At 41.4% G+C, this 144,179-nt stretch overlaps 2 protein-coding genes across 2 annotated transcripts; both read right to left on the reverse strand.

Annotated features, from left to right (window-relative positions):
- Window positions 1–6,933: 6,933 nt before the first annotated feature.
- On the reverse strand, window positions 6,934–11,530 carry LOC134038102 (mucin-2-like). Its single transcript, XM_062483713.1, has 3 exons — window positions 10,238–11,530; window positions 9,788–9,950; window positions 6,934–7,616 (listed from the first exon to the last, which is right to left on the reverse strand). Exons 1-3 carry the CDS (start codon window positions 10,400–10,402, stop codon window positions 6,934–6,936), a joined length of 1,011 nt encoding a protein of 336 aa, XP_062339697.1. The 5' UTR covers window positions 10,403–11,530.
- A 551-nt stretch (window positions 11,531–12,081) lies between these two features.
- Window positions 12,082–62,066, reverse strand: LOC134037761 (uncharacterized). The gene is made up of 7 exons (XM_062483273.1): window positions 61,978–62,066; window positions 61,550–61,654; window positions 61,232–61,288; window positions 60,979–61,137; window positions 60,711–60,873; window positions 13,287–13,387; window positions 12,082–13,079 (listed from the first exon to the last, which is right to left on the reverse strand). The coding sequence occupies exons 1-7, from the start codon at window positions 61,987–61,989 to the stop codon at window positions 12,900–12,902; spliced, it is 777 nt and encodes a 258-aa protein (XP_062339257.1). The 5' UTR covers window positions 61,990–62,066; the 3' UTR covers window positions 12,082–12,899.
- Window positions 62,067–144,179: the final 82,113 nt, after the last annotated feature.

Here is a 144,179-nt window from a genome sequence, read left to right on the forward strand (position 1 = left end):
ATGAAACTGGCCCAGTAGCAGGCATTACCACTGAGAGATTAGCAGAGCAATTGCAGTACAACCTAGCTGCTTTCTTTTTGAAAATGCAAACTAATCTACATGTGTCACAGAGGGCAACACAGGAAATCATTGAGCATATTGATCAGTTATTTTCATTGTCAGAACCTCTTATCAGAGAATCTGTAATCAAGATACTGGAAAAACATGGCAGCCCGTATACTGACACATTTCTAAGCGAGCTTGTCCAGGCAGTGTCAGAGAGTAATGTTTTGCATTTGTCTGTTACAGCTGAAGGACCACTGTCAACTGCTAAGAGGAGAAAAACGTACTGCGAGAAGAACTTTCCATTTGTGAAACCAGTTGAGTATGTTATTGACTCATCACAGCGTACCTACATGTATGTGCCCATTCTCGCATCTTTGCAGATGCTGTTGAAAAAACCAGATGTATTTGAGAGAGTCCAAGAAACCACTTCACAGCCTGGACAGTATTTGTCATACTGTGATGGCTCCTACTTCAAAGAAAATCTGCTACTATCAGATGAGGGTCAGAAATTATCAATAATTGTTTATGTTGATGATTTTGAGATTGCAAACCCCCTGGGAACATCAAAAAAGATCCACAAAGTGTGTGGGGTTTATTGGACATTAGCTAACCTGCCAGTTAAGTACCGCTCAGCCCTCCACTCTATCCAACTGGCACTTTTGTGCAATTCAAATGATCTACGGCAGTTTGGGTATGCAAAAGTTTTTGCACCTCTCTTGACAGACCTAAAAACTCTTGAAGAAGTGGGTGTCTACATTGAAACATACGGTGACTGTCTGAAAGGCACTGTCTACTCTGTTGTGGCTGATAACCTTGCTGCCCATGGGCTAGCTGGTTTCAATGAGAGTTTCAGGTCTACATATTTTTGCAGATTTTGTCTTGCCAGCCAGACAGAAATGCAAGAATCAGATGCAGTCACTGGTATTTTTAGGATGAGAACCAAAGATCAGCATGATAACCTTGTTCAAGAAATACTGACAAATGACAGTGAAGAGAAGTATGGTGTAAAACACAGTTGTGTTCTCTCTGACCATCTCTCTTATTTCCATCCTATCACAGGCTTTCCACCTGACATCCTGCACGACCTTTTCGAAGGTGTGGTTCCTGTGGAGCTGGCACATTGTTTGAAAGGTATGATTGCCAAGAAATATTTCACTCTGGAAGAGCTAAATAGGGCAATACTGTCTTTTCCCTTCCAACATTCTGATAAGGTTGACCGCCCTCATGCTATCCCACAAAATTTTGCCAGTCGAGGAACAATTGGTGGGAATGGGCACGAGAACCACGCTTTGATTAGACTGCTACCTGTTCTCATTGGCTCCAGAGTCCCTGAAGGGGACACCTTTTGGGAGGTTCTAATGGACTTAAAAGATATAGTCGAGCTTGCTATGTCTCATAGGTTCACAGATGATACCATTCAGTACATGGCCTGTAAAATTTCAGACCACAGGCAGCTGCTTCAGGAAGTTCTCCCCAGCTTACGACTACGACCAAAGCATCATTATATTGAACATTATCCTCATCTCATTAAGTGCTTTGGTCCTCTTGTCCATCTCTGGACAATGAGATTTGAGGGGAAACACAAAGTTTTCAAGAAAATTGTTCGTGACACTCATAACTACAAAAATGTGCTGAGAACTTTGGCAGAGAGACACCAAAATATTATGGCATTCCATTTGTCATCACCAAGATTTTTCAAGCCACCAGTACAGACTTCAAAAGTGGAGTCTGTCTTTGTTGACTCACTGCCAACTGATACACATGCATCAATATCGAGCATCACAGACAACAGCAGTGTATATAGCACAAAACAGGTAACCATCCAAGGCACAAGCTTTGGAATTGGCATGTTTGTTTGCACTGGGGTGCATTCTGCCTTGCCTGAGTTTAAAGAGATACGACAGATAATACTTATCGGAAATGACATCTTCTTTCTACTGAAAGACTATGAGGCCATGTATATTGAGCATTTGCGGTCATATGAGCTCACAGATAATCAAAGCAAGAGCCATACCATGAAAGCTGTCTCTCACTTAACTGACCAAATGCCACTGTTTGCCTACAAAGTTTCAAGTGGGCTAATTCTAACGACTAAATATTTCATTCCAGTGTTTTTCCAGTGACCTGAGGGAGGCTAAAGATTGGTCTGGACCTTTCTAAGAACACTAGTGATCACCTCCCTCCCTGGGCACACTGCACAACATATTGAAACGGTAATGTACATGTTCTACTACATGTTATAGGTGCATGTTCTGTGTGTGTTCTTAGAAAGCAAGAAAATACATGCTGCATGCTACATATATGCTGAACTGTAGCTGCACACCAGTAAGAGGAAAAAATTAGACTCATACTGCCCTGTACTGTTAAATTTGATAAGGGAACAGTTGATATACTGATAAATGTTGGTGGTCTATGCCGCCTGAAAAGGCCAGCACCTGTAATAGCTTTGTTTGTTTTTTTATGTCACAGGTGTACCGAGCTACTATAAATGGAAGTGACTGTTCTGAAGCTAAGAGTCATCCTTGATGATGTCAACGCTGAGAGACTTATTCTGCCGTCTCGTCCAGAGACTGTGAATGCCCTCATATTTGAGGTGAAAAATAAGCTGAACCTGGACTATGACTTTCGGCTTCAGTTTCAAGACCCAGAGTTTGACAATGCCCTATGCAATTTAGTTGACATAGAGGACCTACCATCTAAGGCAACCATTAAGATACTTAGACTGGTTGATTTAGATCAGAGTTCAATCAGCACAGATGACACAGTGTTGTTGTCTGATAACACAGATTCACCAGAGCGTCTTTGCCGATGGCCAGAGATCTTTGCTGTTCCAACATTCTCGTATGAGGTGGAGTATGCTCTAGGAGAGGGCAACTCTTCATTTGTGAGAGAGGGGAAAACACTTCGGTTAACCAGGGATCAAAAACACAACATCCTGGATGTAATGGCGGCGGAAATATATAAGCATAAAGCATATCCTAGTGCCAAACAGATTGGCAAAGCTGCAGAGGCTCTGGTGAGAAAACACCCCTGTCTAAAAGAAAACGGTTCCAAAACAGGGTATGAGGGTTGGCAGAACAGCCTGCGCTTCAAGATGGGCAACTACAGGACCAAACTGAGCAGGGCTGGAATAAAAGATGTAGCTGTAAATGCAGGAAAGCGAAGCAGGACCAATCCAGAGGCTGCATCATCCAGGGCCAACATCAAAAGACCCAGAAGAGGGGAAGTCAACTTCCTTCCCAATTATCCCCGTGGGCAATCGAAGGACACACTGGAGACCCAGAGGCTTGAGATAGTGGAGCAGTTCAGGAGGACGTCAACAGAAAGAGACATGATTCTCATTCATCAACATATGCAGCGAACCTTCGCTCTCAGGCGTGAAGAGATGGTGAATTCAGCTCCTCCCATTGTCGAACTAAAAGACAGATGGCCTGCACTTTTTTGTGAAGCCCAGGTGAGTAAAAATTTAAAACGGGCAACTAAAACGTTACAAGCACTTGTCCGTCATCGTTGTAGGAGTGCTTGGTCTGGATAAAGAGCTTTGAAGTGTTTAGTTTAATGGCAGTATGTATATTTATCTAAAAAATCCATTTTGCAAACTTGTGTTCCCCCATGCAGCTCTACAGCGAATTCCACAGGATCACCAATCAAAATCTACAATTTTCCTTCTTTTCTGCACTTGACCAATACACACCTAAGCTGCTGAAGCTCTACAAAAAGAGGAAGACTGGAAGTTTTGGGGAGAAGATGGAAGAACTTTGGATGGCATATGAGGAACAGGTGAGTTTTTTTTTATTTTTTTATTTTTTATTTTTTATATATCATTCTATCAGGTGAGTTTTTTTATATATATATATACACACACACATATATATATATGTGTATGTATGTATATATATATATGTGTGTGTATGTATGTATGTGTGTATATATATATATATATATATATATATATATATACACACACACATATACACAATTAGATTGATGTTAAATGTAAACAGCGGCCCCCAACATCCTATGCATAACTTATTTTGTGTGCAACAGGATAAGAACGACATCAATGCAGCTCGAACAGCAGCCTTGGCCGGCCTACCGCTGTACTTAAAGGAGGATTCATCAGAGCTCTTCAAAACATGCAAGGTATATTTTTTTTCATGTTTCCTTCTCTATCCATGTCTCAATACCTTAATCTATGTTGCTAAGGGAAATCACTAAATGTTCTTATTCCTCCTACTGTGTGAGTTGTTTGCTCCCTTTTTAGAGCAGTTATCTACACTACCTCTGTTTCGGTGTACATTGGGCATCACATAATCTAGGCTTGAAAAGCTGTTTCCCCTTGCTCAACTAAAAGTTGAATGTTAAAATTGTAAGTAATAAGGCTGAGATGGATCAAAGGAATTAATAAATGAGTAAGAGGTTTGTTTGTGATTTAGCCACCAGGATTTTTTTTTTTTAATTGACCAAGGTTCTGTTTTCAGCGCACACACAATACAGACATTGTAGCGGATCGTGAGGAGATATTCACTGATTTTTGACATTTGTTTGCAGTTCAAGTTAGACATGTTTTAAAAATCCGGTCTCATCATGCACATAGACTTATTTGAAGAAGAAAAACTGCTCACATAACTAAAAAATAGCTGAGCATCATTTACTACCTGCTGCATGTATATTTTGTTTGTGCTATTCTAAACTTACAAGGCTTCTACAATAAATCCAGATCATCACATATACTGAACATGCCTTCCCCTTTCAGGATGAGTTTGAGGCAACCAACCAGGGAGCAGTGGCTTTGGTGGCAGTGGTCAATGAAGAAGAGGTGCCTGCAGGAGCTCCTTTTGAAACACATCACGTGTCAATCGTCCTTGAAGATCAGGTTGTAATGTCTCACAGATCTTGGCCAGATTCACTTGTGATTTTGTTTGGACTGATCTATGCTCTCCATCTGAGCTACCCTGAGAAGTTAGGGGGCTTCTTCGACTTCATCCAGGTTGTCCTCTTAAACCTTGATGATGGGAGAAAACAGCTCAAACCTAAGTTGCTGGCCTTAAGAAATGAGCTGGAGTAAAGTTGTGACCATAGTAGTTGATATTGTTTGTCATGTCAAAACATAATTTGGCTTGCATGCCAAATTATGTTTTCTGTTCTGATTGCTTAGTGTTCATGACAAGAGTTGCAAGTGTGATGCAATAGTTTTTCTGTGGTGTTGGCCACTTAATGCACACCAGATTAAAAAACAACAACATTCATGTTATTACTTGTTCAGGTGAAGACACAAAAGAAATTTTTTCTTGTGTGCTTTGAAGGTGCTGGTTGGCACAGGTTTCTACTTGACACAGCCAGATGAGCTGTATCCAGTAACTATGCTAGGCTAAGCTGCTGGCTTCCAAATTCATATAACGGCTACAAGAGTGGTATATATTTTACTTATAGGTTGTTTGTCTTTTTGATCTCTAAATAATGCCTTAAAAAATAAGCTGTTAAAAGTGTAATTTCACCATATTTTGGTTTTCTGTTTTTGTAAACAAAAAGGACGCATTGCTAGAAAGAGAGACAATAACAGAAAATGTAAGATTTAGACAGACAAAGAAAGTGTTATATGTAATACTATGCAGATAGATGGGAGTAAATATCAGGGTGGGGGGAACTAAAATGCAAGCACCAATGGACATTGCAGTAAAGAGGTGGAGTTATGGAAAATGTGGTGCTTAGTACCGGCTTTGTGCAGAGGTTAAAGATAGTATTTTTCAGCAGAGCACTGTTTTTTTTTTATTAATAATTTTAATTTATTTTTTATTTTTTTAACTTTGGGTATTTTTTTATTTTCCCTGAAGATTTAAAGAGGAAAATGTATTTGTAAAGGAAGAAATTACCTAAAAATGTGAACACTGAAATGCTTTGTGTTGCGTTGTAAGTGCTCCTCATTCAACTTAATAAATGATTGAAGTTGTATCAGACATGTGTGTTTTTATACTGAGTTAACCCAACTAGAACGGTTCAAGGCAATCGGTTTCCTCGAATGAATTAAGTTGCTAAAAGTTGTCACAACTAGAATCTAGTAATTTGCTTTAATGGAAGAAAACTGAGTTAATGAAACTTAAGTAGGAACATTTGTGGAAAGAATCCCATTCAAGTTAGTCTAACTTATTCAGATACATTATACAAACACATTTGTGATGAGTTAAGATAAATGCAATATTTAAGTATAAAATACTTTTTAGTTTAAGTTCAGTTAACTTAGTGGAATTAGTACTATTAACTTAATTTACCTAACTTACATTGACAATAAATAATTGAGTTACCTATACTCAAATCAAAGAATTGTCTATGCTTAAATAGTATAAGTTAATAAACTCAAATGATTCAAGGCAATCGGTTTCCTCGAACCGTTTGAGTTGAACTAACTCGTCAGGTTTTACAGTGTGCAGTGTAATTGTTTGCCGAGATAATTAAATGCTAGTGTGATGATAAATGACAGTTTCAAATCATACAAACTGTGTAACATAATGATGCATTAGTTTCTTTTAAAATTGTATCTGCCACACAATTGTGTAATCTTGGCTAGTTTAGATGCACTAAGACAGTGGTTTTTAACCCTGTCCTCAGGGTTGAGATTCAAAGAACCGAGTCAGTAAAATGATCCAAACTTCCCATTACTTAAAGACTTAGATCAAGCATCACGCATGATACAAAGAAAAATATAAAGACATATGTTCAAATATTTTGAAAAGTAGAAACGTGTTTGGTAATAATTATCACTGAAAATGAATGCTTGCTTTAGAATTGAGTGTGAGTGTCTACTCAGAAACTATGAAGCAAATGTAGAGATACAGGTATGCTCTGTCACTGCCCACTATATGATTATACAGTATGTAATGTACAGTCAATCTACCTTTCTTTTGTTTCTTTTGTTGTGTCCGGCTGTCTGACTTTCTTTGCCTCTTTATTCGACGTCTTGACCCTGGGTCCGGGGGTCAGGCTGGTCGACGTCTCAACCCTGGGTGCGGGGGTCAGGCTGGTCGACGTCTCGACCCTGGGTGCTGGGGTCAGGCTGGTCGACGTCTCGACCGTGGGTGCGGGGGTCAGGCTAGTCGACGTCTCGACCCTGGGTGCGGGGGTCAGGCTGGTCGACGTCTCGACCCTGGGTGCGGGGGTCAGGCTGGTTGACGTCTCGACCCTGGGTGCGGTGGTCAGGCTGGTCGACGTCTCAACCCTGGGTGCGGGGGTCAGGCTGGTCGACGTCTCGACCCTGGGTGCTGGGGTCAGGCTGGTCGACGTCTCGACCGTGGGTGCGGGGGTCAGGCTAGTCGACGTCTCGACCCTGGGTGCGGGGGTCAGGCTGGTCGACGTCTCGACCCTGGGTGCGGGGGTCAGGCTGGTTGACGTCTCGACCCTGGGTGCGGTGGTCAGGCTGGTCGACGTCTCAACCCTGGGTGCGGGGGTCAGGCTGGTCGACGTCTCCTGGGGGTTGACAGGGACCAGTGTCAGGGTGAAAACTGGTCCCTGTTCAGGATGTCCACAGAGGTCTGAGGTCGGAGGACTCTGTGTGCCCAGTGAATCCTCAGTCCACCCTGTACATAAAGAACAAGCAATAGTTTTAGTCACTGAGAACATTACCCAGTAATTATTTTAATAACCTCTCTGCAGTTGTAATTGTTCACCTCTGCTTTTTTTGGTACTTATTTCAAGGTGAAATGTAACTAAACTTACTTACATACTCGAGCACACATGGGAGCTTTACACAAAACATTTAAATGGATCGGGGGATGCGTTCAAATTTACGTTCATTTCTTTTTATAGTCTAGATCTTTCTTTGTCATATCTGGCCTGCTGATACCAGGGGAACAATGCAACATCAACTGCTGTTGGTTCACTGATTATTAGCTTAATTAGGGTTCCTCCGTCAGGAGGACCCTATTGTGTTTGTTGGTATTATTATTATTATTATAGTAATTTATCTCATGAACACATTGGTAAAAAGTTTTGAAATTTGGCATATTGATACAACATGCCACAACTACGGCCCAAACACAGACTGGCCCACATCAGATCATAGGGGGCGCCACAGGCGACGCCCAAATGTCCGATTTTCAAAGTGATAGCATTTCCACCCCATTGCTCAAATTCTTCTGAAACTTGGTGTGCATGCCTTATTTCTCATGGCGAACAAAAAAGCCTCAAGGACCCATAAGGTCCGCCTGATCGATTTTCCTGTAGAGTGATAATTTGGGAAAAACTTCAAAATTCCTCTTCTCTTGAACCAAAGGTCTAATTAACTTGAGATTTTGTACAGATATGTATCATTGACGTATTTAAAAACGTTACTTATAGCAATTGAATAAAATACTAAATAGCTGAAAGGGGTGTATTTATGTAAATTTCCACATTACCTCAATATGTTTGTGTCACTAAATCAAAGTTCATTTTGAATGATGGGTTTTCAAACCTAATAGGCTTTAAGGTGACACGCCCATGAAGTACCATAAACAATTTCACCTTGATATGTCAAAATATGACTGAATTACAGCTGTTTGAACTTGGACCAAATCTGACAATGCTCGCCATTGGAGAAACAGCTTTTTTTTGTAGAGTAACTGAACATGCCAATGCTCAACACTGAGAATAGCTCAACGAGCTGGAACGGTGACCTGCAAAGTACAAGGTCGTAGGTTCAAATCCAGCAACACTGAGTCTATCTTAATTTGAATACATGTTTAGTTAAACAGGATGACATTGTTCTAAAGTACCATGCGCAATTTCACCTTGATATGTCAAAATATCATTGAATTACAGCTGTTTAAGCTTTGGCCGAATCGAACAAGCCATGCTACAGGATATACATCTTTTTTTCGGGGGACAGAAACTGATCAGAATTTCTCAGCCTTGCGGGTAGCTCAATGGGTTGAAGCGTTGTACTGCAAAGCATAAGGCCACAGGTTCGTTTCGAGGCACAGTCTTTTGGCCTGTCATAATTTTGATTACTTGTTTAGTTAAACAGGCAGACATCATTCTGAAATACCATGCGCAATTTCACCTTGAAATGTCAACCGTTTCTTAACCTTTGTCCCAAAGCTGACCAAAAACTAATACTCATATCACGCAGTCGGAGCACAGCTAGATAATCAGCGTCAGCACCCTTGGGTACCCAGCATGCAGTGCGGCATATCAAAAAACGCAAAGACTTGTGGAAAATAGTTGGTTACAACAGCCGTGCAAGGGATTTCAGTTGTTGTGTTCGTTCAGTTAGATGTTTGTAATGTTATTGTTTGTTAGTTAATATAATCTTGTTGGTCACCCTGATTGTGCATGTTGTGTAGTTTAATGGGACCAGAGAGTCGGCTGCTGTACTGTCACAGGCTATTCTCGCAAGGAGCTGAATATGAGTGCTGCCCTAGCCCAGTTGCCCACATGACTATTGTTTGTTGTGCATTGACTAAGAGTCTGGAAGGAGATCAACTCAAGAAGAGTTTCAGTATCCTATAAAAAGTTAATAATCAGCCCTTACTAATCATAAAATCTCAGCAGTTGGTGTGTAGCAGAGAGGCTAGAGAGACTGACTAGTAACCTTATGCTCATGAGTTCAAATCCCCGTTCAGCCTATTATTGTTGGCCAAACATGAAGTAGTTTTGCTCTCTTGTTGTCCAAGTCTCGATCTTCTACAGTGTACATGTTTATAATATTTTGCCATTTTGCGGAGGAACCCGCATCGCTGCTTGCAGCTATATTTAAAATAGGTTTTACCTTCACACAAGACTGCATATACCTCCTTTATATTGCTCATGCAGTCCTGAGAGCATTCATTAAGGATGGAACGCAGGGTTAACACTTCACATTTAAAAGGCTTCTTGTGGCCTTTGGCAAGGAGGAGAGTGGGTTTGTACCCTACAGCCTGGAGTTTCTCGAGCTGAAATGACAACAGTATGACACTGTGAGAAGCATTTGAGGAAATTACAAAGCAGAGTCTCCCAGCAGTCTGTTTTTGATGATTTTGCTTCACTTTCATGAATCATAGATTGCGGGTGGGGCTTCAGTCATCTACAGTAGGTTGACATTCGCTGCACATAGAAATATCTCACCATTAAGCTACATTTTAAGTAGGGATTTCTTGTTAGGTACATCCAGACATAACTACTGATATTATGAAATACAGCAAATATTAATATCTTTAACCTTCTTAGAAAGCCAACTTACCAATAAAATGGCATCGTTGTGTAAGGCTGCAACGTTGTGGTTCATCTTCAAACCAGCTGCCCACACTTCTCTTCGGGCATCAAATTTTGAAAGCCTTTTTTGTAAGATCTTTTTTGTCGGTTGCTGCTGCTTACAGCTGCCACACATTTTTTGTGCATAAAACATTGAGGTTTTGCAAAAATGGCAGCTGGCTTTTTTACAGATCCTCCTGCCATTTAAAATACTCAAAACTGACAGAGTCAGAGAGGAGAAAATGAGAGAGATAGATAGAGCAATAGAATAAGAAAGAAATATGTGGTTCTTAAAAGAGCCTTTGGGTTGGTTTGGTAACAAACAGGTAGTAGGTTTTGGAGAAGGGCAAATGGGTTAAATGGAGCTGCAACAGAAGGTTAAAAAAATAAATGAACAAGAGCATATAGAAGTATAGAAGACATATATTTTCTTAGTCTAACCAGCCCATCTGAAATTATGTCAACTATTCTGCCTGATATTACAGACTACTACTGGTGCTCATCTTGCTAAATTTCGAGTCCTGCAAGCAGGAAATCGGACACTAGATACATTTACTAGCTCAGCTAGCTGAGCCCGCTCAAATCTGGCTGGCTGGCTAACGGCGCATGCACTGTACAATGCTAGCTTGAGCTAGATAATATACCTCCTATTCTTAAATGTTTATACTGCAAAAGATTTTTACAAACATTTCAATACAGTTGGGCTTCTATGTTTTGTTGCAAAAACAGAGGAATTATGGCTAGCAACTTCATCAAAACGTAGACTTCACATGAAAAATCGAGCAGGTTCATTTATATGCTACTTACCAGGAAAGGGATGAAGTCGCACTGAAAGTTAAAATTGCGTGGTAGATAGTAGCCAGGGCAACCAGCCAGGTCGCGCGCCAGGTCGCGTGCTCTCGTTGTCCAGGCCTCGTTCCATTATGAATGACATAGTTGACATCTTCTATCTTTTCTCGGTTATTGTTAAGTCCTTTCTTGTTTATAAATAGGAAGATCGGTTAAATACGGGTGGTAAAGGATAGGTAAAAGCACAGATCAGTGGTTAATTATAGGCTTTAATAGGATAGGCTATTATTCTGATAAATGTAATATATTTTTGGTATTTTTTGTAATACTTGTATTTTTATAGGCCTACTGTAAATTAGGGCAACTTTATATTTTATTGCATATTTTATTTTCTAAGCATTGCTAGTCTATGCACCTATAAGATTCGTATATGTTTAATGTATGCACCTTCCTGCCAAAGCAAATTCCTTTTCTGTGCAAACTTTCATGGCGATTAAAACCCTTTCTGATTTCTGATTCTGATTCCTGATTCAAGTAAGGTGTGAGGGAGTGCAAAGCTCTGTAAGGATTAGGCAAATCTTCGAGATGGAGTGGTGTGGAGTTCATAATATTTAACTATCTAAGTAGCCTATTTCACGTACCTCTTAAAAAAGAACACGGCAAGTTATATTATGAACTCGTTTTTTTTATTGCTTAAAAATTAGAACAAAACCTTGAAACCTCGAAACAATGTCCCATTGTGTTGCTCCATTGAAATGAATTGGTTAATTAAAACGTGCCAAGGTCACGAAATATTCTCTCCATTGAAATGCACTGGTTGAAAAAACGTGGCATAGTCACGAAAAAAGTGCCAATTTCGTGAACGTGTCACGAAATATTTGATTCTTTTTCGTGACTGTTTCACGAAATTATGTGATACGGGGTTGTTCACCCAGTTGAAAACAAGCACAAAATACTTCCATACTCAGTTACTCTCCAACAGAAAGGACCTATTCTTCAGAGACCAACAAAGATCACCATTTTTATTTGGATTGTTGCAGTTTATTTTGTAAGTAACATTTAATTAATACAAAATATAACACCAACAAAAAATATAACACCATATAATACTAACTAAATTGATGTTTCCAAAGTAAGTTGTTGGTGACGAAGCATTTAATTTAGTCAAATGTAGAAGACAAACACAAGACTCAGTCTTGCTTAGGAAATGGTAATATTCACCAGACAGAAAGGAATGAGTGTTTGGGATAAAGTTGAGAGATTCCTACAGAGAAGCATGATATCCTGCTTTCTAGAGTGAGGTTTATGCGGTTGGTGATTCAATGAGATATATTGCATTCAGTGTTGCTTGCAATTGCCATCTCCTTCAGCCAACGGCTCTTTTCTTTTGTGTTGAGAACAAAGCCCTCTTATGCCCTTCTCTGAGATCATCTAGACTGCAGAGCGTTACACACAGCGTCAGAAGTAGCCTCATTTTGTAAGCCTGTTTTGGTCAGATTTTTACAAAAAGTTTTGAACGATTATGGGGTTTAGTACAGTAGATGAAATGCTATTTGTGAGACTCCATTTAAAATATACCAGTTCAAACGGTACAAATATCACAGAAAGATCCTGGTGGAAATGCCAGAGTTTGACTAAGTACACTTGAATTTATCCAGCGCAGTGTGATTCGGTTATGCTATTCCACTTCACAATGATAAGCCTGATACCAGTTTAGGTAAAAAGTTAGGTTACCTGCTTTTTTAACTAGTTGTCAATGTAGACATTAATAAAGTGACTTCACTGGCACTTCACAATTGCCAAAACAGATGTCCCACTCTTGGCCCTCTGCTGTTCTCCCAGATCTGCTCTTTTCTAGATGTTCAAACTCTCCCCAGTGGTGGTGTGTGGGATGAAAAGGGATGGAGGGATAGAGATGGGCTGGTGGAGAAAGGCTGAGGTAGAATAGAGAAATGTATAGTCCGCTGACTCCCCTCCACTTCAGAGGAGGGTGTTCTCTGGCTATTCCCAATGTTCCTCTGTTGGCCTCTTCTTAACTTGACCTACAAATAAAGTATGATATATGTTTTTTCAGACACATATACAGTATATGACCCACAGGCTGTGCAAGCTTAATTATGACTATTGTCAATCATTTCATTTTCTGTTAATAAAGCATCACATCTAGGTAGGGCTAATACAAAGTAGAACTTGTGTAAGTGTCAATGCCCCACACACTGAGCATACTATTGCATATATCATGAACTTACCACACACACGAAGAGGAACACACTGGCTGTGGCTGGGAGAAAAAGCAGGGACAAAAGACTATTCCTTGAGCGAGTGAGTTCATGGTCCTGTGCTTTACTCCCTGTAAATAAAAACAAAACAAAGTTAATCTAATTACATTAATTACAATGTTTAACATTAAATCTGCGGCCAATTTGTGTCACATTGCACTGCGGTTCCATCACACCATGTTGGGGGCATCTGTGAGTCTGTTTAATCGCCAGTTATCCATCCATCCATCATCTTCTGCTTGTCCGGGTCGGGTCGCGGGGGCAGCAACCTAAGCAGGGAGGCCCAGACTTTCCTCTCCCCGGCCACTTCCACCAGCTCTTCCTGGGGGACCCCGAGGCGTTCCCAGGCCAGCCGAGAGACATAGTCCCTCCAGCGTGTCCTGGGTCTTCACCGGGGCCTCTTCCCAGTGGGACGTGCCCAGAACACCTCACCAGGGAGGCGTCCAGGAGGCATCCTTATCAGATGCCCGAGCCACCTCAACTGGCCCCTCTCGACGCGGAGGAGCAGCGGTTCTACTCTGAGCCCCTCCCGGATGACCGAGCTTCTCACCCTATCTCTAAGGGAGAGCCCGGACACCCTGCGGAGAAAACTCATTTCGGCCGCTTGTATTCGCGATCTCGTTCTTTCGGTCACTACCCACAGTTCGTGACCATAGGTGAGGGTAGGAACGTAGATCGACTGGTAAATAGAGCTTCGCCTTTCGACTCAGCTCCTTCTTCACCACGACGGACCGATGCAGAGCCCGCATCACTGCGGACGCTGCACCGATCCGCCTGTCAATCTCGCGCTCCATCCTTCCCTCACTCGTGAACAAGACCCCGAGATACTTCGGGTCACGGCCCGACGCCCCGTACAGGGACCAAACAGCCCCGATCAGGGAGTCCGGTACCCCGTACTCCCGGAGCACCCCCCACATGAGCCCCCGAGTGACACGGTCGAACGCCTTTTCTAAATCCACAAAACATGTGTAGACTGGTTGGGCGAACTCCCATGCACCCTCCAGAACCCTGCTGAGGGTATAGAGCTGGTCCACAGTTCCACGGCCAGGACGAAAACCACATTGCTCCTCCTGAATCCGAGGTTCGACAATCCGACGGACCCTCCTCTCCAGCACCCCTGAATAGACTTTCCCAGGGAGGCTGAGGAGTGTGATCCCCCTAAAGTTGGAGCACACCCTCCGGTCCCCCTTTTTAAAGAGGGGAACCACCACCCCGGTCTGCCAGTCCAGAGGCACTGTCCCCGATGTCAACGTGATGTTGCTTCCCCCTCCTGAGTCGCCGGATGGTGGTCCAGAACCTTTTCAAAGCCGTTCGGAAGTCATTCTCCATGGCCTCGCCGAACTCCTCCCACGCCCGGGTTTTTGCCTCCGCGACCGCCAAAGCCGCATTCCGCTTGGCCTGCCGGTACACATCAGCTGCCTCTGGAGTCCTACCAGCCAACAAAGTCCGATAGGCCTCCTACTTCAGCTTGACGGCTTCCCTCACCTCCGGCGTCCACCACCAGGTCCGAGGGTTGCCGCCGCGACATGCACCGACCACCTTGCGTCCGCAGCTCCGGTCAGCCGCCTCAACAATGGAGGCCCGGAACATGGCCCATTCGGACTCAATGTCCCCGGCCTCCCCCGAGACCTGATCGAAGCTCTCCCGGAGGTGGAGTTGAAGCTCCTTCTGACAGGAAGGAGCCAGTTATAGTATTGAAATACAGCACATTCCTGAAACTTCCACATCTATCTATGAAGGCATGAATCACGGTTTCTCTTTTCCACTCCAAGGAACAAATAGCTCAAGAGCCGGGCAGTATATGAAGTAAAAAATCGGTCTGTGTATTGCTCAACACCCAAGGACATGCAGTGCCGGGAGTGATGTTATATTGATTGATTTTTCGCATTTGCGAAAAATAAGTAGGTCTTTAAATATGACCACGTTACACCACGGAATGTAGCCATAAATCTAGCGAACTGCTCACCCAATCAGTGTCCTCCTTAGGCTTGCCATGACAATAGAAAAGGCTGCTATGAACACCCTGGAACAGTTATGTCTCTTGTAAACTTGTCACCCAATCAATCACATGCAAAACTGTGTGAAGTTGAAATGCTGTAGGTGTATTGCTAGGATGAGTGGTTTGCAAAAAATTCAATAGATGTCAGAATGGATGTCAGAATCAGGTGGTGTATAAAAACATTAAATAAAAATACTTCAATTTCAATTGAATAATTTCAATGAACAATGATTTCCTATCAGTCTTATTTAAATTAAGGTTAAGCTCTTTTCTTTCAATGACATTAAATCAGCGTTCCCCAACCACCGGTCCGCGGACCCGTACCGGTCCGTGGGTCATTTGGTACCGGGCCGCACAGAAAAAACAATAATAACATTATTTCCTTTTAATTGATTATCAGAGTCTGAAAGACGTTTTATTCTGAAAAAAATACCGTATTCTATCCTTTTCTGCGGGCCTTTTCCCCTGAGCAAAAAGCTCTGCAAAGACGTTTGTTTACTCATTTTTTAGCAAGTTTGTGGGCTTCTTTGAGCGGTAACTATCACGCGTGTCTCTTCCTCTTGACCGGCACGTGATAGTTACCACTCAATGAAGCCTGTTTGAGACAACAACCCGATGCAGAGCCCGCATCACTGCGGACGCTGCACCGATCCGCCTGTCAATCTCGCGCTCCATCCTTCCCTCACTCGTGAACAAGACCCCGAGATACTTCGGGTCACGGCCCGACGCCCCGTACAGGGACCAAACAGCCCCGATCAGGGAGTCCGGTACCCCGTACTCCCGGAGCACCCCCCACATGAGCCCCCGAGTGACACGGTCGAACGCCTTTTCTAAATCCACAAAACATGTGTAGACTGGTTGGGCGAACTCCCATGCACCCTCCAGAACCCTGCTGAGGGTATAGAGCTGGTCCACAGTTCCACGGCCAGGACGAAAACCACATTGCTCCTCCTGAATCCGAGGTTCGACAATCCGACGGACCCTCCTCTCCAGCACCCCTGAATAGACTTTCCCAGGGAGGCTGAGGAGTGTGATCCCCCTAAAGTTGGAGCACACCCTCCGGTCCCCCTTTTTAAAGAGGGGAACCACCACCCCGGTCTGCCAGTCCAGAGGCACTGTCCCCGATGTCAACGTGATGTTGCTTCCCCCTCCTGAGTCGCCGGATGGTGGTCCAGAACCTTTTCAAAGCCGTTCGGAAGTCATTCTCCATGGCCTCGCCGAACTCCTCCCACGCCCGGGTTTTTGCCTCCGCGACCGCCAAAGCCGCATTCCGCTTGGCCTGCCGGTACACATCAGCTGCCTCTGGAGTCCTACCAGCCAACAAAGTCCGATAGGCCTCCTACTTCAGCTTGACGGCTTCCCTCACCTCCGGCGTCCACCACCAGGTCCGAGGGTTGCCGCCGCGACATGCACCGACCACCTTGCGTCCGCAGCTCCGGTCAGCCGCCTCAACAATGGAGGCCCGGAACATGGCCCATTCGGACTCAATGTCCCCGGCCTCCCCCGAGACCTGATCGAAGCTCTCCCGGAGGTGGAGTTGAAGCTCCTTCTGACAGGAAGGAGCCAGTTATAGTATTGAAATACAGCACATTCCTGAAACTTCCACATCTATCTATGAAGGCATGAATCACGGTTTCTCTTTTCCACTCCAAGGAACAAATAGCTCAAGAGCCGGGCAGTATATGAAGTAAAAAATCGGTCTGTGTATTGCTCAACACCCAAGGACATGCAGTGCCGGGAGTGATGTTATATTGATTGATTTTTCGCATTTGCGAAAAATAAGTAGGTCTTTAAATATGACCACGTTACACCACGGAATGTAGCCATAAATCTAGCGAACTGCTCACCCAATCAGTGTCCTCCTTAGGCTTGCCATGACAATAGAAAAGGCTGCTATGAACACCCTGGAACAGTTATGTCTCTTGTAAACTTGTCACCCAATCAATCACATGCAAAACTGTGTGAAGTTGAAATGCTGTAGGTGTATTGCTAGGATGAGTGGTTTGCAAAAAATTCAATAGATGTCAGAATGGATGTCAGAATCAGGTGGTGTATAAAAACATTAAATAAAAATACTTCAATTTCAATTGAATAATTTCAATGAACAATGATTTCCTATCAGTCTTATTTAAATTAAGGTTAAGCTCTTTTCTTTCAATGACATTAAATCAGCGTTCCCCAACCACCGGTCCGCGGACCCGTACCGGTCCGTGGGTCATTTGGTACCGGGCCGCACAGAAAAAACAATAATAACATTATTTCCTTTTAATTGATTATCAGAGTCTGAAAGACGTTTTATTCTGAAAAAAATACCGTATTCTATCCTTTTCTGCGGGCCTTTTCCCCTGAGCAAAAAGCTCTGCAAAGACGTTTGTTTACTCATTTTTTAGCAAGTTTGTGGGCTTCTTTGAGCGGTAACTATCACGCGTGTCTCTTCCTCTTGACCGGCACGTGATAGTTACCACTCAATGAAGCCTGTTTGAGACAACAACTCTGCCGGTGTTTTGGATGAAGGCTGAATATCCTGAGATCGCCACAAAAGCACTGAAAACCCTGCTTCCATTTCCAACATCCTTTGTGAAACGGGATTTTCTGCCATGACAGCAATCAAACAAAATCCCGGAATAAACTGGATATAAGGAACGCACTTCGGGTGTCACTGTCGTCTCGTTTACACACAAAAGTGGGACTGACAGATCGAAAGCTAGCTAGTAACAATATAACGATGGAAAACCAGGCTCTATCTAGGATCACATCAAACCCAGAATGTGCATGCATTAGCAGGGCAGCTGTGGTGGCGTATGCCTATACGGGGGCCGGTTCTGGTGGGCCAGTTTGGATCAAAGTCCATGGCCTATCTTTCCTCCCAGTCTGTCCCTGCCGGTCCGTGAAAATATGTCTTACATGAAACCGGTCCGTGGCGCATAAAAGGTTGGGGACCGCTGCATTAAATTATTTAGTACATAAATTGAGGCTCCAAATACTTTGTTCTTTCTGCAAGAATGAACAGCATTGACCTTTGCCTATAAATAAAGACATGTCCTATCCTCATTAAGCCAATGTTTAATGTAAATCATAGTTCTTAGAAAGTACTGATATTCAAGTCAAAAATATTGACTAATTAACCTATGATTGGCTTTGGGTTCAATGATTAAACTGACTCTTTACGAGGCAGAGGTGGCTCAGGAGGTAGAGAGAGTCATCCAGTAATTGAAAGGTTGGCGGTTTGATCCCTGATTTCAAGTGTCAAAGAGACCTTGAGCATGACACTTAACCCCAAGGTTCTTCCTGATTGCAGGCCAGTGCCTTGCATGGCAGCTCTGCCACTGTGTGTGTGAATGGGTAAAAGAGAACAAGTATGTTTAGTGCTGCTAAGGTACAAAAAAGTGCTATTTAAATGCGGTCCATTCTCATCATAGTTTTAGCATTTACCAAATTTGGCATTGTTTATATCAAAAGGATGAAAACAAACCACTTACAAAGGACTCAATTCTATTAATATTATTGCCAGAGGATTCAGTGGAACAACTCATGACTGTAGTGTAGTGTTGTACAACAAAGCACCTAAGAACAGTACAGCAAAACATCCCCAGTTTGATTGGAGGGTGAACAATTAACTTGTCATACTTCAATTAGGCTTTCAGTCTCTCAGCTCTGAGTTGGGGCAATATTTCCTTTCTCTTTAAACAAACACACAATAAAGTCCTAATTAATGAAAAAGTTAGTAACTTTGATGTTCTTTGCACATTTCAGGATTTGTTCCTTGTACCAGACTAACTTCAGTAAAATATATCTTGGATGTCTAGTGGGTCTATAATTTCCCGTTTTCTCAATTGTAATGATCCTAGGGTAAATTGTGAGGTGGTCAGATAAAAGTTTTTTTTCTTTGCTCTCAGTATCAATCCATGATACTGATTTTGCATCTGGTATACCATCAATGACAAAGTTATTTCTCTAGGGGGGTGTTCCATCAACATCGCTAATGAAGACACGAAAAAGCCTTGTTTAGGTTAACGTCAATGAAGACTTAAGTCAAGCCATTCCACTAACACTCCATTCCACTAACAATCAATGCTAATTCAAACCAGACCTGAATAAGCATAGATTGTGCGCACACACGGACAACAGAAGCAGCCCAGACCAGGCGATCGTCGGAAAGAAGAGGTATGTCGCAAAAAGAAGCGTAAACCAGCAGAGCAGGATTATTTCCAACAGCGTAACTGGCTTTTTGGACAATTAACAGGGCGAGGGAGATGGCTTGGCAAAAATGTATGACCGTTTAAATGTGTAAATTGTAGACCTACCTAGGCTACTTATTAACATAACTACAATGCATTTACTGATAATTTGCGTAATTTGTTGAGGTGTCTGAAAGCGTTCTGATAGTAATCATTGGCCTACATATATAGAAGAATATGACAGCAAGTGAAATTTACATTTGGATGAAATTCAAAACACTGCAGAAGGCCATGGTTTGGACTTGATGTCGGCTAATAAGCTTCACATCTTGAACAAAATTAATAAAACATAACTTTGGCACACATTTCTTACCAGATAAATGCATAACTTTAAAATAAAAGGGTAAGGTGACCATGACTAACATGGGGATTACCTGAAATAAGTATTTTTGCACATATCGAGCACAGACTTCCATCGCAGATCATCTGACAACATAGGTGACCCAAAGTGTGGCCCACTTTTCTTGGTAGAACATTCATTTAAAATTGAATTTTTTAAATAGCATGACTAAGAATTTGATGTATTACATGCGCACATTTAATCCAAGTCCAATTATTACTATTCTGTCTAACAGTGTATGGCTTTTTGAAGGGCAGGGGCGGAAAAAGAAGGGCTCCTACTGCACGACATGGTGCCACCAGTGTAACAATGGGAATTAGTATTTTAGTTTTTTTAAGATGTCATTGTTGGAAACAATTTACTTTGTCTTTTACTATCAAATACAGTTAGCCCAACATAATATAACCTCACCTAAAGGGTACATGTATTGGGAGAAGAAGAAAAAACGGGACTGTGCAGATAAAAGCCTAACTTATTGACCCTTTGCCAAAAACACAAAAGATTTACAATGTGTTTTGAATGTAAGCAGGGTTTGAGAGAAATTCTAAATAGTATCAAAGTATGTAGCTGCACCCCTAGTGTCGTCACAGACCTCACTTTGTGAAAGTATGCCCTAGTGGGCATATTGTAGGGGAGACTATAGGGCACAGCATCTCATTTTGTCTTCAGGAAAGGGCACCACCTTCTCCATCAGAAGGAAGGGCACTCATTAAGACAAGTTATGATTTATTTATTTTTATCTAGAGGGCACATTGTCATCAATTGTTGCATGAATATGCATCCTGGGTACTCAAGCATTTTTCCCCATGTGAATGGCAGCCAATAGAGGACTTCCTCTCATTTTTGCCACTCTGGAGGGCACTTTAGCAATGCTTTTTCAACCATGGGGGCACCAAGCAGTCCCCCCCGGAGTCTTCCAGTGGGCCTGGATACACACATTGGGACAGTCTATTGCACCTATAACATTGGGGAAGCCTGAAGGAGAGGATTAAGTTAATACAGAGGCTTTGCAACCCGCAGGGTACTTTAAACATACCTGCAATTGAATAAAAAGTATCCTTGACGCTCTTTGTATAATCTGACCACCTTCATCCACAGGGTTTTCGAGGCACTGACACAACATAATTGGTTGTAACTTATCTAGATGCACTGCTTAGTTTAGGCCTTATCTTATCTCAACTAAACAATGACTTTTGAAAACAGTTAATGTGACATGATTACTTAACTAGTTTATTTCAATTGATATGTCATTCGGAGATGAAGTAAACTTGTTACCTTATTCATTCATTCTGGGTCATATTGTGAGAAAAAAGTCTGCACTTATATTTCTGAACACGGACAGAACAAAAGTGCTGCGAGCGTTAAAAGACACTCGATGGTGTTATGAGATTCGGTTTCCCCTGTTCTCTTTGCAAAACAGCTAAATTCTGCTTGACTGTTAGCCTGACAGCTATTGCAGAGGGAGATAGTTGAATGAACTCTAACATTGATTTATGAATATAACACAACTTGAAGCTCTATTCTTGTTGCTCAAGTAATTAATGTGAAAAGTATTTTGCTGTTCCAGCAGCTAGCAAACCATGGATTGACATGAGTGTAGTGACCGGTTCTTCTTAATCTCTTCTAGGCATTTTGATTTCTGAGTTTATTGTAATTTATATTTGAGGTGCTTACTCTGAGAAGAGAGTGAAGGAAAGTAAGACCCAGAAGGCCCAGACTGGCATCAAAAATATTTTTATACGTTGACCGTCCACATTTAAAAGGTCTTCACCGTATATTACTTGTACATTACTTATAGCACTTGGAACTTGATTTGGACTGTCACTTAGAAGCTTATCTTTGCATCACTATTAGCCCACAACACAGATATTTCGCCAGATATACAGTGCTGCTCAATGACTGACAATTAATCCTTGAACAATACTGAATCAGCTTTTTCAATCATTTATTTTCTTCGTTTCTTTATGGATGAAATGTTGGCTTGCTAACTAATGGCAAGACAATAGAAAGTGGATACATTATTTTCCGTATAGATCAGTGAACTTAGTTATGTTAGTGAATTAATGCATACTGATGCAAAAGACTATCACAAACTCCAATAAAGCTAACACCAAAGCAACTTCAACCGACATCTAAATCACCAGCTGCATCAGAAGGGTCGAAAGGGCAATGTATTATCTATTATTCCAGAAATCTGTGGGTGAGTGTTTGTCACCAAATCAACATCTTAATCACAGGCTGTGTTACAGCCATGAGCACCTCCCTGCATTAGTTTGTACTATGGTGCAAATCCGTTGTAGCTGTTGTAGCGCATGGGAAACCGCTGGGGAGTCAGTTGCAGTATTTTCTCCTTCATTTGGAAATGATGGATCTGTGCTGTCATTACGCACAGCTGAGCATCCTCATCGTCAGGTAACTGCCTTCTCAGTTGATGAGATTGATCCAATTCCAGTGGCTCAGAGAAGTTGTCAGCGCACAGCAGCTCAGGGATGAACTTCGTCAGAAACTCCGTCGGACGTCTGTTCTCGATCTTCTCAGTCAGGCCTTCGATTTTAAGTCTGCCGCTTGGAGAGGGTCTCAAGGTCGATCACTTTCATGCAAAGTGCTTTGTTCTCGGCCTGCGTTCCTGTGCCTGTCCACTCAACGAGCGAGAGAGAGCGATCGTAGTCGGAGCAGGCATTCTCCACCTCCTATTTCTGTTAACCCTTGTGTTATCTTCGGGTCATTCTGACCCATCAGTCATTGTGACCCACCGTCGTATTGCGACAACTTTACCGCATACAAAAACAAAGTGAAGCATTTTCTTTTAACCGTTGGGCTGTCTCAGACCCCCCACATTGCGAAGGTTAAAAGAAAATTATTTTTATTTGTTTTTGTATTGGGTAAAATTGGGTAAACACAACGATGGTTCGTTATGAACCTTTGGGTCATGTGACCCGAAGGCAGCACGAGGGTTAAGGAGACTCACCAGAGATGCCTTGGTAGTTGCCAGAGATGCTTCAAACCAGGGGCGTAGCCACGGGTAGGCCCAGGCCTACCCAATTTGTTCTAAGGCCTACCCAAAAATGAAAATATCTCCGAAAAATTATGCACCGGGTGCACATCGCATAGTAAATAAGTAAAAAAAAAAATGAAAAGATGCCTATCCATATTTTTCTATGCCTACCCAAAAAGATTATTCTGGCTACGCCCCTGCTTCAAACCCCTTAAATCGGTCTGTCATCATCTTGCTCATACATTGTATTGTTGAGAGAATGTTTGTGGGGTCTAAAGCAGCGTCTGCGTTCGGCTCATTACCCGACTGGAAGGCAGGGTTGCCATGTCCATCAAAGATTTCCAGCCCAACGAGTGCTCAAAACCAGCCAAAGATTACTGAAAACTAGCCCAATATTTTTTGGGTGTACAACAGAGGAGTTAACACATTTATCCAATAGGTGCCTCCATAGTTAAAATGTAAAAGGGATTAATATTTTCCTTGTTTTCCACACGTTTCATTGGTTCATTACAAAAAACAATTTAATCATGCCACTTCCTATCACCATCGAGCAGAGACACAGAGCAACAATTACTTTATGAAAGTGAGGTGAGACACATTACTAAAGGAAGTGTGTGTAGGTCATGTAACCCTTAAAGCTAGCTCTCTCTCACTCGATCTTAGACTTGTTGCTTAATAAGCTAATAAGCTAGCGAACCCGCTCAAAAAAACAAAGTTCAAGTCTTTCCCCTTCTCAGAAAATATTTTTCGGATTTTTCTCATTATTTACTCTTTCTTTTGGCTATATTGGTGAGAATAAAACGTCTAAAACTTCGTAACTAATAATGCAAAGTACATAGCTAGCTAACAAGTGCTGCCTGCTGGTTGTTCCCTCCTGACCTTATACTGTAAAACGTCACTTGTCATGACGTGTCACTTAGCGTAGCTTTCGTCCAGGGGGTTGTTCGCTGTTGCCTACTGCGCCTGCACTCATACTGCAGTCACCTGCCGATGCATGCAGAGCTCTGTTCATGTACACCTCCGCTCACCCCACACAATCTCCCCATCCATGCTGTTTCCGTCTCTCCCAGCGCAGGCCACCACAAGGCAGAAATGCGGCGGCCGCAGTGAAGTTTAGAAGTAGACCAAAAACCCACTACCTTCAACCAATGCGTTTTTATCCACAACACTTTTCAAAGTAGCCCAATTTGGCTAGAAAACCACGAATATGGCTACCCTGCTCGAGGGCTACAGCAAATAGCTCAGCTAGCTCCGGATGCAGAACATTAGGGCTTTATCTTGCTTCTTCCCCCTTTCAGCTTTCAGTTGTCATCCTGAGGCTATTAGACAAAATAAATTATTAAGTAAAACTCACAAATTAAACAAAATATTGAGTAAGTGACCTAAGTATTTCGTGCGTGGAGCGGACCCTTAAAGAAACAACTACTCCATTGTGGTGCACACTAGCGCCCCCTTGAATGGTGGAGATGGGACAGCATAGAAAGCAAAGCATGGAATGGCAGCCAGAAATTCAAGGGGCTGAGCATGAATGATCATTTTCTGAAAGAATCATGGGTCTCATTCATAAAAAAGTACGTAGGTACAAAAAAATGTGTGTGCATGTACACCTGCAGGCAATGTTCCCTTTGCAAATCACAGTCCACCTGCAAATAATGTGCATGTGGGTAAGCCTCACATCCCAGCCTCTCCATGCCCACATTCAACCAAAATTGGTCAATTGGCAAAGCACCTCGTGAATGTTGAGGCATAGAAATGAGCTTGCAACATAGTAGCAGAGTCTTATCCTCCTACATCAGTAAAACCCAATCAGCCTTCTACAGGGGAAGACCTCTCCACACTGCATAATGTGGCCTCCTAATCTCTCCCAATGAGCTTCATAGGGTTTTCCTAGACAACCTGTCCAGTCTTCTCCCTCACTGTATCAGTGGCAGGAGTTTCAAAGGAACAGAGTTTGCCCTGAAATTGACATTTCAGGGCAATGTCAATGTCAAACAGAATTGTAAGACTTAAGTTTTGCAAGACCTCACCTTTAACACAATAGTATTAGGTGTATAATTATGACAGGAATATTTTTGTGTGGATGTCCATCTTGATGTTTAACTCAGTTGAGGAAAGTCAGAAACAAATGTGTAAGTAGAACCACAGTACAAATGGGGAGTAGCCTACATCAAAGCACTAGTCAATCCTAGGGATGCTATTGGTATTGCAGAATGCTATTGAAATGTATTCATCGATGACCAATGTTCCCTTATGCTGGGTACACACTTAAAGATTTTTAAAAATCTCATAAGATTTTCAAAATGTGATAGACCACAAACATGAGGACAAAAAAATCCTTGACTTAACTTTTATTTCTCTTTTTGCTCCCTGTCTCATATTCAACGTATGTTTCTTTTTCTTGCATATTACAAAAGTTAAAATGTTGAAGAAGTCACTCAATATTATGAAACACATATTTAGGGCAACTAAATACTCAAAAATGGTTCTTGTTTACCTAAGCTTCCAGTTGAGTTGTAGGAGCTTCATGCATGATGTGATTTGATTTGCATCACGATGCAGGCGGTTTTCCCTAGGCTACTTATGCTAGCGCGGTGGTACTAGCTGGTAGCTGCTAGTTTGGTAGCTGGTAGTTTGACTCTACAAAGTACGATCCCATCCCCCTTCGTAATCAAGAAGTGAATCGGCAGATTTGGTCTCGAGTCAAGTACCTTTAAATATAATGTTTCACAGGTAGTTGTGTCAACTGTGTGTGTTCGGCGTACATTTTTGTCATAAGTTAGTTTTAGCCTACATCCATGGACTCATCAATCGGAAGATGCGATTTGCACCAACAACTTAACACATAACTTGAACCATAATCGGGCCAGGTAAAGTGCAATGTTGTCGGTACAAAAATACTGGGTGTTAAAACACACATATCTAGGATGGCCTAAGGATGCTGGAATTTGATCGAGTCCGAATATAGTTTTATTTTCTTGACTGTGTTGAAATAACCGGCGCTCAACGCTTCTAATGATTAACTGTTGAGGTTAAAAAAGTTGAAGATGTAACCCTTTATCCTGTATTTAATGATACTGTGTTCAACATACCATGTGTGCAGAGAAGTAGCTACCCCTAAGTTAACTCTAGGCTTACATAAACATACTGGACCCTTATCTTGTTACCCTGGGGGAAGGGTGAGCATTTGTTACTGACTAAGACTAGAGGATGTTTGGGGGTTTGTTTGTTTAAAGGAGATAGGAGCTTTTACGACACCAGGGGTCCGTTCTCCGTACGTTGCTTATTACATCCAAGATCAAATGACACATCCAAGATGACATCATCTTGCTAATCATGATATGGCTAATTTGGTTCTTCGAACACCCATGTTGTTTATAATTAGTATAGCTAGATTGAGTTATGCGTTGGTCTAAAAGCGGGTATGTATCGATAGTAGAAACCTTGATCAGCAACACTGTTATTGGCTGCTCACATAAGTCTATGGCTGCTCACCATGGCCAAAAAGAGCACCCTGTTTTTCCGCAACAGCAGAGCAACAGCTTGCTCGAAGGTTACTCCGAATTTGAAGATTTAATCAGAACACCAGGGAACACCTCAAAGTCTGCAAAATCCAAGAAAGAGGGCTGGCAAAAAGTAGCAGACCAAGTTAAATGTATAGTAGTGACCACATTAGATGTTTTATCGCTTATTACAGTAGGCTAGGCCTATGTTTTTGTATTTTCATACTTTGTTTATCATCTTTAATGTCATATAATTTGGTTTCAACAAGTTGATGATGTAAATGACACCCTCACGAAAAAAACTATAGGCTATCTCTCAAAAAGTATAGGCGAGTAGCATATCGCGCTGTGCTTAAGGATCTATCACGAAATGAGGAATTAATTCGGTTTCATGTTAAATTCTGCTAATTATTCTTGCACCTTCCGCAACAGGATTGTTGTCGTAAAAACGGACAAGACATGTCTGTGACAGACTTCCTGTATCACCCCTGTTTATAAAGTCGCAATCAAATCTTGTTTACATAAAATAATCCTGCTCCCGAGCAGGTTTCAGCTAAAGGACTTGTTGCTATGACAGCAAGTCCAGAATGAGCTTCGAAGAACAACAATCCAAGATAATGACAAATCGTCAACAATCAAATCCAGCTAACGGAGTTAGCGACGTACGGAGAACGGGCCCCAGAACCAGAGATTCAGCTGCTATTGTGTTTCAACCAGCGTTGCACGCAAACACGCACGCACACATGCGTGCGAGACCTATGCAATGGAGACAGCCAATGAAAGGAAAGCCATGTGACAGTTGCATGCCTTTGTATGAACCAATGACTGGAGAGCGGTGTTGTTTAAATGGTTAGCTAGCACAACAAGCTAGCAGACAACTTTGTAACCACCATGGCTTTTTGTCTCCTTGCGAGCCAGCCGCAAGTAATAAAACTTCCATGACTTCACCGACTCAATATTTGGTAAAGATTAATATTTCTGACATTAACACAAAACAATTACACCTATCTTAAGGCATGAAAAGGTCAAATATCTGGGGGGTATTCGTCGTATGGGTTCTTTTTGGTTCGGGGAAGCAACTTTCGATAAATCACCATAGTAACATATCAATTAGCACTAACCTGCTCCAGAGCAGGCTAACGTAAGTGTAGCTGGATAAGCTTGCCACACCCCCGGAAAATAACATGGCAGCTTCCTTTTTGAGAGACCCAGTTGACCAAGGAGCTATATTCTAGTTCGATTACCTTTCCATACCAATAGAGTTCTTCGCGATCGCCAAGATCCTTTATTTCACACGGGTGAGTTCTTTTTTATATGTTTCACTGTGGGAGAGTGGGAAACGTCATATCGATTCCTTTTTATGTCACATGTGAAGAAATTGACAATAAAGCTACTTGAAACTTTAACTGTGCTTCAGACTCTGCATAGCCTTGAGTTTTTTTGCGTCAGGTATAGGCTACATTTTTATACAGTATAGGCGATGCAGAAAACATTGGCAAAGCCGCAGCATGCGTTGCTGTAAGAAAAGTGTACTTGGCGCTTAACCAGCTGATGAATTCATCATATTCCCTGGCCATGTCCCAGTCAATGAAATCAAAGAGGGATTTACACATAGGCCTACATGCATATACACATATATAGTATCCTCATAAGTGTCTATGAATTTGTATCAATTAGATACTCTTTGGCCTTTTTATCTAGCCTACTTATTCTGAAAGAGTTGAGATCATTATTTTCGCTAGCAAGATCTCATTATTAATGAGACGATTATTAATTTCCATTAAGCCTACTGCCAGAAGGCACATTTAAAGAAATGTGATCTGATTGATTGGGGGTAATATGAGGTACTTAAGATGAGCCTATACATTTCCCCAAAACTTTCGCATTTATAGCTTATCGGCAATTTTTTGCCAAGCTGCTTGTCTTGCTCTGGCAGCGGCGGTGTTTGACTTAGCCATGATAATATGCTTATTGTCTTCGTAGTAGTGATGTGTCGTTCGTGAACGATTCGTTCATTTTGAACGAATCCTTACAAGGACTCGGGAGTAACGAGTCCTCTCAAAGAGTGATTCGTTCATTTTCTCGTGGCCGCGCATCGGGACTGTTGCATAGGCTCGTCCAAGTAAACAGAAATGATTCGTTGATTTCCCGACTCGGTCTTCGGGTACGAGTATTTGGATAATTTTTCACGTGACCTGCATAGGCTCTTTAGTGGTAGCTAGAGGAAATGCTAGAGGGAACGATTCGTTCATTTCCCGACTCGGTCTTTCTACGAGTCTTTGGATCATTTTTCACGTGACCTGCATAGGCTCTGTAGTGGTAGCTAGAGGAAACGAACGATTCGTTCATTTCCCGACTCTGTCTTTCTACGAGTCTTTGGATCCTTTTTTCACGTGACCCGCATTGTATTTTTTAGTAGAGGAAACAGTTTCCTCATTCCCTTTCGCGTGGCCGCTGTTTTAGTAAGACGTGAATGATATTCGCTCAAGTCATCATACTGACTGGTTTTGTTATTGGGTGTGCTTTGCCTTCGGCAAGGGCACAACCTTTGTTCTCTCACATATATCTTATTATTATTATTTTCCCACCCCTAAGGATCAGTCAATATTTGGACTACATAGAAAACGGCGGTGTCAAAATGTTCGTCTTGGTCTCGATTGCGTTGCTTCTATTGGGATTTACGTTCCGTTGCACGGTTTAGGCTGAACTTAAGTTTTTGTGGCGAAAAGTGAAGATAACGGTGGCTAACTTGCTAGCCACAGTCAATGACGCTACTTACGTCACTAACGTCACAAAAACTCGCGTGACTACCTCTAGCAGAACATTAGTTTAGCAGCTGGTTAACTTCAGGGAGATAGCTAAGCTAACTGCTTTACTGCAAGGCAGCTGCAGAAACGCCACAAGCAAAGAGGCCTGGGTGATAACTATTTGCTCATTTTACTTTGTGATATGACACACAATTGTGATGTGTAATGTATATAAGCTGATATTATTAAGGAAGTACATCTACTTTCGGAAACAGTAGTCTACTATTTCACTGAAGCATTAGCATTGACAAGCATTAGCATGACATTAGCCTCTGTTGCCCGGGCAACACATACTACAGTGGTCTATGATGCATCTGTTTTCAATGTTTTCAAATGAAAATTCCTCACAAATAAATTTTCGTTGTAGGATTTATGACATTACATTACAAGTAAACGATTTGTTGGTGAAATTATCATTACCTGTGGTTTCAAACCAGTGTTGCTCACTGCAACGCTGTAGCCTACGCGAGACACTACAAAAACATCTACACAGATGTTTAGGAAGTCAAACGCCGACAGAACATGTTCGGCACTCCCCTTACTTAAATCAAAAGTCTTTCAATAGGTGAAACTATCTGACTTCTAACCTGAACTTCATTGCCACAGCCTAAACTTTGTCAATCTGTTCATGAAAATAATTAATTTCAGCCTAAACCATACAACGGAACGTTAAATCGAATTCAACCAACGCAATCGCTACCAAGACGAACACAGCAGTAGTCTAGTACTGTACTGTAGTAGTACAATTTACCAGGGCAGCTTCTCCACACAGGGCTATATCGCATTTTGCGTTGTTACTGACAATGATCGCTACCAGTGAGCTTTTTATGAATGAGCGATTTTCCACTAAATAAATGTCAAACTTATTTACGTTTTGGGGGCATATTTTCAGTTAGCAGATGGTAGGCTACTGTTTGAATCGCGATTCCATCTTCTACTGCCGGTAACGTCGTAGAATAATCTTCAAAGGGGGTTCTTTATTAATGAATGAATGCAATATGAGTAGGCTAAATGCCTGAAAATATCACAAGAAGGGAAAACTTAAAAGGACGTTTAAGTCATAGAGATTAGGTCAACTTTTACACCGGTCTGCCAAATGTATTCGTTTTGATTCAACGATGAGGCTGCCTATTGCAGGGGAAATTAGAAGCCATCTATTTCATTCTACATTTCACTCGTATTTTCAGTTGTAAATGAGCAGCAAAAAAAAAGAAGCTTTTAAATCTATGTAATCTTTATAAATAATAAGTATGCATTTTTTTTATAAAATATACAGAAATATCAGTTGTAAAAATGTCATTCAAAAATGGACCCCTGTGCAACCAACGCAAGCAAGCACACCCTACAATTTCCCCAGAAATTGTACCCTCTCTAGTTAAATAATTACTATTTCACAGAGAACTATCATGCAGTTTGTGTTCAATTGTATTAGGATGGTTACTGAATTGACTGAATATTTCACAGCCCCACCTTGAATAATTTTCACCAGCCGCCACTGGTAACTCTACTTAACAAAGTACATCATGATAACACAGATGTATATTTGGGAGTTTGCCATGTTCAAAGTCCAAACATAATATTTTGAGTCTGCTCTGATCAAAAACAAAAATACTAAATATTGCCACCTAGTGGACAGTGCACACTGGGGACAAAGTAGGGTTTCTTTTTGGGTTTAATGGATGTTCCACGCTAGTTTTGATGTTAGCTAATTCCTCTTTGAAGAGCCTTCTTTCACGCTCGAACTTTGGAAATTATTTGTCATTTTACAAAATGTTCAATAGTTGCATAGTTAATTACAAAGTTGAAAAGAGTAAACGCAACAAAAAGCAACGCTCGTCATTTTTATACATCAGGAAAGTGTTTGCTAGCTGTCAAATCCTGCCAAGAGGAAACGAATGTGGAGGACAGCATAGTAAAAAGACAAGAGCACGGCGAGTTCAAGCAGAAGAAAAAAGCTTTAGGAGACCACGATGCTACATGAAGACGGAGAAGAGGGTGATGCCACTGAACAAGCACAAGGTACGGCTGCTCAGGAGCTATCAAGACACGGCTATGAGGCAACCCAGACTGCCGCCGAGGCAGTAGCCGCAGCCTACGAGGAAGATGAGATTGAAAGCGGGGAGAAACACCACGAGCCGTACGTCCCGGGAAAGCCTTTCAACGCCTTTGAACGTGCAGGCAACTACGTGCAGCAGCACTCAGCGATGTTCGGCAGAGAACCATCACCGCCGACACATGCGCCGCTGCACTCCTGCAGACCAGCCGCATACAGACTCGCTGAACCAACTGCTCATCATAGCCAAATGCCACTCTTAACCAAGATAAAGAAAGAAGAACCATCTCCCAGTCCACACAAGGGATTCCTTCCCATGCCTCAGCTGTCTCCCAGTCCACACAGGGGGCCCTCCTCCGAGCCACAGCCTGCACAAGACCTCGCCAAGTACCTCATGCAGCGAGAAATGGTGAGCTCAGGCCTGCTAGAGTTCGATGATCGCCCCGAACTTTTCTGGTGATGGAAAGCCTCCTTCCTCAGCGCCACCCAGGACCTGAATCTGACATCCAGGGAAGAACTGGATCTGCTGGTGAAGTGGCTTGGCGCAGACTCAGCAGAACAGGCGCGGAGAATCCGCTCAGTGCACGTCCTCAATCCCACCGCAGGCCTCCACATGGTGTGGCAACGTGTGGAGGAATGCTACGGGACACCAGAAGCCGTAGAAGATGCACTCCTTAAAAAGATCGAAGATTTCCCAAAGCTAAATAACAAAGACAACGCCAAACTCAGAGAGCTCGGTGATATCCTCCTGGAAGTGGAGTGCGCCAAGGAAGAAGGATACCTACCAGGCCTTGCCTTTCTGGATACAGCTCGCGGGGTGAACCCAATCGCAGAGAAGCTACCCTACAGCCTGCTAGAGAGATGGATATCGACCGGTTCCAGGTTCAAAGAGGAACACGGCGTAGCGTTCCCTCCATTCTCCATCTTCTCACAGTTTGTCCGGCGACAGGCTAAGTGCGGAACGACCCAAGCTTCGCCTTCGCCACCTCCATCAGCCACACGCCACCGAAAGCAGAGAGTGCCGTGAAACACGGCTACAAAGCCCCAGTAAGTGTACACAAGACAGAGGTCTCACCCAAATCCAGCTACGGTGACACCAGCTCTACGGAGATGGGGACAGGCGACCCAGACCGTGAGTGTCCTATACTCAGGAAGCCACACCCACTCAAAAGGTGTAGGACATTCAGATCCAAGCCTATAGAAGAACGTAAGGCTTACCTCAAAGACAACCGCATCTGTTTCAAGTGCTGTGGGTCAACTCAGCACATGGCAAAAGACTGCAAAGTGCCAATCACCTGTGCCGAGTGCAACAGTGAGAGACACATCGCGGCTCTGCACCCAGGCCCTCCTGTCTTCAACAACAGTGCCGTCACGGAGAAGGAGGAAAGCAGGGAGCCGGATAAAGACACGCCCACAGTCACTTCAAAGTGCACAGAGATTTGCGGAAATGCAGACAGCCCACGCTCATGTGCCAAGATCTGCCTGATTAAAGCCTACCCTACTGGGAGAAAAGACAAAGCAGTCACAATGTATGCAGTACTGGATGAACAGAGCAACAAGTCCCTCGCGAAGACAGAGTTCTTCAACCTCTTCAGCCTCAAAGCCAGTCCAACCCCATACACACTGAAGACCTGTGTGGGGACAACAGAGACCTCCGGCAGACGGGTCAACAACTTCATGCTTGAATCTATGGATGGGAAACTACAACTCCCCCTCCCCGCGCTAATCGAGTGTGATATGGTTCCGGACGACAGATCTGAAATTCCATCTCCAGACGTCGCAAAGCACTACCCCCACCTACAGCCAGTGGCACACATGATTCCAGCTGTGGACCCGAACACACCCATCCTCGTGCTCCCAGGAAGAGACATTCTCAGAGTGCACAAGGTGCGCGAACAAATCAACGGTGTTACCACAAGTAAACAGTGGAAACACGTCCAGTGCCTTGCAAACACCTTTCGGAAGAGATGGAGAAGGGACTACCTGTCCACGCTGCAAGGCCGCAGAAAGTGGACTGACGAAAAGCCAAACGTCAAGGTCGGCGACGTCGTCCTGCTCAAGGACAGCCAGGCCCACAGAAACGACTGGCCTGTGGGAGTGGTCGTCAACACTCTGCCAAGAGGATCCGCAAGGTGGAGGTCAAAATAGCAAAAGAAGGGACTGTTAAGGTGTTTTTGAGACCTATCTCAGAAATAGTCGTTCTTCTATCAGAGTAGTAAGACAAATGTATGTTGTGTGCCAACAGAACTGTATGTAATTTGTGTTGATGTACTTCTGTAGTGGTATAATATTATTATACCAAGCGGGGAGTGTTCTGCCTTCTCTAGGAATTGCCTAAATACCACCTAGTGGACAGCGCACACTGGGGACGAAGTAGGGTTTCTTTTTGGGTTTAGTGGATGTTCCACGCTAGTTTTGATGTTAGCTAATTCCTCTTTGAAGAGCCTTCTTTCACGCTTGAACTTTGGAAATTATTTGTCTTTTTACAAAATGTTCAATCCTGCATAGTTAAATACAAAGTTGTAAAGAGTAAACGCAACAAAAAGCATGCAAGGGTTACAAGGTGAGTTGTTTCTTGTAATTTTTTCAATAAATCAAATCTTTTTGGCACTCCCACTGTAGTTCCCCTTCCCTGTGTCTTTGGTGTGACGGGTTTTACATAAAAATACCAAAGATAAATTACCTTTTTCGCATTAATACTTCTAAATCTATGTTACCATTACATTGGGTATGCTATTAGGATGCTAGCATATAACCACAAGGCCCAATGTTTTGCTAAGTGCATGAAACCTCATATGGTGTGACACTACATCATATTGTGTGACAGGAAATGTCCGTCACCTCATATGATGTATCTGTCACACTATATGATATGAACAGTGTTTTCCTACACACATAATTATTATTCATTTGAGCTGACAATGTATTATTGTATCTTTATAACTCAATAGTTAAGTTCAATGTATGATTTTTCCTTTTTAACACTTTCGGTCTATAATCACACACAAATAGATGTTTACCTACTCCAATCAGGGGAATCCATACTTCACCATTTGTCATACTTACTCACCCATGTGCTTCCCTTTTTGTTTTCTCAGCTTGTGGACGGCAGATATAGATATATTATAGAAAGATGACAAGTGCAGAAAGAACACAGAGATACAGGGAGAGATTAAACGCTGATCCTGCAAGGAGAGAGGAAGTCCTGAGAAAAAGAAGAGCAAAGTAAATAGAAATTTTAAACGTATTGGTAGAGTTTTAAGCAGATCTGGATAAAATATGCTGGTGAAACATGTACAAGTGCATTGGGCCTATTTAAAGAGTTGCAAAGGACTGGATAAGTCAGAATCTTGCAGCTGTAGGAGAGTGCTGTTTTCTTAGATATATTCATATTGTTGTTTAAAACCAGGATTTTAGTTTACTCTAACTATACGGTATGTATTTTAAATAGTTGAATATGTTGTTTTGTTTCTCTGTTAACGGATACAAAGAGAACACACTCACAGGAGAAATCGAAACATTCAGAGTGAAGTCTCTTTCAACATCATGAAGAGAAAGGCTTACAGAATTATGGAGAAATGCAGTCAAAATACAGGACAAAGAAAATAAGTCTGCAAGTGATAATGAACTTAACCCCTTTATCCCCAGAAAACTCATTGAATCATGAAGTGGAAATACAGTCTGACCCAGTGTCAGTGCAATGTTGCACACCAGAATATCCTGTTAAAGCACAAAGCCAGGAAAGTCCACCATCATCACCACCACCTCCACCTTGTAGAGTAGAGATAGAAAAGATTAAGACTCAGTTAAGAAGGCAGAAAAACAAAAATAAGGTTTTAATGAGAAAAGTCCATCTAGAAAAACGAAAGGCTATAAAATATAGAAAACAGAGAATAAAGCTAACAGTCAGTGAGAAACACCACTTAGCAAAAAGTCTGGGAATGTAAAGAAACATGAAGTGGAGTCATTTTTGCTGTTGGACGAAAACAGCATTCTCCTCCCAAGGAAGGACACCATAGGCAGGAAAGAGAAAAAACAAAGACGAGTACTTACCTGCTCTTTAAAAGATCTCCATAAAGCCACAGGCAGTTTACAAAGTACAGGCCTTTTTATATAACAGAGGCAAAGCCAAGTGACGGCAACACATGTGTGTTACCAACATGCCAATATGTGTCTCCTGATTGACAGTCTTGCAAAAAGAGTATTGGTCCCCACAAAAAGCCTGTCTGCACTCTTTTCAACTATAAGTGCAATACAGAAGATGAAAGATGCATGCATCGACAGTGCACACAGTGCTGCTTTGATGAGGTGCAGCTTAGTGACCACAGTCCAACTGACACTGCATCATGTGAGCAGTGGCAAAAGGAGGACGTTCTGGTTGGAGACAGAACTTACAAAAATTGGGTTAAAAAAAGAGGAACACTGGGAGAGCTGAATGAAATTTTCCAGAAAGGGCTGGAGGAGATTGCGAGTCACCAGTTTAACTGGATTCACCAGGTGCAACAATTCAGGCACGTCAAAGAGAACCTTAAAAACAATGAAATAGTCTTGCACATTGACTTGAAAATTAAGCCTGTAAACTCAACACTGAAATTCAGGCCTTTCATTTTGGAGGCAACAGGCAACCATACACACTGGAGTTGCCTACTCAATCAATGGATCTCAGTGCTATGCCACTATTTCAAAGTCCTTAAGACATGATGAACGTGCAGTGTGGGCACACATGAAGCCGGTTATAGATGATTTTCTGAAAATAAATGACCATGCAATCGACACCCTACATGTCCTGAGTGATGGGCCAGCAACTCAGTATCACAATCGAGCCAATTTCTTCCTCATGAGTAGTGTTCCCTATACATGGGGGTTCAAGCAGGTCACCTGGATCTTCTCGAAGCTTTCTCATAGAATAGTGCACCTGATGGTGTTGGAGGAATGTTGAAGCGTAAGGCAGACATGCATGTTCTTGGAGGCAGTGACCTTCAAACCACAAGGGATCTGTATGACTATAAGAGCTATGAAAATCTACAACAATCAAGTGGATCGAAGAAAAAGAGAGATCTTTGCCATGGATGAAATGCTCCCTCCTTCAATGCGTCCAGTAACTGGAATAAGTTTCAGCAAGTACCCAGAGATCTGCAAGTACCCAGAGATCTGCACTTGCCACAAGCTGAGTAAACTTGAGTTTCAATGTGTTTCTCCTGCTGAGGTGCCCAGTCAAGTGACTGTTCTGTTGAGGTGCCATGTGCTCAGTCAAGCCACAATAGCTCTCATACTGGAGAGCATCAAGCCCAATCAGAAGTTCCATATAAACCAGACCTCGAGAAAAGTTCAGATGAACAAGAGAAATACATGGAGGGACAGTTTGTCATCATTAAATATGATGACATGTGGGACAGATCATGGGGATATATAGGGAGTCAGGTGGCTGAGCGGTTAGGTAATCGGGCTAGTAATCTGAAGGTTGCCAGTTCAATTCCTGGCCGTGCCAAATTACGTTGTGTCCTTGGGCAAGGCACTTCACCCTACTTGCCTCGGGGGAATGTCCCTGTACTTACTGTAAGTCACTCTGGATAAGACTGTCTGCTAAATGACTAAATATATGGTGAGGAAGAGCTGCAGGTGAATTGTATGCCACAACTTGGGAAGAAAAATGCTTTTGTCTTGCCAAACAAATCAAACTGTATTTTCTATCATCACAATCAAATTATCTGTGGAATATCAAAACCCAAGCCATGCAGTTGATTTTCCACGCTCTTGAGATATGACTGGCTTATGTTTAACGAAGTTTGAACACATTGGGCCGAGCTACATAGCGCAACAGTTTAAGCGCACATTACTGTTTAAATTGGAGCATTGCCAGCTGTGTCCCGCCATGATTTTTTTTGTTCATTAGTGTGTTCCTCACTAGATATATGGTTCTGCTACACAATGTTTAGTGGCACAATATTACATGCTTTTGTGTGATTTTTCTTTAAATGATTTAGTTTGAAGATTAAATGCATATTATACATGTTTTTGAATTGAAAAAGTGTTGTGTGGTTCATGTGGCATATGGTGTGACACTACATCATTTGGTGTGACATTCAGGGGCCAGTTGTTCATAAGTGTTCTGTTCGAAATACGGCTTTTGGATTGGATCAAATCTTGAAAATGGGGTGTAAAAATTATAAAAAGGATTCTGAAATTGGATTCGATCACGTAATCCAATCTTGGTTTTGATCTGGATAAAACCTTCAATATGTGTTGTTCAAAGCTTTTTAGTAGGATTGGGATACCTTCGATCCAAAAATCAAGATCATTCTGATCCCTGCACAAGGGTGGATTCAGGGTGGAATTCAGCAACAAAATCTAATAAAACTTGACATTTGTCAAATAAAACGATATTTGTATCATGTAATTCATATACATTTATTTATATGTAAGAGCAGATTCTTCTGGCAGAAGAACAAATCACTCTTTCCAAACTTCAGCAAACCAAAGCCCAACTTGAGAAATTGTACAAGTCATATCAGGGTAATTTAAATAAGTATGTATACTTATTATTTATGAAGATTAAATAGATTTAAAAGTTTACATTTGTTGCTGCTCATTTGCACTTCTAAAATAATAAGAGTTTATAATGAAACAGTGTTCTCTTCTCACTTCCCTGAGATTCTTCTCATACCCTGCAAGAGGGGATGGTGATTGTCTGTCCGTGGCAGCCTCACATATTTGAAACAGTTGCATAAAAACGAAGAAATTGGACAATCCTGTGTGAAAATTGTCTTAACCTATGTGACTAAAACTTCCCCTGAAGTTTTTCCCTTCTAGTGATATTTTTAAGCATTTACTCGTATTGCATTTCATTAGTAAAGAACCCACTTTGAAACAAGCTGATTCTAACAACGTTTTCACTGGCAGTATCTCAGCTGGAATCCCTATTCCAACTGTACTATCTGCAAACTGAACATATGCCTCCAAAAATGTTAATAAGCTTGACATTAATTTTTGGAAAACTGGCTAATATAACAATTTTACTGAAAGCGATACTTGACAGTAACAACATCCCTGGTCTGAAGACTCGGCGCTCATGTGACCGGCTATCCACGTAAGTAGGGAAAAGCGCAGTCAACTTTGTCAGCTTCTATACTCCCTCTATATCAGCCTACTTCAATCCTGGTCATTGATCCTGGTCCCTGGGTCTACTGTAGCCCTGCAGGTTTTTAGATGTTTATATGCTCCAAATGACTGGTTTGTGAAAACATAAGCCCTACAACTCCCCCCATCTGTAACTATGGTCAGTCACTGATGCTGTTGCTAGCCAAACTTCACTGAGGGGACTGTTTGAATGCCCCGGAAATAAAACAAGTTTCTTTATGTATTTTTGAGTCCACACATTCATAGATATAGCCCTACGTTTCAACTACATGGAAACGGATTATGAGGTTGAACGGATTAAATGAGCGAAAACACGACACAAATTCCCCTCATCTGTCCATATGAGAATTGCCTTTGGCAAGCTAACTAGTGCTAACTAGATAGAGCGCAGTCTGGGCATGTTACTCGTTTTGCATTTAGTCATTTAGCAGACGCTCTTATCCAGAGCGACTTACAGTAAGTACAGGCACATTCCCTAAGCGCTCAGCCATCAGACCCCAGCCAATTGTTTTCACAAACAGATTGACAAAGTTTAGGCTGCGGCATTGAAGACAGCGACGCACCACACAAGCTTGAGTTTAAATACATTATTGAATTTTACATTACTTACTGTACATGCAACCCTTAAATTGCTTAAATGTATGATGCTGCTAGTACACCACGGCACGATACTTGCTGAGCAACAGTCTTACTAGCACGTATCTATGCATCGTTACTTTCATGGCGAATAAATCCCATTCTGATTCTGAGGTCCCTTCTGCCAAATAAGGGACTTTTTCCCCACAAAAACGTTGTAAGCACTAAACCGTGCAACTGAACGTATGTGGGTTAATGACATGACGCCTAAATTTACTGTCCAACTGCATTTTCTCCAGTTAAAAATGGTCTAGATTTATAGAAAAAAAACACAATTTATATTTAGTGTCTCTCCCCTTTATGTAACCACATTAATTTTTCAAAAATCATATGGCATTTCTAATTTTTTGGTTACTGAAAGTGTCAAAATATCATGTGGTGCGACCGGTCAGGCATGAGTGCTATTTTGTAAATTTCTGGAAATGTGCTCATAATGTATTAACATTTATTTTCTGCCCTGTTAGGCATTATTTCCAAAGTGTTTTGTAGTCTTATATGAAATTACAGTGCTCTCTTTTATTGATATTTCTGTCATAATATACAAACAAACTTTGTCCGGGTATGCCCATTTTATGAAATATCATGCAGTGCGACCATCAAGAAATTACAATTTTGGAGCTTTTATTTTGAATTCCACTGAAAGACAGGAAGTTGCATCATACATCAGTTTGCAAAGGACTCTTGAAAGCAACAAGCAGGTTTATAACCCTCTCTAATATTTTGAAGAAAATAACTTTTCGAATGGCTGGTATGTAGTTTCCACTTTTGAATGTCATGTGGTATGACCTCAAAAAGACAATAAATGTTCATTTATATTTACAAATTGATATTTTGATAGAAAATGTCATGGTGCCCTTCTGCGAGAAACTAGCTAGTTCGATTCGACCGTCAAAAATTTGGGCGGAGAAAACCGGCTAATATACTGCTAACCCAGACGGAGTAATGCTCTGGATAAGAGCGTCTGCTAAATGACTAAATGTAATGAAGGAAAATGAAAATTGAGCGGAAGTATGTAGGAGGGTGGAGCCAGGCAAAGAGCAGAGTACCTTGCCTGAAAATCCTGACCCAAATCCGAAAGATTAAGGGTCTGGCTATGAGTAATAAAGATGGCTCAAATCGAGGGGCAGCACCAAGCATGCATTTGAAAATATCACTGCACGCAATTGGATAACAATACGACCAATGTTTACTGACTGATTCCAGACTTCGACATCGCAGCGCTGTTGTCAGCTGTTTAGCTCGCCTCTGGCCCGCCTATCAGATACACCGATGTGATTGGTGTAGTTCGTCTCCAAGGGCATGGGTAATGAGCATCATTACTCATTGCCAGAGTGACTCGCTGAGCAAATTCAAATTGTGCTCTCGTTAGAACTCTGGATTTCCAGGGGCCCGTTCTCCGTACGTCGCTAACTCAGTTAGCTGGATTTGATTGTTGACGATTTGTCATTATCTTGGATTGTTCGGTTCTTCGAAGCTCATCCTGGACTTGCTGTCATAGCAACAGATCCGTAAGCTTAAACCTGCTCGGGAGCAGGTTTATTTTATGTAAACACGATTAGATTGAGGCTTTACAAGCAGAGGTGTTACAGGAAGTCTGTCACAGACATATCTTGTCCGTTTTTACTACAGGAACCTGCTGCAGAAGGTGCAAGAATAATTAGCAGAATTTAACATGAAACTGAATTAATTGCTCATTGCGTGATAGATAGGCTCCTTAAGCACAGCGCGATATGCTAGCCCAGGGGTACTCAATTAGAAACCCAAAAGGTCCACTAACCAAATTTCCATTCAGTCCAGGGTCCGGAACAATTATGGTTTATTTGTCTGGCCCTTACCTCAGAGTTCTGGGGGTAATTTTGTTCAAAGTGTCTGCTTTGTGTCATAGTGACCATAGCCGCGGGAACATAGGATATTTTATCAGGGGGGTGCTGCTGGGGGGGGGGGGTCTTAATGTTGCGGGGCGGTAGGGATGGACTGGGAGTAAAAATAGGTCATGCACATTCTGTTTGATGTGATGCTACTTCGTGAGAACGCTAGGATACTTAATGCGAGCGCGCGTAGCACGCAAGATCATTTTTTTTTGCCTTTATTTGAGCACAAAATAGTTTTTTGAGCTTTATGTAAAATGAACAGCCGTTTTTCAATTGGTAAAACCTTGTCTAGTGAAGGTGATGTCTTTTTGTCTCTTAATTTTTCAGCCCCACCCTTACGTTTCTTAGCCTGGTTTTCCATTGTTATTCTTCTCCCGGTGCTCCCGATGGCCAGTCCGCTACTGCGGGGCTAGGCTGTGCCGCGGTGGTGAATTTTCAAGTTATATCATTGGAAATTCCCATGCTGTCAGGGGGTACTACAGCACTCCTAGTTCCCACGGCCATGATAGTGACGTTTCACATTAGCTACCACTATTGACAAGGGCAACCGTCTCATTAAACACATTGGTTTTGTGCGCCCCACCGGCAGCACAAATGCATACTCGTCTGAAATTAGGTATTTTTGGAATCAACTTTTCGCCGGGTTTAGAGCACGCCATGGTTTTCGCTAAGGAAGAAACAGGTACTGTTAGCAAATCGATTAGCCTGCGTTGTTGCAATGACACACACAACCTGACCCACAGAGGTTGCAACCAACTTTCAGTGAGTAAGTTGTCATGGTGATTACAGTTATTAAAGCTCCTGATTGGACCTTTGTATTGGACAAGTAAGATAGAAACCACATTTAGTTGGAACAAAAAGATGTGCCGGTTAAAATGGAAACGTTCCGTCAAAATGAATTAATTCCATAATAATATATCGGTTATAGGTCCGGGTCCGGATAGGGAACCGCCTGGGTCCGGGTCCGGACCGCGGTCCGCCAATTAGTGACCCCTGTGCTAGCCTATACTTTTTGAGAGGATAGCCTATCGTTTTTTTGTGAGGGTGTCATTTACATAATAAATTTGTTGAAACCACATCATATGACATTAAAGATGATAAATGAAAATATGAAAGTTTGAAAAAAAAAAAAAACATAGGCCTAGCTTACTGTAATAAGTGATAAAACGCGTCACTCCTCTACATTTAATTTGTTCTGCTACTTTTTTCCAGCCCTCTTTCTTGGATTTTGCAGACTTTGAGGTGTTCCCTGGCGTTCTGATAAAACCTTCAAATTTGGAGTAACCTTCGAGCAAGCTGTTGCTCTGTTGGGGAAAAAACAGGGCGCTCATTTTGGCCACGGTGAGCAGCCATAGACTTATGTGAGCAGCCAATAGCAGCGTTGCTGATCAAGGTTTCTACTATCGATACATAACCCCTTTTAGACCAACGTATAACTCAATCCAGCTATACTAATCATAAACAACAAGTGCGTTCAAAGAACCGAATTAGCCAGATCATGATAAGCAAGATGATGTCATCTTGGATGTGTCATTTGATCTCGGATGTAATAAGCGACGTACGGAGAACGGGCCCCAGAGTAGTTCTTTCCAACAATCCTTGTTGTTCTTTGAATCTTTCATGAAATGTTTACAAAATGCCATGAACGGTCTATTCTCTTAAGCGGTTTGTGATTTTTTTTTAACGAAAATGGTATGTTGTGGAAAAGAAAATGAAATGTTTGCCTTCACTGAAAAAACTGTTAGATTTGATTACAAATCTGTTTTAGATTTTTGCATGCAACTTATTCCTACCTAATCTATAGATTTTTGACAATATATGGTTTCCCCATCATTTGGTGCGACCACACATCATGTGGTGCGATCAGAAATGGCAATAACTGTATTAAAAAGAAAATGCAATATGTCATTTCTGAGGCTAAAATATTCATCTCTGAACGAGTATGCTTAAGGGAATTATATTGTTTAGACATTTTTCAGTTTTGTGCAATTCACAGGAAAAATGTGTATGTTAACTACATGTAGGTAGGTGACTGATGTTATAGAACAAAAACAAATATCAACAACTATAGAATTTCAGAAGAAATCCAGATAATTTGTTTCTACATACTTCATATTCCTGAGAACTTGTAAAATACATGTACATAGGTTAAGGAAATATATTTAAATATTTCAAGGTCGCACCACATGACATTTTTAAAGGTCATGGCCCATTCATGAACATGAAAAAACACAAAAATTAGTTTAAATAATTGTTACATATAAATTTATCGGGAGTACGGGGTACCGGATTCCCTGATCGGGGCTGTTCGGTCCCTGTACGACCGGTGCCAGAGCGTGGTCCACATTGCCGGTAGTAAGTCGAACTTGATCCCGGTGAGGGTTGGACTCCGCCCGGGCTGCCCTTTGTCACCGATTCTGTTCATAACTTATATGGACAGAATTTCTAGGCGCAGCCAGGGCGTTGAGGGGGTCAGGTTTGGTGACCTCAGGATCCGGTCGCTGCTTTTTGCAGATTATGTGGTCCTGTTGGCTTCATCGGACCGTGACCTTCAGCTCTCACTGGAGCGGTTCGCAACCGAATGCAAAGCGGCTGGGATGGGAATCAGCACCTCCAAATCTGAGGCCATGGTTATCGACCGGAAAAGGGTGGAGTGCAATCTTCGGGTCGGGGAGGAGATCTTGTCCCAAGCGAAGGAGTTCAAGTATCTCGGGGTCTTGTTCACGAGTGAGGGAAGGATGGAGCGCGAGATCGACAGGCGGATCGGTGCGGCGTCCGCAGTGATGCGGGCTCTGCATCGGTCCGTCGTGGTGAAGAAGGAGCTGAGTCGAAAGGCGAAGCTCTCTATTTACCAGTCGATCTACGTTCCTACCCTCACCTATGGTCACGAACTGTGGGTAGTGACCGAAAGAACGAGATCGAGAATACAAGCGGCCGAAATGAGTTTTCTCCGCAGGGTGTCCGGGCTCTCCCTTAGAGATAGGGTGAGAAGCTTGTTCATCCGGGAGGGGCTCAGAGTTGAACCGCTGCTCCTCCGCGTCGAGAAGGGCAAGTTGAGGTGGCTCGGGCATCTGATAAGGATGCCTCCTGGACGCCTCCCTGGTGAGGTGTTCTGGGCACGTCCCACTGGGAAGAGGCCCCGGGGAAGACCCAGGACATGCTGGAGGGACAATGGGCCTCATTCACCAATATCTTCCTAAGTTATTTCTTAAAATTGTTCTTAAGAAAGTTCCTAAGAGAAATCTACGTGTGATTCATGACGTGTTCTTAAACAGCAGAATTGTTTGCAGAATATTTCGTAAGTTGAAAGCTTGTGCACAGTTGCTCCTATTTAGCATAGGTAAACGCCTCGTTAATTCCCATAAAAAGGCATGATATGGCAGGGCCGTGTGCACACTCAGAAATGTCAAAACAACGTGGTAAAGACGGTGGAGGCCTCGACAAAATACAGAAAAACTTCTGAATTCTGATAGAATTCTGAATAATTTAGAATTCTGAATAATTCTAATTCAGCTGTGGATACAAAGAAGTAAATAAAACCGATGCATGGAATGCAATTACTCATGCACTGAACGCTGTATCTGGAGAAGTGCACAGAACTGATGAAGTGAAATTAACTGGTTTAACTTTAATCTGAATTCGGAAGCAAAAAACATATTTCAAAACATAGCATAGAAGACAGTTGACTGTTACAAATATCCATGAGGACTGCTCTTGGTAGCCTAAGCATCCCAACAGGTACTCGTCACTCTCTGCAAATAAATCGGTATGGTCACGGAAGATGCGTTCCCTCCTCAGGGGACGATCTGCAAAATTTTGCAGCAGCAAGAAACACGCCATTGTGTGATGTTGTCTTAGTGTGCGGAATAAGACTACTTTGGGCCTATAAATACCGTGATAAGTCACTTATGGGATCTCATTCTATTATGACTATAACTGTTAGCTGCTCCTGGCATTCTCCAATCCCTGCTCTCCTCTCTCTGCCCCCCCCCCCCACACACATCCCTTGTGGTGTGGGAGGTTTGAGCTGTCAGCACCTGCCTGGTCGTCGGTCGGCCAATGCTGGACCTGGTCGCGAGTCTCCCGGTCCTGTCCTACATCTATAAAGTTGAACAATGGATTTTGGTGTTCCAAAACCCATTGACACTGTATGACTATGTTTAGCCTGTGTTCTGCTCCTCTCTCTCACCAACCTTCTCTGGAGGAGGGGATCCCTCTCTAAATGGCTCCTCCCAAGGTTTCTTCAATTTTTTCTCCTGTTGGGAGTTTTTCTGGGAGTTTTTCCTTGTCTTCCTTGAGGGTTTAGGTTGGTTGAGGGGCAGTTCTATGGGCGTATGTGAAGCCCTCTGTGACATGCTTGCGTGTAAAAAGGGCTATACAAATAAATTTGATTTGATTTATTGGATGGCAAGGTTCCCCGTTAACATAATTGATGTGAATTGAAGGCAATGCAAGGCTAGTTAATTTAAATAGGCCTAGCACAATTCATACACCATGGCAATTTAAAGTGCTTTACAAATGAGCAGAAGTGTAAGTGTGTAGTGTGTATTTATTAAAACAAACAAACATTTAATTATGTGTAAAATAATAAAAAATATTAGTTGCAAGATTATAAAGGAGACAAAATATTCAATTTTAAATTATAACGGACAAAAACAGTATAACTACTTATTTTGCGCAAACATGTCAGCTCTCAATTGTGCGTAAGAGTGCTCTTGGGTGTGCGTACATTCTATTCTTACCTAAGAACAAATCCAAAATAAGAAAACATTGGTGAATGCCAGAATCTTCGTGAAAAATGCGTAAGTGGGGTTTAAGAGCAAATTGGTTCGTAAGAATGAGGCCCTATGTCTCTCGGCTGGCCTGGGAACGCCTCGGGGTCCCCCAGGATGAGCTGGTGGAAGTGACCGGGGAGAGGGAAGTCTGGGCCTCCCTGCTTAGGTTGCTGCCCCCACAACCCGACCCCCTGGAAAAGCGGCAGATGATGGATGGATGGTTTTATATTAATTCATGCATACACAACATTGTTAATGTTTGAACAAATGCAATAAAAAAATCATATTCATTGTATTTTAAAATTGGCCTGTTGAAAATCCTTATACGTCATTGACCCATATATGTAAGCAACGCAATCGCTAACCAGACGAACATTTTTACACCGGCGTTGTCTATGTAGTACAAATATTGATGGATCCTTAGGGGTGAGACAATAAATAATAATAATATATATGTGAGAGAACAAAGGTTGTGCCTATGGAACGCCGTTTTAGTCTAAATTAAATAAATAGGTAAATAAATAGATAAATACAACAAAAAAAAATATGGCTTTGAAATAAACCCTGAAATTAAAGATTGGCAATAAATACATAAATATAGCATTATATAATTATATAGCTGAATCAATTTCAAATTGAACAGCATGGCTTGTCAGCAGATATCATTTTGGCACACATTGAAAATTTTGTAGAGGTACTTGGTCGGATAAGTGCTCTACAGAACATAGACATTGATCACAAAGTCTTAAATAGTTTGAGACTTAGAGGGTTAAGCATATTTTGATCGTATTGTCTGGGTTAACAGCGACGATCTAAGTATTTATTTGTAAGATGTAGTTTCATTAGAGGCTGGGGTATCGTGGTAAATATGGCTATTGCCTCGAGACAACCCCAAATACGTGATTGTCTGTTGTGCCCACGCTAACCAGTTATTTTCGAACTAGAGAGGATAACATTTCTGGGGAAATTGTAGGGTGTGCTTGCTTGCGTCGGTTACAGATGGGTCCATTTAATATGAAACAAGCTGAACCCCCTTTGAAACAAGCTATTCTAACGACGTTGTCACCGGCAGTATTTTTCAGATGGAATCGCGATTCAAACACCATATGCTAGCTGAAAATATGTCCCCAAACACGTAAATACGTTTGATATTTATTTAGGGGAAAATGTTTAATTCAAAATAAGTTTGCTGGAAGCGATCATTGTCTAGCCTGGGTGCCAGCCGAACTTAGCCCCGCCCACAACATTTGTTGGTCGGGAAGTTGGGTCTGGGGTCGCTCGGTTGAGTAAAAACTATGTCCGAACAAGAACAGTTCAGACCAGTCAAATTGTCAGGGCAGACTTTATACGATGATGGACAGATGATCAACAGTAACGTAATCAACCATGTCACCAAAGAGCGCTTGGGTTGAATTCGTTTTCAACAAACAACATACTACGTTGCTCTGATTGGTTGTAGGTCTATCCAATTGAGCGAAGAGGCTTTTTTTCCGCCCCATACTCACAGCCCAACGGAGCGGTATCAGACTCATATTCTGACTAGAATTATGAGTATGACAACGTCAGGCTAATCATTGTCAGTAACAAAGCCAAAAGAAACCATTTGGTCTCAGTCTAGAGCCCTGCGTGGAGAAGCTGAATTGTGCTACGAGCAAGCTAGCCTAGCTGCTGTTGCTAGCTAAACTACACTGAGTAAGTAAGTAAGACTTTATTTATATAGCACATTTCATACAAGAATTGTAGCTCAAGGTGCTTTACATAAAATCAATAAAAACAATAATACAAGTGATAAAAGTAATAATTAAAATAGCAAATTATAAAAACAATAATATAACTAATAAAAGTAGTAAAACCCTTCTGAGATAAAATTACTTAAATGCTTCGGTAAAAAGGTAGGTTTTAAGCTGTCTTTTAAAAATGTCTAGCGTATTTGCTTCCCTAATATTTATGGGTAATTTGTTCCATAGTTTTGGGGCGTAATTGACAAAGGCCGAATCACCAATCTTCTTATGACTGCTTCTGGTGACCTCTAATAGGCCTGCATTTGATGATCGCAGTGTTCTAGCTGGTGTGTAGTTTATAAGGGAGTTAGCAATGGAGCTAGGTCCTAGTCCGTGTAGAGCTTTGTATGTGAGGAAAAGGACCTTAAAGTCAATTCTGAAGGTAACGGGGAGCCAGTGTAAAGTAGCTAGGACAGGACTAATGTAATCCTTTTAGTTTTGGTTAATAATCTAGCTGCAGAATTTTGAATGAGGTGTAGTCTTTCAGTGGTTTTCTTGGGAAGACCAGTGAAAAGTGCGTTACAGTAGTCCAGCCGGCTGGATATAAAAGCATGAATTAACTTCTCTGCATCATTTTGGCTTATGAATGGTCGTACCTTTGCTATATTCCTCAGGTGAAATAAAGCCGTTTTGGTCACTTTATTAATGTGAGAGTTGAAATTCAGATCTGAGTCCAGGATTACACAGAGACTCGTCACCTCTGGTTTAAGACAGGGGGTTAAGCCTCCTAGATTCGTAAATCTATGTTATGTTCTCTGATTATGTCGCCGAGTGGTAACATATAAAGAGAAAAAAGTAATGGACCTAAGCAGCTTCCTTGAGCAACCCCGTAGCAGTTCTCATGTTTCTTGGACCTATGGTCTCCTAAACTAACATAAAACTTCCTTCCTGTGATATGATTTTATCCAGTTCAATACACTATCCGTGAACCCAATAAGCTTTTCCAGTCTATTGATTAGGTTGTCGTGATCAATGGTATCAAATGCTGCACTGAGATCTAACAGGATAAGGATAGAGACTTTATTTGCATCAGAGTTTAGTCTGAGGTCGCTAATTATTTTGGTGAGAGCAGTTTCAGTACTGTGATATTTCCTGAAACCTGACTGCGAGACTTCCAGGATGTTATTTTCTTCAAGAAAATAATTTAATTGGACTAAAACTATCTTTTCCAGTACTTTACTAATAAATGGAAGGTTTGATTTTGGTCTGTAATTTGCAAGTAGACTGTTATCTAATTTGGGTTTCTTTAATAGGGGCTTTACAACAGCTGTTTTGAAGGCATCTGGGAAGACGCCAGTTCTAAGGGATGTGTTTGAATGAGGGGATTGTTTGAATGCGCCGGAAATGAGAAACGTTTCTTTTGACAAAGTTTAGGCTGTGGCATTGAAGACAGCGACGCACCACACAAGCTTGAGTTTAAATACATTTTTTAATGTGACATTACTTACTGTACATGCAAGTCTTGAATTGCTTAAATGTATATATATATCATGCTAGTACACCACAGCACGATACTTGCTGTGCAACAGTCTTACTAGCACATCTATGCACGTCGTATCTATTTGTCGTTGCTAACGTGTGCTGCCGTTGTGACGTAGACTAGCACTGAGTTCCCTTTGTGCACACAAGGCACTTTTTGCCACAAAAACGTTGTCACCTCCTAAACTGTGAAACAGAACGTAAATAAAAATACAACCAACGCAATCGCTAACAAGACGAACCTTTTGACACTGGCGTTGTCTATGTAGTCAAATATTGAGGGATCCTTAGGGGGGCGAAAATAAATAATAATAAAAATATGAGAGAGAACAATGGTTGTGCTCGCTGAAGGCTTAACCCTTGTGACCCACCGTCATGTTGCGATAACTTTACCTAACCCTTGTGCTACCTTCAGGTCATTGTGACCCACCGTCGTGTAGCGATACCTTTACCTAAAGTATTATTTTTGTATTAACCCTGCCACCGCTGTGTCGGTGCAACTCTTCCTAATACAAAAACGTAGATACGTAGGGGAGGGGTATATCACGTAATATCACCAGTTAAAACTAGGAGGAACACTTGTGCCGTCCTCGGGTCGTCGTGACCCACCTTCGTGTTGCGACAACTTTACCTAAATAAAGTGAAGCATCTTTTTTTTAACCCTTGTGCTACCTTCGGGTCGTCGTGACCCACCGCAGTGTCTGCGTTGTCAATTATGAACCCCCCGCCTGCCCCAGACGTTTCTATATCAGGTTATATCACTATTTAACACTAGGTGGAGCTGTCTCCGGGTCGTTGTGACCCACTGCAGTGTCTGCGTTGTCAATTACAGCGGTCTAATTATGTAGGCGTCATTGGGCTCTCTCAACTTGACGAGGTTGGATCCACGCCTCCAACATCTCCGATACGCCTCCAACATCTACCCTGAGTCTAATGACGCCTTTACGATTCGACGATCGGCGATCCCTCTCGGCGGGAGAATTGGCCAGGTGTCGGAGAAACCGCAGCCGGACCCCTCTGCCAAGCCCACGGTCGAGAGGGATAGTCGCAGGTCTCGGAATGAGACAGGCGATGTTGACCTAGATTAAATTGATAAGGTTGTGCGTTGAAATCATGATAAATTTAATTACGCCTGGCGTCAGAGAAACCGCAGCCGGACCTCTCTGCCAAGCCCACGGTCGAGAGGTATCGTCGCAGGCCTTGGAATGAGACAGGCGACGTTGACCTAGATTAAATTGATAAGATTGGAACAACGGGAGACAAATGAAATCGACGCGTATCAAACACCTCGTCTCAGCAACTTTATTTAGTCAAAACACAGCCTTTACGATACGACAATCGGCGATCCCTCTCGGCAGGAGAATTGGCCAGGCGTCAGAGAAACCACAGCCGGACCTCTCTGCCAAGCCCACGGTCGAGAGGGATCGTCGCAGGCCTCGGAATGAGACAGGCGACGTTGACCTAGATTAAATTGATAAGGTTGTGCGTTGAAATCATGATAAGTTTCATTACGTCTGGCGTCAGAGAAACCGCAGCCGGACATCTCTGCCAAGCCCACGGTCAAGAGGTATCGTCACAGGCCTCGGAATGAGACAGGCGACATTACGTCTGGCGTCAGAGAACCCGCAGCCGGACCTCTCTGCCAACCCCACGGCTGAGAGGGATCGCAGGCCTCCTGAGGGATCTATTTGATTGAGTCCAAAGACGGCCTTTACGATTCGACGATCCGTGATGCCTCTTTGGCCGTATAATTAGGTAGGTGTCCTTAGACTCATTTGTCCATGTAATCACGTGAGCTGTAGGGGAGTGCTACTAACACACATTCCGTGGGGGTCAGGACAGCTGTTGTCTAGGGCGACGCAGCTATGGCTCGGGTTTTCAGTGCGCTGCATGTTCTACAGCAGATGCTTGCCAATATCGAGCAAAGTGAGTCTGAAGAGGAGGCCGAGGATGTGTCAGAAGAAGAGTGTGCAGAGAATGTGGCAGAAGAGGAGGAAGACAAAGAAGAAGACGGGCAAGAGTACGCGGAGCATGTGTCAGAAGAGGAAGACGGGCAAGAGTACGAGAGGGGGGGGGGGTGTAGACGACTGAACAACTGAGACGAGTGCAGAAGAGGGCTTTGCTCAAGTCACACAGTGCTGCTGCTACCACCACAACATGCATGGGATGTATAGACGATGTATCAGGATGGCGGGCGGGAGGGTTATCCCTAGCGCTGTCTGCGGGTCGTTGTGAAGCACGGTGTCATGCATGGTGTGACAACTTTTTCATAATAAAAAAATTAAGTGAAACCTTTTATTTCTTGCCTTGTCTGCCTAGCCTATTAGGCCACTCTCGCGCTGTATCCTAGTCGTTGTGACTAACCATACCTAGTCTGTTACGCCACTCTCGTGCTGACAACCTTTCGTAATACAAAAATAAAAGTGGAACATTGTGTCAAAATAAAAATGATATACAGTTCAAGCTGCATAGACAATGAGGAGAGCGTAACGCCTAGGACACACTGACTGCGATCGGCTGCGATCTGCTGCGACGCGCCTGGAAGCGCCTCCTTTTTTCTTTCGATGGGCGCATGTTTTGATAACATGCGCCCATGTTATCAAATGGGACCGACCACACTGGCTGCGAAGCGCTGCGTTTGCCTGCGATCGCCTGCGATCTGCAGCGATCGTTTCGGCAGCTGGTCGAATTTTTTTGCGAGACGCTTGTGAAATCGGCTGCAGGATGATGAAATACACCATATTAGTTGATATATTTGAATAAAAAAACATGTTATTAAGATTTTACTCCATTAATTGTAGACTACGGTGAACATTTGTAAAGTTGTAGACTTTATAATTACACAATGTTGGTAACGAACGTCCTTTACATGTGGTTACCCTGATGAAAACGAATGAAAATAAACGGATAGATCCGTTGAGCTAGCATGCCCGTAGTTGTTTTGTTTGTTTGAGAGAAACGAGTTGTCACGCGTTGCACACAACACACAAGCAGACATAGCCTACTGAGAGAGAACCCCCAAGTAGATTTCTAAAATCAGCATCAAATGAATTCTCAAAGTTGAAAAGCACAGGGAGTTGTTGTATGTCAGCAACAATTTTACAAGGACAACGTAGATAAGGATCAATGCTGGGATATAGCCAATGCCATGTTTATGTACCATGTCAGCGTAAAGGAAAGCTCAGAGTAGCTGAAAGGCTTGGTGACCGGCGCGGAGAAATGCGCATCTGGTGTGAACAGCTTTTGCTCAGTCGTAGCCGATCGTGGCGCTGCGCGGCGCGTCCAGGCGCTTCGCAGCCAGTGTGTCCCAGGCGTAAGGGTTAAGGGTTTTGCTCTAGTGCGATCGAATCCCACTTCATGCAAGCTTGCAAATGTTTTATTTTCTTAGCCTACAGCAGCAAATATGTGATGCGACTTGAAAATCGCCAATAATGCTTGTGAATTTGTGATGAATCTGGTGATAGAGGCCGACAGCAGCTGCTGCTGTTAGGTGAACGCACAGCTCGCATGCTTACGGAAACCACCGGGCGTCCAGCACCTGTGCTAGTACAAGGGGCTACCTGTATGGGGGGTGACAAGTGCCCTCGCACGGCCGAAAAGCATACAATGTAGACAAGCTTTGCCCACAATGTCCCACAATGTCCGTGTCGTCTCTGCCTTATTATCATTGGTTCCCAATGGGAGTGATGGCGGCGACCTAGTATGTGTGTGGACTTTGTCTTTGATAGCGAGTGCGACGTAGCACTGAAGTTACCTTTGTAAACATTGCATTAGCTCATGTGACGTGTAACTCATCTGCAAAGCTAACCACTGCCACTGGGCGCTACGTTGCTACGCCTGCAAAGCAGACAATCACTGCCACCGCTACGTCTTCCATTAGATTAGGTGGTATGTCTCAAGTCGGCAACTGTAGGCCAAGTGGCTGGCTAGCTACCAATGGGGAAAATAATGAAAGGACATCATCAGTGTGGCTATTTCAGCTAGCTAGTGTTGGGCTGTATTGGCAGAGACCTGAACAGCCAAACCCATTTTGTCACTGACTGGTCATTTAAACGAGTCGAGTGGTAGTGGTTTGATTTAATATTGAAGAATTACATAAATTATAATATCTGGGTTTGGGTATTGTGTACCGTGTTGAATGGGTCTTGGTCTGGACACGTCTTATTGGGTGTGCTCAAGCCTTCGGCGAGAGCACAACCTTTGTTCTCACATATATATTATTATTATTCTTTTTGCCCCCCTAAAACTCAAGTCAATATTTGGCCTACATAGACAACCTAGGTGTCAAAAGTTTCGTCTTGGTAGCGATTGAGTTGCTTCTATTGGGATTTACGTTCCGTTGCATGGTTTAGGCTCAAGTTACGTTTTTGTGGCGAAAAGTGAAGCTAACGGTGGCTAATTTGCTAGCCACAGTCACTGACGTTACTAACGTCACTACGTCACTAACGTCACGAAAACACGCGTGACTACCTTTGGCAGAACATACGTTTCGCATCTGTTAACTTGGCGGATAGCTAGGCTAACTATAGCTTTACTGCAAGGCAGCTGCAGAAACGCCACAAGCAAAGAGGCCAGGGTGATAACTATTTACTCATTTTACTTTGTGATATGAAACACAATTGTGATGTGTAATGTACAATATAAGCTGATATTATTAAGGAAGTACATCTACTTTCGGAAACAGTAGTCTACTATTTCACTGAAGTATTAGCATCATGACATTAGCCTGTGTTGCCCGGGCAACACATACTACAGTGGTCTATGATGTAGCGTTATCTGTTTTCAATCGTTAAAATAAACATTCCTCACATATACATTTTCGTTGTAGGATTTATTCTGACATTAGTAAACGATTTGTTGGTGAAATTACCATTACCTGTGGTTTCAAACCAGTGTACTGTAGCTCATAGCCTACACAAGACACTACAAAAACATCTACACAGCTGTTTAGGAAGTCAAACGGCGACAGAACATGTTCGGCACTCCCCTTACTTAAATCAAAAGTCTATCTAACTACTAACCTGAACTTCATTGCCACAGCCTAAACGTTGTCAATCTGTTCATGAAAATAATTAATTTCAGCCTAAACCGTACAACGGAACGTTAAATCCAATTCAACCAACACAATCGCTACCAAGACGAACACAGCAGTAGTCTAGTACTGTACCGTAGTAGTACAATTTACCGGGGCAGCTTTTCCACACAGGGCTATATCGCATTTTGCGTTGTTACTGACAATGATCGCTACCAGTGAGCTTTTTATGAATGAGCGATTTTCCACTAAATAAATGTCAAGCTTATTTACGTTTTGGGGGGCATATTTTCAGTTAGCAGATGGTACTGTTTGAATCGCGATTCCATCTTCTACTGCCGGGTAACGTCGTAGAATAATCTTCAAAGGGGGTTCTTTATTAATGAATGAATGCAATGAGTAGGCTAAATGCCTGAAAATATCACAAGGGAAAAACTTAAAATGACGTTTAAGTCATAGAGATTAGGTCAATTTTTACACCGGTCTGCCAAATTTATTCGTTTTGATTCAACGATGAGGCAGCCTCTTGCAGGGGAAATGAGAAGACATCTATTTCATTCTACACTTCACTCGTATTTTCAGTTGTAAATGAGCAGCAAAAAAAAATGCTTTTAAATCTATGTCATCTTTATAAATAAGTATGCATTTTTATATAAAATGTACAGAAATATCAGTTGTAAAAATGTCATTCAAAAACGGACCCCTGTGCAACCGACGCAAGCAAGCACACCCTACAATTTCCCCAGAAATTGTACCCTCTCTAGTTTAGTTAGTTGCAACTTTTCATTACAAATATTGACAATGCGTTAAGAAACTTGACTTTAATCAAAGGATCGCTTCACTTTTTGAAGCAGTAAATCCAAAAGGTATGAGTATTGTCTTCAATGGTCTGGCTTCACAGCTAGTTAACTAGCTGCCTTCTTATCGACCTAGCTATCCACAGTGTTGGGAAAGTTCACTTTCTACATGAACTAGTTCAGTTCATAGTTCACAAATTTTTAAAGGAACTAGTTCAGTTCATAGTTCATAATTTAAAATGTTGAACTAAGTTCACAGCTCCAAAAAATGAAGTAGTTCAGTTATTTGTTTCAATATATTGCGGGCTATAATTTTTCTAAATTATTTCCACAGCCCATATAGAACCCCAGACGGTGCGACACTGGTGGCTGCCGTTGCCAGATTGAAATCTCTATCTGTCTTCAATACCGCTCTCGGCCTCTTCGCAACTTCGGCGCTCTCACACTTGCCAGGCATAGACAGTAGAAGAAAGCACACGCAGCGATTGACTGGTTGGGCAACCCTGGATACAGTACTGTCAACGGTGTTTTTCGCTTGGAAGTCTCTAGAAATCTGGCACCTCTGGCAACAAAATTAAAAAGAGTGAACGTGCCGTTCACAGACACCAGAATGAACGCGTTCACAGTATCGTTCATCTTCGTTCACTGAACACGTTCAGGCACAACAATGGCTATCCACATAATGGCAGACTAGCGGTGGCAGTGATTGTCTGCTTTGGAGAAGTAGCGACGTAGCGGTGGCAGTGATTGTCTTCTTTGTTAGGCGTAGTGACGGTTGCTAGCTTTGTTAGCTAACATTACCTGGCACTAATCATCCCCATACTACCAACCTGTACATCTTGCACACGAACAAGGTGCTCAATCAGTCTTAAACTATTTAAGACTTTGTGATCGATGTCTATGTTTTGTAGAGCACTTATCCGCCCAAGTTCATTTACAAAATCTTCAATGTGTGCCAAGATGATATCCCCTGACAAGCCATGCTGATCAATTCTATCTACTAAGGCCAGCATGTGATCTCTGACATCATCATCATCTAGGTCAGGGGTTGGCAACCCAAAATGTTGAAAGAGCCATATTGGACCAAAAAAACAAATCTGTCTGGAGCCGCAAAAAATTAAAAGCCTTATATATGCCTTATAATGAAGGCAACACATGCTGTAAGTGTCTATAGACCAATTATTTGTTTGTAAACATTCGGGATGCGCGCGCAATGTGGCTGCAGAAAACCGGGAAAGGATAGCCTTTATAATGGTTAGAGAAGTACACGGATTATACAAATAGTACGATTTAAAAAGACCAAAAAGGTCGAGAAGGACAGCCTTTAAGAGAAAAGTCGATTCCCCATTGATCTGTCACATCAGAATTTTGATTTGGGTTACGAAAGTCTTGAAATTTGAGTGAGAATGTCCCCCGTTAGACCGCATCTTATGCGGCAGCTATGTCTTCACGTCACAAAGTTCATAATTTTACAGTTTTACAGTCAACTAGAGGGTACAATTTCTGGGGAAATTGTAGGGTGTGCTTGCTTGCGTCGGTTGCACAGGGGTCCGTTTTTGAATGACATTTTTACAACTGATTTCTGTATATTTTATATGAAAATGCATACTTATTATTTATAAAGATTAAATAGATTTAAAAGCATTTTTTTTTGCTGCTCATTTACAACTGAAAATACGAGTGAAGTGTAGAATGAAATAGATGTCTTCTCATTTCCCCTGCAAGAGGCAGCCTCATCGTTGAATCAAAACGAATAAATTTGGCAGACCGGTGTAAAAATTGACATAATCTCTATGACTTAAACGTAATTTTAAGTTTTTCCCTTCTCGTGATATTTTCAGGCATGTAGCCTACTCACTGCATTCATTCATTAATAAAGAACCCCCTTTGAAGATTATTCTACGACGTTACCCGGCAGTAGAAGATGGAATCGCGATTCAGACAGTCCCATCTGCTAACTGAAAATATGCCCCCCAAAACGTAGCTAAATAAGCTTGACATTTATTTAGTGGAAAATCGCTCATTCATAAAAAGCTCACTGGTAGCGATCATTGTCAGTAACAACGCAAAATGCGACATAGCCCTGTGTGGAGAAGCTGCCCAGTGCCCCGGTAAATTGTACTACTACGGTACAGTACTAGTAGACTACTGCTGTGTTCGTCTTGGTAGCGATTGCGTTGGTTGAATTGGATTTAACGTTCCGTTGTACGGTTTAGGCTGAAATAAATTATTTTCATGAACAGATTGACAACGTTTAGGCTGTGGCAATGAAGTTCAGGTTAGTAGTTAGATAGATTTTTGATTTAAGTAAGGGGAGTGCCGAACATGTTCTGTCGCCGTTTGACTTCCTACAGCTGTGTAGATGTTTTTGTAGTGTCTCGCGTAGGCTACAGCGTTGCAGTGAGCAACACTGGTTTGAAACCACAGGTAATGATCATTTCACCCACAAATCGTTTACTTGTAATGTAATGTCATAATAAATCCTACAACGAAAATGTATTTGTGAGGAATGTTTATTTCAAAGATTGAAAACAGATGCATCATAGACCACTGTAGTATGTGTTGCCCGGGCAACAGAGGCTAATGTCATGATGCTAATGCTTCAGTGAAATAGTAGACTACCGTTTCCAAAAGTAGATGTGGGCCTACTTCCTTAATAATATCAGCTAATATTGTACATTACATTTCATAATTGTGTTTCACATCACAAAGTAAAATGAGTAAATAGTTATCACCCTGGCCTCTTTGCTTGTGGCGTTCCTGCAGCTGCCTTGCAGTAAAGCTATAGTTAGCCTAGCTATCCCCCAAGTTAACAGATGTGAAACGAATGTTCTGCTACAGGTAGTCACGCGTTTTCGTGACGTTAGTGACGTTAGTAACGTCAGTGACTGTGGCTAGCAAATTAGCCACCGTTAGCTTCACTTTTCACCACAAAAACGCAATTTCTACTTAGACCATGCAACGGAACGTAAATAAAAATACAACCAACGCAATCGCTACCAAGACGAACCTTTTGACACCGCCGTTGTGTATGTAGTCCAAATATTGACTGATCCTTAGGGGGGCGAAGATAAACAATAATAAATAAATAAATATATATGTGCGAGAACAAAGGTTGTGCTCTCGCCGAAGGCTTGAGCACACCCAATTATACACCTTAAAAGTCAAGCAGGGCAGCTTTAAAGAGATATGGGAATTCTGCTTTTAGCCAGCTGGTCCGATTATTTTTGTGATTTGTGTAAAACTGGCAATCTGAGTGAGACTGTGTCCCCGTTACACTGTTTTGACGTTGTTAGCCTCAGTCACTCGGGTCGCTCACTGGCAGTGTGCACAATGTTGTATTTCACTCCATTCTCCACTATAAACGTCAGGGAGGACTGCCTTTTGTAGATACAAGCCTGCTGAAGATAGCCAGCATCTCGGATTTCTTTAACCAAGCCCGTTTCATTCATCATTTGCCTGAGAAAGCGACCTTGGTTAGCCAGGCTAGTTTTGCCCGAGCCAGCCTAGTTTTGCCCGTTCACTCCATTCTACAGTAAAAACGTCAGGGAGGACTACCTTTTGGAGATATGAGCCTGCTGAAGATAGCCAACATCTCGGATTTCTTTAACCGAGCCTGTTTCATTCGTCATTTGCCTGAGAAAGTGACCTCCGTTAGCCAGGCTAGTTTTGCCCTATCACTCGGTCAGGATATTTAAGGTATCGGGGGTCAAGTGACTTTTGTGCATGGACAAATGAAAAGTAAATGTATTTGTTCAAAGGACAAGTGCCTCAAAAAGTTAATGTCAAGCTCTGAAATCCAGTGGCCAGAGATATATGATGACCTGATCCAAGTGTATACCTGGGAGAAGTCCGTCCTTTGCAGCCGACATGCGCAGTTGAGCATGCTTGACAGTGGTGTGACGTAGGGTGATAATTGGTCTTTATTAGCTATAGTACTATCAAAATGATAAGTAGGCTACAAATACATAATGAGCATTCATGCAATCGCACTTTTTCTCTCACTCCCAACTGGGTACTCGGCTGCAAATGTAGCATGCCTTCCCTGGAAATGTCTGTTACTCTTTTTGTTATTTGACAACTTCTCATTACAAAGCAAACATGCAGGCAATCCTTCCGCATTGGCAATGAAAGCAAATGATTCGGTCCAAAAACTGTTGAATCCTCTGTTCTCCTCAGCTATCTTTCTCTTTTTCCCTTTGGGATCCATGGCCCATGACACACCCGCCGGTTTGTTTGCAACAGCCACCTGTCTGGCATTACGCCGAGCTGAAAGAAACGTGTGTCGCAGGCTATGACGTAAATCTTCGTTGACAGAAATGTTGAAATAAAATATTATACACATACACATTTTGCTGTAAAAATGTGTATAATAAATATTTTTTCAACATTTCTGTTTTAATAATTTAAAAAAAAATTAGTTCACACCATCTTTTTCCATTTTCATATTTTTGAAAAAGCTCCAGGGAGCCACTAGGGCGGCGCTAAAGAGCCGCGGGTTGCCGACCCCTGATCTAGGTGTCCCTATCTTCCTTTGATCTTGTGCAGCTGTATTGGAAGATAACCACGCCCCTCTCCTTTGCATGTTGAATTGGAAATAAATACAGCACAGACATAAAATGTGGTGTTCGGAAATGTATGTGGCATTAGGAAATAAAAGTCCCATTAAATAAATGTCGTCTTTACAAAAACGGAAAACAAAATCAAAAGAAAAGTCTGATTTCTATTATATATGGAATAAACAGTGGTGGATGACAGTAAACTTTGACCGTTTCAAGTTATTTCAGAGGAATTTGTGCATTCTTTGTGTGGAGGGGATTTGAGTATGTCTGTAAAAGAGGGTGAACTAAGTTAGTTACCATTGATAGTTGCATTTAGTCTTTAAGATTGTGTATAATAACTTGTTTTGTTGGAGGTAGTTGATTTTTATGTCATGTATTGTTTGTTTTGAGTGTTATTTTTTGTTTGAGGCTGTTTGTTAATTGTTTTTAAAAAGGGCATTCTATTTGGACAAATGTGGATCTTGCAATTGAGAAAAACAGAAAATGTGTACTGGTGGACGGCATGCTATAAATATTTTGCTTGGGATTTTTATTCAGCCTTACTTCATTTTCTGAATCTATGTTCTCCTTTCTACTTCCTATACTGTACTCATCAACCAATGCCGATTAGAAGTGGCAAACCTTTTGGTTGTGAAAGATCAACTAAATGTGTCTGACAGCAAGACTGATTAAGGTCTGATTGATCTTATACAAATTATATCGTATTGCACATCAAACATGTTTTGATAAACCATGCAACCATAAGTCATATTTATCAAAGCAAAGTCATATTTATCTAGTGACAGGTTTGAAGGATGGGTATGCTTGTCTCAAATTATTTTCATTCACATTGTGTGTAAAGTCAGCTGCCAATTCAAGGATTTATGTAGCTAGGAAACATTAACTTCTGCCAGTCTGCTGCCTCAAAATGTAATTCTTGAGATATAAAGTTGGATTTGACAGATTCTATGAATGTGGGTTGTTTGGAAGCTTTGTACAAGGGCTAGAGTCAATAATTGTAGCACACATGGTTTCAAAAAAATTATTATTTCTTGTGGGCAGATTTCTTTTCTCAAAATAAGTTTACTTTAACTTAACATTGGATTGTTCAAATATTTTGTGACATCAATCTGAATTACAAAAAGGTGACTATTGTTTTATAACACTTTTTACTCATCTTATCTGCTATTTTTGCTGTGTGGAGTTACAGTTAATAAATCCTAACTTCTCACTGTGTCATGTTCTGAGTCCCTCTTGCCCAGTTACAGTCCTTCGCTGGAAGTAGAGGTTGGAGGGAAGTATGATATAAAAATTGATAAAGGTAACGAGGTTCAGTTTGTGTTGAGACAGTTTTGTGTTCATTATTGAGGATGATTGTTACTTATGTTGGGGCAAGTTGCAGCAGATTCTTACCTGGTAAGTGAATGTATGAGGCTGGACATGGAGGAGGCTTACAGCGAAATCCTCTTGCCATGTGAGCTGCAGAATCTAAAAGCTCTCTGACATAGTCAAAATATTGTCCAGATATCCATTTCTCCTCCCTGTAGTGGCACTGGAAGACTTGCATTGTTGCCTCCTGGTGAAAGAGAAAAAAAACAAATTGAAGGATGTTTGGATTATTTACTGTAGTGAGCAAACTATGTTTATAGATGTTAAACTAAATAAAATGTCACCGTATTACCAACTCCTCATGATCAAGCTGGAAGCGTAGACTCTGTAGCATTGTAATGAAGATGATTATCTCGTCTTTGTTAGAAGAGATAGCACCAAACATCTGGGCCAGATCCTTAAGGCTTTGCTCCAAAGGATAGCTATTTAATATAACCCAGCACATACCACACTGGACAAGGGGTAACACATTACAAATCATAGTTCTGGAATAATGACATGTAATAATCAGTTTATTTTTAAGTAGTTTATGAGATGTCACTCACCAATTCTTTGGGAATATAATGTATAGGAATCTCATAATTCTTTGGAATATTCTGTTTCTGTAAAAAATGTTTTTTAATAATAATTAAAATAAATCTAATTACACAAAAAAATGTATTCAAAGATCTAGATATATAATTAACCAGTGGGCATTGTTCATAATTTTGGTAGATCATAGTCACTAATGATTTAAATGTTTGAAAATTGGGAAAAAGTATGTGCACATACATACACAGATGGACCAAGTACACTCTTAAACAGATTTACAGCAGATCTTATGGACAATACGCTATGGCTACTCGTGATTGCTGCGCTCTTACCAGTAACAACAGTCTGCTCACATCATTTGTTATTGGGTTCCCAGAAACTCCATGGCAACACTCAAGACTCAAGAATAGACAAAGGAGGACACAAATTGTCCAAATCTGACAGAAAAAAACACACAAGAAACTGTATTATTTTCATTTAAGTGCAAGGAGTTACCCTCAAGTAATGAGGATTGATTTCAAAATATGTTTTGTTCAAACAATAAATATTTTGATGTACAGAAACACACATACATTAATTATAGTATGCGATTTGTGTGCTTTATGAGATGCTCAAACAATAATGGGAAATAACAGGAAAGAGACAGTTGAGGTATGATGATCTAGTTTAGGCTGATCATTATGTGATTCCCCTTAATTACACTAATCCCCAAAATGAAAATGTAAGCATGAATGAAATAAAACAAATATACTGAACTCACCTTTCTCTTCATATGGAACTTGTTTGCAGAGTCACATACAAGGATTAAGTCAAGTATTTCTTCATTCTTAAAGAGGGCTTGGTGATGTATGTACACCAGGAACTACATAGACAGATGCCGGCTGTCCTTACGGAACTGCTGAGGCCTTTCTAGTGTTCAGAAAGTCGCCTACGGGCACTACTGTAACTGTCTTTGTGTAACAACCATTCATAGATTCTCATGCAGACACACGCACAGACAGAAAGTGACAGAGTTACTCATTCCTTAGAAGTTGTTTTTTTCCCCCGTCAGTTTAAATGTGAAAAACATAGGCCTAGAGCTTTGACAATCTCCAAAATAAAAGTACTTAATTGTCAAATTTTTATTTTTATACCTGCAGTGAGACTAATACTAATATAACATGCTTGTCATTATGTTGTATTTTTTTAATATCACTTTTAAAAATAAAATGTCAATTTGGCAAAGTATCACAGCATACAAAACCATCTAGTTGAATTTGAATACAGAAACAGGAAAACAGTCGCATATACAAAATACAAATAACAAATAGCACATGGCCTCTTGGACTTTATTATCAGAGAATTAAGGTAGGTGAATTTTTTCACATTCGTGACTTGTAGTCGACAGCTGGCAACTACCACAGTCAATGGATCGGTTTGCCTCAAAAAGTTTCTTTAGGGCATGAATGCTGGCTAGCTCCTAATTTCTGATGCAATACGGTTTTATAATGTTTTGTGTCATCGAAAGAGTAAAATATCTATCAAAATATACATATCCAAAAGATACATATTGTGATATCACTCAGTCCTTCATTGAACAATATAACCAATATTTCATTTTTGTCCTAACCGGTTCGGTAATGATAATTTTAAGGTGGAACGTAAAACTAGAAATTTTATAAAATAGAAATTCTGATAGGAAAAAACTATTCTGATTTGAAACCCTGATTTGACTTGATTTAGGTCAAGCAAAAGGAAAGTTAGTTGCGTGGTTCAACCAGTTCTGAGTTCCAGTTTTGAGATGTGTGTCTACAACTCAAGGAGGTAAAATACACAGAGGCTACTGTAAACTGACTGACTTTACACATAAAAATACAGTGGTGGCTTGATCTACTGTACACTGTAAAACATTTCATGTTAGTCCACCTGTTGCCTTGAAAATGCAAGTTCACTCAATTTGAAGATTGCCTTTGTTTCAACTCTCAAATTAAAGTTCATAAGGTTGATACAACAACAATGTTCTAGTTCCAAACAAAGTTTTTTTAGTTGATTCAACTTTTCATCACTTAGTACATTTACATTTAGTACATTTAGTCATTTAGCAGACACTCTTATCCAGAGCGACTTACAGTAAGTACAGTGACATTCCCCCGAGGCAGGTAGGGTGAAGTGCCTTGCCCAAGGACACAACGTCATTTGACACGGCCGAGAATCGAACCAGCGACCTTCTGATTACTAGCCCGATTATCTAACCGCTCAGCCACCTGACTCCCCACTTGCTTCAACTTCATACTTTGAGTTGAAACAAATTATTATTTTACTTCATCAATGCAAGAAAAAATCCTTCACCTAGTTTAACTGAAATATTTTGCATTTATTTCAAGTTAAAGTTTCAAGTTAAAACAACTTAACATTTACATTTAGTCATTTAGCAGACGCTCTTATCCAGAGCGACTTACAGTAAGTACAGGGACATTCCCCCGAGGCAAGTAGGGTGAAGTGCCTTGCCCAAGGACACAACGTCAGTTGGCATGACCGGGAATCGAACTGGCAACCTTCGGATTACTAGTCCGACTCCCTCACCGCTCAGCCACCTGACTCCCTCGTCCCACCTGTCCCCCTGACTTAACCACATTTATAATATTTTACTAATGGTGGGCATAAATACATTTTTTTAAATCTAGATTAATCTCACTGTAATCTTGGCATTAATCTAGATTAAAATGGCTCATTTGAATTCCGCCAAAGGCATTCAGAATATGTGTGCTATCCAAATAATGACTAAAAGTAAGTCTTTGAGAACGGGTTTCTCAAGCCAGGTGGCGCATTAGACCAGGAGCTCATCTCCTGTTTCCAAAATGCATCACAAACTGCTTGAGAAAGCTGTTATACTATGATAATTGGTGATGAAAATAATTTATGTTCAATAAGATGTACTTGTGTTTATTAACTGTTAGGGGGGCGTCAGGTGGCTGAGCGGTGAGGGAAGCGGGCTAGTATTCTGAAGGTTGCCAGTTCGATTCCCGGTCATGCCAAATGACGTTGTGTCCTTGGGCAAGGCACTTCACCCTACTTGCCTCGGGGAGAATGTCCCTGTACTTACTGCAAGTCGCTCTGGATAAGAGCGTCTGCTAAATGACTAAATGTAAATGTAAGTTAGCTTGGCTGATAGAGCTGTGATGACGGGCTTGCCTCGGTTGCACTCAAACATTGTAGTTTGACGACGACTCTTCCACTGCGCTACATCAGTGCTTGGCCCGGCATCTTCCGCATTAGCTAAGGGATGCTTTGCGTTTAGGTGGTATTTGAGACTGGAAGAACTCCTACAGTAAACTAATACCGCAAGGTGCAAACAACCTTAGTCTTGTCAAGGTTTCCATTGGGAAGCTTCTTAAAAATACATTTTCCCTGAAGCAAACCAGGCGGCTTCATAGCTGCATCCATGTTAGCACGTCACGTTTGATGTGATAATTTCATACACAAGGCATACACACAGGTTCGAAGACTCGTTCTCGCCCCCTACAGTGCAAATTCGGCTAGGTATACATCCGTGCTAAAATATCAATGTGAAAGTCATCATAGCTTGCGTAGTATAGACCCAGCTCCCAACCCAACTTTGAGAATATATTAACGGCAATATTTTTTTTATCGCCCGATAAGAGTCTCACCACTATATTTTACATTTCAAGTTAAGAAGATTTAAATTCCAAATGTGTTTCAACTTACATGTATAAGCTATCTTGACTGATAATTGCAATTTTTTTTTAATCACCACACTGAATTACTGCAGTTCATACATTTATTTTAAAAACATTATACATGAGCTTAGGGTTTCGGTAGCCTGGCTCTAACCTCCTACGTACTTCCGCTAAATTTTCATTGTGCTTCTGTACTGCGTCTGGGCTTGAGGTATATTGGTCAGATGTCTCCGGTAAACTTTTTACCACTCCAATCAGCGAACAGAGGGAGTGGCTAAGAACGATGACGTTGATGTCGTGCGCTAGTTGGGTGTGCTTTGCCTTCGGCAAGGGCACAACCTTTGTTCTCTCACATATATATTATTATTTTTATTTCTTTTTGCCCCCCTAAAACTCAGTCAATATTTGGCCTACATACACAACCTAGGTGTCAAAAGTTTCGTCTTTGTAGCCATTGAGTTGCTTCTATTGGGATTTACGTTCCGTTGCATGGTTTAGGCTCAAGTTAAGTTTGTGTGGCGAAAAGTGAAGCTAACGGTGGCTAATTTGCTAGCCACAGTCACTGACGTTACTAACGTCACGAAAACACGCGTGACTATCTTTGGCAGAACATTCGTTTCGCATCTGTTAACTTGGGGGATAGCTAGGCTAACTATAGCTTTACTGCAAGGCAGCTGCAGAAACGCCACAAGCAAAGAGGCCAGGGTGATAACTATTTACTCATTTTACTTTGTGACATGACACACAATTGTGATGTGTAATGTACAATGTAAGCTGATATTATTAACGAAGTACATCTACTTTCGGAAACAGTAGTCTACTATTTCACTGAAGTATTAGCATCATGACATTAGCCTGTGTTGCCCGGGCAACACATACTACAGTGGTCTATGATGTATCTGTTTTCAATCGTTAAAATAAACATTCCTCACAGTAAACGATTTGTGGGTGAAATTATCATTACCTGTGGTTTCAATCCAGTGTATCACTGCAACGCTGTAGCCTACGCGAGACACTACAAAAACATCTACACAGCTGTTTAGGAAGTCAAACGGCGACAGAACATGTTCGGCACTCCCCTTACTTAAATCAAAAGTCTATCTAACTACTAACCTGAACTTCATTGCCACAGCCTAAACTTTGTCAATCTGTTCATGAAAATAATTAATTTCAGCCTAAACCGTACAACGGAACGTTAAATCCAATTCAACCAACGCAATCGCTACCAAGACGAACACAGCAGTGTACCGTAGTAGTACAATTTACCGGGGCAGCTTCTCCACATAGGGCTATATCGCATTTTGCGTTGTTACTGACAATGATCGCTACCAGTGAGCTTTTTATGAATGAGCGATTTCCCACTAAATAAATGTCAAGCTTATTTACGTTTTGGGGGGCATGTTTTCAGTTAGCAGATGGTACTGTTTGAATCGCGATTCCATCTTCTACCTGCCGGTAACGTCGTAGAATAATCTTCAAAGGGGGTTCTTTGTTAATGACTGAATGCAACGAGTAGGCTAAATGCTTGAAAATATCACGAGAAGGGAAAAACTTAAAAGGACGTTTAAGTCATAGAGATTAGGTCAATTTTTACACAGGTCTGCCAAATTTATTCGTTTTGATTCAACGATGAGGCTGCCTCTTGCAGGGGAAATGAGAAGACATCTATTTCATTCTACACTTCACTCGTATTTTCAGTTGTAAATGAGCAGCAAAAAAAATATGCTTTTTAATCTATGTAATCTTTATAAATAATAAGTATGCATTTTTATATAACATATACAGAAATATCAGTTGTAAAAATGTCATTCAAAAACGGACCCCTGTGCAACCGACACAAGCAAGCACACCCTACAATTTCCCAAGAAATTGTACCCTCTCTAGTTTGAGTTTGTAATTCCGTAATGGCGGCAGAGAAAGATGCGAGCGATGCCATTCGGTCCGTTGTGGCAACGCTGCCGAATATAGAGAAGTTAAAGCCGGAGCAAGAACAATCTTTGATTCCCACAGGGTTTGTTTGATTTTCCAGCTAGCTCCATTAGTGGTGAAGGAGTTGGCTAAGGCGAACGCTAGCAATTGGTTATGCCAGATCCAGAGTGGCTCTGGGCAGATCCAAGTTTTTTTTACTTTTATTTTATTGAGTTTTTCTGTGAAAAGACAATGGTACTGAACAACAGGGCATGACATTAGCACCCGCCCACCCGCCAAATGTGGGTAGAATTCGTCTGTGGCGGGTAAAGCAGTCTTACTAGCCACTTTGGCGGGTGGAATTCTGTATCTCTATATTTTTTTTTTATTGTAGCAGGGCTGCCAACTCTCGCATTTCAACCAATTCACACGCTCTCACGCCACACATTGTATTTCTCACGCTGAGAAGGAAACGACCAAGTAGTTCTGCTAACGTTGTAACCAGTAATGGACGAGGCGCAGATACACTGAGTGAAGCAACACAAGCTCACGACGCGCGAACACGGAACACCCATGAAATCTCGTCTCGGGGCTGGGTTTCGCAGCAAAATTTTGGTTGGCCCTGTCGCGGGGTGGAACGGGAGAGGGAGGGTTTCGACGCACCAGTTGCTAATCAGGCTGAGCGGGGCTGGAGATATTTGTTTTTACAAATAAATAAAATATATTTTTGTACGTCGGCCTCTACTAGTCTTCTGTGTTGCCTTGTGCCGAGATCTAAACCCTGCACGGGTGGAGCCGGGTTCACTGTAACTGTGACAGCCCCACCAAATCTCACTCCAAGGTTTTTTGAAAAGTTTGCAACCCTGTTGTAGGCTAGTCTTCTCAAAACACATCTAAAAATAATAAACTCATTGCAGGGTTCTCAAGCCTCACGCATTGACCGTGAGACACACGCATTTCAACATTCATTCTCGCTTTCACACATACACAAACATACAATATAAGATAAACATTTGTTTGTAGGACATTTGGGAATCGGAACTGATTAGACAAAAATAATTATGTTTATAAATATTTAAGTTGACAAGTTTTGCTTGTGGGTTTTTTCAGTTTAGTTCATATATTTTGTACATATACATTTTATAATCTGGTGTTGACAATGGTCATTTACATGTGAAAGGATTGTAAAACTAGTTATTCAAGTCAATTGTAGCAAACCGTAGTCAACTTTAATCAAATAAAACTTAATTTCCCAACAACAAAATTGTGTCTAATGAAATTACTGAGTGGCTAGTAACTTTGGAAAACCACTAGCCACAGTGGCTGGTGAGCAGAACAACCATACAAGTACAAGTTAAGTGTCGGCACAACGACATTCATTTTGTACAACATATTAATGTGACATGCGCTACAGCATTCAAATACAAGTATTTACATAATATACAGTAGTCGAGAGGAAAATGAAATGGCGAATTATATCAAAAGTCAACCAATAATCACACCCCTACTTAAACATATGCAGATTCCATTTTGTCCATCTTCCAATATACAAATCATTTCTCAAACGCAATAGAAAGGTTAGTCTCTCCATCTCATGGATCTCTTTATTAATATTTAACCAATTATCCACAGTAGGTAAGTCGGTCTGTAACCATTTACGTGATTGCTTTCTTTGCTGCTGCCGTAAATATTTTCAACAGGTATCTATCAGTTCTAGTTAGTTCTTCTAGCATATCTCCCAAATAAAGTGATAGACATGATCTTGGAATTTGTAAATCTAAAATTTGTTGTATAGTTTCCCAAACACTCTCCCAGAACTTATCAATCTTCGGGCAGGCTCAAAAAATGTGGCAGTGATTTGCACCCCCTAACTACAACCCCTCCAACATGCATGTGTCAGTGATGTTTGATGTGATTTTAGTTAAAGATCCTGTAAGGAAATTCCATGATTTGCTTCTCTGTACATTATATACGTGTGAAATGAGTTCCTGAAAGCATGTGCAAAGAGCTAAAACTTTTTCGCACTGAAATGTGGAGTTTGACCGTAGAACAGTTTCTCTTCCGTTTTCAGATCAGGTTTTAATGGGCGGAGCCAAAAAATTACCTATCTACGTCATTTTGACCCATCTACGTCAGATCACTGAATGGCTCCTCCTGCTGTACTGTTATTGTAGCCTACATCAGCTATCTAGTTAGCTTCAGGATGTCTCCCTCCACCCGCAACTGCATCTTCCCTGGATGCAAGAACTTCAGCTGCGCTGCAGCGCTGTTTAATTTTCCTATTGACGAGGAAAGGAAAAATAGATGGATTGATTTTGTGAAGAGCCACAGAATGTAAAGCTTCGGCTAAACTCCAACAGTCGCCTCTGCTGTCACTATTTCACGGCAGTTAATTTTAACATGGACCAGAGACAGACGGGGTTCAGGAACACACGGCTTCTCTTGCAGCGCGGAGCCGTACCGAGCATCGCCCTCCCGGCCGTTCCTCCTCCGGTCGCACCTGGACCATCCACCACCGCCAGCAGTTCATCACTCAGTTCTGTGTGCTTATAATTATACCAGATAACTTTTCCAGAGGTATCTCTGCTATGAGTTAGTGCAAACCGCTAACTTGATATTAGGTTACTCGGTGTAGAATGATGGTATTTTGGTGAAATGGTAGCTAATGTGCTAGAAGTAGTTGGAGAGCTCACTGTCCGCTGTCTCTGGTGTCCATTTTTACTCCTGTGTTACAGCTCAGGGGAACATTTCATTTATATGCATCTGTATGTTTCACTCATTGAACAAATACATTATAATTCTATAATGTTTTGTTCGGCTTGACGTAGCGTCCATTATCTGGGTCGTACACCTGGGGCCTCATGTATAAACGTTGCGTACGCACAAAAAGCTTGCGTACGCTGGTTTTCACGCACACTTTGTGATGTATAAAGATTTACTTGACGTGAGAATGTGCGGGCCGTCCGCAAAGTCTTGTCTGGCTCTGTAACATGGCGAATTCTAACTGAAAAGTTCCGAAACTCACCAAACATTACAAAATAAAGTTTCCACTACTACGTTTATGACGTTGACTATTCAAAAAACATAACAATAAAAGTTTGATCAGTAATGTGGATGATCACATCAAAATGCCAAAACCCAAAACGGGAAATGCTATAGCCTTCTGTTTAATCCGCCACCACTTAATAACTTCTGTTAAACTTGAGGGTGTCAAACAAACGACAAAATCACTCAGGAAATGCATGTCACGCTAACCCTATAGCTGCCATGCTGTTACGATGCGCCAACACTCGTTTCTTCATTTAAAGTTTTACATCGGACCATTTCTTCTTAATTTCTGCCATGGTCCGCTTCTCTGAACCCACAGCATTTATGGCCCTATAATAATAATAATTGTATTTGTAATGCACTTTACATTTAGCTAAATCTCAAAGTGCTACAGGTTAAAAACAAGAAAGGGCTTAAATAGTGAGTTTTCCACTCCGCCGACTTTCTTTTGTCGCTAATACCTGATGACAGGCCACCAAACAGGACACATTTTCTCTCCTCCACCTCTGTTGTCAGAACCTCGATCTCAAAGTCACCGTATTTCTTCGAATAAACGCTGCGGCGTTTAACGTTCATTTTTGGTGCGGCGTTTATTCGAGGGCGGCGTTTATTCGAAGAAGTACGGTAATTCAGACAAAGACATGACCTCAGGAGCGCATTTATAGTCCATCTGCATATTCATTTATGGTAGGAGGCAAGGCGGGGTCAGTGGCTCGTTCACGTGCGGTCAATCTCACGTTGATTGTGATTTATAAAGGAAAGGTGCGCAGGACCTGGCGTACGACTGGTTTAATACATGTGAATATTTCTGTGCGTAGGTACTTTTCGAGTTTTGGCCGTACACCATCTTCTGGTATGAAAGCTGCGCAATCCTTTATACATGAGGCCCCTGGTTCTCTTGGTGACTCAAACAGCTGTGAAAGTGGAGGGTCGGCCAACATGGATCCATGCGACACACTGCAAAACAGCCCCTCCACCGAACAACACGGTGAAGGGTCCCAACGGAGAGCCAGGGGCCAGTGGAGGAGCAGGTGCACCTCCAAATGATGCCTGCTCCAACTTGTCATTTGTCTCATCCCCACTGGGTTACTCCTCCAGGAGTACACCAAGGGGGGTGGAGACCCGTTTGCAGCGGCTGATCCGGGAGCAGGTTCCATTCCAGCGGACCGATTTGAACCAGGACCGCGCCATCGAGCACTCCAATTCAGGGGCGCCGAGAAGGAGGTCCCAAAGAGCACCCAACCAGAGGTGTTGAAGACGTCGAAAGGTGAGTCACATGTGGAGAAAGCCAGAGAGGGGCTGCTGTTGCTACCATGCCTCTCTCCCCCATGTGTGAGTCATGAAGCAGATGACAGCACTCAGATGGGAAACCAGAGAGAGGAGCCTGGAGAAGGGAAGACACTTTCAATTCGATACGGTTTCTATGTATGCTCTACACTCTACTGGATGATTTGTAAATTCAATTGTATCTGAGTTCAATGTTACTTGTCCTGTATACCATTTGGGCGGGTGACATAAATTCCTGATGTTGCTGACTATGCTATTCCTACACTTTTAGCATACTACAGAAGATGTAGTATATGGTTGATTAAATGTTCAAATAACTATGGGAAGGTATTTGGGAAAATACATGTAACCACACTGTGTTTAGGTATGCTAACAGCCTGTTGCATGATTTGCCTGTTGCAGATGGATCTTTAAGTATAAGGGCATCACCATTTTGGATTCCTCATGCAGCTAACAAGGGCAACATGTGGGTTGCCCCACTCTGCAGTGCCCCTGTGCTTGCTGCCCCCAACTTTGATATACCTTTAAAGTTAGAGATAGATGCCAGTATGGTTGGGGTAGGTGCAGTCCTTTTACAGGAGGATGCGCAGGGAGTAGACCGACCTGTCAGTTTCTTTTCCCGTAAATTCAATGCATGTCAGTCGAGGTACTCCACCATTGAGCAAGAAACGCTAGCTCTACTACTGGCCTTACAGTTTTTTGAAGTTTATGTGGGCTCTAGTGCCCTACCTGTTGTGGTCTTCACCGACCACAATCCGTTGGTCTTTCTGAAACAAATGTACAATCAGAACCGTCGCCTGCGTTGGGCTCTGATTGTGCAGGGCTACAATCTGACAATCCAGCATGTGAAGGGTGCGGCGAACGTAGTCGCCGATGCGCTGTCGCGTGCTGCTTCGTAACTGGGTTAACGTTCTGGTGTGGTATCTGTGGTTTTTGGGAGGGCGTGTTACGTTCCCCAGTCCTATGTTGGCGTTGTCTGTGTTTCCCTTTTAGGATCCCCCTCTGAGTGGAGCTCTGGCTCCTCCCCCCCTCATTGATTGCAGCTGGATTCAATCTCCACCCCTGCATAAAAGCTCTGTGTCTCTGCCAAGGGACAGAGGGGAGAGCTGACTGTGGTCTGGTGTTGTGTTGTTCTGTGTTAGTCTGGTGTTGTGTTGCTCTCGGTGTGAACTGTGTTACTGTGCTATGCGTTTTGCTTTTGTGCCAACCATATTTTCAGTTATCAGTCTGTGTGACAGACCTAACCTGTATTCTTTTCTGTTCCCAGGGGGAAGGGGAAGGCACCTTGGGAGTGCTTAGGCAAGAGGCCCATGGGCATACATTACCCGTAGCTGAAACCTTGTCTATGCACACTAGGTAAGATCTGGGCGGACCATCCCCTGTATTTTTGTTTAGTACGCCGACTGGCGCTTGAGTTAGGGGTGTGATTTCTTTTACTTTCTTTGCTTTGGTTCCGTCCAGCCCTTTCCCCCATTTTACCGTGTTTTGGCAAATAAATAGCCCCGTGAACGGTACCGCAGTCTTTGTGTACTTTCCTCACACCTACGACCCCACACCCGTTCTCTGACTCCACTAGGGGGGGCTTACTAGCAGCGGGGCGTTGCGTTCCCTCCTCCAAGAGGCGTACGTAACACCCCCCAATGGTGGAATCACCTCCCCACCTCCAACAGAGACACTGACTGTCCCCCCACCTTCAAGAAAAGGCTTAAGACGCACTTGTACCGGGAGTACATTGGTACTTAGGGATGATTTGCTGGACCTGATGTTAGCTTCCTCCAGGAACACAATGACTCTTATTGAGGGACTTATTAGTTGTAACTGATTTAACTTCTTGTACTCGCTGTGAATTATATTATTGTTGCTTGCTTTTTCTAAAGTTACACTTGTACTTTTTGAGGTTTATGCTGTTTAATTTGTAACTTGTTTAACTACATGCTCTTATGGTTCTTCCCATTGGCACTTATTTGGTTTTCACAATGTATGCTTCATGTTTGGCTACCCGCAATGTTGTTGTTATGATCAGTGACCTATGCACTTTTGTAAAGCTCTCTCTTGGAAGTCGCTTTGGATAAAAGCGTCTGCTAAATGAAAACATTTAAATGTCAATGGACTTTGAGGTTCACTGTATGTCCATTTTACCCACCAAACTGTCGTTTTTCAACAATGACAAGGTAAACTCGGTTTTGCAGTCAATGGCAAAATATAGACATATTATTATCTCATTTTGCTTTTTAATTTCAGTAAAACCTTTACTTGTAAAAAAACAGACGTGACATACATGTCACATGTCTTTTTTTTACAAGTAAAGGTTTCTGGGCCAAGCCTAAACCCAGAGCATATTTCTTAAAAAGAATAATGCTTATTAATGAAAAGTGTGCATTTGGCAAATGTGTTTGACTTTGTGCATACGTATATCAAAGTTGTGCATTAAAAAAGTTGTAGATGCTTGCATACATATATAAAGGTTTTGCATTTTTCCGTGCATACATATACTAAGTTTGGTGTTTTTAAGAGGAGTTTTGACCTCTAGCATACGCATGTGTTTTATTAGAAAGAATGTGCATTGGCAAATGTTTTTAAGAAAGTGCTTGCATAATGTTTTAAAGAATGTTAAGAAATAGCTTGCAAATGTTTTAGAACCTTTTTTACCTTTTTTGAATTTTAAACACTTTGTAGATGTGCATCTTAAAATGGATATGTAGAATTGCTAATGTGTAAAAGTTTAAGGCAGAATGTTTCAGTATGACAGATGCAGAGGATGTGGTTAGGAAATGCTTGCATAGATGAAACCACATTTGACTTTTTGGAGAATACAGGAAACGTGTGTAATAGACAGATACCTGCGTCATGTATGGCCCAAAGTCTAGACAGGGCCATCCCGTATTGAAAGATATAAGAATGAAAGTTGGGGGTGAAGAGAGCACTCTGAGTTGTACTTCTTGAGTCGTGAGTCGAGCAGTCGAGGTTTTTTCCTGTTACTTGCTGTTTTACTAGTGACCCAGGGTCCGCGTTTTCTTATTTTCTTTGTCGGCCTTAACAAAGGAGGTTTAGCTTCCTTTTTTATTTTATTTTTGCACTTTTTGTTTCTGTTCCAATAATCTGCCAATAAAAATTTGAAAAGACAGTCGTTGTCCTACCGCCCATTTGTGCGCCCCTCGCTCGAGACCAAGAGATCCACTCAGCGCCCCATGCCTAGACTCAGGTGAATTCCCCGGGAATCGCGACCAGTCATTTAGGCACGAATACTGCCCAGCTGGTGTTTACGCGAAACAGGGTCTTGAAGTGTTCGTCTGTTCAGACACATATACTCTCTCGATAGGTGCGGTGTTGCGTCACAGATAAACTAACGTGGGGGAATAAGGGCGGACGAGGGCCCTTGAACGTTTTTTTGTTATCGGGTGGGAAGGGCGTTGTAACCGGGAGGGAAACGTAGCCAAGGAATAAGTGATCGATAAACTATGATGTGTTGCCCAAAAAAGGGCCTATAAACATTTGCTGCTATAAAAGATCTCGAGGTTTGCGTTTGGAGGCCCCGGTGAGCGTCTGTGACGTCGTGGTTTGGTTGGGTGCGGAGATTCCTTCCCGGGAGGGAGCCTCAGACTAACTCGTAGCCAAGCGTGTGTTCTCCGCACACGTAGCCTATGCAAATTCGTGAGACCCCGGGCGTGAGTTGGGTGGCGTAGCGAGGCGTAACAATATTATATATATATATTTGCCGGGGGATCAGCACCCTGGTCAGCGTCCTCGAGTCCCCACACGATCGTTCGACAGTTGCTTCTATTGGGATTTACGTTCCATTGAATGGTTAAGGCTCAAGTTAGGTTTTTGTGGCGAAAAGTGAAGCTAACGGTGGCTAATTTGCTAGCCACAGTCACTGACGTTACTAACGTCACTAACGTCACGAAAACACGCGTGACTACCTGTAGCAGAACATTCGTTTCGCATCTGTTAACTTGGGGGATAGCTAGGCTAACTATAGCTTTACTGCAAGGCAGCTGCAGAAACGCCACAAGCAAAGAGGCCAGGGTGACTATTTACTCATTTTACTTTGTGATGTGAAACACAATTGTGAAATGTAATGTACATTTAGTCATTTAGCAGACGCTCTTATCCAGAGCGATGTACAATGTACAATATTAGCTGATATTATTAAGGAAGTAGGCCCACATCTACTTTCGGAAACGGTAGTCTACTATTTCACTGAAGCATTAGCCTCTGTTGCCCGGGCAACACATACTACAGTGGTCTATGATGCATCTGTTTTCAATCGTTAAAATAAACATTCCTCACAAATACATTTTCATTGTAGGATTTATTATGACATTACATTACAAGTAAACGATTTGTTGGTGAAATTATAATTCCCTGTGGTTTCAAAACAGTGTTGCTCACTGCAACGCTGTAGCCTACGCGAGACACACTACAAAAACATCTACTGTACACAGCTGTTTAGGAAGTCAAACAGCGACAGAACATGTTCGGCACTCCCCTTACTTAAATCAAAAGTCTTTCAATAGTTGAAACTATCTGACTACTAACCTGAACTTCATTGCCACAGCCTAAACTTTGTCAATCTGTTAATGAAAATAATTTCAGCCTAAACCGTACAACGGAACGTTAAATCGAATTCAACCAACGCAATCGCTACCAAGACTAACACAGCAGTAGTCTAGTACTGTACTGTAGTAGTAGAATTTACCGGGGCAGCTTCTCCACACAGGGCTATATCGCATTTTGCGTTGTTACTCACAATGATCGCTACTAGTGAGCTTTTTATGAATGAGCGATTTTCCACTAAATAAATGTGAAGCTTATTTATGTTTTTGGGGGCATATTTTCAGTTAGCAGATGGTACTGTTTGAATCGCGATTCCATCTTCTACTGCCGGTAACGTCGTAGAATAATCTTCAAAGGGGTTCTTTATTAATGAATTAATGCAATATGAGTAGGCTAAATGCCTGAAAATATCACGAGAAGGGAAAACTTAAAAGTACATTTAAGTCATAGAGATTAGGTCCATTTTTACACCGGTCTGCCAAATTTATTCGTTTTGATTCAGCTATGAGGCTGCCTCTTGCAGGGGAAATGAGAAGACATCATATTTCATTCTACACTTCACTCGTATTTTGAGTTGTAAATGAGCAGCGAAAAAAAATGCTTTTAAATCTATGTAATCTTTATAAATAATAAGTTGGCCCTTTGCATTTTTATATAAAATATACAGAAATATCAGTTGTAAAAATGTCATTAAAAAACGGACCCCTGTGCAACCGACGCAAGCAAGTACACCCTACAATTTCCCCAGAAATTGTACCCTCTCTAGTGTCATGATGAAATAGCAGACTACTGTTTCCGAAAGTAGATGTACTAGCTTAATAATTAAGCTAGATGTACTAGCTCAATAATATCAGCGTATATCATAATGTACATTACATGTCACAATGGTGACATGTAATTGTCTTTTTCGTTGTCTTTCTTTAAATGAATGTCATTTTATGAACCTGTGGATGGGGTGGGTGGGCTGGGGGGGAGGGGCTTGGGTGGGTTGGGGGGGTGAGTGGGGGGAGGGACTTGGGTGGGCTGGGAAGGGTAAGTGGGTGGGAGGGGTATTTGATACTTTTTTGTTATACATTCCATGTACCTGTGCTCCTGTTTATTCATTGGAAAATCAATTAAAATATATATATATAAAAAAAAAAATGAATGTCATTTTAATTAAGTTATTCCATTGAAACATCATACATGTAGGCCTAATATAATAATGACATGCCACGCTGCCAAGGTGGAGAGGAATAATTCAGCGCCCTGCCATTGTGTGTAAAGGCCGATTTATACTTCTGCGTTTTTACGGAGACGGAGACAGGGAACGCCCTCTCCGTCAAGGAACGCCCTCTCCGAGACCCTCGGAGAGCTCTACGTGCACCTCCTGATTTTCCTGACTATCCGTCCGTCCGTCATTTTACGGATAACCCTTGGCTGTGATTGGTCCGTATTAAGAACCGCTTGCGTCAGGGGCAGGGTTGCCATGACCAACAAGAGAACAAAATCCTTTGACCGCCATTGTTGTAAGTTTTTACAGTTCATATTTCAGCTAAACAGTACATGTAAATCAGCATCTGAATTAAAATGTGACGAGAAATGGGCAGTGTAGTTGCTGAAAATGTGCTTATTTTATTGATGAAACGGCTAATTTGTAAATTTGCTATAACTTTTCGATAACCTAGTTAGCATCGCAGTGCAGCGCCAACTGCTCTTCTGGCAGTGAATTGTTTTCTTTGCATTTTATTTGTAGTGCACTTTACATTGAATAAACAATCTCAAAGTGCTAGTGTACTCTGTCTATGCTGCCTGTGCTGACTAACCAGCCTACACCACCTACCTCTGCATTTGCTATGCAGTTTATAACTGGTACATGGATCTTTCCCTGGCACTGCTGCCTGATTGTTTCTGGCCCCTGGCTTGCTTGACTCTGGCTTGCTGGACTCTGTCTAGCTGATGCTGGAAGGAAGGTGCTGGCAAGACTATGAGTGGAAGCTATTATCTGCACCTTCTTCTTGTGAACTTCCATCTGGCAGTGAGCCTGCAGAGCATGGCTGCCTTTGTTCGCATAATTTATATCTTTGATGCAGAGAATGCATCTGGCGAATCCCTGCCTGTTGATTTTGGAGAATACATCTCCTAGATGAAAGGACACCTCTTGCCCTTTTATTGAGACCTTGCCTTCCAGTTTTAGCCACGACCAGTTCCAGCTGCATTTCAATCCTGCATCCAGCTGTTTAACAATGGCTGCATCCTTCTCCCTTAACACACTCATTCTGCAATAATAATGTTTGTATTAGTGTTAACTTCTAGTTTAGCCTTATTGATAGAACGGTGGACCACTTTACCTTCTGCCTTGTCAGTCCCTTCACCTCAAAATCTACATCCTCAAAAACGGTAGCGTTAGCTAGCTAATAATTTTCCACCGGAGCTTTAGCTACCTGGCTAACGTTGCGTTCTTTCCTGCTGTGTTCAATGACTCAATTCATCAAGCTGTAGCTAACATTAGCTAAGTCTATGTCAACAGAGCTCCGGGGTAACTTCACTTAGATATACCAGAAAATATAAAAATTATTTAAACCGTCACTTACCCAATTCAGTCAAGTATATCGCCGAGGCCAGGCGTGCTTTCAGCTTCTGATGGTGGTCTGCACTGGTGATGCAAGTCCCTTCACGCTAATATTTCCATGCACTCGCGCTCCCTTCTGGCACGCGCACCTGTTACCAGTTTACTGAATATGAATACCCCCCCCCCCTCAAAAAAATTCTCATCGAATCTACACGATTTGCGTAGGTCCCCCTAAAACTGCGAATTTCGCCGAAAGGTGAGGGATTTTCATGTCTGGTAACAATGCCAAATACGACCATTTGATCTTAGACTTGAGCCCTGCACGGTGGAGAATCTGACCTCAGTAAATTGTGCTACTGTACGAGCAAGCTAACCTAGCTTCTGTTGCTACCCAAACTTAAGGGGATTGTTTGACTGCGCCGGAAAGTTTAGGCTGTGGCATTGAAGACAGCGACGCACCACACAAGCTTGAGTTTAAATACATTATTTAATGTGACATTACTTACTGTACAAGTCTTGATTTGCTTAAATGTAACCTACATGTGCTGCTAGTACCTACACCACGGCACGATACGATACTGGCTGTGCAACAGTCGTTCGTGAACGAGAATCCTTACAAGGACTCAGGAGTAACGAGTCCTCTCAAATAGAGATTCGTTCATTTTCTCGTGGCCGCGCATCGGGAGAACTGTTTCCTCTACTAAACCAATGGTCACGTGAAAAATGATCCAAAAACTCGTACCCGGCAGAGGAACAAAACATTAGGTGAGTTCGAAATGTACTGCGGCTGCATGAAACGACCGGCGAGAGTAGCCGCTTGCAGTCGGGGAGGAGTTGAAAACGGCTCTGTGAAGTCGGACATTCTAGTTTCTCGTGGTTTGCTGCGTTGACGTCAGTCATGGCCGATCAAGTTGTGTTTGCTAACTTCATTGCTGAAGAGCTGGACGCGATCGAAATCGGTTTAGCAAGAAATTGCGCACAATGAGCAACGAAGGTGAGTAAAACTATTAACCCATGCTGATATGTAAAGGCTACCGTTGTTTTTGTATCAACAACCAAAAACTTCTGTCTACCGTCTGTATTAGAAACCCGGTTAAAATAACTATTTGTACAGAGTTAGCTGTGTATTGTTTTCTGTAGGTTACATGCTAGCGTTATATGATATATTGGAGATAATTTCCATTCCAATATTTTTGTAGAAGAACTCTGTTGAACACAATTAAATTAAAGTGTAAAAAAACTGCCTTTTCGTCTTCAGTTACCTATATATATTGATTAAAATATCTTCTGTATAGAGTCGTTCCAAAAATGTATCATTTTGTGGAGGATGTCGTCCCCCTCTACAGTCCCTCAGAATTTAAAGGCCATTTCAGGCTTTCCAAAGGACAGGTGGAGGTGTGTAGCTAATATTACATAAATGTAACTATTTCACATTTTTGAATGTTGTTGTGATAACCCTCTTCTTTCTACCTCTGCAGGATGTCGTAAATGCCCTTGGTCCACATTACGAGAATTTTTTACAAACTAAACTGCCACTCAAAAACAGTGTTCTTGCCTGCCTATGGACACTGTCCAATCAGGAGTCCTATCGTGGGGTTGTAGATAGATTTAGCATAACAAAATCCACTCTTGCCAAGCACCTACATGATTTTTGTTCCCTTATTAATGCACACATGGCCCACCACATTTCCTGGCCCAGAGACGAAAGCCTGCAGATGTCTACAGTAGGTTTTGACACTGCAGGTTTCCCCAACACTGTTTGTGCAGTGGATGGGTGTCACATTCCGATAAGGAGACCCCATTGTGACAATCCCCTGGCGTACTATAACAGAAAGCAATTCTATTCTGTCATTCTCACTGGGTTTTGTGACAGTCAGCGGCGCTTCTGCCATGTCAGTGTAGGTCACCCTGGGAGCTGGCATGATGCCAGAGCATTCCGTCTCACTGAAGTTGCTCATCTTCTTGAAGAAGATCCTCAGTCCCTTGTCCCGCAGGGAATGCACATCATTGGGGACTCTGCCTACCCTCTGTTGCCTCAACTTATGAAGCCTTACAGAGATAATGGCCACTTGACTGCAAGGCAGAGGCGCTTTAACAGGAAGCTCAATTCTGCCCGTGTGATCATTGAGCATACATTTGGCATCCTGAAATCTAAGTTAAGGAGGCTTCGATACCTGCAAATGAAAAATATAACTGATATTAGTTAAAGAATATATTGTGCTTATTAAAGTTATGAACTTAGAAGTGTGCTCAGGCTTAAACATTGGGTCTCACACTGAGTGTGGGAAGCAGGCTGTTTTTTGTGTCTCTATCTCTTCATTTTCAGAAACAACCTTGAAACTGGGTGGAGATGGCACCCGAGCAGTTCGGACGCACGCGTAGGCAAGAACAACTCCCTGACGCACGAGAGAACAAGCTGAAACCTTTTTTGATACTTGTGTTTCAATTGCACTGTATAAATATATGCAGGGGAGGGACAGATAGCCAGTTGGACTTTGTGAACCAGCCCAAACTCTGTTGCGGGTAGGGAAACTTAGACAACCCCAGAGCTCTGTACTTGTTGATTTCCAACTGCTGCATTAAAGCTGATATTATCGGACCTCTGCGACTCCAGAACACTCTTTCTAGAACACAGACTTGTGTCATTGAATACCATCATTACATATTGGAATACACACAAAGATTTTGAATCCTTCAACTGGTGACCCCGACGCTGACAAGAGGGAGTCCAGAGGGTTCCGGCCCGACCGACGGATCGGGGGAGAGACCCATACACCGGTACGAGGAGGCAAACGTAATCGTCAGAGGCCTCAACATAAAAAAAAGGTAAGCAGACACCTGTTAATTCAAAGTACTGCTATTCGGAACTGAGAACCAAATTTAGACGATTCCTATGTTTCATCGTACCTAGTCAAACCAACAGTGGTGGGAAATCAAACGTTTTTGTATTTTGTCTTTGTCAAGGGGAGGTTAGAGTCCTCTCCAAAAGGGTGGAAGTCCCTACACGTGTTTTGTCCTTGTCAAGGAGAGGTTAGAGTCCTCTTCAAATGGGTGAGATTCCCTATACGTGTTTTGTCTTTGTCAAGGAGAGGTTAGACTCCTCTTCAAAAGGGTGAGAGTCCTAACACGTGGCTTGTCTTTGTCAAGGAGAGGTTAGAGTCCTCTCCAAAAGGGTCGAAGTCCCTATACGTGTTTTGTCTTTGTCAAGGAGAGGTTAGAGTCCTCTTCAAATGGGTGATAGTCCCTATATGTGTTTTGTCTTTGTCAAGGAGAGGTTAGAGTCCTCTTCAAAAGGGTGAGAGTCCCTGTAGGCCTACGTGTTTTGTGTTTATATAAAAAAGGAGAGGGTTAAATCCACTCCAAGGGTTAGAGTCCCTGAACTTGTTTTGTGTAAAGGGTTAGAGTCCCTGAGGTTAAGTGTCCTCTGAAGTCCTAAAAGGGTTAGAGTCCCTGAACTTGTTTTGTGTTGAATAAAGATAGAGAGGAGTGTGGTGTGTTTTTTTTTTCTTTGACCAAGAAGTTACAGAAATCCCGAGGAGAGTTGGAGAAAGGTGGGGGCTAAAAGAGTCCCGTTACTTGAGATCTTACAAAAGTGATCCCAGAGGGTATAGTTCTGCATAATTATGTGAGTATTAATGCTGATAGATGTGTTCGTTTAGATGAATCCCAAGTTTGGTGGTTAACAAATGCGTGATCAACATTTGTTATAATTCCTAGCCAAACAGGGAGGTTTTTTGAAGCCTTTCCGACCAGAACTTGGATTTATAGGCAGAAAATGTGTGATGGTATTCAGTAAAAATGCAGAAATTGAACTCCTGGTTTATAAATTGGTTCTAATACAATTGGAAGAGTTATACTAGAGCAAACCAGCTGTGTTGGTCAAAGAATGGTTTGAGGAAATGTATGTGAAAAATTATGAGGAAGCAATTGGAAAGTTACATAAAGGATTGGTTTAGAGAGGATCATGGAAGGTTATGAAATAAAACAAGAACGTTTTGTGGATGTGAAGAGATGATTGGTTTAAACACTGATGTTTTGAAGAGGAAACTATGAATATACTTTGAAGGTATATGAGATAACATTTTAAGTCAAAATAGTAAAATCTAGGGTTTTTAAGAGTTTTGATAAAGGTATTAGATGTAATTTGGCTAAAAATGAGCAAGAGAAAAAACGAAATGTATTTTTATTTGGAGTTTAATTGTAATTTGGTTTTAAGTTTTATTTGAGAGTTTTATCAGAGCCTGGCATACTGTTTGGGATAAACAGTTAGGCTGTGATAATGTTGTATTAATAAATGGTATTATGAAGAGGGTTATTATAACATTCAGTTCTGAAATAATTTGGGAAGACTCATCAAGTCTGATAAATTGTGGTTATGATGGTTTGAGCTAATTGGCTCGTTTTAAACTGCAGCAAAACGAGTTATGAAGTTCTACCTATCTGACCTTTATAGAAAATATAGTTGGGAAAAATGTTTGGTTAATAGCTACATTAAGAACATTATTTCAGGGAGTCAGGTGGCTGAGCGGTTAGGGAAGCGGGCTAGTAATCAGAAGGTTGCCAGTTCGATTCCTGGCCGTGTCAAATGACGTTGTGTCCTTGGGCAAGGCACTTCACCCTACTTGCCTCGGGGGGAATGGAATGTCCCTGTACTTACTGTAAGTCGCTCTGGATAAGAGCGTCTGCTAAAATGACTAAATGTAAATGTATTTGGTCTCTATTTCATTTAAGAAGCATACGGATTCTGGTTTGGCATAATGAAAATTGCTTTTATCATATCTCTGATAAAAAGAGGTGTGATTTGGTAAAATAGAGAATCTAAAACAATATTGGTCTTAAACTTAACTGTTTTAAAAGACAGAAAAGGTTTTTTGGAGTGAAAGAAATTAGACTAACAGTTGATTTTCTAAAGAAGGGAACAAAGAAACAGATTGTCATTTCTAGGCATGACTAATAGGAGTTGAATATCAAATGATGATGTATTGTCTTATTAGATGCTGTTACATGTGTTTGCTCAACAATAAGAAAACTGAAGGGTCAATACTGCCTGGTAATTATAGATACGTTTACAGTGGATTGAAATCTTTCCCAGTCCTGTACCAGATGCATTAACAACATTTGAATTGAATTATAGAAGATCATAATTACATAATTACACAACTTAAACCTAATGCTCACGAGAAAAGAGATGTCTTCTGCTAAATTCTGTTCCAGGTGAAGCAGTAAACCAAAGAGTGGAGGAGTCAAACGAGGAGATTGGGTATTGATTAAAGTTATCAATGAAAGGAGGGATCTTATGAAAACTTTAAAATATCCTGTCTAATTTCTGGTTTTTATTCGAATTTATTTTATTTTATTACAATTCTAAAAGCATGGCTAAAGTTGTATGTATGTGGTGAAGGGGGCCTGTGAGCATGTCCAGGTCTGCCGTGGATACATGGATGTTGAATGTCCACTCTGTGGAGTGACGGTGGGTTTTCCCCCTATAACATCATTAGGGTTTTCCCACTGTGTCCAGTGTGTCCTCACCACTTGGCCATAACGCTGCATAGTCTCATCATTATTGTTGATTTGTAATGTACAAATAGTAGTAATGGGATATTTTTAAAAGGGTGTGAAAGGAGGGATTTATTTGAACTTTAAAAATATCCACTTTAAATCCTCAAATGGGTTCTTGATTTCAATATCTGTGTTTAATCATTGGTGTTCGACTGTTCGCATCTCATTTGACTCAGTTACTGCTTGATCATGGGAGATAAGGTGATGCTGGGACTGTAACTCTTTTCTGCTTCTGGATGAGTCAGACCGGCGGGTCTGACTACCTAACCCCTGTTCTAAGGCCCCATTCCCCTGGAGACCATGTCCCCCCCCCTTTCTCACTGGATGATCTACCCCTTCCCCTTGGAGACCCTGCCCCATCTGCCCCTATGCCTCATCAGACCTAGGAGTGGTCTGCCCCCCCTTTCCCTTGAAGACCCTGTCCCACCTGCCCCAATACATCATCAGATGTTCGGGGAAGCCTGTTGTACATTTATGGACAGGACCATTCAAGGTCATGGAGAGAACCTTGCACGCCCTAAGGGTGCTGGGGAAAGGAAGTACGTGGTACCACTGGAGCATGTGTTGTGCTGCTCCAGAATCCAGTCGTACGTTGCAGGAGTTGGTGGAGAAGGGCCAGTGAACCTTTTGCTATTGCTACGAATGTGAGAGTCCGGAAAAGAGGGTTACGACTAGGTCAAGAGTGATACTGCTTGACCACACTAGAATTGTACTGGATTAAGAAGGTTTCCGCTATTTTACTTAAGAGTGTGCTATATCAATATCAACATGATTGTTGCTGTATCCCATGTATCAGGTCCCTGTGTAACAGGATCATTGTCTCGGCTGAGGAGAACCCGACGAAGGGGTTCCAAATGCCGTTGCTGGGGCTGGCTGACCAGGACGAGGAGGCGGTGGTTGGTCCGGGCTATGTTGATTGATCTCTGGTGTTTTCAGAGATCAAAAGAGGGATTAAAGAATATATTGTGCTTATTAAAGTTATGAACTTAGAAGTGTGCTCAGGCTTAAACATTGGGTCTCACACTGAGTGTGGGAAGCAGGCTGTTTTTTGTGTCTCTATCTCTTCATTTTCAGAAACAACCTTGAAACTGGGTGGAGATGGCACCCGAGCAGGTGGGACGTGTAGGCAAGAACAACTCCCTGACGCACAAGAGAACAAGCTGAACCCTTTTTTGATACTTGTGTTTCAATTGCACTGTATAAATATATGCTGGGGAGGGACAGATAGCCAGTTGGACTTCGTGAACCAACCCAAACTCTGTTGCGGGTAGGGAAACTTAGACAACCCCAGAGCTCTGTACTTGTTGGTTTCCAACTGCTGCATTAAAGCTGATATTATCGGACCTCTGCAACTCCAGACCACTATTTCTAGAACACAGATTTGTGTCATTGAATACTATCATTACATATTGGAATATACACATAGATTTTGAATCCTTCAATTAGTTCAGCAGTTTCTGCATGCTGCATCCTGCACAATCTTTGTTTAGAGCCCAATGACCAAGTGGATATGCCGCATGAAGGTTTGGATGGTGAACCACAGCCCTATAGCTATATCTGCTTGCATTGTTGAGAGCAAAGTTAAAAGGCCACCAGAATGTTTAACAGTTTCACATCTTAACATGAGAACGTCCACCTTGTAATTGATAAGTCGGTGTGGACATTTTTTGGTTAACAATAATTAGCAACACAAAGATCTGAAATATGAAAGCTTTATTGAGATCGTTTTTTCAGTAGCTCGATTATCTGCCCTTGTTGTCGACCTATTTCTTGGAGTTGCTCCCCTATATTTCCAAGGCTGGCAAAGAGCTTCCTTTCAAAGGTACGCCTGCGCCTCTCCTTTAGACGCCACCATCTCTCCAGGTCCGGCCTGACCAGGGACTCCAGCACAGCAGTCCTCCTCTCCGCATGTGCCTCATAAGTGTCGACGAAGGACTGTCCGGGTCTTTGCCTGCTGGTGCTAGGGTGCTCCACTCCTCTGGGTCTGGAAGACACACCCTCATCTGCTGGGTTCGCTTGTGGTGGCTGTGAGATTGTGGGTGTATTTTCCAGACCCAGAGGAGTGGAAAAAACAGTGCCTGGTGGTGCAGTACCGATCCCAGAGGTCCCAAATAAGTCATCCATTTGCTGGAGGGGAAAAAACATGTCAATGTACCTTGCAAATAAATCATTAATATTTTGTCAAGCATGAAAATTGCATTTCAGATATGCAGGCATATACTTACTGTATAATACTCCCAGGTTTGTGTCCCCTCCCCAGTTGCATGGCGTCTGTCCTTTATTATTTTGTAGGTGGTGAGCATGTTGGACAGTTTTTTCCGGATTTTGTCTGTTGACCAGTTGTAACCGTTTTTTGAGAAAGCTGTTTGAATGGTTTTATAGAAAATAATTTTGTTTCGGAAATAGAGTGGCTGATGGGTTCTCGTCAGGTCCAAAAATAGCAGGGTGATTTGATGTGTTATTCCTGTGGATGAGGGGGGAAATCATATACATCACATTTACCACAGACATTTCTCTTCCTTCAACTTTTAGATGGAATACCTTGTTGTGACTCGTGACTGCCCGACTGGATGGAGGGAGACAAAGGTTGGAGGTTCTCTGGCTGTTCTAGAACTGCAGAAGGTTGAATGGAGGTGGAGGATGGAGGTGGTGGGAGTTTAGCAATACTGAGATTTAGGGGTGCAGGGGACCCAGGGTTCAAAATTGGTGTCTGGTTGGTGGCTGTTGAGGGATAAGATTGCAGAAGTGGTAAGTATAAAATATTAACACCATGTGCCTGTTAATTAGGTGGACAGTGTGTACCTGGCTTTGTCTCTACATGGTTTATTTGTTCCAGGATGCTGGAGAGGAACTTTTGATCTGGAAAAATAAATAAAATAATTCAAAAATCGTTGGTCATTTGTAATCATTTCATAGTTTAGATTTTTACTTACCATTCTTCATCCTTTCTGCAACATCTTTGGAAGCTTTAAGAATGACAGTGTTGCCTCTGCTGTCCTTTACCTGGACTGTAACATGGTCCATGTTGCTTGGTTATGCACAGGGGGCTGAAGGTGCTTTTTATATCCAAAAGAATCATGGGGAATAGCTACCACCTGTCCCATTCATTATTACTAGTATTTACTAAGTGCATCCAATTTCCTTTTCAGTTACCTTTAAATTACCAATGATTGAAATGGTGTTTTAATGATGGAATGATAAATTATTTAACCAACCCATGTGTAGTCTATAGCTTTGGGTATTGTGTGGAAAAACTTTCTGTGCTTTATTATAATCACTCAATTATGATATATTCACATGTTCTGTCTTAATCATTCATATATATGTGTTCAAATTGTTAGCCAATGTGTTCTAAAGACATTTGCAGGTTTAGGATGAAGTATGAGCCTACTTAAAAAAAAGAAGACTTATTGGCTGTATGTTATTTTTATATTTCTTTATTCACTTTAAACTCTGTCCTCTGATCTTCATGCCTTAAAGAGACTTTGCTGGTACCACTGTGTATGAATTGATCATTTTATGTCTTGGGCCAAGTTTAAACTCACTCTCCAATCTGCAGGTCAACTATAATTTGTCTACACGACTTTCTTCAACAATTACTGCAGTCAGTCAATTAGGGAAAATATGTAATTCAATTGTAGGGCCTACTGTTTGGTCCGGATTTGAGCGTTGGCGAAACTGAAGGTGTCAGAATAATTACAAAACACGCGTCAAAGTTGTCGTGTGTGAGTCTGGCCAATCATGAAATAGCTGTGTCGTCATTTGAACCTGTGCAGTTGCTCTTGAGAAAATGCGCTCGGCTACGCAGCCGGCAGTTCTCGAATCGATCTCACGGTACTTTGATGGCTACGTCACAGTGACCTAGCCTCATCGCCGTCTCAAGTCGGACAAAAAGTCTAACCAGAATTCACTGTTTCAAGTCAGCCGGCTGCAGCGCTGCATGAAGTCAGGTCATGTCGAACGCACCTATTGATCCGAGGACTCGGTTGGCAGAGGAACGAATCATGGATCCGAAGACACGGTCGGGGAAGTGAACGATTCGTTCATCTGCCGGGTACGAGTCTTTGGATCATTTTTCACGTGACCTGCATATGCTCAGTACTGGTAGCTAGAGGAAACAGAAATGATTTGTTCATTTTGACTGGGTCTTCGGGTACGGGTCTTTGATCATTTTTCACGTGACCTGCATAGGCTCAGAAGAGGAAACAGAAAGGATTTGGTTACCTCATTCACTTTCGCGTGACTAGGTAAAGTAAGACATGAATGATATTCGTTCACAAGTAATAATTACAGGTTTTGTTATTTTAACTTTTTTGTACTTTACTTATAGTTCAGTGCAGTGTAATTGTTTGCCGTGATAATTAAATGAAATGACCATTTCCAAAAATACAAGCTGTCATGATGCATTATTTGAATGCAGGAATTCCTTTTAAAATAGTATCTGCTGGTTTACATGCAAACATATAGGCCTACATGAGAATATGATAAATGTTTGCAGTGGACGTATTTAGGCCAGGGAATTGGCTATAAAATGTTGAGCAACAACCCCCCCTCCCCTTGAAATAAACGAATGACTCGAAAAAAGATTTGTTCATTTTACTGAACTAGATTCAAATAACCGAGTCAGTAAAATGATCCGAACTTCCCATCACTAAACAGCACATCTATGCACGTTGTATCCATGCGTCGTTGCTAACGTGTGCTGACGTTATGACGTAGGCTAGCACTGAGTACCCTTTGTTGACAAAAGGCACTTTTTGCCACAAACATAATTTCAACTTAAACCATGCAACGGAACGTTCGCGTGAATACAAGCAACTCAATCGGGACCAAGACGAACATTTTGACACCGGCGTTGTCTATGTAGTGCAAATATTCAATTTTTTTTAGGGGTGGGAAAATAATAATAATAAATATAGCTGCAAGCAGCGATGCGGGTTCCTCTGCAAAATGGCAAAATATTATAAACATGTACACTGTTGAAGATGAAGAGTTGGACAACAAGAGAGCAAAACTACTTTATGTTTGGCCAACAACAATAGGCTGAATGGGGATGTGAACTCATGAGCATAAGGTCACAAGTCAGTCTCTCTATCCTCTCTGCTACACACCAACTGTTGAGATTGTATGAGTAGAAAGGGAAGAGTGTCAGCTTTGGGACAAAGGTTAAGAAACGGTTGACATTTCAAGGTAAAATTGCATAAATTTGCGCATGGTACATCAGAATGATGTCACCTTGAAGCCAATAAGGTTTGAAAAACCATCAGTCAAAATTATATTTGATTTATTGACACAAAGATATTGAGGCAATGTGGACACTTACATAAATACACCCCTTTCAGACATTTTGTATTGCATTTCTCATTCCATTTCACCCTATATAAAGACACATCTGCCCGCACACTATCCCCATCCATGCCGTTTCCCTCTCTCCGAGCGCAGGTCATGCCAAAGCAGAAATGCTGCAGCAGCCGCATGAGGTTTAGAGGTAGTCCAAAAACTACCTCCCACAATCAATACATATCAACCACAACATTGTTTCAAACTTTCTCGAAGATCGCTTGAAAACAACAGATTTTGACCTTCTCCTTGAGTTGATCTCAAGAATAGCCTCATAGGCAACCGGCTAGGGTGCAGCCCAGGTACAGTCCACATCCAGCTCCTTGAGAGTGTAGCCTTTGAGAGTGAAATGGCCGACTCTCTGTTCCCATTAAACTACACAACATGCACACTCAGGGTGACCAACAAGATTATATTAACTAACAAACACTAACATTACAAACATCTAACTGAACGAACACAACAACTGAAATCCCTCGCATGGCCGTTGTAACCAAACTATTTTCCACAAGTCTTTGCGTTTTTTGACATGCCGCACTGCATGCTGGGTACTCAAGAGCGCTGACAGCTGATTATCAAGCTGTTCGCCGACTGCGTGATATGACGAGATGCTAGTGACGCGCTAAGGTCTCTGAGTCTCCTGCATTAACAAGTTCTGCTCGATTAGCAAGCTATTTTTACTAATGTTTTGTTAGCTATTGAATGGTAATGCAAGCTAGCTAAAAACAATGTTAGTTAGCTTGGCTAAACTGGTTTTCATAGCAACAGAAATCAACAAATCAGATCAGTCGAACTTTATTCAGAAAGGGGGGGATCTGTATTTTTTACTCTACTCTTAACGCATGACTATGTTTAACTTAATGTCTGCACCTCTCTGTCACCAACTGTCTCTGGAGTGGAGGGTGGGGGCTTCATATCCAACAAATTACACCCCTGAACTTTTAAAACAGATCTAATGGCCTACTACAATTGTAAATATCCTATGGCTTCTTCTCCAATTGGGCTTCGATACAATGTCATCTAATATTTTCTGCCCATTCTGTTTTTGGGGACTTTCCACACCAGCACCCTTTGCCCAGTCCCTCTATTCTGCCCTACTACATGTGTTTTCCAACACCAGTTACAATCAACTCTGGGCAGGGACGGCGCCAGAGAATTTTTAATACAGGTGCTGAGGAGGTGCTATATCATTGACAGGGGGAGCTGCGCAATTATATATACATAAATACTAGTACTTCTCTTGACTGGTTTTTATTCAGATGAATAATCATTGGATTCAGGTCAAAAGTCTATCACTTGAACTGGTTTCATCACTTAAGACACTAAAAGTTAGCAGCTTGGCATACTGGGACATGGAAAGGATTAAACATTTAGACTTTCATCAAAGTAAAAAATGCTGGTTTGTCCTTTTTCATCAATGTCCTCAAAAAAGCAGTCTGCAGAGCTACTGTGTCTGTGGGGTGACTGTCTGTCTCTGGAGGGCTGGCAGGCAGGGGCAAGCAGGGCAGGCAGGCAGGGCAGGCCAGCTGAATGAAGCTGTCCAGCTAGACAGGGATAGTCCAGCAAGGGGTCTGTGATGCTCTCAGCATTCTCTGTTGTTGCTCTCAGCATCCTCTATTGAACTCTGTTGAGCAGGCCTCTGCATGACCCTCCAGACCTGTAAAAGTGAAGAAAGGATCCATGTCAGTTCAGTTGTGAAAAACAAAGCTTTTTCCATCTTCACTTGACATAAACTACAGTTTTGACTGTGAAATGCAGTGGCATTACTTGAACTTGAATCCAAATGTGTTGCCCTGATGGAGACCCATGCAAAGTCACTCAAAACACGGGTTCGATTCCAGGCTCTGGCAAGAGTATTTAGCTCTAAACTGGTCAATATATACACATCTGACAAAAGACCAGCTCGACCTTTGCCTGTAAACAGTGATTCTGACTGTCAGAGACCTTTAAATAGCCTGACTTACTGAAATTGGCAAAACTAGCCTGGCTAACGTAGGTCGCTTTCTCAGGGCATATGACGAATGAAACAGGCTCGCCTCGAAAAATCAGATATACTGGGTATCTTTAGCAGGCCCTTGTCTACAAAAAGCAGTCCTCCCTGACGTTTTTGGAGTAGAATTGAGTGAAATACAAAACGTCAAAACAATGTACCCCCGGGACGCAGTTTCACTCCAATTGCAAGTCCACAAATCCCAAAAATAATAGGAGAATCTGGCTAAAAGCTCAATTCCCACATCTCCTAAAGGCTGCCCTCCTCGACCTTTTTTGTGTAGACCGAACTGTAAAATGGTGAACTTATGAACATGACGCGACCAAAACATGGCTGCCGCCTAAGCCTATGCGGTCTCCCTGGCGCATAGGCTTATTACAAAGTCTTTCAGGCCCCAAATCAAAATTCTGAGCCGACAGGTCTGTGGGGAATTGCTTTTTCTCCTAAAGGCTGCCCTCCTCGACCTTTTTGATGAACAATTCGCCGAGATGCAAAATGATTCACTAATTAAAAACACAGAGGAAAAAAGGTAGAGCTAGCTACTTTTCGAGTTCGGTTTTCCGTCATTTCAGAATCACGATCTAAAGGTCTAAAAGTGCTAAAACCTTCACCATAATTCAAGAGTAGTGTACTTTCACGAACCCAATCATTGATTCTAGCTTAAAATGTGTAAAAAATAGGTGATATGTATGGCGTGAAATTAGTGCCAGGAGAGCGAGCTCTGTAAAAACGATTTGTAACTTGCAAAAAAGATTTGTGTCTCTGTAGAAAATGATTTGTGTACTTGCAAAAAAAGTTTTGTGTCTACGTAGAAGAAGGCAAGATTTGTGTACTTGCAAAAAATATTTGTAACTTGCAAAAAATATTTGTGTACTTGTAAAAAAAAGTTTTGTGTCTCCGTAGAAGAAAAATATTTGTGTACTTGTAAAAAAAAGTTTTGTGTCTCCGTAGAAGAAAAATATTTGTGTACTTGTTAAAAAAGTTTTGTGTCTCCGTAGAAGAAAAAGATTTGTGTACTTGTAAAAAAAAGATTTGTGTCTCCGTAGAAGGCGGGAACAATGCTCCCAAAACCATCTAAGCCAATCAAATATAGCCATTTCTGTGTCTAGTATCATTGGACATTTTCTATCACACAAAGAACGTCAGCGAATAAGAACAAAACTAGAATGCTGATGATTTCAATGGCGAGTCATTTGGTAAGTAGTTCAAAATAGCCATTTACATTTAGTCATTTAGCAGACGCTCTTATCCAGAGCGACTTACAGTAAGTACAGGGGCATTCCCCCGAAGCAAATAGGGTGAAGTGCCTTGCCCAAGGACACAACGTCAGTTGGCATGACCGGGAATCGAACTGGCAACCTTCGGATTACTAGCCCGATTCCCTCACCGCTCAGCCACCTGACTCCCGGGCATGCATCCATGGGCATGTATCTTTAATGCAACATTTAAAGATTATTCTGTTAGCACACTCTTAACAGTATAAATTAATGGATAAGAGCCGTAGTAAGTTGAATAGTTTTTTTATGTATATATGTATTTGGATATTTAATTAGACGACCAGTCATTAAACCTAGCCTTAGTTGGACAATGTGCAGCTAAATGGCAGGGAACTGCCGCGAAATCACTCAATATAGTTAGTGGTTTTCATTCCAAATGAAAGCTGGCAGTAAATAATACACTCTAGAGTGAAAGATCCATATCTTTTTAATTTATGCGCTTAACTTTCCCAGCCAACATTTGAGATCTATCCAGTGTGTCCAGCTCATGTTTAGTTTAGCATGACGAATACACCAACATTAAAAAACATGTAAAGTTGTGAACGCTTAGTATGACGCTTACCGGCTGCAATTTAGCTGCACATTGTCCAACTAATGCTAGGTTTAATGACTGGTCGTCTAATTAAATATCCGTATACATATTTACATTAAAAAACTATTCAACTTACTTATCCATTAATTTATACTGTTAAGAGTGTGCTAACCGAATAATCTTTAAATGTTGCATTAAAGGTACATGCCCATGGATATTTTGAACTACTTACCAAATGACTCGTCATTGAAATCACCAGCACTCTAGTTTTGTTCTTATTCGCTGACGTTCTTTGCATGGGCGGAAATCCCGGGGGGGACAGGGGGGACACGACCCCCCCAATCCTGGGAAAAGTATGATTTGTCCCCCCCAATAAATCCCCGTAAACATAACTATGTCATTTTCATAACATTAATAATACGCAATGAAAGCGTTTTGCTGATTATGGACACAATGGCGCTTCTGTAAAAGTTTAAAAAGATTGCGAACCCCGCCCTTGGTCCCACAATGGTTTGATCCACAGCCGCTTCCCCCCAGCCCTCAGCAGTGATGCAGGTGCGTGTATGAAAATCTGGCAGTAACTGTTTGTGTCATTGGTGGCTGATGTCCAGTAAGTAGTTGTAAAGGATTGGTTTGACAATTTATTTCTACCACTCAATACAATAAAACATTCATAACTGTCACAATTTCCCTGCATTGGTCATGTTAGCTAGTTAGTTAAGTAACATCACCTGCTTTTTGAATTAGTCAGTGAGAGAAGCTAGCAATGCAGTAGTAGTGTTCCTTATCTGGCAAGGTGACTGAGTGTCTACCATCTGAAATGCACGTAACTAACGTGAGTTAAATCCAGTTAATCGCACCATAGCGATTTCACTTTATGTTGGCAGTGTTTACTTGGCATGGTTCACACATAGTAGCTGCATTTGCATAGCTAGTGAACTAACCGATGGAGCAAACATTAGCTAGCACCTATTCCATTTATGTGGTGTCGTCAAAAGATTTGGAAGGAAATTTTGCTATCGTCTGTTTAATCCAAGACCAGCATTGATATTGTAGTTCTTCGAAATCCCTTTGCCAAGGTTAGCGATACTGAACAGAACTACACTATATTCTACCATTGTCATAATTATCTTAAATGGTTTCGTTGCAAAAGCTAAATCGGCTCTAGGGACTTTGAAGCACACGATCTGGAGTAAACTGGCGATAGCAAAGATGAAGGCAAATACCACACAAGCGGAATTGGTGCTTGCTAGCTCTGCAAATTCAGATATTCTGGGAAGCCAGCCAATATAAAACCAAAACATGAATTATATTAAAATGAAAATGACACTCATACAGCTGTCAATCCTTGTCAATGCAATCCGTTTCACCTTTCCTAGCTGACTGTCTAGCTGGTAGATCGAAGCCCATTCTATAAGAATGGTAATACATGATAGAAGCCCATCTCCTACTGTAAATAACCTGCACATTTTGTGTGTGGTAGAAAAATGGCAGAAAAAGGAAGGAAAGGAAGATGGACATCAGAGAATTTTTCAGGACACCCAAACGCAAAGTAATAACCCTAGTGGCCTAATCTCAAAGACTAGTTGATAAAATGTTCATAAAAATGATGTGAAATGCTAATTGAATGTTTCATAATGATGTCATTAGGCAGAGCAGGCACCAGGTGACACACAGATAATAGAGCTGGGGACAGAGCGGGCACAGGGAGTCAGGGAGTCTCAGGTAAGTTGGTTGAGTCTCAGTTTGGCAACATGACTTCTTTAGACTTAATTGGACAATGCCATGGATACCCACAGTCTTTACTTAAAGTAGTGACTGAACCAAGATTAGTTTGAGGCAATGGTATTGTTGTTGTGATTAATTGTGTAGTTTTGGGTACTGGTAGTTAGGAGGATGGCAAACGCCTTATTTCTTTTCTAGGAGACAGACAGTGAGTCAGTGAGGTTGGTGAAAGGGAAAGAGCCAGGGAGAGAGACTTCTGATGACAGTGTCATAGCCATGGCAGGACCGGGGGTCAACCTTTTTGACAGCAGCAGCAGCAGCAGTATAGGAGACAGTGGCACAGCACTATCTAGCTACCTCAGTGGCACAGAACCATATCAGCCACACCCACAGTTCATAGAACCGCAGACTCTTGCCAACAAAGTGTTAAAATTTCAAGAGAAATGGTTTCGCGATTTCCCCTGGCTACATTATAATCCATCAATAAAAGGTGTGTTATGTTTTCACTGTAGCCGAGGGTTTTCAAGCCAACCATCTTTTGGCCAAAAAGCGGATGCTGCCTTCATTAGCGCAGGATTTAGGAACTGGGAAAAAGCCATTGTAAAATTCACAGCACATCAAAACTGCCAAACCCATCGCCACTTTGTAACTGTAACAGCACACCAGCTAAATCCAGTCAGTGCCCAGTTATCCAGCGCGTGGGGTAAGCAGCAGGAGAACTCGAGGCATTGCTTGATGAAAATAGTTAGTTCAGTACGGCATGTTGCAAGACAGGGACAAGCCTTTAGAGGCCACACCGATGACAATGGGAATTTATACCAGCTTTTGAAACTTAGGGCAGAAGAGGATGATCCCATTTTACTGAAATGGTTAACAGAGCGTAGCACAATGTACACAGGCCCAAAAGCACAGAATGAAATTCTGAACATCATGGCCAATACAGTAATTCGAGGCATTGCAGCTGAGATTAGATCTCTTCCGATTGTACAATTCTCAGTAATTGTTGATGGTACTCAAGATGTCTCTGGTGCTGAACAGGAGAGTGTCTGCCTGCGTTATGTTGACCATGACCTTGTCCCTCACGAGGAGTTTATTGGGCTATACAGGGTGTCGGAGACAACAGGCGAGGGCATTGCGAAAGTGGTAACTGATGTGTTGTTGAGGCTCAATTTGCCCATGTCTGGCTTACGTGGGCAGAGTTACGATGGTGCCTCAAACATGGCAGGAAAATACACAGGTGCACAGGCAATTGTGAGGAGGCAGCAGCCATTAGCCCTGTATGTGCATTGTGGAGCACACTGTGTGAATCTGATTACACAGGCTGGCTGCTCAGCCTCCCCACTGATCCGGGATTCTCTGTCTTGGGTCCATCAGTTAGGTGTCCTCTATGGCCAGTCAGGAAAGTTTAAGAGCATGTTTGAATCAATTGCCAGGACCGGAGATACACATCTGACCACCCTGAAACCCCTATGTCCAACAAGGTGGACTGTGCGGAATACTGCAATTAGAGCTGTGCTTGGGCAGTATGAGCGGGTACTAGGCAGCCTAGAGGAGATGGCAAAAAGTGCATCCAAGACAGCAGCAACTGCCAGTGGCTTATTTGAGCACTTCAGCAAAGGCAAGACTGTGTTGGGCCTCACACTTGCCTCTGCTGTTCTTGGAGAGCTTGAATGCCTAAACATTTCACTGCAGAAAAAAACCCACACTGTCTCTGGTATGCAGGCTGCAGTCGAGTGTGTGCGGACATCTCTTAGGGGTAAGCGAAATGATGAAAGCTACCTTGCACTGTATGAGAAAGCAACAACGTTGATTGACTCCAATGAATCAATCGAATCCATTGAGACAAACTCAAGACGATTTGCTGGGAAAGCAGTGGATCACTATAGGGCAGAATTTTTTAAAGTTTTGGATGCTGTGGAGGTTCAGTTTGGCAGCCGTTTTGACCAGGACAGTCTAAACGTCCTGCAAAAGTTGGAAAGAGCACTTCTCACAGGGGAGTTGGATGAGTCTCTAGATCAATACCCTGAGCTGAACATGGATTCTCTTTCAGTGCAGTTGCCTCTCTTTCGCAACAAATACCCCTTTAGCAGCAGTGGAGAGGCAGCAGAGGTCCTCAGGAGGCTTCCTGTGGAGGTGCGGGGGTTGTTTAACCAAGTTGAGGTGCTGATCAGAATTTTGTTTATGGTGCCAGTGTCCTCTTGTGAGGCTGAGAGGAGTTTCAGTGCACTCCGCAGGTTGAAGACTTGGCTACGGGCTAACATGGGTCAAGAGAGACTAAACAGCGTTGTGGTCTGTAATGTACATAAGGACAGGTTGGACAGACTCAAGAGGGAAAATATCTGCCAGCAATTTGTTGGATCCAGTGAAACCCGCAAACATATGTTCGGTTCTTTTGATCATTAGTTGAGTAGTGTGTATAGTATGATTTGTTCTTTTGTTTATAAGTTTTCAGTTTTTAGTACATGACAGTACACTTAACGATGATTTATTTTATATATATTTTAAAATGGCATACTTTGTGTGACATACTTGTCCATCGCTGTTGTTTGAAGAGTTGACACTGACTGAACAACAAAGTATTTCTGAAGGATATTTTGGTTGATTTATTTGGCTTATTCTTTGAAGTAATTATTTTGCTTTTAGAACTGTACTTATTTAGAGATTTCTGTTCTTGTAAAGCTATTGTAGTGGCACATTTTATAATTAAATAAATGTATCAGAAAAAGTAAAATAAAGATTTGATTCTGAGCCAGACTTTATGATGGTTCAATGGAGATTATTTGGAGACTGCACCATGCCCAATGTAATTACCCAATGTAATTACATAAATTGCACCCATACAGTGTACAGTACGTACTGGCATTTCTTGGTATTGCTGGTTGTAAATACTGTACACCTGCATTCATACTTGACTGATAAGAAACACTACATAACTACATTTGAACAAGTTGAGACAACCCTTCAGTTACTTACTATTAGTATTAATTATGGTTCCTCAATATACATGTACATATACAGCAGTAATTTTGGTGTCCCCCTCAAAAATTGCTCTTGAAAAAATTTCATATAATTGTCCCCCCCAAAGTTGATAGCAGATTTTCGCCACTGGTTCTTTGTGTGATAGACAGACGAAAATGTCCAATGATACTAGACACAGAAATGGCTATATTTGATTGGCTTAGATGGTTTTGGGAGCATTGTTCCCGCCTTCTTCTACGGAGACACAAAACTTTTTTTTACAAGTACACAAATCTTTTTCTTCTACGGAGACACAAAACCTTTTTTTACAAGTACACAAATCTTTTTCTTCTACGGAGACACAAAACTTTTTTTACAAGTACACGAATCTTTTTCTTCTACGGAGACACAACTTTTTTTTACAAGTACACAAATCTTTTTCTTCTACGGAGACACAAAACTTTTTTTTACAAGTACACGAATCTTTTTCTTCTACGGAGACACAACTTTTTTTTACAAGTACACAAATCTTTTTCTTCTACGGAGACACAAAACTTTTTTTTACAAGTACACAAATCTTTTTCTTCTACGGAGACACAAAACTTTTTTTTACAAGTACACAAATCTTTTTTGCAAGTTACAAATCTTTTATGCAAGTACACAAATCTTGCCTTCTTCTACGGAGACACAAAACTTTTTTTTTGCAAGTACACAAATCATTTTCTACAGAGACACATATCTTTTTTGCAAGTTACAAATTGATTTTTTCAGAGCTCGCTCTCCTGGCACTAATTTCACGCCATAGATATGACTTACCGAACGTGGCTGCCTCCAACACTATCAAGCGATTCCAGTTGAAAACAACAATGGCCGCCGAAACATTTCCAGAAAGCATGTCTGTGCGTCTCGCCAAGCTTGCGCGTGTGTCAAGTAGTACTCTCCCATGTTACCCCGCTCCTCATCTCTCTCCACTGGCTACCTATAACGGCCCGTATCAGATTCAAGACCCTGGTACTGACCTTCCGAGCAGTGAACAGGACTGCACCCGACTACATCAAGTCTCTCCTGCAGCCTTACACCCCCACCCGTCACCTACGGTCTTCTTCAGACAACCGCCTGGTGGTCCCACCGCTCAAGACCACCCGGTCCCAACACAAGCTCTTCTCCTGTCTGGCCCCCCAGTGGTGGAATCAACTCCCCGCCTCCATCAGAGACACTGACTGTCTCTCCACCTTCAAGAAAAGGCTCAAGACGCACTTGTTCCGGGAGTACAACGGTACTTAGGAATGGTTTGCTTGACCCGATGTTAGTTTCCTCAAAGATCACAATGACTCTTGCTTAGAGACTTGTTGCTCTTGTGGTTAGTGGTAACTGATTAATATTTTTGTACTCGCTGTGATATATTGTTTTTATTATTGTTGCTTGTTTTTTTACAGGTACACTTGCACTTATAGCGGTTCATGTTGTTTAATTGTAACTTGTTTAACTACATGCTCTTATGGTTCTTCCCTTTGGCACTTACTTTGGTTGTTCACAATATGTGCTTCATGTTTTGGCTACTCGCAATGTTTTTGGGGCTATCTTGTTGTTATTATCAGTGACCTATGCACTTTGTAAAGCTCTCTCTTGGAAGTCGCTTTGGATAAAAGCGTCTGCTAAATGAATAAATGTAATGTAATGTAAATGTAAGTAGGGTGACCACCTGTCCTGCTTTGCGCTGTATCGCACAGCATTTTAAATATGGGACGTGCGGGACAAGGGGTGAAAATGCTGTGCGACGCAACGCAAAGCGGGACAGGTGGTCACCCTAGTGTCAAGGGGCAGGATGAGTCTGAGAATTTGGAGCATGCGTGCTATGGAGCAATTCAATTGAGTTCAATCATATATTGACATATCAAGGTGAAATTGCGTATGGTACTTCAAAATGATGTCATCTTGAAGGCACAAAGGTTTGAAAAACCATCAGTCAAAATTATATTTGATTTATTAACACAAAGATATTGTGGCAATGTGTACATTTACATAAATACACTTCTTTTAGCCATTTTGTATTGCATTCCTTATTCAATTTCACCCTATAGAAAGACATGTGTTCTACAAATCTGGAACAATTTTCAAGTCGATTTGATCTATGGTTCATGAGGAGAAGGGTTTTGAAGGTTGTACCAAATTTGGACAGTACAGCAAAATCTATCATGGTGGACCTTATGGGTTCTTGAGGTTTTTTTGTTCCCCATGAGAAATAAGGTATGTATACCAATTTTCAGGCATTTTGGAATAATGGGGCGCTGGGGAAATCACGTAGACTTTGGGCGTGGCTTATAGCGCCACCTATGGGCGTACATGGGCCATTAGCGGTCTGGGAGTAGTGAGTGACCTGTTGTATCATTGGGCCAAATTTGAAAAAATCGGGTCAAGGACTTTTTGAACTATTGAGCCATTTAACGGAGAAATATAATAATAATAGGAATACTAACAAAGACCCTAATAATAAATATATATGTGAGAGAACAAAAGGTTGTGCCCTTGCCGAAGGCAAAGCACACCCAATAATAATAATAATATATATGTGAGATTACAACAACAATTGATCCAAAGTGCTGTACATAGTGCATAGCAGAACTACGCTATAAAACAACAATTAAAAGTTTCCAAAAGCTAAAGAATAAAAATGTGTTTTTAGAGTAGATTTAAAAATATCCAATGAAGGAGCAGACCTCACATGATAAGGGAGAGCATTCCAAAGCTTTGGCCCAGCCACAGAAAAAGCCTGATCACCCTTTAATTTGTAGCGACATCGTGACACATTTAAAAGCAAGTGATTTGAAGATCCGAGTGCCCTAGCAGGACAGTATGGCACAATGAGATCACAAATATACTTTGGTGCACAGCCAGACAACGCCTTATAAACAAACATAAGCAGTGTTTCCGCTATGTTGATTTTTCCGTGGCGGCCCGCCACGGCTAAATTTCTGCCGCCATGGTATCAGAAATAGGGCTGTATAAAATTTTAGGCCGTCTATCAGCAGTGATTGTTTGAAAGCATATCGGAGGATTGCACGGACACGCGCTTCACAGCACAGTTGAGATTGCGTGTGTGCGTCCTTGAGAACTGTAGAGCTAAGTCGTATAACTTATGTTGTCAGTTAATTTAAGGCTGTTATTGTATTAGTCTATAGTTTTTGCTAATTTAAATTAAGTTAACTGGTGATTTTCATTGTTTGTAGGCTATTCTTCCCTGCTAGAGAAATTGCACATGTCGATTCGATAGCGATTGCTGCCCTTGCTCACGTTTGTATTTTAGGTGCATTATTATGCTGAAGTAGTTTTAATTAATAAATAGTGGGTATATTGTTATTATTAGCTACAGAATGCTTAGCCTATCAAGATCAAATGAAGCAGACAGCGTACATGCTTCCGAGTGGCCCCTTAATCGATAGGCTAGGCTACTGACCATTTACAAGTTAAGTCAATTATTAATTGGCAGCATTTATGCCATTTAGAACATACTTTATGACTGTACGGTGTCATTAAGTAGCCTAACTTTATTTCTTTAGGGGAAATAGGACAAAAATATGTGATGGGACAGATCTGCCCCCACTGCGAAAAAAAATCCTAGAGGAAACACTGATAAGGATCTTAAAATCAACTCTAAACTTAATGGGAAGCCAGTGAAGGGATGCCAAAACAGGAGAAATATGATCCCTCTTTCTAGACCCAGTCAAAAAGTCTTGCAGCTGCATTTTGAACAATTTGTGATCGAGATAGTGTAGAATGAGGAAGACCACAATAAAGATAGTTGCAATAGTCTAATTGTGATGTTACAAATGCATGAACTGCAGCTTCAAAATCTTTTCTTGAAAGAAGATTCTTCAACTTTGCAAAAGATCTTAAATGGAAAAAGCTTCCTCTCATAACAGCACTAATTTGTTTGTCGAAAAATAGTGAAGAGTCAAAGATCACTCCAAGGTTTTTGATTTGTTTGCATACTTTTGTTGAGAGAGGACCTAACTGGACAACCCAGAATAAAACCTCTGTTTTATCCTCATTTAACTGCAGAAAGCTATTTGTCATCCACCTCTTTATATCATCTACACACTCCAATAACACATCAAATGAACAAGTGTTGTCAAGCCTTACTGGAAGGTAAAGCTGAGAATCATCTCCATAGCAGTGATATGAAATGTTATACTTCTGAAAAATGAGGGCCATGGGGAGTATATAAAGAGAAAACAATAAAGGTCCCAAAATAGATCCCTGGGGCACACCAAACAAAGCAGGCGCAGATGACGAGGAACATTTCCTAAATATACAGAAAAAGTCCTCTTTTCGAGGTAGGAAGCAAACTATTATAATACAGTGCCCCTGACACCCACCATGTATTCTAGTACAAGAAGAATGTTGTGGTCAATGGTATCAAATGCAGCGCTCAGGTCTAACAAAACCAGCACAACACAAGAACCTGAATCTAAAGCAAGCAATATATCATTTGTAACCCTCAACAGAGCTGACTGTAATGACCTAAAGCCAGATTGGAACTTGTCCAAGATATCAAAATAATTCAAATAAAACTGGAGCTGTGAAAAAACGACTTTCTCTAAAAGCTTAGAGATAAAAGGCAGTTTAGAGATCGGTCGATAATTACTGCACATCTCTGGATCAAGTTGGGGTTTCTTCAACATAGGTTGCACAATTGCATGTTTAAAACTAGCTGGAACGACACTTTTGGTTAAAGAGCTGTTTATGATAGTGTTTACCATATGACTAACGGTAGAGAAAACATCCTTAAAAAGACGAGCCGGGATGATATCTAATTTAGAACCAGTACACGTCATAGTAGAGATTATATCAGCTAACTGAGTTTGAGAGACAGGTTTAAAGTTTGACAGGCAACTCATAGGACAGGGCAGTTGCAAGTGACATGGTTCAGAGGGAACAATGGAGCTTCTAATATCAATTTTGAGTGAAATGTTTAAAAAAATACAATAGGTTGTGTTGCCAAAGGCAAGCACACCTAATGATGAACATGAAGTGAGTGAACATTTGACATACAGTATGCAAAGTATACTATTCTATCAATGCAGCTGAATAGCACAAGGGTAGTTACCTGGGGGAATGATGAGCCATAATTTCTTTGTAAAGTGGCTGTGATGGATTCTAAATCAGGTGAAAAATATGATTATAATATGCACGTTATGAAAGATAGAGGTTGTGAAGTGGATTGGCTTTGCAGATGCTTCAATGCCTAAGAAGAAAGTCTTTCTCTGATTCATTTGACCTTTCATACTCTACACAATGACTGCATTGAATGTTCATGTGACCACAGGCCTTCAGCAGTCACACAGTGAATGTGTGTAATAGAGAGAGCAAGAGAATGTATGTGTGTCTCCTTGGTGTGGGTGGTGGGGCTGATCCTGTCAGTTCTGTTTGTAAGACAAAATCATATCATTCAAGTGCATGCAGTGGTCAGCAGCATGTATGAGTCAGTTAACTAACTTCACTTAGCAGCTCACATGTAAGTCACAAAACAAATGAATCACTCATTAATATAAAGGTCAGCGTCAAAACACAAAGATCTATGTCATACGACAAAGGACTTATTGTGAATAAGAGTAGCAGGTAAAGTTCAAGACCAAAATTGAATCTGATCCTTGATCTTCTACTGTACTTTCTATATTTAAATGTCTCTAGGAATAAAAGCATCTGCATGTTCACTGTAGTCCTTCAGTAGTTTTCCCTGCCCTAGTGTTTTTCTGTTCTGTCAACTGTCATCACCTGTGTCTCGTTGAGTGGTTTTTAGTTCTTGATAGTGTTATTGCTTCCACCTGTGTCTTGTTTGGTTTTGTATTTAACCCTCGTGCTGCCTTCGGGTCACATGACCCAAAGGTTCATAACGAACCATCGTTGTGTTTACCCAATTTTACCCAATACAAAAACAAATTAAAATAATTTTCTTTTAACCTTTTCAATGTGGGTCTTTGTATGCGGTAAATCTGTCGCAATACGACGGTGGGTCACAATGACTGATGGGTCAGAATGACCCGAAGATAACACAAGGGTTAAGTCTTTGTTTTGAGTCCAGTCGTTGTTTCTCTGTTTCGCTCTATGTGAGTATCCTCGCCGTGTTCAGGTTTTGACGCCCGTAAAGTCCCTGTTACCCTGCCTCCCCTTACAAAAAAGAAGTATATTAAAGTATACTATAAGTATACTAAAATATATATATTCACTCTTGATATACTTTTAAGTATGCTTTGAAAATAGTTCACTTTTGATATACTTTCAAAAAATTTCAGAAAATGGTATACATTTCTTCTGGAGTAGGATGTACGTTTTCTATTGTTATACAGCAAAAACAGTCAAAATACTTGTAAAGTACATTACAGGTAAAAAAAAATGTAGATCCATCTTGTATATTGTAATTGTCTCGGAAAATCTATTATGCATTGCACATCGAATCTTTTTTGGTACCGAAGCTTTAATTACTGCCAAAACATTTTGAAGCCCTATACTCTTATACTAATAATTATCAATTGGTGGTTCCCAAAATTAAGAAAAAAAGCTGGAGGTAGGGCGTTCTCATATAGAGCACCTCTTCTCTGGAACAAATTACCTGTCTCAATTAAGGAGTCTGATACTGTTTCGACATTTAAAATTAGGTTAAAAACGTTATTGTTTAGCCAATTCTACGACTGTTAAAGGTAAGTATGTTACTAGTTGGAGGCAACGGGGGACGGGTTGTTTCCATCCTTATTCTATAAGTATAACTTATTTTAGAGTTCTTTCCCCTGGAACAGATTTCATGTTCCAACCGAGGGGGGCTGTCGCTTTCTTGGTGTGTGGGGCTGCATCAAATACCCCTTTTTTGCTCTGTTAAATTGCTGCACCAGTCCACACTTGACCGGTGGGGATCTCATTCTATTATGACTGTAACTGTTAGCTGCTCCTGGCATTCTCTAATCCCTGCTGTCCTCTCTGTCCCCCCACACACACATCCCTTGTGGTGTGGGGGGTTTGAGTTGTCAGCACCTGCCTGGTCGTCGGTCGGCCAACGCTGGACCTGGTCGCGAGTCTCCCGGTCCTGTCCTACATCTATAAAGTTGAACAATGGATTTTGGTTTTTCAAAACCCATCGACACTATGACTATGTTTAGCCTGTGTTCTGCTCCTCTCTCTCACCAACCGTCTCTGGAGGAGGGGATCCCTCTGAATTGCTCCTCCCAAGGTTTCTTCCATTTTTTCTCCTGTTGAGTTTTTCTGGGAGTTTTTCCTTGTCTTCCTTGAGGGTTTAGGTTGGTTGAGGGGCAGTTCTATGGGCGTATGTGAAGCCCTCTGTGACATGCTTGTGTGTAAAAAGGGCTATACAAATAGATTTGATTTGAATTGGAGTATTAATTGAAAAAAGCAACTTGAGAAAGAAGCAGGCAGAAGGGTTGATTATGCATTGAAATGCAGTGACAAAATGAAGATAGCGTGGCTCATTGGCTGGTCAATTCCCATGATGCAAGGCGGTAATGATGCAAGGCGGTAAATAGTGTTAAAATTTGCTTATAAGTTTGCCGTTTGTTCGAAATACAAATGTAACTTCATGAATTTCGTTTTTTAAATGTGTCTGCTTAGAATGTAGTGTTTTGTTGCGTGGTAATTGTCATTGTTGTGCTGGTTTACCATTGTAACCATGAGTTAAATGACTGTTGATCATTTGATCAGAAGAGCTGGATTTGTACGAAATGAGTGCATACACAGTAATTAGCTTCTTTCAGCTAATAATCAGTAGTGTCACTTGGCGAGGGCCCCCGTTCTCGTTAAGTGACGCAAGATCGGTGGCATTTGAGGGGCCCCTAAACATTTAAAAATATTATTAAATCATAGTAAATGGATATTTATTACGTTTACTTCTTGAAGTACGTACATTAATTGAAAGTGCCCTTGAAAGAATTCCAAAGTTTACTTTGAGGTACTTTAGGAAGTATACTTCATGAACTGAAAGTGCACTACACAGGTTACTTTAGAGCAGGGGTTTTCAAAGTGGGTGCCGCGACGCATGCTCAGAGGTGCCGTGGAATGGCCCAAGGCTTGATCATTTAATGACATAAAAAAATATATAATATCAATTTAAAAATTAATTTGATTGTATTTACCAGTCGATCTACGTTCCTACCCTCACCTATGGTCACGAACTGTGGGTAGTGACCGAAAGAACAAGATCGTGAATACAAGTTGAGGTGGCTCGGGCATCTGATAAGGATGCCTCCTGGACGCCTCCCTGGTGAGGTGTTCTGGGCACGTCCCACTGGGAAGAGGCCCCGGGGAAGACCCAGGACACGCTGGAAAGACTATGTCTCTCGGCTGGCCTGGGAACGCCTCGGGGTCCCCCAGGAAGAGCTGGTGGAAGTGGCCGGGGAGAGGGAAGTCTGGGCCTCCCTGCTTAGGTTGCTGTCCCCGCGACCCGACCCCCGGATAAGCGGAAGATGATGGATGGATGAATTTTATTGTAATTATATCTATTTTATTTCCAGCACAAACAACAATAGGCTACAGTTTACAGTTGATTCAGGGCGTAACGTCAACAGTTCTTCCGTTAACTTCGTTCATTATTCCGTATTGACAGCAGATGGAGGAGTGCAGGTCGGCGCAATGGATACGTTTTTAAAGAGAGTGCATCCACCTCCACAGGAATAGACATCGGAATCGAATTCAGCAAAGAGAAAAGTGAGGCATTATAACGACTCGTACCTCCAGTATGGGTTCACTTGGTGTGGCGAGGTAACATGCCCCACACCAGTATGTCTGGTCTGCAGGGAGACGTTGGCTAATGCAGCCATGGTGCCTAGCAAGATGGCAAGGCACCTGGAGATCAAATTAAAAAAAAATGGTATAGCCCATTTTACACGCAAGCATGTCACAGAGGGCTTCACATACGCCCATAGAACTGCCCCTCAACCAACCTAAACCCTCAAGGAAGACAAGGAAGAACTCCCAGAAAAATGGAAGAAACCTTGGGAAGAGCAATTCAGTGAGGGATCCCCTCCTCCAGAGACGGTTGGTGAAAGAGAGGAGCAGAACACAGGCTTAACATAGTCATACAGCAGGGAAATGTCAATGGGTTTTTGAAACACAAAAATCCATTGTTTAACTTGGTAGATGTGGGAAGGGACCGGAAAACTTGCTGTTGCCCGTCATGGAGACTGGTTTCCGGTTGGCGACCAGGTCCAGCGTTGGCAGACCGATGACCAGGCAGGTGCTGACAGCTCAAACCCCCCACACCACAGGGGATGTGTGTGTGTGTGTGTGTGTGTGTGGGGGGGGGGGGGGGGCAGAGAGGAAAGCAGGGATTAGAGAATGCCAGGAGCAGCTAACAGTTACAGTCATATAAGAATGAGATCCCCACCTGTCAAGTGTGGACAAGTGCAGCAATTTAGCAGAGCAAAAAAAAGGGTATTTGATGCAGCCCTAGACAGTAAGACAGCGCCAGCCCCACTTGGTTGGAACATGAAATCTGTTCCAGGGGAAAGAACTCTAAAATAAGTTATACTTATACGAATAAAGATGAGAATGCCCAGTCCCCCGTCGTCACCTATAACAGTAACAATATACAGTAACAGGTTTAGTTTATTTGTAAAATCTAGATGGGGCAACATGAACATACACTCTAAAAAATAATTCATGGGATCAGTAAGTAAAGCTTAAAATCATGAGCTTTTACAGCATAAAAAAAATAATTTGTTACATATACATGTTTTAGTAAGTTGATAACTTATTTTAAGAAGTAGATCAAAATTAAAATAATGAAAAGTGTTTTAACTTAAATATATATATCGATTATGAACAAACACTTTTACCTTTTCTTAACAATAGAAAAGGATTGAGTTCGTGCTACTTGTCATTCTACTGAGCGTCTTTCAAAAGCTTAGTTCAGTACTGAACTTGCCCGGACATGTTTTGCTGCTTGACCACGCCTTCTACAAGACAAAATACGAGCGGGAGAAACGGGAGTTTGCAAGAAAAGTGTCTTGGTGAGTATCTTTCTTTGTTTCATTTGCAACATGTACTAACTGTATCAGTACCGGTATACAGAATTTGTGTTTTCAATTTTTCTTCCGTGTTTCACACGGTAAAATTTCAGTTGTAGCTTGTCCTAAGCTAATTCACCAACTGTTGAGTTAGCATACTTTTCGCTAGCTATGGTCTTAAGAGAACGTGCTATTGCTTCAGATGCTTAGGGTGCTTCAGAGCAGTCTTTTGTGTCTTTTGTTTGCAGTGGTAGCTTAACGATGTTGGCACTGAACTGCCATTAATGTTTGCATTCTGAAAATTTCTGTGCCGGTTTTTGCAAGCAGATTTCTTAGTTTTAACCCTTGTGTTGTCTTCCCCATCGACCTGCAACTTTTTGTGGGTCAAAATGTAAAATAAATCAATACGTTTTGGTCGTCTTTTTTGACACTTGTCACTTTTTTCGAAGTATCTGTCAATAGTTTTCTGCGCTTTTTGTACGTTTTTTTTAAAGCTGTTTTTGTCACTTTTCCTGACGTTTTTCCAAGATGTTTTTGTCACTTTTGTCCGTTTTTTGTAACGTTTTTCAATGTTCTATTATACATTTTTCTTTACATGCTATACAATTGAATAAAAAGTAGTGAACTTACCAATTAGTTATCTTGTGAAGAGCGTTGTTTTTTGTAGGTTATATTGGGTTAATAATCTTGAATTAAAAATCTTTTGGCATGGGTGATGTTGTGTTGGTTCACTTTCACTGGAGAGTGAAGATTGGACTTTTTGAGAAATTTGACAGAAACACAATTTCACACATTCTTTGGTCTTTTTTCCAAGGGATGTAATTATTAAAAGCCCAAATTCATAGAGGAGCAGTTTAGCATATTTTTTTCTTATTCACAGGATGACTCTGTGGAAAAAAGGAGAGAGGTTGCTATCCGTGGCTTAATGGTGTATCTCAGAGAAAATGAGGAGGATCTCTTCAAAGAGCAGTTGGTAGGTAACTCAGACACTAAAGTTCAGACACACTGTACTTTGTGTTACTCTTGATTTTAAATATGATGACTAAAACACTGACATTGATTCTGACCTACTTATGCTAGGATGGTGGGGATATTGTCAATGAAGTGATGAAGATTGTCATATCCAGAGGTGCCACCATGTCTGATCCAACCAGCGCGAGGATCTTCATTGAGGAAACAGAAGTCCTGCAAGACCTGGACATACCCAGAGCCTGTGCCTTGCTAATGGGGCTGATGTACGGACTCAACCTCAGCTACCCAAAAGAACTGAAAAATACTTTTGAGGTATTTCAAAATATATTCCTTGAGCTGGATGGGCTGAAAGCCAGTCCAAAGGTAATGTCTTTCAAAAGTAAACTGCTGTGCTAAAATGTGAAGAATTAGACTGTCCTCAAATTCAACAGGATATGTTGCACTGTTATGTTTTGTTGTGCAAGAAACAGCACCTGTACTGTTGATAGTTCGCACTTACACCTACTTACAATGCCAAGTCCCTTGGAAAACATGCCTCTATATTCGCCATGTAGAATACATATAGCCATTTTAATTTCTTTTTCCAACATCAGCAACATTTAATTTATGTATTCCTTTTCACATGGTATATGGTGTGTTTTTTTTTTTGTATTTAACATGCAAAGAGAATGAAGCACTGGATTCAGGGGATTGTCTAACAGGCATGTTTATTTTGTTTATAAGTTATAAAATAACACTATAATAATATAATTTATGAATTTACTTTGCTGTTACAATAAAATGTTTGATCATAAAAAAGGAATTGCTATGTGTATTTTATTCTGGCTAAAATGAATTAAGTTACTAACACAAAGTTAAGGTAACAATTTGCATGGACATTTCTGAGTAGAATGGAAGCAAATTAAATAACTTAAAATGGCCTAAATTAAATAATTTGAGAACTTAATATTACCTAAACATTTTCAGGAAATGTAAGTAGATTTACTTTAATTAAGTTTGTTAGTCATGTTGGTTGTACTTAAATAATTGAGTTAGTCTGACTATAAAAGAATCACGGAATTTACTCAATAATGGCTGAGTTGGAACTACTTAAAAAAGTCCATGCAAATTGTTACCTTAATTTTTTAAAGTTGAGCCACTATAATTTTCTTTAGAGTGTATAGAGGCTTTAATTGTAATAAAAAATGTACATGTGATACATATACCAAGCACCCCAGAACAAAGACATTGAATATTTTAAAAGACTTAAAACACAATACCACACAGAGCATGTCTGAGAAGGCACAAAAGGCTAGTTTTTTAGTTGCTGAGTTGCTTGCAAAATCTAAAAAGCCACACACTTTAGCAGAGTCGCTCATATTACCAGCCTGCAAAAAAATGTTTGAGGTGATGCGAGGGCCAGATGCTGCAAAAGAAATTGAAAAAATCCCACTCTGATAACACGATCAAACGTCGCATTGATGATATGTCGGAGGACATGGAATCTGTACTGAATGAGAAACTATACGGCTAAGGGGGAAATTTGCGCTTCAAATAGACGTGTCCACTAATGCTAGTGGCCTTTGCCAGCTGATCGCTAACGTGAGATACGTGGATGAGGACAAATTTACAGATAACTTTTTATTTTGCAAAGAACTGGACAACCATGCTACCGGAGATGAGATATTCAGGTTGACAGACAAGTACTTGAGGAACCATGATCTCAGCTGCGATATGTGCGTAGGTGTTTGCACTGACGGGGCGGCCTCGATGACCGGTCGGGTCAAAGGCTCCGTAACGAAAGCCAAGCAGAAGAATCCTACCATGGTAGCGACGCATTGCATGTTGCATCGGGAGGCTCTAACTGCAAAAACGATGCCTCCAGACCTGACGGATGTTTTGAATGAGGTCGTACATTTTTTTAATTACGTTAAGTCACGTCCCCTTCAAACAGGGTTATTCACGACCCTCTGCAGTGAAATGGGTTCAGAACACCAGGGTCTCTTACTGCACACAGAAGTGAGGTGGTTATCGAGGGGGAGAATACTGGCCCGTATTTATGAACTAAGAGAAGAGCTGCGAGCACTTGCGAGGGACCATGACCTTCCTTTAAAAGAGAAGATAAATGATGACTTTTTGTGGCTTCAACTCGCTTACTTAGCTGACATTTTTGCCCACATGCATGAGCTAAATGCTAAAATGCAGGGGAGGAACGAAACTGTTCTGTCTGCAACAGACAAAATCAATGGATTTAGGTCAAAATTAGCTCAGTGGCGACAAAGAGTGGCAAAAAAGAACATCGACATGTTTCCACTGACAGCTATTAATACTACTGACAAGTCTGCAGTTTTCTTTTAAATTCAATATCTGCACATTAATCTGCCCTGGAGAAAATATTTGAGGCCTATTTCCCCCACAAAAACAAGGAATTTGATTGGGTTCGAGATCCATTTCACTCTCTTGCCACTGAATCATCAGCGAGATGCCTGTCATCAAGAGGACATGATGAGCTTGCTGAATTGCAAATGGACCGCACACTTAAGTTGCAACGCAGTGAACTGTCTTTGGACACATTTTAGCTGCGTGTGGGTCAGGAATATCCCTCACTTTCAGAGAGTGCTATAAATGTGCTGATCCAATTCCCCACCTCCTACCTCTGTGAACTGGCTTTCTCCTCTCTCACATACATGAAGAATAAACTGAGGCAAAGGCTGTAAGTTGAACAGGACCTCCGTGTTGCACTGTCCACAATCCCTCCTCACATTAACAAACTCTGCAGTCAGAGACAGGCACATGTGTCCCATTAAGTTGATAAGTTGTCGGTGAAGACGAGTATAACTATATTTTTGTGAACTTTATATTGAAGGTTTGTTCCTGATATGTTTTGTTACTGCCAGCTAATTTCTCGATTATTACCAATATGTATTTTGGCTGTTATATAGTTGTGAGAGGGACAGACGTTGTCTGTTGATATTGTTTTCACCATTTATTCAAAAGTTCTATTAAATGAGTTGAATTAAAGAGAGTGGTTCATTTGAATATAACAAAAATGACATAAACCTCACCACCTCAATGTAATGCCTATAATAAAAGCAGTTATAGCATATTCAACATATCACAAGGTTAAATCAAATGGCATAAAGTACAAATATGACACAAAGGAGGTTGAGAGTAAAAAGTAAAAAATAGGGGTGCCGTGGATGGAGAGAGATATGTTTAGGGTAGCGGTGAGCCAGAAAAGTTTGGGAACCACTGCTATTCAAAGGTATACTTTGAAGTACTTTAGGAAGTATAATTCATAAACTAAAAGTGCACTACACAGGCTACTTTACAGTATTCAAAAGTAAACCTCAAATACACTATAAGTGTACTTTAAAGTTTACTAAATGACCTAAAAAGTGGGCCAATTCAGTTTACTTAGTACAAAAATTGTATATAAATAAGTACACTGCTAGTATACTTAAAGTACCATGATAATAGTATACTTTTTATACTTAAGTATACTTACAAATTAAACTTGAAGTATACTTCTTTTTCATAAGGGTCCTGTCTCATTTGTAGAGATGGGCAAACAAAGCCTTGTGAAGCTTTGGTGGTTTCTTCCGGATTGTGCTGGCCCAAAGAGCCGAACTATCGGTGCATTGAAAAATAACAGCACAGTGTCATCTAGTGGTTGGCAAAAATTATAGCAGCCGTTTTAACTGGCTGAATGGGGTGTAGTGGTAGTCTCTGACGGTAGCCTACCCTACTACGTTACTGAATGTTTTAATGAAGGCTACGTGTGTTCATTTTGATCTGATATTAGTGCTTACACATTAAAATGTTGTAATACATGTGAAGGCCTTAGAATTGTAATTTCCCACAGTAAAAGTTGTAGCTTACACCAAACCTTTAAAGATCCTGTAAAGTGGACCTGAAAACGAGTTTTAAGTTTGACACACCACAGAATAATGTGTTATTAACTACCCATCCAAATTCGAATGAAAAAATAACACCGACAAGTATGTTAAATTAGGCTTTGAAATCGTGAAAAAATCAGCAGTCTTCTCTGCTTGAGACTGGGGGGGGCGTGTCGCCTGAAGGAGCTGAAGCTCCGCCCCTCGCTGCCTACCTCCGACCCAGATAATAGACTATGTCAAGCCGAACAAAATCATATAGAATTAGAATTTATTTGTTCAATGAGTGAAAAATACAGATGCATATAAATGAAATGTTCCCCTGAGCTGTAACAGTAAAAATGGACACCAGAGACAGCAGACAGTGAGCTCTCCAACTAGGCTACTTCTAACACATTAGCTACCATTTCACCAAAATACCATCATTCTACACCGAGTAGCCTAATATCAATTTAGCGGTTTGCACTAACTCATAGCAGAGATACCTCTGGATAAGTTATCTAGTATAATTATAACAAGCACACAGAACAGAGTGATGAACTGCTGGCAGCGGTGGATTGTCCAGGTGCGACCGGGAGGAGGAACGGCCGGGAGGGCGATGCTCGGTACGGCTCCGCGCTGCAAGAGAAGCCGTGTGTCCGCGAACCCGGTCTGTCTCTGGTCCATGTTAAAACTATCCGCTGTGAAATGGTCACTGCATTTAGTCATTTAGCAGACTCTCTTATCCACTGCAGAGGCGGCTGTTGGAGTTTATCCGAAGCTTTCCATCAGCGTGGCTCTTCACAAAATCAATCCACCTATTTTTCCTTTCATTATCAATAGGGAACTTAAATGGCGTTGCAGCGCAGCTGGAGTTCTTGCATCCAGGGAAGATGCAGTTGCGGTTGGTGGGAGACATCCTGAAGCTAGCTAGCTAGCTGATGTAGGCTACAATAACAGTACAGCAGGAGGAGCCATTCAGTGATCTGACGTAGATAGGGCGAAATGACGTAGATAGGGCATTTTTTGGCTCCGCCCATTAAAACCTGATCTGAAAATGGAGGAGAAACTGTTCTTCGGTCTAACTCCACATTTCAGTGCGACAAAGTTTTAGCGCTTTGCACATGCTTTCAGGGACTCATTTCACACTATGTACTTAGAAGCAAAACATGGAATTTACTTTACAGGATCTTTAAAAGGTAACGTTCGTTTTTTTACAGATTGTCAAAGTGCAGATTGTAAGTTTTCAAATAATGTGTCATACATTGATATCTGAAAATTGTTGAAGAAAATACGCGCATCTGAATGTTGATCAAGCAGGAAAGCTCTAGCCCAGATTTTAGACCATTTTACGCCCTAAGAGAGGTGTGGTTGTTTTGTGTTAATCATTAGAAGTGACTTATGTCGGTTGATTCACCGCAGTGAAGAAAAGAACAACATTCGTACTCAATCAAATTCCAGTATCCAGGGGCCTCAAGTATAAAAGATTGCGCAGCTTACATACCAGTTTAGTTTAGTTTGGTTTATTTCAGACAAACAACTTAGTTTCATACAGTTGAGCTAACAAACAAAAGCATATTTACATCAGTCTGAAACAGGTGTAGGCTGAAGCTCATGCTTATAATGCCTACCCTTTATGAAAACATCTCATATCTTAAAAATAAATAGAAATAATTATTGTCTTACATCATTATGTTGACAATCAGATCTGAACAGAATACAAAAAAACATTACTATTTCTTATGCAATAGAGTTGCACAGACCAAATACAACAAAAACAGCTTGTTCATCTATCACTCTTTAAATTGTTTCATATAATTTCATTGCATTATTTTTAAATAGTTTCTTTAACTCACTAAAGGTCCCACTTATCTTTTGTTTTGCATGACAGCTGTTCCATAAATTTACACCTTTAACGGAAATACAATGGTATTTAGCATTGGTCCTCACTTGGTTCTTTTTGAATATATAAGATCCCCTTAAGTCATGTTGGCATTCTCTTTCTGTGAACAACCCTTGGATACTTTCTGGCAACTGATGTTTTTTTGCTTTGTACATGATTTGTAATGTTTTTAGTTCTACTAATTCTTTAAATTTTAGAGCCTTTATTTCAATAAAAAGGGAGTTTGTTGGCTCCCTATAGGTGGTTTTCTTTACTATTCGTATGGCTTTCTTTTGAAGCATAAAAATTGGATTGGTGTTTGTTTTATATGTGTTTCCCCATACTTCCACACAATAAGTAATGTATGGTAGCACAAGGGAACAATACAGAGTGTATAATGACTTTTCATTTAAGAAATCTTTAACCCTGTATAATATTGCAATTGATTTGGAAATCTTGTTCTTAGTATAAGATATATGGGGCTTCCAATTTAAGTTATTATCTATAATTACTCCAAGAAATTTTATAGCTGACACCCTCTCTACTTCAACTTCTTTAATCATGAATTTACCTATTTTATTCGATGCACGATTACCAAATACAATGAATTTAATTTTACTTATATTTAATGTTAGTCTATTCGAATCAAACCCATTTTTTGTATTACCATCTCTTTTTCCATTGTATCCAAAAGTTGTTTCAGATTGTCACCAGAACAAAATAAGTTTGTATCATCTGCAAATAATATTAAATTTAATGTTTTGGAAACCTCACATATATCATTAATATACAACAGAAAAAGCTATGGGCCCAGCTGAAAACAGGTGAGAGGTGAAGTTTTTGCGCTTTGCACATGCTTTCAGCAACTAATTACACACGTACATAATGTACTGAGAAGCAAATCATGGAATTTGCTTTACAGCACCTTTAAGGTAATCAAAACATTTCGGGGTAGCGCTACCGTGTGGACATAAAGTATAATGCAATTTAATAAAAGCAAATATTTACAGGTTTTGGTTGTTTCTTTAACTACTCAATTTCCCTCTTTTGCGCTGCTTTGCCCCTTAATCCTTAGATGCGTGAGTTCTAAATATTTCCGACGGTCTCCACAGAGTTATTTTCCCGAAACGGTAGCTGGCTAGCTTTCGTTAGCTTCCGGGCTAAGTTAGCTAGCATAATACTCGTAGCAATGCTACTACCATGCTAGTGTTACTTGTTAGCCTTCTCATTAGTACATTTTGAAGCCATACTAAAGCTTGTGGCATAGTTTTTGTCCATCGGAAAACATTCAGTTGGAATGTTCGAAATCGCATATGTGCGACGTTACACTGTGAGACGTGCATTCGAATGATCACATATGTGCGACGCTAATCCTTAACGGGTTAATTGCTGCTTGTAGCTATATTTCTTAGTAAATATTATTATTGTTGACAATGTTGAAGAATCGTCATTTGTTTTCTGTTAATGGGTCACTCTGACCACGCCATGGTCCACCTGATTCCTGCATACAGGCAGAAGCTAAAGCGCTGTAAGCCTGCTGTGAGGACATCAAAACAGTGGACCAGTGAAGCTATGGAGGATCTGCGGGCGTGCTTGGACTGCACTGACTGGGACATGTTCACGACTGCTACCAATAGTCTGGATGAGCTCACAGAGGCTGTGACATCATACATCAGCTTATGTGAGGACTGCTGTATACCAACACGCACCAGGGTAAGCTACAACAACGACAAACCCTGGTTTACAGCTAAACTCAGAAGGTTGAGGTCAGAGAAAGAGGCCGCGTTTAAGAGTGGGGACAAAGACAGTTTCAAGGAGTCGAAGAACAGGTTTAGCAAGGCGGTGAGGGAGGCTAAACGACTGTACTCAGAGAGACTAAAACACCAATTCTCTGCAAACGACTCTGCTTCTGTCTGGAGAGGGCTCAGGCAGATTACCAACTACAAGCCCAGAGCCCCCCACTCCACTAACGACTCCCGCCTGGCCAACGACCTGAATGAGTTCTACTGCAGATTTGAAAGACAATTGGACAGTCCTGAACTACCCCTTCCCACCCAGGAGGCCTCCCACCTCCCCCCCTCTACAGTGACGACTCTCTCCATTCAGGAGGGTGAAGTTAACAGACTTTTCAAGAGGCAGAATCCCCGCAAAGCAGCTGGGCCGGACTCTGTCTCTCCAGCCACCCTCAAGCACTGCGCTGACCAGCTGTCTCCGGTGTTTACCTACATCTTTAACACCTCCCTTGAGACATGCCATGTGCCAGCCTGTCTCAAGTCCTCCACCATCATCCCTGTGCCCAAAAAGCCAAGGCCAACAGGACATAATGACTACAGACCCGTCGCCCTGACCTCTGTGGTAATGAAGTCTTTCGAGCGCCTGGTGCTGGCACACCTTAAATCCATCACTGACCCTCTACTGGACCCCCTGCAGTTTGCCTACAGAGCCAACAGGTCTGTGGACGATGCAGTTAACATGGCCCTCCACTTCACCCTACAGCACCTGGACTCCCCAGCATCCTATGCCAGGATCCTGTTTGTGGACTTCAGCTCTGCCTTCAATACCATCATCCCCGCCCTGCTTCAGGACAAGCTCTCCCAGCTGAACGTGCCTGATTCCACCTGCAGGTGGATCACAGACTTCCTGTCTGACAGGAAGCAGTGCGTTAAGCTGGGAACACAAGTCTCTGACTCCCGGTCCATTAGCACCGGATCACCTCAGGGCTGCGTCCTTTCTCCTCTGCTCTTCTCCCTGTACACCAACAGTTGCACCTCCAGTCATCCGTCCGTCAAACTCCTGAAGTTTGCGGACGACACCACCCTTATTGGGCTCATCTCTGGTGGAGACGAGTCTGATTATAGGTGGGAAGCGGCCAACCTGGTGACCTGGTGCAGCCAGAACAACTTAGAGCTCAATGCTCTTAAGACAGTGGAGATGGTTGTGGACTTCAGGAGGAACACAGCCCCACTCACCCCCATCACCCTGTGTGACTCCCCAGTCAACACTGTGGAGTCCTTCCGCTTCCTGGGCACTATCCTCTCCCAGGACCTCAAGTGGGAACTGAACATCAGCTCCCTCATCAAGAAAGCACAACAGAGGATGTACTTCCTTCGGCAGCTGAAGAAGTTCAACTTGCCAAAGACAATGATGGTGCACTTCTACTCAGCCATCATTGAGTCCATCCTCACCTCCTCCACCACCGTCTGGTACGCTGCTGCCACTGCCAAGGACAAGAGCAGACTGCAGCGTATCATCCGCACTGCTGAGAAGGTGATTGGCTGCAATCTGCCTACCCTCGAGGACCTGCACACCTAGAGGACCCTGAGGCGAGCAAGGAAGATTGTGGCCGACTCCTCCCACCCTGGACACTCCCTGTTTCAGTCACTCCCCTCCGGCAGAAGGCTGCGGTCCATCAGGACCAATACCTCACGCCACAAAAACAGTTTCTTCCCTTCCGCTGTTGGCCTCTTCAACAAGGCCAAGGGACCACACTGACTCTAATGACTTCTTGCTTAAAACACACAGCTTTTTGCACTGCATTACAAAATGCTATCTTGTACATTTGTATTTTTTGTAATATTTGTATTTTTGTATTTTTATATTGTAATTTACGGCAACTTATATTTTAGTTTATTGTATATTTAATTCAATTCTAATCCCACTGCTAGTTTATGTACCCTTAGTATAGATAGTCCACATATTTAAATTTTAGGTATATGTTTATTGTATGCACCTTCCTGCCAAAGCAAATTCCTTGTCTGTGCAAACTTTCATGGCGAATAAATCCCATTCTGATTCTGATGTTTAACTTATTGGGGAATAACATCACAATGTTCCCATACTCTTGACTGCTTCCTTCCTCCAGTAGCATCCATATTATGTCTGCTCCTCTGCCAATATGTTTGCTTCTCTGGCAATGTGTGATTTGTCTTCAACAAGAAGCGGTGGCTTCGTTCCCTCTATGGCTCTGGTTCAGAAGAGCGCCAAAACTTTGAACCAGTTTGTGATCAATCATGTGGTTATCATTATTTGACACAAACTCAAACACTTTTTCTAAACTGTACGTATTGTTTTTGTGACACAAGCATTGATGCGTCAGTGCCATACATCCCACCGTCTCACCATCACATTGTCCACTACGGGAGTGCAGGGGGAGGAGATGGCCCGACTGCATGGAATACAGGATAACATCAGGTAACACTTAATTTCGATGGTCCATCTGTTGACAAACTATAGGTGATCAGTAACTACTCAGGAGCATGTCAACAATGTAAGTGTTTACATTCAACAAAACTATTTCAACAGATATGTAGTTATGCATTCAACTAACTGTCCGTAGACTATCAGGTGCATTTCAAGTGTTGATCTACAGACTTTACAAAATGTCTGCTGACTTTCAAAAAAATTTTCAACCAATATTCAACTAATTGTCAGTTAACTGATATGTTTACTATCTGTTGATAATGTATTGATTCTCAACTAAAGAAAATGTGCTTCTCTTCTTGATTATTTACAAACTATTAATAGGCATTCTTCACTAAATGTTTGTACACGTGTTTTAGGACCACCCAATTAAAGTGAAAAACCGTTGGGTGTAGTAGAATGCCTATCAACAGAACACATATTAACCATTTGTACATAAAGAGGAAAGTTCACCAAAACTGATCACCAACACTCCATCCATCCATCCACCCATCCATCATCTGCCGCTTTTCCGGGGGTCGGGTCGCGGGGGCAGCAACCTAAGCAGGGAGGCCCAGACTTCCCTCTCCCCGGCCACTTCCACCAGCTCTTCCTGGGGGACCCCGAGGCGTTCCCGGTCCAGCCGAGAGACATAGTCCCTCCAGCGTGTCCTGGGTCTTCCCCGGGGCCTCTTCCCAGTGGGTCGTGCCCAGAACAGACTGGCCCCTCTCGATGCGGAGGAGCAGCGGTTCTACTCGGAGCCCCTCCCGGATTACCGAGCTGCTCACCCTATCTGTAAGGGAGAGCCTGGACACCCTGCGGAGAAAACTCACTTTGGCCGCTTGTATTCGCGATCTCGTTCTTTCGGTCACTACTGAAGGATTCAAAATCTTTGTGTCTATTCCAATATGTAACTAGAGAGGGTACAATTTCTCGGGAAATTGTTGGGTGTGCTTGCTTGTGTCGGTTTCACAGGGGTCTGTATATTTTAAAAAGATTACATAGATTTAAAAGCATCTTTTTTTTTGCTGCTCATTTAAACTCAAAATACGAGTGAAGCGTAGAATGAAAAATGATGTCTTCTCATTTCCCCTGCAAGAGGCAGCCTAATAGCTGAATCAAAACGAATAAATTTGGCAGACCGGTGTAAAAATTGACCTAATCTCTATGACTTAAACGTCCTTTTAAGTTTCCCTTCTCGTGATATTTTCAGGCATTTAGCCTACTCATATTGCATTCATTCATTCATTCATAAAGAACCCCCTTTGAAGATTATTCTACGACGTTACCGGCAGTAGAAGATGGAATCGCAATTCAAACAGTACAGTACCATCTGCTAACTTAAAATATGCCCCCAAAAACATAAATAAGCTTGACATTTATTTAGTGGAAAATCGCTCATTCATAAAAAGCTCACTGGTAGCGATCATTGTCAGTAACAACGCTAAATGCGATATAGCCCTGTGTGGAGAAGCTGCCCCGGTAAATTGTACTACTACGGTACAGTAGCCTACTAGACTACTGCTGTGTTCGTCTTGGTAGCGACTGCGTTGGTTGAATTCTATTTAACTTTCCGTTGTGCGGTTTAGGCTGAAATAAATTATTTTCATGAACAGATTGACAAAGTTTAGGCTGTGGCAATGAAGTTCAGGTTAGTAGTCAGATAGTTTCACCTATTGAAAGACTTTTTATTTAAGTAAGGGGAGTGCCGAACATGTTCTGTCGCCGTTTGACTTCCTAAACAGCTGTGTACTGTAGATGTTTTTGTAGTGTGTCTCGCGTAGGCTACAGCGTTGCAATGAGCAACACTGGTTTGAAACCACAGGTAATGATAATTTCACCAACAAATCGTTTACTTTACTTGTAATGTAATGTCATAATAAATCCTACAACGAAAATGTATTTGTGAGGAATGTTTATTTTAACGATTGAAAACAGATGCATCATAGACCACTGTAGTATGTGTTGCCCGGGCAACAGAGGCTAATGTCATGATGCTAATGCTTCAGTGAAATAGTAGACTACCGTTTCCGAAGTAGATGTGGGCCTACTTCCTTAATAATATCAGCTAATATTGTACATTACATTTCATAATTGTGTTTCACATCACAAAGTAAAATGAGTAAATAGTTATCACCCTGGCCTCTTTGCTTGTGGCGTTCCTGCAGCTGCCTTGCAGTAAAGCTATAGTTAGCCTAGCTATCCCCCAAGTTAACAGATGTGAAACGAATGTTCTGCTACAGGTAGTCACACGTGTTTTCGTGACGTTAGTAACGTGCAGAGCTGGGACCAAGTCATTTTTTTGCAAGTCCCAAGTAAGTCTCAAGTCTTTGCCCTCAAGTCCCGAGTCAAGTCCCAAGTCAAGACAGGCAAGTCCCGAGTCAAGTCCAAAGTCAAGACTGACAAGTCTCAAGTCAAGTCCAAGTCCTGCAGTTTGAGTTTCGAGTCCTTTCGAGTCCTTTTGATCACAGAGTAATAATATATTTACACAGATCATGTATGCTTTTAAAATCTGTATTTATTTATTATAAGTACAAGTATAACTTGTATAAGTGCAATTGAAATTGCAGAAAAAAAATTGTGCTGACATTGCACTATTAACCAGTCATTTTTAACATTTAACTCATATTTTGAAAGAATATTCTTCATTTTAAACCACTCCTTTACAGAATGAACACATTTGAAAAAACAAGTGCAACTGTAATTATTTGTACAAAAGTGCTAACATTGTATTTTGCATTTTAACTAGTTCCACAGCAGTTTCTGTCCTGTATTTATCTCATCTCATTTATCTCACCTCATATTGTCTGTGTGTGTGTGTGTGTGTACATGTGAGAAACGTAACAAATACATGAACATAACAATGAACAGGGTTGTGCTTTTTATATGTCAGGGCCCTATGCTGCATTGCATTTGCAAAAGACCAAATTGGCCAAAAGTCTGTCAGTCATTTGTGCACGATGGGGACGTAGTATGATTCCACCATGGCTGAAAACTCGCTCCACTGGAGCACTGGAGGCAGGCACTGCCAGGACTCTGATGGCCACTCGGAACAGTGAAGGAAGAGTCTTCATGTTCAATGCCCAGAACAAAAGCGCGTTCTGTCCTTCGGCTATGTAAAGGTAGTGACTTAGCTGTAGTGCTGGAGTGGTCCCAACATCCGTCTTCTGCCTCTTATGGTATGCAGCAAACAGCCCTTCTCCTCTAAGGTCCTCTTGCTCTTCTTCATCAACAAGAGGCACAGGTTGCTCAGTCTCTGCAGCATCATGCAAGATCAATTCTGGCAAAACATGTAAAAACAATAGCATAAACAAAAGAGCCCTTATTACCATTTGTGTTGGTGATGCAGTGTGTTAGACTGAAATACTTAATTATTGTTGCAGTCAATTATATCAGATTATGTGGGAAAAAGGTACACTAGACTCAGTAACATTTACCTTTAACACGTTGTACCACCTCTGTCTTGGCGTCACGACTGACCAGGACATGGGGCTCCACCCACAACAGAGAAAAGGCTGGATCCAAGGCAGCTGCTTTGAGGTAGACTGGATCTGAAAAGGGGGCAGTGATCCCATCTTGTGTCCTGGCCATTTTCATGTTGATGAAGATTCCAAGAAATCTTTTGTTCAGGGATGCCTGGAGACTTCTGACCAGGCCACTCAGGAAACAGACTTGAGGCTTCATCTTCTCAAGGTGGTGGTTGAGGGACAAGATGGATGGAACAACAGCACTGATTGTGATGACCTTCTCCCCCTGTGTCAAATCAGTCGCTTCTCCAAATGGCTTCAAGATGTCCACCAACTCCTTCAGCAGATTCCACTCCCGTGCTGTGAATGACAACTCCCTGTGCCCAGCCTTTTCTAGAACAGCACCAAGCTTTAGATGATTGCACTGGAGAACTGCCTTCACTTGCCTCAGTGTTGAGTTCCATCTTGTGTTGACTGCAGCAGGGATGCCTTTCTGTTCCCCAAATTCAGCATCAAACACATCTTTGAATGTTGTGCTTGTGTGCAGCAGTGAGCTGAGTTTTGATAACTTTGAAAGAGGAGATGCCACTTTTGTTTCTTTCAAACCATCTCCCACCACCAGCTGAAGAGTGTGCGCAAAACACTGCAAGCGCTGTTTCTTCGCCATAGCAACATCTACTGTTTGCTGATCTTCCAGGGTTAAGTCACACCAGAGCTCAGGGTCATCAGGATGATCTCCGTCATCCTCTTGTTCACTGGGGAAGCACACAGTGAATGCTTTTCGCATGTTAGCAGCATTGTCACTAATAATGTAGTCCAGTTTATCTTTAATGTTGTATTCATCACATATTGCCTCAAATTGGTCACATATTCTTTCAGCTGTGTGTGAGCCTTTGAAGCACTCACAGGCCAAGAGATTGGACTTTAGCTGTATCCTCTCTGCCTCTTTCTCTATCCAGTGCACAGTGACACCAAGGAATCCCCTCATCTTTCTGTCAGACCAAATGTCCACAGTGACTGAAACATGGTCAGTGTTGCTCAATTGAGTTTTTAATTTTGAACGTTTCTCTTCAGCGAGGTTCTCTGTTTTTGATGTCAGTGTTCTGCGACATACTGGGCTATACTTGCTGTCAAGCACTGTCAGAAAGTGCCGAAAACTCTTGTTTTCCACAATAGACAGGGGCAAGTTGCAATCAATAATCAAGTCGGACATTATTGCATTGGTGATAGCTTTCTGCTTTGGATGGCTCATGCTGTAATGCCCTACACGATTGTCCAGGAATTGCGAAATTGAGGGCTGCTGTGGTTCATTTGGGATGCTTTTGTTCATCTGGTATTCTTCAAATCTGTAAGAGGTAAGCATATTAAAACGGATGTCAGAAAATCCCTTATAGCCACAAATGAATTGTATTGAAACTACTCTTTATTACTCATATTATTAATATCAATCTTAACATTGTGTTAATATGAATTGTATTGTGTGTGTGTGTGTGGTAAACATCACGTTAGAGTTGCTGCTGTAGCAGATTACAGCACTGGTCATGTATTGTAAAACTTATTTCGGGATTGGTGAAGTTGGGTTGTATGAGGGACTACTGTTCTTTGTGCAACTTCAAATGTCGAACGAAGTTGGAAGTTGTTGCGTCTCCGTCTGAAATCTTCGTCCCGCATGTTTTGCAGACTGCACTTCGTTTTCTGTTGACCACCTCAGAGTTTTTATACCCGAACGAAACTATATTTGGTATCATTTTTTCCCTAACTGGCGCGTTGTTTGACAGTTGCTCTTCATTGGTTGACCTGCAGTTTGATTGGATGGATGCTGTCGCTTCAAAACAATGTGGATCTAATTTGATTGGATGTTGTGCCGACAGCACGTACACACACACACACAGACGCACACATACACAATGAAAGATACAGAGCATTCCTTAATAACATACTTTTTAATATTTGGGTTTTGGGGAAAGGAGCAAGTCTTATCAAGTCAAAAGGCTCAAGTCCAAGTGAAGTCACGAGTCATTGATGTTTAAGTCCAAGTCGAGTTGCAAGTCTCTTTACATTTTGTCAAGTCGAGTCTAAAGTCATCAAATTCATGACTCGAGTCTGACTCGAGTCCAAGTCATGTGACTCGAGTCCACACCTCTGGTGACGTCAGTGACTGTGGCTAGCAAATTAGCCACCGTTAGCTTCACTTTTCACCACAAAAACGCAATTTCTACTTAAACCATGCAACGGAACGTAAATAATATTGACTGATCCTTAGGGGGGCGAAAATAAACAATAACTAGAGAGGGTACAATTTCTGGGGAAATTGTAGGGTGTGCTCGCTTGCGTTGGTTGCAGGTGGGTCCGTCCCCATAAGTTTTTCCCATCTAGTGATATTTTCAAGCATTTAGCCTACTCATATTGCATATTTCATTAAGAACACCCTTTGAAACAGCTGCGAACCCCCTTTGAAACAAGCTACTGTAACAACGTTGTCACTGGCAGTGTGGAATCGCGATTCAAACAGTACCGTCTGCTAACTGAAAATATGCCCCCCAAAACGTAAATAAGTTTGACATTAATGTAGGGGGAAATTCCAAATAAGTTTGCTTGAAAGTTTGAAATGAGAACGTTTCTTTTGACATAAAGTTTAGCTGTGGCTTTGAAGACAGTACGACACACTGCCAGTGGGCGAGCCGAGTCTGACTGAGGCTACCCAGACAGCAAAATGTGTTTGGGCCAGATTGGGACCAGGTCTTCATTAGCATTTGCCGCAGATCCGCTAAACGGACCTGGACCGGGCTCATCCTTTCCAACGGCCCAATACCGGAACAGGTTCGAATTACGGATCAGAGACAGATCTGGGCCAGAAGTGGCCCAGTACAGTTATTAATGCCATGACGTGTGGTGCGGATCTGGCCCAGATCCGCGACTCACATCAAGAGCTCATCTGGCCCTGGTCAGTGATTCATACTTAGGCTATCAGACAATTATGGGCCAAACAAATATCCACGCAATTTGTAATTTTCAAACGTTTTATTTTATTTTAAAACAGGCAAAAGAGAACATTACAGCATAAAAAAAAACATGTTACGGGAATATGCACCGGTTCATTTAAATTTAATTTCATAGTGTGTTGATGTTGAAGACTATATGTGTATAATACAGTGAGACTTTGGATATGGTACTGACGTCCGAACTATGTATTTGGACGTGAGAAGTGGGCGCTAGCAGTAGCTAGCAGCGATCCCCGCAGGCTACTAGCAGCTAGGCTAGCTACAGACAAAAGAGTGGGTATAGTGGCTAGCGCTAACATGGCTACGATGTTGCAGCTAACACACAATGGACACGATATTCAGCAATGTTGGTAAATAATAAGCAAAGATAACCGTTTTGGCCTTATGTTCACATTAGTTGTGTAGTTGTGTTGTTTTAGCTAGTTGTGTTGTTTAAAAGAACCTACTGTACCAGCTAACCGTATATGCTACTAGCTTGTGTAGGCACGTACGTCTGAGGTTGTCAGAATAATGTGGTGTAAACTAAATTTGTAAACTTTTATGTTTAATATAAATATTTAACAGACTAACATGACATCAACACCAGTTAACTTTTACATTTTTACTTAGGCCTATAATGCACTTACCAACAATCACAAATCACAACAATCACAAAGACGGTGCAGCCTGCGGTCTTCCACTCTACAGTCAGATAGAGTGGCAGGTTTATGTGGGGGAAAAGCGTTCCGTTAGTTGTGGCGCGTCTGGTCTGCGCAGCTCCCGCGGATCCGGCCCACACCCGCCGGGCGGACTCAATTCAGTTGTGGCGCGTCTGGTCTGCGCAGCTCCCGCGGATACAGCCCAGAGCCATAGAAAAATATTTTTTATCATATTTGTATATGGCTCTGATCCGGCCCACACCCGCCGGGCAGACTCGATTCAGTTGTGGCGCGTCTGGTCTGCGCAGCTGCCCCGGATCGGCCAGTTACAGACAGAATTGCTATAGAGGTCTGGCGCAAATTTGGTGCAGATCTGCATAGTGAGTGCGACTGCTGCGCGAATCTGCTGATTCGAAAACGGATCTGGCACAGATGTAAATGCTGTCTGGGTAATGTCAAAACAAGCCGCGGTGTCACTCAAATTCCAGGTTTTACACAAATCACAAAAATATGCTGAAATATGGCTATCTTCGCAATCGCCATATCTTTAAAACACTGCCCTCCTTCTGATTTTTGATGTAGAATTGACCCTGGTACGAAATTAAGAAAATACTCATCAGAGATCGACAACAGCTGACGCAATCATCAACGGAGGCTGACGGGGCTCCCCCGTAGCAAACCAACGTTTTTACAGCAACCTACATTAAAATCTCACCACCTGGCTGTCTTCACAATAGTCATATCGTCATAACATTGCCCTCCTTCTGTTTTTTGGTGTAGAATTGACCGAACTATAAAATTACGAAAATACTAAACTAGACGCTTGCATGGCTGCCGCCTAGGCAGTCTCACGGGCGACGCGCACTCGCTAAAATTACAAAGACTTTCACGACCTAAATAAAAAAATCCCAGATGGCAGTTCCACTCGAAATTGCTTTCTCAACAAAACCCAATGGTTGGTAATTTTGGTGGTTGGCATTTTTCACTCATAATACAAGCTCCAATTTGCGTGCTAGAACGTCTCTATCACGTTTGTATCCATGCGTCGTTGCTAACGTGTGCTGACGTAGTGACGTAGGCTAGCACTGGTACCCTTCGTTGACAGAAGACACTTTTTGCCACAAAAACGTTGTAACCTCCTACACTGTGCAACGGAGTGTAAATAAAAATACAAGCAACTCAATCGCTACCAAGACGAAACTTTTGACACCTAGGTTGTATGGAGCTAAATCAGGGCCAAATGTTTTGTTAATTCGAAAAAAAAATCTTTAGTCGAAAAACTAAAGTTTGACATTGAAAATGTAAGTTTTGGTCGAAAACTTGAAAAATAACACCATGTATTCAAAGAAAAAACAAGTGTACCAATTTTTTTTTCAGGTTGAATAATATTTCGATGAAATTTTGGAATAATTTTGAATAAGTTATTAATTTTCAATTTTCACTTTCATATTTTCACAGTTTCACATTTCATGTTTTCAGATTCAAACCTTTTTTTTACGGCTTAATTATTTTTTTAGATTTTTTGAGTTTCAGTTTTTTTTTTTTTTTTTCAGTTTCAGACTTTTGGCCCCGATTTTGAGTAGGGGACGTGCTACGTACCGGGGCAGCTTCTCCACACAGGGCTATATCGCACTTGGCGTTGTTACTGACAATGATCGCTACCAGTGAGCTTTTTATGAAAGCGATTTTCCACTAAATAAATGTCAAGCTTATTTACGTTTTGGGGGGCATATTTTCAGTTAGCAGATGGTACTGTTTGAATTGCGATTCCATCTTCTGGGTCATTCTACAGATTCGGTGACATTTCAGTATTGTCAGTGTCCCAAGATGTACTAGTGTTATAACTTGTCAGAACATTTATCAAACTACTCTTAAATTACAACATTTCAAAGTTTTACATGATTTTAATATGGAGTAGAGAATATGATTTTAAACAGAGATGAATTTCAATACTTATATGTTTGCTTTTCTTAGGAGTATTAAGAATTTCGCCTGTCCCTATTGACCATCATGCAAATGGCGTGACTCATTTTGAGTACACAGTGTTAAATAATGTTTTTTTTTGTTTAATTAATTGTATATGCCCCCTTATTATGCATAATCCATTTTCTCAGCATAAGACATTTTATTTTCTGAGAAATTCAGGCTTTTACCCCTGTCCTTGTATTTCTTTCAACCCCGTAACGCAACAATACCCCCACTCACAATTAAATAATGGTTTGATCTGTGGACATCATTTATGAGGAAGTGACATCATACAAGTCTTCAGAGAAGCCTGGTGTGACAAGTGGTAAGCTGCTCTCTCACTTTTTATAAATATTTCATGTTTTTTAAGCACATATGGGCTTTGTCAATCTCAGGTATTCAACTCTGTTGGGGGGGGGGATTCATAGTTAACAATAAGTATAACAATGTCTTTTGTTGAATAAGGCCATGTGGCACACTGCTAGCTGCTAGCATCCCGAATTAGCAACAGATTAGCACAAAATCTTCAACCCTGTCACATTCAACCCCATCACATTTTTCAATGTTACGGGGTTGAATGGCTGTTACAGGGTTGAATAGCTGTTAAATCTTAGCAATATTTAATGTATATTGCTTAATACCAATCATATTTTCAATCATATTTTCTTGTTGAATGTTTGTTGTTTACGGTTTTACAGTATCAACTAAAAGTACGAGGAATATTTGAAAATAATAACTTTAAAAAAGTCACAATTAATTTGTTCTCTCCTGTATATCTCATATTTAGGAGTATTATCTGCAAGTTCACGTTCATTTTACAACATAGTGATTAAAAGGATACAGTAATTAGTTTTGGAGAGTAAACTGGTCATTGACTTGACCTACAATTTCAGATTCAACAATGGCAAAAACAGCAGCAGAAAGGCAAAGAGAGTACAGGGCAAGAAGAAATGCTAATCCAGAACGAAGGGAAAAGTACCTCAGGAGTGAACGCATGAGATGGACAAAAGATGTTTTAGCAGGAAAGAAGAAAGGAATAGGAGATCTAGATAAGAGAGGTCAAAAGATGAGGAGAAAGGGATGGAAAAAAGCGAAGGAGCGGCAAAAGCAAAGGGAAATGTCTGTTAATACTATTGCCACCCCTCCACAAAGTCCTGATAGAGACGTGGTGATGTCACATGAGCCCACAAGGTTAGGAAAAAGATTGAGAGAGAGAGAGAGAGAGAGAGAGAGAGAGACAAGGAGTGTATACAAATATGATTTCTGGTAACTTTGTACACTATTTCTTCAAAACTGCCTTAACATTTATTTATACTGCTTATGAACTTACCTTGTTATGATTTGATACAATAAATAAAATTGTCTATTTGTTTGTTTTAGACAATCTGTGAAGGGGAAGAAAAAATCAAGAAAGACAAAAGACAAATTGAGAAAGCAGGTAGCTGATTTACATAAATGTCTTGATGAAGAAAGGAGGGCCAAAGAAAAGTACAAAAAAAGGCTCCAGCGTTTAGAAAAGAAGACTTCGTCAAAATCCACAGCTGTACCAAGTGATGTCAGAAGATCTGCACTGCATCACACAGTACTCGTTGGTCAAATAAAGGAGCATTATAAAAATGCAAAAACTGAACGAGAGAAGCAAATTATATCCAGAGTAGTGGCAGGTAACATTATTAAGAAGTATAGACTGCAATCATTTTCAAAGTCTGCTTTGGGTTTTTCAAAGAAACGCTGGAAGCTCACAGGCAGTGTATCTACATTTCAAATAAAGAAAATCTCAAACTTTGTGGACATCAAGAAGAGGGTGAGGGATTTCTTCACACGTGATGATATCAGTAGAATGACCACTGGCAAAAAGCAAACTAAAACAAAGAACAAACAGAAGATGCAGAAGAGGTTCCTCCTTGACACGTTGAAAAACCTGCATAGGAAGTTTCTTGCAGAGAACACAGAAGAAATTTCATACTCCATGTTCAGCCGCCTCCGGCCTTTCTGGGTGGTTTACCCTTCCCTTGCTGATCGGGACACTTGTATGTGTAAGCTTCACGAAAACCTGACCTTTGTCGCAGAGAAGCTCAGACAAATTAAGCTTATTGAATCGTCAGTGCTTGAAGATTTAGTTGAAAGTGTGTGTTGTAGTTCCTTGAATAAGCAGTGCATGTACGGTGAATGTGAACAATGCAAGAACCAAACAGTTCCAATGTCAAGCTTGTATGCTGCTGATGAAAATGTTGTCTTTCTCCAGTGGATGGTCAAAGAAAAGCAAAGAAAAAATGAGGAAGGTCAAACAGTAAAAGTCACTGTGAAGGATGAGGTAAACATGACGCAGGAACAACTAGTACAGTTGTTTCATACGCTCCTCTTCAGGTTTCGGAAACATATTTTCAACATTAAACAGCAGTATGCTTACTGTCGCGAACTCAAGAAAAACATGTCTGCAGATGAGTGCCTTATCCATATTGATTTTTCAGAAAACTTCACCTGCAGATATGGGACAGAGATACAGTCTGTTCACTTTGGTTCATCTCATTAACAGGCCGTCCTCCACACAGGTGTCCTCTACGTTGGACAGAATCAGCAACCAACTTGCTTCACCACCATTTCTCCATCAAGGAATAAGGCTCCTCCTGCTATCTGGGCACACCTCAGTCCTGTGCTTGATGACCTGCAACATACCCACCCCAACATATCAACAGTACACTTCTTCAGCGATGGCCCTTGTACCCAGTACAGGCAAAAAGGCAATTTCTGTTCAGCACAGAACTGGCCAAGAGGGGCTTGAGGGCAGGGTCTTGGAATTTCTTTGAAGCAGGGCATGGGAAGGGAGCACCAGATGGTGTTGGTGCAACCCTAAAAAGAACCGCAGACAGGCTGATAAGTCAAGGATGTGACATCCCAAATGCTCATACTCTGTACAGGGTCTTAGAGGAGAACAACACTGCCATCAAGCTTTACTTCATTGAAGACGAAGCCATCGAGAAAGCCGTCCAAGGTATGCCAGCCAATTTGCCAGTAGTTCCATCCACAATGCGGATCCACCAAGTTGTTTGTGTGGCTGCAAGGCAAATTGCCTACCGTGATGTAAGCTGTATGTGCACAGTCCACAACAAGAAACTGGAATGCCAGTGTTTCAATACACAACATTTCACATTTACCCCTGAAGTTACATCAGTCGTGTCACAGAGGGAGGTTGATTGGGCAAATCCAGACATATGCGGGAAATGGTGCGTGGCCAAATATGATGACGATTTCTATCCCGGAATAATTCTAGCCACAGATGAATCCCATGTGCAGGTCAAATGCATGTGCTGTGCTGGACCAAATAGGTACTTCTGGCCACTTCTTGAAGATATCCTGTGGTATCCATTTGAGGACATCTTGGAACACATTGATCCCCCTAAACCGGTGACTTCTAGGCACATGGAAATACAGAAGGAAGTGTGGGCTAGGCTCTCTCAGTAAAAATAGTGAACAAACTGTAGGCTTACCTATAGGTCATTAATGTTAAGATGTTTGCTTAATGTTCAAACATTCAAACAACACAGACATTCCTGCCATTACTCTGGATATTTCTATGAAATCAATGAAATGTTGTAACTGTTGTTAGTTTATTAATGTGTTTTAATCTGTCTAGATTTCATCTTGATTGTTTAAACTTTAAAAGCTATGTTGACAGTAGTTTAAAATGTAAAAAAATGGCAACATGTGACCTATATAGGTTATCAATGTTAAGATGTTTGCTCAATGTTCAAACAGACTCCTGCCATTATCAGATGGATATTTTTATGAAATCAATGAAATGTTGTTACTGTTTTTAGTTCATTAATGTGTTTTACTCTGTCTAGCTTTCATCTAGATTCTTTAGATTTTAAAAGCTATGTTGACAGTATGTTTAAAAATGTTTAAAATGTTTAAAAAATGGCAACATGTTAGTGATCTCAAAAGATAAAACATATGACACGTGATGCTTTTCACTCAACCCTGTTACATGATTTTCAACCCTGTTGCGGTGCATTCATCCCTGTTACGAGATTATTTTTTTTACATTTTTTTTTTCACAAAATATAACATCAATAGTGTTTTTATTGTGTGTATTAAATCAGGGTAAATAAGGCTATTTCAATTTTGTCAGGAATTACGCAGCATTCTTGCACATTTCTTGCGAAAATGTGGAGTTAGATTAGAAATTTCTTCATCGTAAACTGGAAAGGATGGTGCTGGTCAGTTTTTCTTGATTTTCTCTTAAATTACAATATGCCATTATTTACAAGGGACCTCTAAACTGTGAGATTATGCCAGAAGCTGATCTCAAGCTTATTGGAAAAATGAATAGTTGAATAACAAAATGACTGTGACGGGGTTGAATTAAATTGGGACTTGTTTGAGAAAATAATACAGAATAATAACTTAATACTCTACATTGAGATGGGAAAAGGTATTTTCTATCAAGTACACACATTACTTTGTCACATCAAATATAAAAAAGCTTAAGATTTTAATGTTCATTGTTTCATCCTCCTCAATCACAAAAGGCACCGAATCTGTAGAATGACCCTTCTACTGCCGGTAACGTCGTAGAATAATCTTCAAAGGGGGTTCTTTAAATCAAATCAAATTTATTTGTATAGCCCTTTTTACACGCAAGCATGTCACAGAGGGCTTCACATATGCCCATAGAACTGCCCCTCAACCAACCTAAACCCTCAAGGAAGACAAGGAAAAACTCCCAAAAAACTCTCAACAGGAGAAAAAAAATGGAAGAAACCTTGGGAGGAGCAATTCAGAGAGGGATCCCCTCCTCCAGAGACGGTTGGTGGGAGAGAGGAGCAGAACACAGGCTAAACATAGTCATACAGTGTCGATGGGTTTTTAAAACACCAAAATCCATTATTCAACTTTATAGACGTAGGACAGGACCGGGAGACTCGCGACCAGGTCCAGCGTTGGCTGACCGACGACCAGGCAGGTGCTGACAACTCAAACCCCCCACACCACAAGGGATGTGTGTGGGGGGGGACAGAGAGAGGAGAGCAGGGATTAGAGAATGCCAGGAGCAGCTAACAGTTACAGTCATAATAGAATGAGATCCCCACCGGTCAAGTGTGGACTGGTGCAGCAATTTAACAAAGCAAAAAAAGGGAATTTGATGCAACCCCACACACCAAGACAGCGACAGCCCCCCTCATTTGGAACATGAAATCTGTTCCAGGGAAAGAGAACTCTAAAATAAGTTATACTTAAAGAATAAGGATGGAAACAACCCGTCCCCCGTTGCCTCCAACTAGTAACATACTTACCTTTAACAGTCGTAGGATTGACTAAACAATAACGTTTTAACCTAATTTTAAACGTCGAAACAGTATCAGACTCCCCAATTGAGACGGGTAGTTTATTCCAGAGAAGAGGCGCTCTATATGAGAACGCCCTACCTCCAGCAGTTTTTTTCTTAATTTTGGGAACCACCAGATAGCCGGCATCTTGAGATCTAAGTGTCCTTGCGGGGCAATAGGGTGCAAGGATACCGGAGAGGTACAGTGGTGCCAATCCATGCAGAGATTTGTAGGTTAGTAGTAGAACTTTGAAGTCAGCTCTGGCTTGGATAGGGAGCCAGTGTAGAGAGACAAGAGTAGATGTTATGTGATCAAACTTTCTTGTTCTGGTCAATAGTCTAGCAGCCGCATTTTTCACCCGCTGTAAATTTTTTAGGTGGGTAATTGGGAGGCCAGAGAACAACACATTGCAATAGTCCAATCGGGACGTAACAAATGCATGTATTAGTTTTTCGGCATCATCCTTTGAGAGAAATTTTCGTATTTTGGCAATATTACGTAGATGGAAAAATGCAGTTCTAGTAATTTGCTTAATATGGTACTCAAAAAAAAGGTCTGGGTCCATTGTGACTCCTAAATTTTTTACTAGCTGGCTTTGAGAGACTTTGACGCCGTCTAGGTCTAAAGTCAGATTGGAAAAATTATTTCTATATTTTTTAGGACCGAAAATTTGAACCTCGGTTTTATCCGAATTTAGAAGAAGGAAATTTGCAGTCATCCAAGCTCTCAACCTAGAAACACATTTTTCCATAGCATGTGTAAATTCTCCAGACTTTATAGACATATATAGATGAGTATCATCTGCATAACAGTGAAAATTTACCCCAGAGCTTCTAATTAGGTTTCCTAAAGGCAGCATATAGAGAGAAAATAAAAGAGGGCCTAGAACTGAACCCTGTGGTACTCCGTATTTTACAGTGGAGCTCCTGGATGAGCAGCCATCATAGTGGACATTTTGTGATCTATCGGATAGACACGATCTAAACTTTATTCATTTACTCTTTATTCATGAATGAATGCAATATGAGTAGGCTAAATTCCTTAAAATATCACGAGAAGGGAAAAACTTAAAAGGACGTTTAAGTCATAGAGATTAGGTCAATTTTTACACCGGTCTGCCAAATTTATTCGTTTTGATTCAATGAAGAGGCTGCCTCTTGCAGGTGAAATGAGAAGACATCTATTTAATTCTACACTTCACTCGTATTTTCAGTTGTAAATGAGCAGCAAAAAAAATGCTTTTAAATCTATGTAATCTTTATAAATAATAAGTATGCATTTTTATATAAAATATACAGAAATATCAGTTGTAAAAATGTCATTCAAAAACGGACCCCTGTCCAACCGACGCAAGCAAGCACACCCTACAATTTCCCCAGAAATTGTACCCTCTCTAGTTAACTGTAATTTCTGTATATTTTATATAAAAATGCCTACTTATTATTTATGAAGATCGCATAGATTTAAAAGCATAGCGTACATGTGTTGCTGCTCATGTACAATTCAAAATACAAAAAGTGAAGTGTAGCATGTCCCTGTACTTACTGTAAGTCGCTCTGAATACAGGCGTCTTCTAAATGACAATGTAAATGTAGAATGAACCTAACCTATATGACTTAAACGTCACCTTAAGTTTTTTCCTTCTACAGTAGTGATATTGTCAAGCATTTAGCCCACTCATATTGCATTCATTCATTAAGAACCACCTATGAAACAAGTTAAACCTCCTTGAAACAAGCTATTATAAGTAACAACGTTGTCACCGGCAGTAAAATTGAAACAGTACCATCTGCTAACTGAAAAAATGCCCCCAAAAACGTAAATAAGCTTGACATTTATTTAGTGGAAAATCCCTCATTCATAAAAAGCTCACTGGTAGCGATCATTGTCAGTAACAACGCAAAATGCGATATAGCCCTGTGTGGAGAAGCTGCCCCGGTAAATTCTACTACTACAGTACAGTACTAGACTACTGCTGTGTTCGTCTTGGTAGCGATTGCGTTGGTTGAATTCGATTCAACGTTCCGTTGTACGGTTTAGGCTGAAATTAATTATTTTCATGAACAGATTGACAAAGTTTAGGCTGTGGCAATGAAGTTAAGGTTAGTAGTTAGATAGATTTTTGATTTAGCGTCACTGTGTCCAATCCCGACCGGTTTTTAGCTAACATTCTGAGAAAATGCCACTTCAAATATTGATAAAAATAATCGTATCACGTTTTCAGCTGATTTACTGATTTCACGTTAAGCTTTAACTTCTTACCTTTCGAGCTAAATATTGTAAAAAAATTTAGAGTTAACTTAGCCTTTACTAGAGCCGGTCAAAAGACGCTGGCGCCGGCAAATTAGCCTTGCGCTACCCTTGTCCAAACCCGACCGCACTTCTGAACACTGGCCGCTGCTGTTTTTCTGGGGATATTAACTTGATCCAGGGTCACCAAACTGACCATCAATGCTGTCAACATATCCGGGGACATAGTTATGTCCTCCACAATAAGATATCACGCTTCAACATCTCCAAACTATGCGATAAAATCTCAATTTGACTGTATACCACCACCTGCTGGATGTTTTGTTGAACTCTTCTCAAAGTTTGATAGCCCCCATCCCTTCCTCCCCTCGACTACAGATCACGTCACACATGATCGTGTATTTTCATTGGCAAGACAAAGTAGTGTTAAGCTAGCATTGAAATACACTCATATGCTAACCCATAGTAGCAGTACGATGACAACAAAGACACACTTGTGAGAGTAAAGATCGTCGCCCAAGCGTCGCCCGAGTGTCGCCGAGTGGTCTTTCGGCCAAAGTAACTTTCCTATATTATTTAGACATGTAAACGTCCATATATGTTCATGAAATTTTACACGTAGATTGTTTGGTATGCCTAAAATAATACTACTTACACTTTGCTGCCGATAGCAAAAGAAAATGCTGGCAAAAAGACCGGAAACTGAGTGTCCAAACCCCGTTCGGGTTTGGACAATAGTAGTTTACAGCGGTCGGGATTGGACACAGTGACGTTAAGTAAGGAGAGTGCCGAACATGTTCTGTCGCCGTTTGACTTCCTAAACAGCTGTGTACTGTAGATGTTTTTGTAGTGTGTCTCGCGTAAGCTACAGCGTTGCAGTGAGCTAGCTACACTGGTTTGAAACCACAGGTAATGGTAATTTCACCAACAAATCGTTTACTAATGTCAGAATAAATCCTACAACGAAAATGTATATGTGAGGAATGTTTATTTTAACGATTGAAAACAGATATATCATAGACCACTGTAGTATTTGTTGCCCGGGCAACACAGGCTATAACGTCATGATGCTAATACTTCAGTGAAATAGTAGACTACTGTTTCCGAAAGTAGATGTACTTCCTTAATAATATCAGCTTATATTGTACATTACACATCACAATTGTGTGTCATATCACAAAGTAAAATGAGTAAATAGTTATCACTTTGGCCTCTTTGCTTGTGACGTTTCTGCAGCTGCCTTGCAGTAAAGCTATAGTTAGCCTAGCTATCCCCCAAGTTAACAGATGCGAAATGAATGTTCTGCCAAAGGTAGTCACGAATGTTTTCGTGACGTTAGTGACGTTAGTAACGTCAGTGACTGTGGCTAGCAAATTAGCCACCGTTAGCTTCACTTTTCGCCACAAAAACTTAACTTCAGCCTAAACCATGCAACGGAACGTAAATAAAAATACAAGCAACTCAATCGCTACCAAGACGAACCTTTTGACACCTAGGTTGTCTATGTAGGCCAAATATTGACAAAGATTTAGGGGGGCAAAAATAAATAATAATAAATATATATGTGAGAGAACAAAGGTTGTGCTCTCGCCAAAGGCTTGAGCACACCCAATAACTGGGATTATAGATAATGCCGTGCCCGTGATGCAGCTGGTGATTACAGTTCTATAATTGTGCTGTATTATACATTCTTTACTACCCACAGTTCGTGACCATAGGTGAGGGTAGGAACGTAGATCGACTGGTAAATATAGAGCTTCGCCTTTCGACTCAGCTCCTTCTTCACCACGACGGACCGATGCAGAGCCCGCATCACTGCGGACGCCGCACCGATCCGCCTGTCGATCTCGTGCTCCATTCTTCCCTCACTCGTGAACAAGATCACCAACACTGGTTAACTTAAGTCAATACCAGGCTATAAAGTACAGTAAAACAAAAATGATAGGCAGCAAATGAAAGAAAAAGGGCTCTTTTATTTTAACAACTTTTGGTCAGGTGGTCAATACCCGACCATAAATATAGCTTCAAGCAGCGATGCGGGTTCCTCCGCAAGATGGGAAAATATTATAAAAATTTACATTATAGAAGATCAAGAGTCGGACAACAAGAGAGCAAAACTACTTCATGTAGTTGGTCAACAACAATGGGCTGAATGGGGATTTGAACTCATGAGCATAAGGTTACAAGTCAGTCTCTTTATCCTCTCTGCTACACACCAACTGTTGATTTTATGAATAGAAAGGGCAGACTATTAGCATTGGTCAGCTTTGGGACAAAGGTTAAGAAACAGTTGACATTTCAAGGTAAAAGTGCATGAAATTGCACATGGTACATCATAATTATGTCACCTTGAAGCCAATAAGGTTTGAAAAACCATCAGTCAAAATTATATTTGATTTATTGACAGAAAGATATTGAGGCAATGTGGACATTTACATAAATACACATCTTTCAGACATTTTGTATTGCATTTCTCATTCCATTTCACCATATATAGACACATCTGTCTGCACACTATCCCCATCCATGCTGTTTCCCTCTCTCCCAGCGCAAGTCACGCCAAAGCAGAAATGCTGCAGCAGCCACATGAGGTTTAGATGTAGTCCAAAAACTGCCTCCCACAATCAAAACATATTAACCACAACACTGTTCTCAAACTTTCTTAAAGATGGCTTGAAAACTGTGGATATTGACCCTTCTTGAGTAGATCTCTTTCCAGAATCTCAGTCAATCCACAATCAAGAATAGTCTCGTAGGTCACTGGGCTAGTAGGCTGCAAGGTGAACCACGAAAAGTCTTTTAGAAAATAATTCCCGCTCCACAGTCTGGCATCTACACAATCTACACAATGCAAAAGTGCGTGTGAGACAGGCAGATGTTCATGTTTTTCTGCAGGACTGTGTTGCACAGACTTATGTCGTTGTTGTAATTGTGCCAACACAAAAAGAAACTGAGGAACTGGAAGATAACTGTCCTGACACTGACAGTGAGGACTGAGTGTCCTTAATCTGTTATTCCTTATTCTGTTTTGTACAGTTTTATATTTCATATTTTTCATTACGATTGTTTTTATGGTTGATCAGTGTTTTCATTTGTGGAAGAATGAATGAATGTTACAACAACGACATAAGTCTGTCTCCCCCCCCCCCCCAGGTTAATGTAATAGCCTAGTTTAATAACTAATGTAATATTGCACACACCTTCCACTCATAAAGTATGTTCTAAATGGCATAAATTCTGCCAATTATTAATTGACGTATTAATAATTGACGTTGGTCAGTAGACTATCGATTAAGGTACTCGAAAGCATGTACACTGTCTGCTTCATTTGAGCTTGATAGGCTAAGCATTCTGTAGCAAATAATAACAATAAACCCACTATTTATTAATTAAAACTACTTCTGCATAGTAATGAACCGAAAATACAAACGTAAGCAAAGGCAGCAATCGCTATCGAATCAACAGATGTGCAATTTAGCTAGCAGGGGAATAATACAGATCACCAGTTAACTTAATTTAAATTAGCAAGAATATAGACTAATACAATAACAGGCTTAAATTAACTGACAAGTTAGCTATACGACTTCTCAAAGACGCACAATCTCAACTGCAGTGTGAAGCGCGTATCCATGCTATTCTCCGACATGCACTCTAACAATCACATAGACGTCCTAAAATTTTGTACAGCCCTATTTCTGATACCATGGCGGCAGAAATGTAGTCGTGGCGGGCCGCCACGGCAAAATAAACATAGGAAACACTAACGTGCAAGGTCCCATCCTCTATTTGACAACCATATCCATCCATGTTGACAAAAAGCAGCTACCTTATTGGTGTAGAAGGATCACGTGTCGAACCGTGCCACCAAAATCCTATTACGCTCTGAAGAAACTAGTTCTGCATAAAACATAGACGCATCGACAATCGACTGGAATTTCAGCGACAAACTTTTTTTTGGTAGCTTAGCAGGACTCTAAAGATTGTGTAGATGCCAGACTGTGGAGCGGGTTGAAACGATAACAGGGTTTACCTTACGGCCTATAGGGCACAGCCCACGATCAGCTCCTAGCGAGTATAGCCTTTAATTTTAAAGTAGCCGACTCTCTGTTCCGATTAAACTACACAACATGCACACTCAGGGTGACCAACAAGATGATGTTAATAACAAACAATAACATTACAAACATCTAACTGAACGAACACAACAACTGAAATCCCTCGCATGGCTGTTGTAACCTAACTATTTTCCACAAGTCTTTGCGTTTGTTGACATGCTGCACTGCATGTTATTTTTACTAATGTTTAGTTAGCGATTGAATGGTAATGCAAGCTAGCTAAAAACAATGGTAGTTAGCTTGGCTAAACTGGTTTTCATAGCAACAGAAATCAACAAATCAGATCAGTCTAACTTTATTCAGAAAGGGGGGGGTGGCGGGAACATTAAAAGTGTAGGGTACAGTAAAATTGAAATGGAACGCGTCTTTCTGCCTTGAAGCTGCGTGCGCATCATCATCATCAAGATGTAAAGTACATCTATATGTAAAGATAACATCCAAGCTAACAATTTTGCCAAATCTGACTGCAGCTTTGTAGGTTTAAAAGGCTTTGCCTAAACTGACATGCACCAACTCGGAGCACTGAGTTTCAACATCCATTTACACATTTAGTCTTAATTTTTTACTCTACTCTTAAGGCATGACTATGTTTAACTTAATGTCTGCACTTCTCTGTCACCAACTGTCTCTGGAGTGGGGGGTGGGGGCTTCCCAGGGTGTCTACAAGTAAAATGTAAGACTTTTTAAGACCTTTTAATACCACTTCCAAATTAAATTAAAGACCAAACTTACGATGGAAATACAATTCAAAAGTGGAAATATACAGTAATCTTTCCAAGTAAACACTGATGTCTGTTCAATATGAATAGTATGGTAAAATGACAATAATCGGTTGAGTTTACGAACATTGACTAAATGTGCATAATGCACATTTAGTCAATGCACATGTATGACACAAAAATGTAATTGCTGTCCTAAATTATATTTATTATTACACTATGGTGGAAATGGTAGAGCAGAAACAAACAATTCCATGAATCCCATGGAAACAAAGGCAAATGTGTGAGATGTACTGATGTGGAGCACAAATCATCCAAGAAGCAGTAATTCTCTAGAGTGTTTTTTATTCAGATGAATAATCATTGGATTCAGGTCAAAAGGCTATCACTTGAACTGGTTTCATCACTTAAGACACTCAAAGTCAGCAGCTTGGCATGCTGGGACATGGAAAGGATTAAACATTTAGACTTTCATCAAGGTAGAAAATGTTGGTTTGTCCTTTTTCATCAATGTCCTCAAAAAAGCAATCTTCAGAGCCAGTAGACACAGTAGTCTGTTGGGTGACTGTCTGTCTCTGGAGGGCAGGCAGGCAGGGCAAGCTAGCTGGATGAATCTGTCTTGGGGTCAGGGCTGAAGAGAAGCTATCCAGCTAGAGAGGGGTAGTAAAGCAAGGAGTCTGTGTTGCTCTCAGCATTCTCTGTTGCATCCTCTGTTACGCTCAGCATCCTCTGTTGTTGCTCTCAGCATCCTCTGTTGAACTCTGTTGAGCAGGCCTCTGCATTACCCTCCAGACTTTTAAAAGTGAAGAAAGGGTCCATGTCAGTTGTGAAAAATTAAGCTTTTTCCATCTACACTTGATATAAACTACAGTTTTGACTGAAATGCAGTGGCATTACTTGAACTTGAATCCAAATGTGTTGATCTGATGTAGGGATGGGCGGTATACCGGTATGAACGCGAATACCGCTATTGCATTGTGCCATGATATGGATTTTGCCATATCATGGATATCACAATATATTAATAAATGTAGTAAATATTAAGTGTTTCTATTTGGTATAAAATATAAGTAAGTGACACTGCCTAGTGGGCTAGTTCAAATTTGTATCTTTTACAAAAAAAACATGCAGCATGCGCTGCATGCATTGTCCCAGCCAATGAAAGTCAACAAACAAGCGCAACTTTGAGGAAGCAAACATTCATATGAGTAAACTGCTTTTGTTGGCAAGTGTAAGCAAGCGTTAATGATGTCTGAAAATAAAGCCAATGGAGTTGATTTGCCGGACGAATTGGTAAAAAAGGGGGCCTCTTCTGTCGTTTGGAAATGGTTTGGTTTCAAGTTATCCGACATCGACCAACAAACACTACTCTGTAAGTTGTGTTGTCGAATTGTGCTAGCCAAAGGTGGAAACACTAGCAATCTTTTTCACCACCTGAAAGCCCTGCATGTGCGCGAAAATGAATCTACCAGAATGCGTTTGACAAATCCAATGCCAAGTTGGTTAGAATTGTGAAATGTTTATTGTAAGACAACAGAATTGAGTATTCAGCCATGTCATTTTTTATAGGTAGAGTGAAGGATTCAAAATCTATGTGTCTATTCCAATATGTAACTAGAGAGGGTACAATTTCTGGGGAAATTGTAGGGTGTGCTTGCTTGCGTCGGTTGCACAGGGGTCCGTTTTTGAATGACATTTTTACAACTGATATTTCTGTATATTTTATATAAAAATGCATACTTATTTTTTATAAAGATGACAGATTTAAAAGCATTTTTTTTTGCTGCTCATTTACAACTGAAAATACGAGTGAAGTGTAGAATGAAATAGATGTCTTCTCATTTCCCCTGCAAGAGGCAGCCTCATCGTTGAAACAAAACGAATAAATTGGGCAGACCGGTGTAAAAATTGACCTAATCTCTATGACTTAAACGTCATTTTAAGTTTTTCCCTTCTCATGATATTTTCAGGCATTTAAGCCTACTCATTGCATTCATTCATTAATAAAGAACCCCCTTTGAAGATTATTCTACGACGTTGCCCGGCAGTAGAAGATGGAATCGCGATTCAAACAGTACCATCTGCTAACAGAAAATATGCCCCCCAAAACGTAAATAAGCTTGACATTTATTTAGTGGAAAATCGCTCATTCATAAAAAGCTCACTGGTAGCGACCATTGTCAGTAACAACGCAAAATGCGATATAGCCCTGTGTGGAGAAGCTGCCCCGGTAAATTGTACTACTACGGTACAGTACTAGTAGACTACTGCTGTGTTCGTCTTGGTAGCGATTGCGTTGGTTGAATTTGATTTAACGTTCCGTTGTACGGTTTAAGCTGAAATTAATAATTTTCATGAACAGATTGACAACGTTTAGGCTGTGGCAATGAAGTTCAGGTTAGTAGTTAGATAGACTTTTGATTTAAGTAAGGGGAGTGCCGAACATGTTCTGTCGCCGTTTGACTTCCTAAACAACTGTGTAGTGTAGATGTTTTTGTAGTGTGTCTCGCGTAAACTACAGCGTTGCAGTGAGCTACACTGGTTTGAAACCACAGGTAATGGTAATTTCACCAACAAATCGTTTACTAATGTCAGAATAAATCCTACAACGAAAATGTATATGTGAGGAATTTTTATTTTAACAATTGAAAACAGATAACGCTACATCATAGACCACTGTAGTATGTGTTGCCCGGGCAACACAGGCTAATGTCATGATGCTAATACTTCAGTGAAATAGTTGACTACTGTTTCCGAAAGTAGATGTACTTCCTTAATAATATCAGCTTATACTGTACATTACACATGACAATTGTGTGTCATATCACAAAGTAAAATGAGTAAATAGTTATCACCCTGGCCTCTTTGCTTGTGGCGTTTCTGCAGCTGCCTTGCAGTAAAGCTATAGTTAGCATAGCTATCCCCCAAGTTAACAGATGCGAAACGAATGTTCTGCCAAAGGTAGTCACGCGTGTTTTCGTGACGTTAGTGACGTTAGTAACGTCAGTGACTGTGGCTAGCAAATTAGCCACCGTTAGCTTCACTTTTCGCCACAAAAACGTAACTTGAGCCTAAACCATGCAACGGAACGTAAATTCCAATAGAAGCAACTCAATCGCTACCAAGACTAAACTTTTGACACCTACTTTGTCTATGTAGGCCAAATATTGACTGAGTTTTAGGGGGGCAAAAAGAATAATAATAATAATAATATATATGTGAGAGAACAAAGGTTGTGCCCTTGCCGAAGGCAAATCACACCCAATGATAGTATTCAATGACACAAATCTGTGTTCTAGAAAGAGTGGTCTGGAGTCGCAGAGGTCCGATAATATCAGCTTTAATGCAGCAGTTGGAAATCAACAAGTACAGAGCTCTGGGGTTGTCTACGTTTCCCTGCCCGCAACAGAGTTTGGGCTGGTTCACGAAGTCCAACTGGCTATCTGTCCCTTCCCAGCATATATTTATACAGTGCAATTGAAACACAAGTATCAAAAAAGGGTTGAGCTTGTTCTCTCGTGCATCAGGGAGTTGTTCTTGCCTACGCGCGTCCCACCTGCTCGGGTGCCGTCTCCACCCGGTTTCAAGGTTGTTTCTGAAAATGAGCCTGCTTCCCACACTCAGTGTGAGACCCAATGTTTAAGCCTGGGCACACTTCTAAGTTCATAACTTTAATAAGCACAATGCATAACTTTAATAAGCACAATATATTCTTTAATCCCTCTTTTGATCTCTGAAAACACCAGAGATCAATCAACATAGCCCGGACCAACCACCGCCTCCTCGTCCTGGTCAGCCAGCCCCAGTAACGGCATTTGGAACCCCGTCTTTGGGTTCTCCACAGCCGAGACAATGATTCGGTTTCACAGGGACCTGATACACGGGATACAGCAACAATCATGTTGATATTGATATAGCACACTCTTAAGTAAAATAGCGGAAACCTTCTTAGTCCAGTACAATTCTAGTGTGGTCAAGCAGTATCACTCTTGACCTAGTCGTAACCCTCTTTTCCGGACTCTCACATTCGTAGTAATAGCAAAAGGTTCACTGGCCCTCCTGGCCCTTCTCCACCAACTCCTGCAACGTACGACTGGATTCTGGAGCAGCACAACACATGCTCCAGTGGTACCACGTACCTCCTTTCCCCAGCACCCTTAGGGCGTGCAA

This window comes from Osmerus eperlanus, chromosome 17 (assembly GCF_963692335.1).
Source record: "Osmerus eperlanus chromosome 17, fOsmEpe2.1, whole genome shotgun sequence".
In the NCBI taxonomy this organism is placed as follows: domain Eukaryota; kingdom Metazoa; phylum Chordata; class Actinopteri; order Osmeriformes; family Osmeridae; genus Osmerus; species Osmerus eperlanus.

Bases quoted from the DNA above. Each gene is read 5' to 3' on its own strand.
- LOC134038102 (XM_062483713.1), bottom strand. From the start codon at position 10,402: ATGTTTTATGCACAAAAAATGTGTGGCAGCTGTAAGCAGCAGCAACCG. The intron at 9,951-10,237 runs GTAAGTTGGCTT...TTGTCATTTCAG, and splicing joins ACAACGATGCCATTTTATTG to CTCGAGAAACTCCAGGCTGT. The intron at 7,617-9,787 runs GTAAAACCTATT...CTTTATGTACAG, and splicing joins ATATGCAGTCTTGTGTGAAG to GGTGGACTGAGGATTCACTG.
- LOC134037761 (XM_062483273.1), bottom strand. The intron at 61,138-61,231 runs GTGAGTGACATC...CCCCTTGTCCAG, and splicing joins ATTATATTCCCAAAGAATTG to TGTGGTATGTGCTGGGTTAT. The intron at 60,874-60,978 runs GTAATACGGTGA...CTCTTTCACCAG, and splicing joins AGCTTGATCATGAGGAGTTG to GAGGCAACAATGCAAGTCTT.